This window comes from Grampus griseus (assembly GCF_964374135.1).
Source record: "Grampus griseus genome assembly, chromosome: 20".
Lineage (NCBI taxonomy): Eukaryota > Metazoa > Chordata > Mammalia > Artiodactyla > Delphinidae > Grampus > Grampus griseus.
Genome location: NC_139014.1, coordinates 24,350,159 through 24,472,054, shown reverse-complemented (window position 1 = coordinate 24,472,054; position 121,896 = coordinate 24,350,159). Strand labels below are relative to the sequence as shown.

Sequence of the window (121,896 nt, the reverse complement as noted above, 5' to 3'; positions counted from 1 at the left end):
TGCCCGTCGCCTACCAGGCACTCTGTTAGGTACAACGGTGGGCAGAGGGAGACCAGGCTCCTGCTCTCGTGTTGCTCACAGTCTGATGAGGGAGGCGGAAGCCAATCAGACAACCTGGCAAATGAATGTACAACCACCCACTGTGAGAAGTACCATGACTAGGTATGACAAGGAAACTGGTCTGGTGGGAGAGACGAGGGGGGAAGGCCTCCCTAAGGAAATCACATTTGTGTAGCAGCCTTCGAAGAACAAAAGGATGGATTCTGGAGAGGGCATGGGGAAAATGCTGGGGAAGCAAGAGGAACAGATGTGCAAAGGTCCTGTGGCACAGCAGTGAGTCAGGGCTGAGGAACTGCAGAAGCCATCATGGCTGCAGGACAGAGAGCACAGGGAAGAGAGATGGTAGATGAGGTTGTGAGGCTGTGGAGGAGGAAGGCAGGGGCCAGGTCTTGAACTGTCAGCAGGAGTTTGGTTACTGATGAGAGCAGAAGAAAGCTGTGGAAGGGCTTTAATCAGGGGAATGAGCCTGCATTTTGGAAAGGTCCCTCCAGCTTCCTGGTGGAGAATGGACTGGAAGGAGACAAGAGTGAAGCAGAAGGGTTCAGAGGCCATAGCAGGACCCAGGGGAGAGCTCTGGGAGGTCTGCACCAGGCAGAGGTGGAGATGGAGAGAAGGGGTGGACTTGAGGTCAGCGGGAGAGGAAACATCGTCAGCATTGTCTATAAGGGAGAGGGGGGTGTCAAGGGTGAAGTGCAGAGTGGGGCTGGTGCTGAATGGGGGGCATTTGCTGAGGAGGGGGCACAGGGAGAGACTCAGATCATGGGTTCATGAGGTCCGTTTGGACGGTTGGTTTGAGATGTCCTTGAGATGTACGTGTGGAGATGACAAGGCTCTGGAATGAAGAGGAGGGGCTGGTGGGAGAAAGGAATCAGAGTGGCTGCTCAGTGCAGACAGTGTGGGATCACCCAGGCTGACTGCAGCGAGAGGAGAGGCACGGGCTCGGGCCTGGGCTTGAGGAGCTCAGAAGTGCACCCGTGAAAGACACAGAGGGTCATGGGAAAACCAGGAGAGGGTGTTGTCCCAGAGGCAAAGGGACAGAGAGTTACAAGGAGGGAGGGTCAGACTCCGGAGAAGCCAACTGGGATGGGACAGAAAAAGGTCCACTAGCTTCAGCAACGTGGAGGCCATTGGTGGACTTGGCAGGTGAGTTCCAGGAGGTAATGCCGACAGTAGAAGCTGGTTGGAGTGGGTTGGGGTGGGGGGAAGAAAGGGGACATAGAGAGGAGGGGCACTTGATGCGAGGGGAAAGATGGAAAGACACTCTCAGGCTGGATGAGATTAATTATGGCAAATATCACAGGGAAGGATTCTGTTGAGAGAAGGCATCTGTTGATGTGGAGGAGAGAGACCTCTGAGAAGCTGGGATAGTGGAGTGATGGAAGGGTTGGCAGGCAGGAGAGGCTGGTGTGTGTGCTCCCCGGACAGAATGAGGTTAGGATCAGAGAACAGGAAGCCTGGCTTTAATGTGGAGGAATTCAGGATGATGACGAGCCCCAGAGAGTGACCAGGGGTGAGAGCAGCTGAGAGGTCAAGGGGTGGCGAGGTCATCTTCTTGGATAATGGAATCACGTAAGATTGAGCAACATCTGGATGAGAAGACCATGAGCCATGGCACGGGAGGAATGAGGTGGAGCGCAGCCCCAGGCGGGAGGAGGCAGGACACCAGGTGGCTCCAGTCTCCAAGGAGGGAGGGGTCTTCCAGGAGAAAGATGGTCCAGAGCAAAATGGGGAGCCAGACTACCAACCTCCTCTCGGTGGGAAGCAAAACGGCACCCCTCGGGAGTCCTTAGGGAAGCGGCGTCCACAGGGAGAGCCAGTTTAGAAGAGGAGGACCCAGGCTGAGGAGGGGCGAAAGGTGGGTCAGTGACCAAGAAGGATGGCGATCTCCCAGGTTTGTGCAGAAGATGGATGGGTCTGGGTACTGCCTGGCAAAACCAGGAATGAGAGGTATTGCAGGTTCATTCCTCATGGTTAGTCTCTGAACAGGGTGGATCCTGGGCTGAATGGACACTGGCCTGGGAGAAGCCACACAGCAACCTCCTAAGGAAGGAACTCTTGTTCCCATTTGACAAGTAAGGAAATGGAGGCGCAGTCATAGAGAGGTTAAGTAATTTACTCAAGGTCAGGGAGCATAACCACTTATTACTAAGTGATTATTAAGTGCAAACCTTAGAGCAGTTTTGAATGCTGTCGGTCTGACTCCTAAGTAGATGCTCTTGTCCACTCTGCCTGTAACAGGTACAGTAGGACTGACTCCCTCCAAAAAAACAAAGCAGCTCCTTTCCCCACCCCCACCTTAAGAAGGAGACCAGCACTTTGTCCTCCCCCACCAACTTTGGTGTTTCTGGCCTATGGAAGGCCATTTTACCCCAGGCCTTTGGCCTGCTGCCTTCAGAGCCAGACCCTGAGCACGGAAGACACATCAGTGCCCAGTGGTTGGAGAGCACTGAGTAGAAGAGAAGTGAGGGTCACCATGGTGGCCCTCAGAATGAGGTACCAGGCCCTGCTCCTCCCCTTGGTTTCTCAGACCCCACACAAGCCCCCCAGGAGGGATCATGGCTGAAACTGAGTTTCTTGCCAGTCCTGGTGAAAAGACGAGAGGAGTAAGAGCCAGATGTAAGGTGATTCAGTAAAACAAAGGATCGTGGGGGCTCTTGGATCCGGCTTGCCTGCCCCACTGAGCTCTGAGCTCCTGGAGGCTGCGGGCTTAGCAACTCTTGAATCCCTCCCAGAGGAGCCTAGCACTCTGTCCACAGCAGCCAGTCAGTATTTGTGAATTAAATCTGGGGCCCAGGGTGCGAGCTCAGAGCTGTGGAGCCAGATCCCCTGACTCTGAATCGCAGCCCCACTCCGCTAGCTTTGTGACTTTGAGCATGCCATTTAACCTCTCTGAACCTCACCTATAAAGAGGGAGCAGGGCCAAGGGCTTTGCACTTGATCTAATGCTCTGCTGCTCCCGTTTTGACATTCTTAACCCAATTTTGAACAAGGGGCCCCCACGTTTGCATTTTGCACAAATTATGTAGCCATTCCTCAGTGGGAGTAATATTATCTACCTCAGAAGATTGATGCAAGGATTAAATGAAATAATCTGTCTGAAGTGCTTAGCACATAACGAGTGCGCAAGGGAACAATTGTCTATTGTCCCTTGCTATTAGAGCATCCCCCGCGCCGATGTGTGATAAATGGTTGAATGAATGAGAGTCTGGGGAGCATGTGGAAGCGAAGGTGCCAGGCTGAGGGTGCTGTACAGGAAGTGGGAGCATTTTTGTGCCCCACATTGTGGAGCAGTCGTTCCCACGGCAGCCGGTGATTCGTGCTGTGGTCCGGGCCTGGCCGCCACGCCCGGCAAAAAGTCCACTTGGTGAGACCTGAGGACGTGGGTTCCAGTCTTTATTAGGAGGCGTGGTCTCGGCCCCAGGGAAGTCGTCAGTGGGATGCGGAGGCCAGCGACCAGCATCTGCGCCGGCCTCGGGACGGAGTCTCGGCCTTCCTTCCTTCCCGGGGTGGGTCCTGGCGTGGCAGCCCCGCCCCACTCACGCCAGGGGGCGTGGCCCAGAGCCGTCCACGTGGGGCGGGGCCTCACGCGCACGCGCCGGCCCGCCGGAGGCGGGGGCGTTGCTCAGAGGAAAGGGTTGGTGCTGGCCTGCGGGGGCTGGTTGAGCAGCCCGGCGGAGCCTGAGATGGGCAGCAGAGGCTGCGGCAGGCTCGCAGGGGACGGCGGCGTGAAGGCGCGGGCTTGGGGGAAGACGCTGACCGAGGCGGGGAGGGTCACGCTGGCCGGCACGCTGCTAAGCGGGAGGGGCAGGGAGGCGCTGTAGGTCATGGAGCCGCCGACCGGCCCACCGGCCGCCAGGCCCAGCGCTGGCGACCCGGTGCGCATCCGGTTCAGGGTCGGCCTGCCCTGGTCGCCCCCGCCGAACGGGTTGGTGGGGGATGGAGTGCTGAAACCTGCGGAACGAGATTGGGTTGGGGGACTTGGAGCGGGCCAGGGCCACATAGCCCTAAGTGGGGAAGGGGCAAGGTGGCCAGATCTGGGGTCTTAGAAATAGGGAAGAGCTAAGATTTTAGGGCAGGGTCTGGGCTGTAAAGGAAGAGACGGAGAGAGAGCAGGGGACCCCAGTGTTGAGACCCAGCAGGGACGAGGGGGTGTCCTACCTGTTAGGAAGGGGTTCCGGGTCTTTGCAGCCTGGGGCGCCTTGACTAATGAGTCAAGGTTGACCAAGGAGGAGGCCGAGGGCCCCAGGAAGGACTCAGGAGTCCGGCGCGCTGGGGTGTCCTTGCTGGGCTGGGTTAGTGCTTCCCCCAGCACATCCAGGTCAAAGGCATCTGGCTCCTTTGTGCCATTTTGCTTGGAACTGGGGTCGGGGTCTCCAAACAGGTCCAGCTCTGGAATAGAAATGATAAAGCTCACTGGTAGGGAGAGTGAGTGGTCTCTCTGAGAGGAAGAAGGCAGAGGCCAGCTCGGGGTGGGCCCCTCCTTCCCCAGAGCTGCACATTCCCTGACTCCTGCTTACCCACAGGACTGCTGGGCTTCCCGGAGGGCAGGGCCTGGGCACACTCTAGCCCCTCCTTGGTCTCTGTGGATACTGGAGGCTTGGCAAATGGGTCAAAGGTCGAGGCACCGTCCAGCACTAGCCAAGGAGGAAAAGGGAGATGAGATGGGTTGGCAAAAGGGCAGGCACTGGGCTGATCCCTTTCCAGGCAAGCTGCCCTCTTAACACAGGATCTCTTGCCCCTTGGCACTGGAGGTAAGGGGACCCAGCATCCCCTCAGCCACACCCCCTGGCCCTCCACTTACCAGGTGTGTTGGAGGTCTCCACCAACGCCCCCCAGGGGTCGGCCCCAGTGTTGAGGAGTTTGTGGCGGGGGGAGTTCTGTGCCCAGGAGTCTGTGGGGGGTGGTCCAGCAGGCGGCACTGGGGTCCGGCCCCAGGGCTCAGAGGAGGAGAGCATAGGGGGCAAGTTCCAGGGTTGGCTCTGGGACAGGATGCTTCCTGAGCGGACTGGAGACCAGGGGTCTGCCGAAGGCCCCCAGGACGAGCCACTGGGCTCTGTGCTGGGCCTGAGACCTGAAATGGGGACAGCACAGATGTGACCCCAGGCTCACTCAAATCCCCAGTCCAGGGCCTTCCCAGTTACCCAGAGCAATGTGGGAGGCCAAGGGACTCATTTCACAGATGGGATGCTGACTCAGGACTACCCAGCAAGCTGGAGCCCATATTCAGCAACTTATTCCAGGATTCTGCACCCCCAGGGCATAGGCAGCTCAGGCCACATTCCCAGTCAGGGACAGGCTGGGCCAGGAAACCCAGGGTGACCAGAAGCAACAAGAGAACGTTTCTGAGTTTCCCATGAGCTGAGTTCCTCGGATGTGCCCCCTCCCTCACTACAACCCCAAGACACAGAGGAAGCTGAGGCTCAGAGAGGTGCAGTGCTTGCCCAGTGGCCCTCACCTGTGGGAAGGGGATGCCAGCAAGTGGCTGGGAAGGAAGGGGCTCTCTGGGGCCAGTCTGGGAGCCCCTTGCAGCCCTGCATGCCCACCTGGGATGTCCCATGGGTCCGCAGAACAGTGTGTGGAGGGCAGGGCCGGGGCTGGTGCGAAGATATCCACCAAGTCCAGGATGGAGGACTGCTGGGGGCAGAGGCGGCCATGCTCAGGAGAGGGTGGGACCTGGAGGAAGGGCGGGCCCTGACCTGTCATCCTCACTCCAGCTCATTCTCTCCTTTATTCATTCCACAAACATCTATTAATGGTCCCTCGCCTCTGCACAGTGCTTTCCAGTTTATGTTTCCTCATCTGTTTAGTGTCTGATCTTCAGAACAACCTGTGCTGTGGGTAGGGAAGATGGTGGGGTGCCCATTTTACAGATGTGCCAGCTGGAGCCCAGAGAGGGGAATCAAATTAGCCACATAGCCAGGGAGAGGCAGAGCTGGGACAGAAGGCAGGCCTGCCCGACGCTTTCCTCAGCTGTCCTGCCCCTCGGCCCATCAATGGTAAGAGACATTTTATGATGAGCCTACTTCTATAAGTCAGTGTCCAAGAAACATTGGCCACAATGAGCATTGGCAGAAAGGGTACAGAGACACCCCAGGGATAGCACGGACAGCTTTGGAAGGTCGCCTTGCTACCAACAGCTACCCACTCCTCCCTCTTGGAAAGTGTGTGTATGAGCCCAAGATGTTTTCAGCACCATAGGCCCGAGGCCACCCCCAGTCTTGACCCACAGTATCATATGATCCTAGAGTGTCAGAGCCAGAACTGTCCAACAAGCCCACTGTACAGAGGAGGAAACTGAGGCCAAGACAGTGACAGTGCGGCCAAGTCATTAAGTGGCAGCAAATCCAGGAACCTCAGATCAGGATTCTCTGCATCCCACTTTGCCACCAGTTCAGTCATCAGCCCATGCATGACGGGACTTGGGTCTGCTGAAGCCCCTCCACCCCTATTTTCATTGAATTAACATTACTTAGTGCTCACTAGATACCAAGCACTGTTCTACACTCTTTACAGATATTTAACGCAACTCATTTCCCAGGCTCTGCCAGCCCACAGCCCCCAGTCCCCTCTACCTGGGTGGTTTTCAGCTTCTCCTCCTCTCTCTCTTCTCTTTCGGGCTCTCTGTCCCGACGACGGTGGGGTCCGGCCCCAGCACCATTCGCCACAGGGGAGTCATCTCCCCGCCAGAACCTCACCTCCTGCAGAAGGAAAGCGTGAGCAGCCCAGGCTGGACTTGAGGGGACCTTGGCTGGAGTCAAGAGTGTAGGGTGGGAGGCGCCGAGAGGTCGGGGGCAGCAGGACCACCACGGGGAGGGGGAAGAGCCTAGTTAGTGCCCGCGTAGCACCTCCACCAGCAGCAGCAGCAACACAGGAGGCCCGGCCCACTACCTTCTGCTCCTGCCGGCTCAGGTGCAGAGCCAGCTGCAGCTGCAGGTCCTCGTCCCTGTGGGAGGCTGGGGGGACCGGCTGCGAGGGAGGGAGAGAGGGGTGAACTTGGCCCAGTGTTCCCACTCCTGGGCCGAAGGGCAGCATCGCCCTGTGCCGGTAAGGGCAGTGGAGAGAGGAATGCCCACCCTGAGTGGGTGTGGGCAGCCTGCCCCCAGACAGCAGTATGGGTGTGGTCTTCTCCCTGCCCGAATCTGGATCTGAGATGCAGTTTAAAAATCAGGAAGATTCATCCTTCTCTTCTGGGTCCCCTGAGTGCTCTCCAAGCCCTGCTGTGCGAGGCCAGCTGTGTCCTGCCAGGTCTGCCTGGATCCACAGAGGCGATGGCAGAGAGGAGGCTATCAGGGAGGCTGTCCCTGCCCCCCATAAGGACAGCTGATGGGGGGGCAGCATATTTCTGTGTCTCCTAGGAAGGTGTCTGTCAGCACACTCACCCCTTCCCCTCCATGAGGCGATAGCAGGCCCATGAGACAAACGGTACTGCCAACCTACCACACACACACTACCCCTTCCAGGCCCAGCTGGAGAGGACTGGGGGTGGGGAGACAGACCCCAACCCCAGTAACCCAACCCAAGGCACACAGGTGCTGTGCTGTCCTTGGGAGCAGGACTAGGGCTTTGGGGACCAGAGTAGGGGAGCCTAAGAATCAAAGGTCTGGGGCATCCAGGCACCCATCCCTCCTCCAGTTCCCTCTGCCCCCCGGCTGCCCCAGGAGGCGCCTTACCTTCTCAGCCTCCTCGCGGCTCATGGCCAGGGCCAGCTGCAGCTGCAGCTCCTCTTCTCCTGACGTCTGGGGCCGGGCCTGCTCTAGGTCGGAGGTGTAGCGGGGAGATGAGGAGGAGGCTGCAACGACCAACCATCCGTCGTGGCTTCCGTAACCACATGGGGACCCATAGGCTCCCCTGCCCGCCTCTTGCCGGGAAGCTAAGGCTCAGACAGGGAAACTGAGGGGGAAGGGAACAACTGGCAGTCGCGGGCCCCAGAGGGCCAGGCAGTGTGCTCGGCACTTTCTCTAAGGTTTCCATTCCACCCCGATAAAACAGCCCAATCCCTCCTTTACAGACTCGCAACGGCTCTGAGGGGTGCCTGGCTAGGGTCCTGCAGCAAGACTTGAACCCAGGTCCCCTGACTCAAGTTCCTGGACTCTTACAGCTGCGCCCCACCCAGCTTGGGGTCAAGTGCGGTGGGAGGGGGAGAGGTTCCAGTCACGGTCACAGCTCTCCAGGCTCTCAGCCTACTGTCAAGGAGGGTCATCCTGAGCGCCCCCAGATCAGGAAAGTGCCTCCCTTCGAGATAGAAGAGCTGAGAATGCTCTGCAGCCGCCCCCGTTTCCAAGGGCAGGGCCCTCGAGCGGGGGGATCAAGGAGGATGCCCTTAGCAGCACCACGTGCTGTGTGTCTGTGCACAGGGCCGAGGTCTCACTTAATTCTCAAATTGAACAACTGAGGCAAACAAAATTATCCCTACTTTACAGACGAGGAAACTGAGGTCCAGAGAGCTGGTTGTCTAGATCACATGGCTTGGAAGGGGCAGAATAAGGACTGCTACTCCAGAGCCTATGCTTCCGCCACCACGCCCCTACCAGACAGCGAATTAACGGTAACAAACCTATAAATAACATCATTGTTCGCGCTGACTTGTCGGGCACCTACTACGTGCGGGCCTTGGGCCTCGCATGTCAACCTCTTTCTCTCACGGAATCCTCACACATCCCTCTGAGGTGGGGATTCTTATCCACAGCTGGGGTCACAGAGCCAGGGTCAGAACTCGGGCTGCCTCTCTGTCCCCAGCCACGCCCTGGGCTCACTCACAGTTGTAGGAGGACGGGGAACCGCGGGCACGGCTGAAGCCCAGCTGCCCGCTGCCGATGCCCGTGCCCTCCAACGCCATGCGCTCCTTGGTCTTGAGGGCGTGGGTTCGCTCCTGCCGGAGGCGCTCCTCGTCCTTGAGCAGGGCCATCACCTGCTTGACCTTCTCGCGCACGTTGACACCCTGGTCCTTGCCATCGCGGTCGATGTACTGGAAGTCCTTGAGCGTCTGGATGGTGTAGAGGTTCTCCCGGCACTGGTGGGCCACCCGCTCGGAGCCTGTCTTGAGCAGGTAGTCCAGCAGCGTCAGCGCCTTGTACACGTGCCGCCAGTTCTTGCCGCTGTCATTGAGCCGCCGCCACAGCATGCCCATGACCTCGGCAAAGGCCACCGTGTTGAAGGTCAGATCGGCAATCTCCGACATGAGCGAGCTGGGCGGACCCCACGGGTCATTGCTAGTGGCCTCGCGCACCTTGATCTCCGCTTCCGAGTAGTTGTGCACGATGTTCTTCACCTGGCGCCGCAGCGCTGATGTCGTCATGGCTGGGGACTTGGAGATGGGCGGCCCCCGCCCCAGCCGCAGGTGGAGGGCCGAGGAGGGCCACCGTCGTCGTCGTCGAGAGGTCACGGTCTCCAAGGGTGGGCCGCCGTGCTCTCAGCAGGGCGGCTGTGTCCTTGGCTTCCACATGGGTCTGAGGAAGAGAGGGCCTGGAACTTAGGAGCAATGGGCCACCTTGCTGGCCACTCAGCCAGCGACTAAAGCCCTGGCCAGGGTGTCCCTGCCGCCAGGAACAGCCTTCGGCAGGCACTCATTTTGTTTTTTTATTTTACTTATTATTCAGCAGGTACTTGTAACTTTGCATGCTCATTAATCTTTACAATCACACCTACAAAGACATTATTATTATTACCTCCGTTCGAAGATGGGGAAAGTTTGAGAGAAAGATTAAATGACTTGTCCAAGATCACAGAGCTGGTGAATGCGGAACCAGGATTAACCCAGGTAGACACGCTCCACAGTCTTTGCTCTTAGTTTAGGGACACGAAAGTGACCCCCCAGGAATGCCTACTTGTCTTGCTTCTACTTCACTACCTCTGTTTCTGCTGGGATCTGCCTTAAGACCTATCCTTTCCAACTTCTCCATCCTCACTTTGCTCTCTTCTTATACTGTTAATTTTTTTTTTTTTTTTTTTGCAGTACGCGGGCCTCTCACTGTTGTGGCCTCTCCTGTTGTGGAGCACAGGCTCCGGACGCGCAGGCTCAGCGGCCATGGCTCACAGGCCCAGCCTCCGCAGCATGTGGGATCCTCCCCGACCGGGGCACAAACCCGTGTCCCCTGCATCGGCAGGCGGACTCTCAACCACTGCGCCACCAGGGAAGCCCTATACTGTTAATTTTTGTAGCTTGATCCATTCAACACCAATTTCCTGGGGACTCCTCTGAGCCAGGCTCTATGGCAAGCATAGAGTGCAAGCCTCGGCCCACACACATCCACTTGAGAGGGTGCAGGCAGTCACAGTCCAGCATGGGAGTGCAGAGGAGCACAGGAGTACCCAAGCTAGGAAAATCAGGAGAGCCTTCCCAGAGGAGGTGACGGCTGAGCTGATCCGAGGTTCGAAGTGAAGAGTGAGGAGGAGTGAGGCAGCAAGGCAAGGAAGGAGCATCTGGGGGAGGCTGCCTCCCAAAGAGGACCCATCGTACACACCAGAGCACTGAGGCCAGAGAGGGCTATGGCGTGCCCATAGTCACACAGTGTGTAGGTGGCAGAGCTGGGACTAACACCTAGGTGTCCAGAATACGAATCCAATTGATTCATCTGATTGCTTTATTGCCTCAGTCCCACCTTCTCAGCCAGAATGAAAACTCCCTGAGGGCAAGGCCAGTCTGGGCTCCCCAAACCCCCAAGGCCCTGGGCACGTGGTAGACCTCTGATCTCCCAGCTGAGGGAAGATTAGAGCCAGCCCACAGCCTCAGGACCAGGCCATCAGCTAAAAGCACACCCAGGCCCAAGACAGAGAAAGGTTCTCCCAGGGCTCTACCAGAAACCAAAACCCGAATCCCCCTGCCACCACCATTCCTCTGGTGTGGAGACACACACACACACACACACACACACACACACTCTCTCTCTCTCTCTCTCTCTCTCTCTCTCTCTCTCTCTCTCTCTCTCTCTCTCTCTCTCTCTCTCTCTCTCTCGCTGGACCTGGCCTCCACCCAAACCCCCCACCAACAGCAACCATGGAGACTGCACCTCTCAGCTCTACCCTAGGACCCAGCAGGAGTCAGAAAGAGCCTGTCGACCCCCGCCCCCCATCTCAACTCTCCCTCCAGCCAGCCCTGCTAACCTGGGCTCAGCTCAAAGCCTTGGAAGTTTTCATCAGGGCCCACGTGCCTGGGAGAGCTTGGACCCAGAGGGTAGGACCTTGTGGGGGCACAGACGGGATGGAGAGTGCTGGCTGAAAGCGGGCTTACCTTCTCTCTGCTGCCTTTCTGTCCCGGCAGTGGCGGGCCTTCTGTGGGATGCCACAGCCAGCACTTGTTTAACGCCTGCCCTCTCCCTCACTAGTGACTCAGACCTGTCTTTACCTCCCCAGCCTGTGGGCTGGCGGGTGGCAAGAGTCAAAGTGAGAAATAATTGTGCCCTAGAGCCCACCGAGTGCAAGCCCCTCCCAGCACTGGCCACTGAAACCAGCAGAACTAGTCGGGCATCCTGACTCCACCAGGAGCCCTACCAGGGCCGCCCTGGCCCTCCTAACCGGCCGGCATAGTAGAAGGGGGCCCTCAGTGTGGGCCCTGAGGCTCTGCCTGAACTTTCTCCTAGAAGGTGGGAATGGAGGAGGCTTCTCCACACGCCTCTGACTGAGCTGAGGGAAGGGAGGGGTCAGAGACACCGGGACGCCCCGCCCCCACTGAAGTGTAAGGGGACCAGGTAGGGAGGAAGAGAGGGCAGGGTGAGGCCAAGGGAGCACCGAGGGGAGGGAGAAGGAGAGGAAGGAACGCGGGAGGGGGTGGCCGGGAGAGCTGCCAGCGGTGTTATAAGCAAAGGGTTTTATCGAACACAATATGCCCAGAAATAAAAGGGAGTGAAACAGAAACCCAGCAGCCGATAAGGCGGCAGTGGCAGCGGCGGCAGCCGGGCAGCCGGGTATGGAATTACTGCAGTGACCTTGAGCCAGACCCTGTCAGGTGGAGGGAAGGACACTGAGAAGGCCAGGCCGAGAGGCCAATTCAGAGATGGGGAGAGGGTGGGGGAGGCGGGAGGCAGGAGGCAGGAGGGTACGGGCTGGGGGATGGGAGAAGGGCCAGCAGGGGGCGGGGCAGGCCATGGCGGCAAGAGCATCCGCTCTCTCCGATGTTTGGGGTACCAAGAAGAGCTTTACAAGGGACGGGAGACTGCTCTTCTCAGGGCCCACAGCGCTGGCGGATCTGTCAGGACTAAGGCAGCAGATGGCATTCCCAGAGCGGGGATTCAGGGAGACGGGAGGAACCCAGATATGTTGAGTCGCGTGCATGCGTTTACCCAGAGACTGTGCCCCCGTGGGCCCGCGCCCCTTCCCATCCTCTGCTAAGGCGGATCTAGTGCCAGGCCCTTCCCCCCATCAGGTCCAGCTTGGGCAGTGGGGGGAGTGGCAGTGCGCTAACTCTTGGTGCAGGAGGGACAAGAGGAGTGACCCTAGCTCTAAGCTTAAGTCAGCCCAAAGGTGGATGTGTCTTGGGGGCACTGGAGTTGGGTGGGGGCTGTCCTGAGGCTACAGGAGCAACAGGGGCTGAGGAGGAGTGGGCAGGAGTCTGTGCGGAATGCCACCAAAGATGCTAGTCCCAGGATGGGGAGCGAGCCCTAGGAGGCCCCCTTCTTGGGGGCTGTAGGGAGGGAGGGGCGGCAGGCAAGATGCCTCCAGGTTCCTCTGTGACCCTGCCCTTCTCCCGGGGACCTGGAAGGGAGACTAAGCCCCAAGCCTTTCATGCCAGGCACCACAGCTGATGACGGGAGCTTACCTCCAGTGCAGGCTCCCTTGGCCCCAGCCCCGGGACCACGAGCAGCCTCTGCAGTGACCCTCCGACCTGCGCAGCAGGGGGATGGTACAGCCTCGGGAGTATCCCCAGAGCCATCCACCACGGACCCTCGTCCTGGAGACCAACCCTCTCCCAGGAGGCACAGACCCCTCGGAAGGGCGGCTCAGGGTCCCCAGAATGGGCGGCTGCTCTGCCTCCTGCCTGCTTGTCTTCTGGACGCCAGACAGCACTCAGGAGGAAAGTTGCTCAGCTGGCCAGGCAGGTCTGCCTCAGCAGTAACAGGACACAGGAGGAAGTGCAGGGCACGTTAACCCCTTCCTGCTGGCCAGGCAGGCAGCACCTTCAGAGGTGGGAGGCCTGCCTGCTGGCTGTCCCCAGGAGGTGCAGCTCTGGAGCCAGTGCTGGTGACCCACTCCCACTCTGCGGTGAGTTAACCCTTCCTCTGCCTCCTCAGGGGAAATGAAGGGTGGGGAGGGGAGGCTCCAACACTCACCCCACCCCTATATTCCTCCTCTGAGCCAAGACCACCACTCCCTGGGGCTGGCCCTTTGGTGGAGTACTGCCTTGTGTGGGTTTCCATCTGGTCCCCTCGGCAACCCTGAAGGGTGCATCAGGACTTCAGGCACAGCGCCCTCTCTGCGTCTCTGACACGGGATCAGATCGGAATGCCCTGCTCTCCCCAAACCTCCTCCCATGTCTCAACTGGAGGATGCTTGAGGCCCATGAGGTCCTTATCAGAAGCACCAAATGCAAAACCAAGTGGGTAGGAGACTGTAGCCACTCTTCAGGTCTCCCCCTCTCCCTTCTGCTGCATCAGCATTGAAGGCCCATAAGCCCACCGTTAGCAAAGTTGTTCTTCAAACTCTGGGAGCCTGGGGCCCACTCTGTACAGGCAGCCTGGCCCAGAATGATTATTACTGACAGAGGAGAATTTATGGTGCCGAGTCTGAGCTGACAGCATGTTTCTTTGCAAGAGTCATCTCTCATCCACTTCCTATTTCTCTGAGCAAGGGAGGGAGCAGAAAGTCCAGAGGCTGTTTTTAAGGTAGAAAAAATGGCTCAAAGAGGCCAGGTGGCTCGGCATGGGGAGGGGGATAAGCAGGCTAGAATCCAGAATAATTTCTGGCTGACGACAAAGAGATCTGGCCTTTAGGGTTTAAGGGTGTGGTAGCATGATCCTCAGGGACTGGGACGAGGCCCTTGGACCCAGTGGAAGTGTGAGGACCTCAGGGACCCAGGTCCCATGGTGTCTAGTTCCCCTCCTAGTCACACACTGTGTCATTCTTGGTGATGACACTTTGGGAAGACCTGGCTCCGGGAAGATGACCCCAAAAGTGTAGGTCAACAAAGGCCAGAGGCAGGGGCTACGAGGGGTGATGCTCTCTGTCCTGTCACCTGCTTCATTCCTTGTCCTGCTGCCAACTTGCTCTTCCACTCCTCATCCCACATATCACCTCCCCAGCTGTGTTTCTCTCTCCTCCTGTTGGATGGCTCCAGGAATGGGGAGGAGGGGAATCCAAGGGCAGGTGGGACATGGGAGGACCAGGACCTGACTTCATCAAGATCTGACATTCAAGGGCTTCCCTGGTGGCGCAGTGGTTGAGAGTCCGCCTGCTGATGCAGGGGACACGGGTTGGTGCCCCGGTCTGGGAGGATCCCACATGCCGCGGAGCGGCTGGGCCTGTGAGCCATGGCCGCTGAGCCTGCGTGTCCGGAGCCTGTGCTCCGCAACGGGAGAGGCCCGCGTACGGCAAAGAAAAGAAAAAAAAAAAAAGATCTGACATTCAAGACATGGAGGCATAGGGAAGTGGTAGGAACCTAAAGGTTCTTTATTGATTTGTTTTTTAAGCAGTTTCGCAGAAGGCAGCTCAGGCATGCAAGTCAGGTGCAGAGACGCAAAGGCTCCTTGACATTCTCTTTGGGGCTGAGCTCATCAGCCAGGACCAGTAGGTCGGTCACCAGGGCATCCAGCAGCCCATAGACCTGGAAGAATGGGATGAACATCACAGGCAAAGGTTCACTCCCTGGAAAGCACCTGCACGAGGGAGCATCCCCCATGCTGCGAGATGGATGGACACATCTATACAAGAGGGACAGCTGGAGAGGGGGACAACTCAAGTTGTGTAGATAAAACTAAATTTTCTGTAGGACTTTTGTTTTTGCAAATAGGTTTTTTTTTTTTTGGATGCGTTGGGTCTTCATTGCTGCACATGGGCTTTCCCTAGTTGCAGCGAGCAGGGGCTACTCTTTGTTGCAGTGCATGGGCTTCTCATTGCGGTGGCTTCTCTTGTTGCAGAGCATGGGCTCTAGGTGCACAGGCTTCAGTAGGTGCAGCACATGGCCTCAGCAGTTGCAGCACGCGGGCCCTAGAGCATGTGGGCTTCAGTAGTTGCGGCACGTGGGCTCAGTACTTGTGGCTCGCGGGCTCTAGAGTGCATGCTCCGTAGTGTGGCACACGGGCTTAGTTGCGGCATGTGGGATCTTACCAGACCAGGGATCGAACCCGTGTCCCTGCATTAGCAGGCGGATTCTTAACCACTGTGCCACCAGGGAAGTCCCAGTTTTATTTTTTGAACCAGTCTGGGGCAGTAATCCTGCACTGCCCCTTGGACATATGGGGACATTAGAGCCTAGGGTGGTTAAAGGGGCAATTCCAGGGAGGCCCAGGGAGCAGTGCCCATTTAGTCCCTTGAGGTGACCCAGTTCTACCCTGGCCTCCTGGAGACCAGCTTTCCTTCCAGTAAGATCACAGATCCACGTACTGAAATGTCTCCAAGACTGTACCCTGTGGTGGAGCTGGACCACACAAGCCTCAGCAAGTTGGTTCTTAATTTCAAAAAGCCAAGCAAGAGACTACCCCACGGGTCCTCAGAGCCCTATGATTACTTTCTAGACCCCATGGAAATCCACACATCTCAGTGATGTCACCAACAGCAAATGGAGCTTCTGATTAAATGTGACCTGAGCGTTAGCGCAATGCACAATACAATCTCGGCTACCCAGCTGTCCACACCAGAGGAAGACAAAGCATTGCCATTAGACTCCTTGATATATCAAACATGGCTTTGTGGAGCTCCCCTCCCAAACCAACAACAATGACAAAGAACAGAACACAACACATAGGTGAATCCCTAAGGACCTACTGCTTAAGAACACATTTTATAAAGTCTCTCCAGCGTTTCAAAACCCTTACACTTGCTGGAAATTCACTCTACATGGTGGTCACCCAAGGAACACATCTCCCAGATGCACCTAACAGAGAAGAAGTGGGAGCAGCAGAAAGGAAAAGGCTTCTGCTCTGTCCCCCCTAGAATCTATTTCCAAATGGCAGCCGGAGTGATCTTCTAAAGCATGAGTCGGACCACATCACTCCTCAGTTCAAAACACTGTGTCCTCACAGTGGCCTACAGAGCCCCACATGACCCGCTCCCTCTTGGTGGACCCTCTGCCCTTCTGTCCTCCTGGCTCACTCCCTCTTCTGCTCACAGCACTCTTCCTAGATGCCAACATGGCCACACTTCCCTTCCCTTCAAGTCTTTGTTTGATGTCACCTTCCAATGAGGCCCACCTACCCCCACCCGGGGCTTCCCCATCCCCCAGCCCTGGTCTCTCTCTTTTTCCCATAGTGCTCATCACCTAACATACCAGAGGTGTTACTTATTCATGAGGTCTGTCTTGAACACTAGGATGCCCTTCACAAGGGCAGCTCTGCTTCCATCACAATGCAGTAGGCCCTTACTGTTTGTGGGATAAACAGAATGAATGAGGGAGCCAGGGAGTGGAGGAAGGTATGCAGGGCAGGTGTGAGTGAGGGGAGGGCTGAGTGCCAGGCTCTTGCCCTCACCTCAGTATGCAGCCTCTGGGTGTATTTCTCCATGACCAGGGGATCTATGGGTTCCTGAGCCGGGATGATGATGTCAGGGGCAGGGTCTTCCAAGGGAAGCCTGTCCCGACTTGTAGATTTCATCGGTTTCTTGTCATCCTTTGCTTTGTGCTTCTTGCTGTTTAAATGGTCCTGCTTGGAGAGACAGAGACATGCCCGGCCTTCAGTAGCTCCTGGGGGAGGTCCAGGACTTTCTCAAGAGCAGCTTAGTGGGGAGCAGGGGCATCACGCTGGCATGACTGCCCACCTTCCGCAGCCCCTCGTATCCCTTCCCCAGCCCGCGCCCCCAGGCCCAGACGACGTGCTACCTGCCTCTTTCCCAGGTGGCAGCTTGGCTCCCTTTTTATCATCTTTGTCTTTGATTCCCAGCTGCTTCTTTTCTTGAGATGGCCCTTTCCGGTCCTCCTTCCCCACTCTCCCGGAAGTCACCTTCACTTCTGTGACAGGAGGTGACTTTCGATCTGAGGAAGGTGAACGGAAGTCAAATGGCCTGTGGCCTAGCTGCCCCCACAGGCAGGAACTGGGAGAGCAACGGGCCCTGGGCCAGCAGTGCTCTAGCTGTTTGAGAGAATCCCCACAGACTGGGAGCAAGGCCCTGGTTCCGGTGCATGACCTTGTGGAACAGGACTGTAGGCCAGGGGTGAGAGGCCCAGGCGCCGGTCCCAGCTCCACCCTTTCCCCACGTACGGGATGGCAAGTCATCTTGCCTTTCTGGGACTCCACCTGTAAAACGTGGGGACTGAACTAAGGTGATCGTTAGGGTTGTTTCTAGGTCCCAAATTCTGGCAGCTGATAAAAAGGTAGCAGGAGGCCTACCCCATGGGCCAACCTAACGGAGGTTCCACCGGAAGCGTACAAATGGCTGAGGCGCCACCGCCGCCCGGGCAGAGGGATGGGAAAGACTACGCGGAGGTGTGGCTGCACAGTGTCTGACCTGGCGCTTCTGGCACGTGCAAGTAGATGGTCTCCTTCTCAGGCAGGCCCAGCAGAGCCCTCAGCCACAGGGAATGGCTCACCAGGCTGTCAATCACATCTCGCCACAGCTGCAAACTAGAGAGCAAGATATATTGGAGAAAAGCCATCGTCCCTCATTTGCCCTTGAACCCGTAGAGGCTTGGTCCTTCCCTTCCAAGGCACTGGTGCCAGGAACTGCCACCGAAGCACCATGCCTCTGTCCAGCCAGCACCCTCACTGGCACCCATGCCAGTGCTGGGATGGCGATCTGGCTTCCCTCGGGTGGCAGCCAAGAAAAAGTGGCCCAAGGATAAGGTTAGATCAGTCTTGAACGAACTCCATCTTGAAACCATGGCTAGAACTGGATCCAGTCCCACTGGAGGGGCTAGACTCGCAAAAGACTTCCAGGACAAGGCTCCTGGGGATGTGTTCTGAGGGCCTTGCAAAAGGCCCCCCAGGCCTATCCAAGCAAGTTGCAAACAGGCGATGGGAAGGCTGGCGATCAAGTGAGGCTTTTCATGGAATAGATCCGCTTCTCACTGCCCTCTGCTATCGCCTCTGCTCTCAAGGAGCATTCCTCTGCTCATTAAGAAGGAACAAGGGAAGAAGGGGGGGAAAGGTCTAGGTGCTTACTCTGCTGTGACTCATCCCCAGAGGGCAGCTGGCATAGGGAGAGCAGCTGTAGGGGCTGCTGCAGCAGCTGCCGGACCGTGGAGTGTGTGCAGCATCTTTCAGCAACCCGATCTCAAAGAGAGCTCAGCCCCCTTGAGTCCTGGGACTGCTTGCCCAGAACCCCTGGCCACACGCCGCAAAGGGGAAGGGATGGGAGCAGCTCTCCTGGTGGCGGTACCTACCACATCTGGTACAGGAGGTCGGACTGCAACGGCCGCGGTTCCTGGCACAGCTCCAGGGCCGCTTTGTTGAGCCTGATTAGGGCGTCTTCTCTCTGGTTCTCCTCAGGGAGTGCCACCACTACCTGGCCGGTCAGAGGTACCATGGGCAACCGTTCTGCCCAGGACACCAGGGGCTCCTGTGTCCTCTACTAACAGGTGCGGTGTGGTAAGGGCAGGTGGCCAGGAGGGGATGCAGCCATGGAGAGTCTGTCTGGGTGCCTTCTATGGGAGCCTGGGCCCTCCCTCAGAAATCTGTACCCATGAACCCCTTTCCAAGGTTTGCCAGGGTCAGAGAAGGAGTCCCTCCTGCACCACAGTGGCCTAGGCACCCGAGATAAAGAGAGATGACCAAGAGATTGCTTTCTCTGGGCCCTTAGAAGGTTGGTTAAGGCCCTTAGAAAGCTGCCCCTGAGCTGAGGCAGCTCAGGCCAGAAGCACCGGCACCTGGCTATGCCTGGGCCCTTCTCCACCAACCCCCCAGGGCTGGGGAGGCACCTTTCTGAAGTCCTCCAGGCAGAGGTTCCACTCTGGTGGGGGAAGGCCGTCCAGCTCCTGGGAGCTCCGGACACTCTGCAGGTCTGGGCTCCCCTCCACCTCCATGATGCTCTTCTGCTGAGAACCCAGACCAGTCTTCTGGGACCCAACAGGATGTCGGGAGTCCCTGAGGGCCTCACTCTCCTGCCGGGGTGGTTGGAGGTCCAACGCTGGGCTCTTAAGGTGCACAGAAGACCCGACCTTCATCGAGGCCGCCTCCCCATAGGCTGACGGGGCCGCAGCAGCCTGGACCCTGGGGCTGAGGTGCTCTTCCTCGCCCGGCCCGGCCTCCTCAGCCTTGGGGGGCAGGACGGTGTACTGGCACCACAGTCTGTGCAGGTTTTGCACCACTTGGTGCTGGTAATGCAGCTGCAGCAGAGGCAAGAGAAGACACGTGATGGAGAGGCTGCAACATGGGGGACCCAGAGCCCAAGCCAGCCTGCTCCAGCTTCCCGTTCCCTCGAGAGCGCCGATGGAGGAGGCTGGCAGGAACTGCTGGGCCCAGAGGGGCTCCCCACTTCCCTTTCAACCTAAGCATCTCCAACTTAAAGCTTTTTATACATTTGGGCTTCCAAGGAAGATTGAGTTTGAATTAAGACGTTTTTGAAGCTCTGTTATCACCAAGCATCCACTTACACTAGCTAAGTTATCTTGGGCAAATTACTTAAGCTCCCTGGACCTCAGCTTCTCCCATATAAAATGAGGATACAAATAGTACCCATTGGGCTTCCCTGGTGGCGCAGTGGTTGAGAATCTGCCTGCTAATGCAGGGGACACAGGTTCGAGCCCTGGTCTGGGAGGATCCCACATACCGCAGAGCAACTGGGCCTGTGAGCCACAACTACTGAGCCTGCGCGTCTGGAGCCTGTGCTCCACAACAGGAGAGGCCGCGATAGTGAGAGGCCCGCGCACCACGATGAAGAGTGGCCCCCGCTCGCCACAACTAGAGAAAGCCCTCGCACAGAAACAAAGACCCAACACAGCCAAAAATAAATTAAAAAAAAAAAAGTAACAAATGTTCAAGTAAATTGGTGTCTTTAAAAAAAAGAAAAAAATAGTACCCATCTCACAGGACTGCTGTGGAGAAACTGAGTTACTCATGGGAGATGCTAAGAATAGGTCCTGGCACATCAAAGGGTTTGCTATTACTTTCTCCCAGGGCACGCACGAGGGGCAGGGGCCAGTGCTGGGCCTGTACCCGAGGATTCCTGTGGTGGAACAAGTCCTCCTCGGTGAGATAGGCATCCACAGGTGACTGTGCACGTTCCGGGGTCAGGATTCCCCTCAGCAGCTCCTGTAGCATGCTCTCCACGACGGTGACTGCTTCGTGGGAAGCCAGCTTGTTCTGAGGAAGGGAAGGTGGTATAAGCGGCAGCTCAGGCTTTCAAAATGCACGTGACATCCTTGGGGCCGCACGGTTTGGGCCCTGTTGAGAACGTGGCTTGGCCACATGGTCAGTGTCACAGAAATAGTAGAGGGGCATCTCGTGAGAAAGGCTGGTCCTATAGTCAGCAAGTAAAGCAGACATTACATTTGTCAAAATCACCTTTGTTCACCAAGGGCTGAGCCCCAGCCGAAGTAGCTGGCTTGTGTCGGGGGGCCACGATGAATAAAAAAGCACAGCTTTCTCCAGAATCCCACAAAGCACAGCACCAGATGGCCAGGCCATGAGATGGACTGGGGCCGGCAGACTCCCAGTTCCCGTTGTGTTTGTACTCCTGGGTGCCGGCCCCACCAGTTAAATTGTTCTCTCTGGTTTTGCCTGGTTTTGAAGTCATGCCAGTTAAATGCAATTCCACTGGATAGTACCAGACGACAGTGAACAGATACAGTACCAGCGCAGAGGGCCATGCGTTGCGTTTGTACTCAGATAAGTACTTGCATGCAGCCTGCATCTTAAGGCCCAGTCTCATTTCTTTCTAACGCAGTAGGGCGGAGCATGGTGAATCTCAAAGCTGCCCTTTCTCTTGCCTGCCCACCCATCTTTTATATCACAAAGCCCCGAGGAGTGTGTTTTGAGCAAGAGTGTGTTTTTGAAAAATTCACCTCTTGGGCTGTGGGAGAAACAAGATCCCTGCAGGCAGTGCCAGGAAGAACACTAGGTAGGTTAACCTACCTAGTGTCCACAGGGGCCAAGATCCCGGGTCCCTTACCTCCAATAACTTCCTCTCATCCCTAAAGATGTCCTGGGTCAGGGAGACTGCATGGAGATTGACCTGCAGGAGAGCACCTCCTAACAGGGTGGGGTGGGTTCCAAACTCCCAACACTCCCTGAAGATCCCAGCATTCAAAGACTTAAAGAAGAAGGGAAACTTTCTAGTTTCTCCAGGCAGAATCACACCTGAGAGGGACAGAGAAAGAGGTTTTCACCGAGTAGGAGCACTGAGCCCCAAGCCTGCATGTATAAAGTTAACTAAGCCCTGGTTAGGGTGACCAACTGTCCCAGCTTGCGTAGGACTGAGGGCTTTCTTGGGATGTGGGACTTTCATTGCGAAAACCGGGAATGTCCCAGGCAAGAGGGACAGGTGGTCGTCCCAGCCTCAGGCCTGTGCATATGGGTAACTGAACATCTAGAATGCTTCCGCTCCCCCCCCCCCGCCGTGTTCTGCCTCCCACAGGTGGCTCACTCCCCTGTGTTCTCAAGCGTTCCACCGTTCCCCCAGCTGACAGGAACAGTCAGGCGACAACACACTTCACAGGATGGGAGGGACAGGCGGGAAGAGGGGCTCACACTTGCAAGAGCTGGGCATCAGCTAGACTTTGGCTGCAGGAGGGGTGAGCGGGGCGGCTTCTCCCTGGTACCTTCCCGATTGTTGAAGTAAAACCGCTGCATCCTATTCCTCTTCAGGTCTTGGAAAGAGTCCAGCTGGGACCTCCTCCGCCAGTCATACCAAATGGCCACTGTGCCATTATTGACCACCGTCAGTTCTGAAGATGCTTTCTCGCCTTCTAGAGTTTCAAAGGTCAAGCGGACAGCAATTCCAACGTGCCTCTGGGGAGAGAAGAGGCATGAGAGATGCCTCTGTGGGAGGTCCTGGCCTAGGGTGACCAACTCAGCCTGGTTTGCCGGGACTCTTCCGGGTTTGGCACTGGAAGTCTCCTGGGCCTGGCCGCTCTCAAACAGCTAGGTATCATACCCCAAGAGTGGCTGTCCCTGCCATCAGCAGTAAGGAGAGGAGATGAAACAGATGTTTACAAACACTTCTGTTCCTTAGCGTCTGAAGACTATTTTAGAACCTTCTTAAAGCCATACCTGTGTGAGGTTTGCTTATTTACATGTTCGGGACTAGGTACAAACTGGGCGGCTTGTGACACTCTCTTTCCAGCCTTGTGACACTCTCTTTCCAGCCTTGTGACTTTATTCTGGCTCAAGTTAGCGTTGCTGTTACCATTTTCAGACACATACTGAAAGCATGACCCGATAAAAACTCAAACAGGAGACCGTGCAGGCTCCTTGTGACTGCCGCAGTCACCCTGGGACTGCCCCATGAGGGAGGCCCTTCCAGCAGGTGGGTGAGGGTGAAGGCCGTTTTACCTTGTCCTCTGGGTTGCTGCCTCGGATCCAGCAAGCTGGCTGCCCACAGAACAGCAGAGAAGGGCCAAGAATAGGCATAGGGACCACATCAGGGTAATTGGCCAATAAGTCTCTGTAAGAAAAAGCAATGACTTATTCTCCCTGAGTCTGCCACAGTCTTGCCGCGTGGAGCCCACGGAAATGGTTGCCAGAAAAGCTGGAGATGTGCCCGGCTCTGCCCTCCAGTGGAGCATCATCGGCTCCATCCTGCTCCGTTCCTGTAGTGGGAGGTTCTTGGACATAAAGAGACTCTTCACGCAGAGCCGCTCAGCACTGGGAGAGTCTGGAGGGGCCCCATTTATGAGCAAAGGAATGTCTAGGAAATCTCCACTAGGAGTTGGTTGCTGGAAGAGAACAGATGGCAATAGTAAAGCGAGCACAGGTGTTCCTTCGAATGGGCTAGAGGAGGGGGTGACAGCCACTAGCGAGAGGCTGGAATGGGGGCCCCCTGACTTCAGGGAGGGAAGCTTGCCCTACAATACTTGAAGGTGCTGGGGAAGCCACACTCTCCAACCGCTCTCCCTAGGGCCCAGCCCCGACTCACAAGTGCACTGTGTCTTCAGAGGAGCTTTCCTGGCTCCTTTCAAACACTGAATAGTCTTCCACGGTAACAGTGGAGAAAGGCCGCCCTTTGCCCACCACCTCCAGGCCATCAATATCCTCAGAGAGACAGAGGAAGGAAAGGTTAGCTGACTGAAGACAGGCACCACCCTGAGGGGCTTCAGACTAGGCACAGACTACCAACCTGCTGGCTAAAATCCAGCTCCGCCATGATGCTCTGTAGTTCCTTGCGTCGGTAGATCAGAAACAGACTCCGATCCCAGGTGTAGCGGTACCAAGCATCCTTCTGGGCTGGCAATCCTAGAGCAGGGTCCAAGGACCCTCAGCACAGGCTGCTGCCACGCCCCCTTCCCCAACCACTTTCAAGGGCTCTGAGAGCGCTCATCCCAGCACCGTTTCTGAAAGAGCTGAAAACACAGCTTCTCTGTGAGCTGGGCTCCCCTCCTTCTGGTCCCACACCTACTGCCTCAGCAGCCCTGCACAGGACTCCTGCAAAATTAGCTTCCAAACCGTCAAATCTTTGGATTATAATAAAAGTAACAACAGCAGCTACCTTTTATTGAGTGTTTAACAATGGGCCAGAACCTCTTAATACACAGCACGTCTCATTTAACCCTCTCACAACCCCATGAGTATTTTACAGATAGGGAAACTGAGGACCAGAGAGGTTAAATAACTCGCTGGTGTTCACAAACTCAACACAGCTGGGATCTGAACCCAGACAGTCTGGCAGCCTTTAAAGCAGTGCTGCCCATTAGAAATACGATGCAAACCACAAATGCAAGCCATGTATATGTAATTTAAAATTTTCCAGATGCCACGTTTAAAACGATTAAAAAAAACACAGATGGAATTAATTTTAATAATACAGTTTAACCCAATATATTAAAAATCTTATTTAAACACGTAATCAATACAAAAATTATTAATAAAATCTATTTTTTCGGGGCTTCCCTGGTGGCGCAGTGGTTGAGAGTCCGCCTCCGATGCAGGGGACGCGGGTTCGTGCCCCGGTCCGGGAAGATCCCACATGCCGCGGAGCGGCTGGGCCTGTGAGCCATGGCCGCTGAGCCTGCGCGTCTGGAGCCTGTGCTCCACAACGGGAGAGGCCACAACAGTGAGAGGCCCGCGTACCGCAAAAAAAAAAAAAAAAAAAATCTATTTTTTCGAACTGATTTTCGAAACCCAGTGCAACGCTTACACTTACAGCACATCTCAGTTCAGACCGGCCACATTCCGCTCAGCTGCCACGGTGGCTCAGCTGCAGTAAGGACAGCACCGCCCTAGAGCCCAGGCTTCTGCCTGCTCCTCCCACCACTGCTACCGCGGTCTTACTGAAGAGAGGACTGAACCTCCGCACCAGAGCCCTGATCTTTCCCCCCTAGCCAGTCACATTTACAGCCCGCTCCTCACCCATCTCCACCTGGATGGAGCGGGGCTTCCTGACGTGAGTGATTGGTTCCACGAGGCCACGCTGAGTTTTTGTCTTCGTCATTACCAGGCCCATCATTTCATCTCCCAGGTATTCCGGTTGACTCCAGAACCCACTGGTCAATTCACAGCCCTGGTGATGGAGGACAGATGAGTCAGACCACCTGAGCACCTTGGAGAGAGGCTGGTGGGGAGCCTGGGAAGACAAGAGCTCCACAGACTACAGATGCTCCCTCTGGGGGATTCGCACTGCCCTGCCTGAGAGCAGGAGAGAAGCATCCACTTTCTTATTTTCAGGCTGCCCTGTTGTACGTTTACCTGGCTCCAGCCAGGGCGGGTTGTTCCAGGTACTGACATACCAGAACACAACATGGCACCCTGGGGCGACTGAAAGGCGGAGCCTCAGCTTTTAGGAGACAACACTAAGACGAAGACTATTCTCATAACTTAGTGCCAGTGGTATCTTTCTCCTCAAACTGACTAACAGTGACCACCACGGGCCGAATTGCTTACCTGGCCAGTCCCTGAACGATCAGTAATAGGACCAATAATAGAATTTAGTAAAGACCTTGAGGGCCTAACAGTGCTTTGCACTGGATAGATTTTTTTTGTCCCCAGCTGTCCAGACCCCTCCCACAGGGTACCTGGGAACGCTGTCCTTACCTTCCCATCAGGCCGTGTTGGCAGTGTTCGGTCAAGGAGCTCCCGTTCTTCCTGGATCTTCCTGTAGGTCTCCCCCATGTGCATCAGCAGCTCGCCGACTGGCTTCTTCAGCCGTTCTAGCAAGAGAGCCAAGAATGCAGTCCCGCCACCAAATCAGAACAAACAGGGGCCCGAACTCTCTGCACTGATCGGCTCCAGTCACTGGGCTGATTTCACGACCCACTAAGAGCAAGAAGCGCTTGGGAGTACTCAGCACAAACGTGACCAGCTGAATCCGGGTTCTGGAGGTGAAGGGAGAGAAAAAACACAGCGGCGGAGCCTTGACGCCATGTGAGGCCAGGCAGGAGCCCTGTCCGCTCTGCTCACCACTGAGGGTTTCCTGCTGCTTCTTCCGAAGGGCTATGTGGCGCTGCCAGTTTTTCAGAAAGTTGTGCTGAAGAGGTGGGGCCCAGGGAGGATGTGCCTTCTCTTCTTTTGGGGCTTCCTGCTTCGGCTCTTCTTTAGCTGAGATGAGGGTCATCAGACAGGGTGGGGTGTGGATCAGCTCAGCCAGCTGAAAAGAGCAACATGAGTGTGGAGGGCAGGGGAAGGCGCGGAAGCGGGGCGGAGCAGACTTCTCCAGGCCTACATCCCTGCTGTCCTCCCGCTCTGCTGAGTCCCTCCTTTCCAGGGCCCCAAGGTAGCAAGTGACAGAAAGCAAATCGCAGAACAAGGGGGGCTTGGAAGCTGCTGTCAGTCCCCTCTCGCCTAGAATGGGAACGCTTGTTCTAAGATTGTGGTCAACGTCCTTTAATGTGTCTGTCCTCCTCACAGCTGGTGTTGACACCCTCACCTGCTGCACGACTGAGTCATTTTTATTGGACCCCAGGCCTTTTAGCACCTGACCAATCAGAGATTCTTTGCCTGGAACCAGAGAATTAAAGAAACTGAAAGACAGACAGACTCTCCATGTGGCCCTGGGAGCTGTGGGGAGCCACCTTCCTGCACCATGTGGACTGAGGAGGAGAGCAGGCCAGTCTTTCGAGAAGGGGAGATAAAGCCGGGGCACAGAGGAGCAGAGGGCAATGGGGGAGCGTGGGCCCAGTGTGACGGGAGCCAGACACACTCTCGCCTTGGGGTTCCTCAAGGCACTTCTGTCTCCTTATAGTGAATTCCTGACTTCAGCTGAAGCTAGCCTATGTTGGCTTCATTATTTGGGGGGAAGGGTCACTTATCACCTCAGATTCTGAGGCCCAGAGCCTGGACTCTCTCTGTAACTCCAGTCCTGCTGGACTCTGCCAGGTGGTAAGACCGCAACGACATCAGTGACTTCTCTCCCCCAGGCAGCTCTGTACAAACAAACCTGGGTGTTCCCTCGAGCAACTGCAATTCTCTTAAAGTCCTGGAGACTCCCCAAGATGTGGTGGGGCAGGATCTGGTCACTGCCATAGAGGATGTCACCTGGCCCTGGGGGTAAAAAGAAGAGGGGGGAAGGTAAGCTATAGCCAGCTGGTATAAACGATTCAAGAGGCTACTCTCTGATGAGGACCCGGCATTCTCTCCAGGATGACCCATGAATTCAGATGCCAGGGCCGAGGCTGGGCATACCAGAGTAGTCCAGGGGCTTCGTGGCTGCATCTGGAGTAGCAGGATGTGCTACTAAGTGGCAGACCTTCTTCCTATGATCCTTGGGTTTGAGTTTACGGATGATAAGTTTCTGGGTAATTGCAGGTTTATCTTCTGTTTCAATAAGGCGAGGAATATGTTGCTAAAAAGAAATAAAACGAGGAGATTCCGCATGAGATCAGGAGGAGGAAAAACACCACCCTTCTCCTCTGTCCTAATTCTTGGTGGAATTCCTGAAGGCGGACAAATCTGTTTCTCTAGATCTCTAGATCTGTCCATATGTTCTGTCGAGGACATGCCTGTGTAACAGCTATGAGGCTTAGTAACATCCTGGAAAAAAAAATAACATCTCATGCCTCCAGATAGTTCAGGTGAGAAGTGGCTGCCTCTCCCAGGGAAAGCAGGGGGCTATCCACATCTGTAACTTTGCTTCTTAAACTCACTGTCCCTTATGTGAAATGGGGATGGTAGCACTTGCCTCTATGGGAAGCGAATGACTTCATTCTCTCTTCCCTGTGGTTCTATATGAATCTTAGAAATGTTAAACAAACAACATGGTAAATTCCTTTAGATGCAAAAGTGAACAGATTTATGTTTGATGGATTTTTCCACGGAATTAGACACTCCCTCTGAGTAGGGAGGCAGTGGACAGACAATGGACATGGTTGAAGTTCTAGACAGCCCAGGTGGCAAGGAGAGGTTCCTGCAGGAAGGGATCCCTGGACTTCATCCTTACCTTCCTCAAGTCTTCCTTCTTAATGGCTAAGGCAAGAATGTCATCTCCTTGTAGGACATTGCTAACAGGTTCAGGTTCTTCCTGAATGGGGGGTGTGGGCTGTTCAGGTACTTTTGCCCGCTTCTTTTCTGAAGAGGAGCAAAGTTCAAGTGCTTAAAAATAGTTAGATATTAGCCTTCATGGTGGGGGTGCAAAGCTAGCCACCTGGATGGACAGCAGAGGCTGCCAAGGTGGCCTGGGGAGCACTTTGCTGGGGTGACAGGAGTTCTCTCTTGTAGGTCCCCCCCGCCACCACAGTGACCGAGGCTTCTGTAGTTGGAACTGAGATCAGAAGACGTTCCATTCCAGGCTGTGCTACTTATAAGCTGGACAACCTTGGGTACATCACTTAACCTTTTTAACCTTTTGTAAAAAGAGGACGCTGGACTAAAGCAGTGGTTCCCAAATATTCGTCAGGTGTCTGTCTCAGAATCTCCTGGGGTTTTACAAATACAGCTTCCTGGCTCCCGAGCTTTTAACACTCCCTAGGTGGCTCTGATGCACAGTGCTCTGGGACAACTGGATGAGATGCCTTCTTACCCTCCCATCCATTCTTCTGGGTGAAGGCATTGAGCTTCCTAAGACACTGATGAAAATTCAGATGCTCTGGGGAAAGCAGAACGTTTACCACTGACCATTTACTTCACATTCTTTTTTTTTTTTTTTTGCGGTACGCGGGCCCCTCACTGTTCTGGCCTCTCCCGTTGTGGAGCACAGGCTCCGGACGCGCAGGCTCAGCGGCCATGGCTCACGGGCCCAGCCGCTCCGCGGCATGTGGGATCCTCCTGGACCGGGGCACGAACCTGTGTCCCCCGCATCGGCAGGCGGACTCTCAACCACTGCGCCACCAGGGAAGCCCCTACTTCACATTCTTCATTTAACAAATACTGTTTAAGCATCTTCTACACGTCAGGCACCGTGCTAGGTTTTGAGGATATAAGGCAAAGTCTTAGGCTTCAAAGAGCACATGCCCATGGGAGACAACACTGTCAAACAGACTGAAGTAGGGTGACTATGGGAGCATCCAGGGGACCCCAGTCCGGTGGGTGGGGTGGTCAGGGAGGGCTTCCTAAGGAGGTAATTAGACTGAGAGCTGAAGGATGAAAAGAGACAACGGAAAGAGAATGGAGAACAGGAATTCCAAAGGGCATAGCATGAAGAGGCCTAGAGGCAAGAGAGAATGGAGCACCTGGCTGGAACTCAAAGCATGTGTTTTTAAACAGCTGGAGTGCAGCGAGGTGGGAGGCAGGAAGCAGCGTCTGGAGAGAAAAGGAGGAGCCATATCACTAAGAGCTTAGTGAGCCACGTGAAGGACTTCAGTTTTTAGCCTGTGGACCATGACATGGCAAAGAACGGATTAGGGGGTGCGAGACTGAGCGCAAGATTATCGAGGAGTCTGCTGCGGTGGTGAACTGGTTGGCGGAAGTAGCTCATGGGCCTGGAGGAAAGTGGAGCCATCTGAGACTGTATCTTCCATGCGCCACGCCAGAGCACGGTACGGAGAACGCACGGGGCGGAAGCAAGTTTCTTCCCAACGAGGACACATTCCCTGCCTTCCTTCCACAGAGGTGGGTTAACAGTTTCAAATGCATCTCGTTCCTCTGGCTGGTATCCTCCTGTCTGCTGCCCTCTGGTTCAGAAAGCTTTGATGTAAGGCCCTACACAAAATAATCAAGAGAAAACCTAAGCACTGCCTTTAATGACTTTAAGACACAACTTGGTTTTGTCCACTGTTTCTCACAGTATTCTAATTTTTAAGAAGCAATATCATTAAAACATCAATGCAGGTGTTTTGGTTACCAAAATCAAACTATTTTTTAGAAACTGCCCACATACTCAGTGGCAAAAAAAAAAAACCCAAGCCAGAATCATTCTAAACATAACTCTAGGGACTTCCCTGGTGGCTCAGTGGTTAAGAATCTGCCTGCCAATGCAGGGGACACAGGTTCGAGCCCTGGTCCGGGAAGGTCCTACATGCAGCAAAGCAACTAAGCCCGTGCACCACAACTACTGAGCCTGAGCTCTAGAGCCCGCGAGCCACAGCTACAGCCCGTGTGCCACAACTACTGAGCCCATGTGCCACAACTACTGAAGCCTGCGCACCTAGATCCCGTGCTCCACAACAAGAGAAGCCACCACAATGAGAAGCCGGCGCACCACAATGAAGAGTAGTCCCCGCTCGCCGCAACTAGAAAAAGCCCGCGCGCAGCAACAAAGACCCAACGCAGCCATAGACAAATAAATAAATAAAATTTAAAACTCAAATAAAATAAACATAACTCTAAATTTCGCTATCGGCCAGAGTCCACCTCCTCAGCAATGGGGTCAGAGTAAACTCAGGAGCACCTACTAGTCAAGCCACATGGCCCTGTGCACACAAACCCACATGGGGCTAAATGGCTTGACGGTGAGTCCTGGTCCCATCCTCGCCACGTGTGCAGATGCTGACTTAGGTTTTGATCTCTACTTCCCCTCTCCCTTCTACACAGTCACCAAAGTTGGTGGTAGCCCAAGAAAGAATTGGTACTAGCTGAAGGTTCCCTTTTATAGATATTTTGGTATTATTTATATTCTCCAGGAGATTTGCTTCCTCTGTCCGTCACCCTTGCTGGTTCTACATCTTCTCAAGGGATTACACATCTCCAGATATATGCTTTTTACTGATGGGTGTAATTACACATAATTACCATGTGTAAATTTATAAACCTTCAACATTGCTGAAGACTTCTGAAATAGTCAGTGAAACTCCGGTCTGAGGTTTCTCTAAGATGGTTGTATCTTCAATGTAGTGCAATCCATGCTCTGCTACTGTACAGTCAGGGAGTGGTGCGTTCCAGTTAATATTCATAGAAAGGATATATACACTTTAAACTTCAATTCATCCTAGAGGATGTGAATATTTACTAAGTACTTTCTATGTACTATAAATTACAGAGAAAATGGGATAAAACATTAAGATAAGGCTCCTTCTCTTGAGGAACTGAAAGATGCAGCAGACACTAACACACACCAATCATAACCTAAGAGCCTAAATTAGTGGCACAGACAATAGCTTTGGTTACACATCAAAGAAGGAACAGATGGATGTATATCATAAAGTTAGGGCTCTAAGGAAAGGTTCAGAAGAGCAGCCACCGGGGTCAGAGGCAGCTTCACCAGTCAAGTTAGACCTTGAAGGACCAGAAGGCCTCGCATAGGCAGAATAGCAAACAGAGGTGCTCCAGGTAAGATCACAATCAGAGCAAAGGTGGAGGCGGGGCTGAGCATGGCATACGTGAGGCATGGTGACACAGAAGGCCTGTAGAGGAGGTGGGGGTGATAGTGGGGATGAGAGGAAAACCAGGGCATCAGGGCTTTGTAAACTAAGTCTGAAGCATCTGATCTTCCTCCGTTGGCAAGAAGGAGGTTTGGTTCGGAAGAGTGAATTGATGAAAGCAGCATTTCAGAGTGACTCATCCTATGAGGGTAAGCCAAGTGGACAGGAGGGGCAGAGACAAGTTGGGGAGGCCAGGCAGGCAGGATGATCCTGTGGGGGTCATTTCAGGGCCTGTGGGAGGTTTCCACAGGTCAAAGTATGTCTCACTACTGAACCTGTACAGGGCCAGCTCTTTCCAGTTCTTTGGTCTGGAAACCCAAGGGCACTTCGCCCTTGTCCTGACAGCTGTGAGGGGGTCAGAGACCAGCCCCCCTGCATGAGGCAGTCAGATGACACCTCTGCTGGAGCTAGCCCAGGCAGCTGGAAGCAAGGTGCTCAGGTAGGGTGGGAGGGACAGGGTTGGCAGAAGGGGAGGGGGGAGCTACGGAGGGAGAAGAAACCTTATTTTTTCTGCTTCTTGTTTCATCTAAATGTTATTCTTCATTAGTGTTAATTAAGGTCTTCAGGAAATTCTGACCTCACAGTTGCACCAGGGGAACCAAGGGAGGGGCTGTCCCTACCTGGGCTGAGCTTTAACTGATGGTGGAGAGGGATCTGGTACTGCTGGGAGTCTTCCCAGTTTCTTAGCAACTACAGCAGGGAGAAACCTAGGAGTCAAAGGGCTCAGGTCCCTAAACAGGTTTAAAGTCACAATATTTGCTTGCCTTTTTGCTATAATTCAGAGTTTTTGGAGAAACACAGCGAAAGATTACAGTTGTTGATTAACTTTATTATATTGGGGGGGGAGGAAGTATTGCCTACTACATTAGAAGCTTCCCCCAAGATATTTAGGAGGAAAAAGGTACCTTGCGTGCTTCTTTCTTTCTTCACCTTAATGCATGTCCTTAAATGAAGGGCTATTTATTTTTAAATTATTGTTTCTGATTTTATTTTTTTTAATTTTTAAAAAATTTTTACTGAAGTATAGTTGATTTACAATGTTGTGTTAGTTTCAGGTGTACAACACAGTGATTCAGTTATACACACATATATATATAATTTATTCTTTTTCAGATTCTTTTTCTTTATAGTTTATTACAAAATACTGAGTATAGTTCCCCATACTATACAGTAGATTCAAGGGCTCTTTAACAAACTAAATTTCTTCTTATTAAAAATAAATATGCAATGAAACAAATCTTTCCTTGATTTGTTTACAGCAGAAAGTTCAAATCTGATAAGATCCCCAGAAACTAGGTAAGCAGGAGGCAGTACCTAGGAAAGCCCTTGACTGCCCTCGGGAAAGAAGACCAGCTATTTTTCTCTCTTTCTTTCTTAACTGTTAAAAATTATATCATGAAAGAGCATCTCAATGTAGCCTACATTGGACTTTTATACTATGAAGAAGCATTAAATAAAGGCATTTTTCCAGGCCTCCCAGGGAACCCTACTGTCTCCAGGCCTGCCCCCTCCTCACACTGAGCTCGCACCACAATCTTAGGCTGGGTCTCCCCAAGGCCTGCAATGGCATGCCGACTTTCTGACCTAGCATGTAAAGCCAGGTTGTGGTCTGGTCCCTGATCACCTCTGCAGTCCCCTCTGGCTCCTTTCCCCCTTCTCCACACTCACCACCTCTGCCTGGCCATCAATGTCACAGTTCCATGCCTCAGCTGACGCTGCTACTTAGACTTGGAGAAGCAAATAGCTTTTTTTTTTTGACTAGCTATAAATGTCATCCTCTTCAGAAAACTATCCCCCCTAACTCCACCATCCAAGGCTTGGGTCAGGTGCTCTGATCCCCCTTAATAGCTATGGGATCCTATATCACAGCCTTTATACTTGATAGGTTTCTCCTCCTCCGTTTCCTGAGGTCTGGGGTCCCACAGTTACCACCGATAGCGTTGTTGCCCAGCACAGTGCCCACACACAGGTATAGGGCACGCCTTGTCCCGTACCCCATTCCCGCGTGATCTTTATCTCCATCCTGGTGTCACCCCCATCCTCCAGGCCCCGTGTCGTGAATCCCAAGAACCCCTGCCCCTGTCTGGTTTTCCTGAGCTCCCAAGGCAGCCAGCGCCAACCTTTCACGCTCTCTGGGGCCTCCAAGAATCTGTTTGTAGGTATTCTAAGGCGGGACTCCTTCTTTAGAGACTTCATGGTGCCGCCCGGGCTGTGAGCGTGGCCCTGCGCCGCCGGGACCCGGAAAAACCGGGCTGTGCCGCAGCTCCCGCGACCCTGCGCGCGCCCGCCCAACAGAGGCCTCCCGGGCGTCCATAGCAACCAGCGCCCCGAGCGGGGACGCGCACCCACCGAACAACTTGGGCGGAGACTGCTTGGAAACCACCTTTCTCATCTTGCCGCGCCCACACGCCAGCCGCCGGCCGCTCTTCTGGCACTGACCCTGAAAACGCCCCAGACCCGGATCGTGACGTCACAGGATGCGCCGCCGGGCGCCGACAAGTCAGTAGCCAGACGGGCGGGGCGGAGCCAGGCGGGGAAGGGGCGGGGGAGGGGCGGGGGAGAGGCGACTCGGGGGGCGGGGGAGAGAAACGGAGGAAGCAAGTAGGGGCTCCGCGACCCTCTCGGCCGTTTCCCGCTGCCCCCGACGCCCACCACGGCCTGCAGCCCGGCTCCCGCTGTCCCTCGGCCCCTCCGCACAGCCACCACGGGATCTAGCCTTTCACGCGGTGCGGAAAACCCCTGATTCCCCCCATGGACTTCAGTTGCCCGGTGGCCCCTGCTTGTCCCCTACACGGGCCGGGTGACCTGCCCCGCCCACCAGTTCCCAGACGAGCCAAGCGTTTACCCCGACTTGGGGACTTGGGGCCTTCTCACGCTGTCTGTTTCAGTCCTTGGAGATGCCGCCCTTGACCCCCAATTTAAAGTAGCCTTCTTGGGCTTCCCTGGTGGTGCAGTGGTTAAGAATCCGCCTGACAATGCGGGGCACACGGGTTGGAGTCCTGGTCCCGGAAGATTCCACATGCCGCGGAGCAACTAAGCCCGTGAGCCACAGCTACTTGAGCCCATGTGCCACAGCTAGTGAAGCCCACGCGCTTAGAGCCTGTGCTCTGCAGTAAGAGAAGCCACTGCAATGAGAAGCCCGCGCACCGCAACGAAGAGTAGCCCCCGCTCGCTGCAACTAGAGAAAGCCCACGCCTGGCAACGAAGACCCAATGCAGCCAAAAATAAATAATAAATAAAATAAATATTAAAAAAATCTTAAAACAAAGTAGCCTTCTCTGTTATCTCAACTTTATAAATGCACCCAGTATATTTTTTTCCAGTCCTAACGCATTCTGGAATTATTATGTTTGTTTAAGTGGTTGGCTGCTGTCAAGCTCTCTGAGAGAATATAAACGCTGTGAGAGCAGGGCTGGCTTGTCCTTTGTCCCCATCCCAACTCAAAGTTTAGGACATAGCAGCGGCTCAGAAACTGTGTGCGGAATAATGAAGGGGCTCTAGAGCAGGACAGAACTGGATTCCAATGTCAGCTTTCCCTGTTTCCTAGCTGTGTGTTCTTGGGCCAGTCCCTTGACCTCTCTGAGCTACAGTTTTCTCACATAAAATGGAGGTCATAATGCCTCCCACACAGGGCCACTGTAAGGGTTAACTGAGAGTATGCATTTAAACTACCCAACACAGTACCCTCCATAAACTGTAGGGACGTCTCAGTCAATTCTCAAAATCATGCCAGGGTTGGAGCGATGGTCTGTGTACCCATTTTACAGATGGAAAAACTGAGCTCCACCAAGGAAGAGTATATAGAGTCAGTCGACTAACCAGAAGCACAATTTGAACCTGGTTCTCCCAAGTCCAAGGCCAGGGCTCTTTGGACCCTGTCTCCTGGGACATTTCTGAGCTTTGCTGCAGTATACCCCAGACAGAGGAGGAGCTAGGGAGGATGCCAGTAGGGCTGTTCACTCCCTGGGCTCCCTATGTGTTCTCCACTACTGGGCCTCTCCCAGGGGTATAGCCCCTTCTCCATGCCCCTGTAGACCTTCCCTCTTATGATTGACACATCCTCCACAACCAGCCCCTCCTCTCCTGCTCTCAGTGACCTAGGCACCAACCTCCTTCCACCCTCCAGGGAGTCCCCAGTTCAGTTCACTTTATGAACGTTTACTGAACGTTTATGATACTCCAGGCTGGGGACTGTGTCATCTGGGCCCTCCAGGAAGCAGACACAGATGGAGATAGGAGTGCAAGAGGTTTATTGTGAGGAGGGTGGGGGAGGAAGCAGGACCAGGCCGGGAGAGCCTTAGACTGTGTTGCAGAGCTGACAAAGTCTTGGCCAACCCAGTGTGGACATCTGGGAAAAGAATGTTCACTCAGAGGTTGTCAGCTAACTGCCCTCCTTGCAGGAGAACAGCAAGCCCTTTCTTGAAGGGAGATAGGACCAGTTCACATCCATGGCTGCCACTGGAACTCTGAGATATGGAGGAAAGTAAACATCTCCTCTTGTTCTTAGGAGCTTAGGGTCCACTCTAGCCAACAAGACAAACACTCATGAAACTCTTATCCATGCACTCAGCTTCCGGAAGGTCTTGGAACTTTGGGAAGTTACACAGCTTGTGGGTAGCCTGGCTGGGAGTGGGAGAGAGGCCTGGGGGCTGTTCAGGGAGGGTACAGTGTAGGTTAAAGGACAAGGGAAGAAGGGAGCGGGAGAGGGGCGTGGTCAGGCAGGTACATAACCTGGCAGGGCTCTGCCACCAGCCCCTGAGTGACCTTGGGCAGGTGCCTCCCCTTTCTGTGTCTCCATATCACCATTTTCATCATGAAGTTATCGGACCAGATCTGAGCTGGTTAACCTTTTGAGAATCTGATGAAAGCTAGGAAACTTCTCCCCAGAAATGCACATTTGATTTTTTTTAATTGTGGTAAAATACATGTTACATAAAATTCACCATTTTAATGAACACAATTCAGTGTCACTTAGTACAGTCACGATGTCATGTAACCATCACCATTTTCTAATTCCAGAACTTTTTCCTCATCCCAAAAGAAACCCTGTATCCAGTCACTCCCCATTCCTCCCCACCCCTCAGCCCCTGGCAGCCACTTACTTACTTTTCTGTCTTTTTTGATTTGCCTGTTCTGGATATAGTTCCTATAAATGGAATGGTACAATATTTGGCCTTTTGTGTCTGACTACTTTTACTAGGTATAATGTAAAGGTTCATCAGTGTTGTGGCACATGTCGGTACTTCATTCCCTTTTATGGTTGGACAACATTTCATTGCACAGGTATACCGTACTTTGTTCATTCATTCCTCTGCACATTTGGTTTTGCATATGATTTTGCACTCAGTTCCAGGGATTCCTGAAGTTCACTCGCGTGGCCCTGGCGTGGGGTGGGCTGAGTTCAGGGTGCCTTAGAAAAAGAGTTGGGGCATCTGAAGGTGGGTTTCCAACTCTAATGTATGTGCTCATGGGCTAGGGATTAATCACAGTTTGGGAAAGGCAGGATGTAAGTGCTAGGCGAGCCTTCTTAGGGGAGTAGCATTTGAGGTGGGCCGCTGAAGACAAGAGTTCAACAGGCAGGTCGGGTGGCAGGCACTCCACATGAGGACACAGCAGGAGCCAATCCCAGAGGGGATAAAGCACAAGTTCAGGGGACAGTGTCATTTAGCCACTGCAGTCTCCTCCTAGCACGGCAGCTCTGAGCAACCTCCTCAAGCCCGGAGAGGAGGAGGTGGCTGGTTTGATAGAGGACATGACGTCAATTATTGCTTCCTGTCTCTGTTTATTTCCACGCAGCCAGGTGCCAGGCCTGTGGGCAGCTACTCTTTGCAGAGGCTAAACGGCCTCCCTAAATAGAAAGTGTGTTTCTTCCACAGGCTGCATCATCCCTTTCCAGGGACAGCCGCCCTCCCAAAGCCTGAGGCTGCAGCAGTCTGTCTGAAGACCCTTGCATCTCGCTCACCCCCTAGTGCCTCCTAGTCCATCCTAAAGCTTCTGTCTTACCTCCACACACACGCCTGTCCCTGTCCCCTATCATCTGCATCGCCTCCCTCCTTACATCTGGCCTTCCCCACACACAGCTGGTTCACTCTCCACATCCGTCTCATTCCCCTTAAAATCTGGCTGCCCCCTTGAACGACTCATCACACCACTCCCCTTCTTACTAGAAACTTGCTCAGCTAACATGCAGCAGGAATCTCACATACTTCTTGGCCCTGAAGCCAGGCCACAGCTGGACACTTCCCAGGATGAACCGACTTCAGCTTCAGGAATGATGCTCAGACTCCGGTCACCACCTCCAGGCTCAAATTGCTCTTCCTCCCTTCTGGAGAAGGACACGGGAAATGTTTTGGAGGCCACATAGAATAGGGGTTAGGAGCAAGGAGTCTTTTGAGTAAAACATGGGTTTGCATCTCAACATTGCCCCGTCCTAGGCCATCCGTCTCCTCTTCCGGGTGGGACAGTGCTGGTCTCACAGGGTTGCTGTCACCCTCTAATGTCTCATCCTGTTTTGCTATCCTTAGAATCCTTATCCCAATTTCTGTATGGTCTGTCTGTCTGCCCCCACTAAAGCGTAAGGTCCAAGGGAGCAGCAGCCTTGCCTGGCAGATTCAGGGATGTATCCCAGTTCCTGGAGTGGTGTCTGGTACATGCAGGCCATCAGTAGAGGATAGGGATGGGGGAAACCTAGAGAAACGTCAGTGGGTTCATGGTAGCTGCCTTCCAATACCTGAGGGACAGGAAGAGAGCCTAGCTCCTCCAGAGCAGCAGCGCTCAAAGGCAAAACCGTAAACCACAGTGACACATCCCTGGGAGGTTTGCAGCACGACTTGCCTAAGAATCAGAGCTCCCTCCTCGTGCGGGAGTCTCATCGCAGGCCCTGGGACCATCTGCTTGGGCTGCTGTTAAGGACGTGTCTGCGATGGATGGACATCGAGTTCTGGGGCTCTGGGCTGAGGCTCTCCGCCAAAAGGAAGGTTCTCTGCCCCAGCCCCCATCCTTTCTCCTTGTCTTGATCAGGAGAAGGCTGCTTGCTAGGGACGGGATCCGGGCCCAGGGAATGGCTCACCTTGGGGCCTTCATCCTCTAGATTGTGGGGGTAGCTGCAGAATTGCCCCATTCCACCAGTGAGGACACTGTCCTAGTGGCCCATGGCCTAGAACTGGGGCTGCTGGAGGACGAGGTAGGAGGAGGCTGAATTAAAAGCCCTGGGCCCGAGTTTCTTTCAAGCTGTGCAACCCAGGCCCTATGCCTCCCCCTCTGAGTCTCATCTACTCCCTTGCAGAAGGGGCTCAACAATGTCTTCATTGACTTCCCAGGATCAATGCGAGAAAAAAAAAAAAAGTGTGTAAGTACTCTGAAAACTGTACAGATGAAAGGGATTCTAGTTAAGGCCCAGAACCCTCAAACCCACTAGATAATTTCTCTCTTCGACATTGCAGTAAGCAGGATAATGGCTCCCCAAAGATGTCCCCACCCTTATTGCCAGAAGCTGTGGATTTGTCACCTTACAAGGCAAAAAGGACTTTGCAGATGTGATTAAGGATTTTGCGATGGGGAGATTATCGTGAATTATCCAGATAGTCCCAATGGAATCACAAGGGTCCTTCTACGAGGGAGGCAGGAGGGTCAGAGTCAGAGAAGGAGATGTGATGATGGAAGCAGAGGTCGAAGTGACACGGCCATGAGCCAGGAAAGGCCGCAGCCTTTAGGAGCTGGAAAAGACAAGGAACAGATTCTGTCCTAGAGACCCCAGAGGAACACAGCTCTGCTCACACCTGATTTTAGCCATTTCAGACTTCTGACCTCCAGAACTATAATAAATTTATGTTGTTTTAAGCCACTAGGTTTGTGGTAATTTGTTATGGCAACAATAGGAAATTAATATAGACAGAGTCATATAAACACTTTCAAATCTGATACTCCAACTCTTTTTCAATACTCCTTCTCAGTCAATGAAAGCTTCTGTGGTTACCAAGTTAGCTCAGGACTCCCATGTTTTCATTAAGTAGAGCACCGCTTACCCTGAGTTCCATTTTAGCAGAGCGTGCCAAACTTGACACACCCAAGTTAGAACCCCTGCTCAATAATTTTCCAGCTGGGTGACCTTGGGCCAGGTCACCTAACTTCTGGAGTTGTGAGAATTAAAGATGATTCCACTCAAAAACTCTTTCCTTTCACAGAAGTTAAGGGTTGTATCTAGGGTTGCCAGATAAAATACAAAATGCCTGATTAAATTTGAATTTCAGATAAAACAAATAGTTTTTTAGTATAACTATGTTCCATGCAATATTTCGTTGTTATGAACTTATTCATTGTTTTATCTGAAATTCAAATATAACTGGGTGTATTTTTATTTGCTAAATCTGTCAACCTTAGTCTTGTTCCAGGTCACATAGCTTGTAAGCAACAGAGCTAAGCCTCAGTCTCAGACCTTTCAAGCCCAAGGTCAGTAAGCGCCCTGCTCCATCACAGGCCTGGCTTTGAGCAGATTAGCTTACCCACATAGTAGCCTGGATTTTCAACCCAACTGAGGCTTCAAAAACAAAAAAGAAGTTTGAGCTTTGAAAATTCATTTCATATCCTAAAAATATATAAAGTGATTATGAAATAAAAATTTAAAACAACAAACAAATGCTTATATTTATTATATATGTACATATGTATAAAGTGTGTAAAATCAACACTGAGTATGAAAAATGAAAGAAGAAACTGCATGCCAAAATGCTTTAACGTATATTAAGAATGTGAATATATCTCTAACATGCCTTTCAGGACTTTTTTCCTTTTGTCTATGTGGACCAACCCATAAGACCTGTGGAGTTTAAATGGCAACTAACCTTACTGGGGGTTTATCATGGACTGGGCAGCCTTCTAAGCACTTTATGCGTACTGACCTCTGTTTTTAAAAATTGAGATATAATTCACATAAAATTTTATATAACATAAAATTTACCCTTTAAAGTGTACACTTCAGTGGTTTTTACTATATTCACAAGGTTGTGCCACCACCACCACTGTCTAGTTCCAGAACATTTCCATCACCCCAAAAAGAAACCTGTATCTATCAAGAGTCACTCCCCACTCCCTTCTGCCTTCAGCCCCTGGCAAATACTACCCTATTTTCTGTCTCTATGGATTTGCCTGTCCTGGACACTTCACAAACAGAAAATCATACAATATGTGGCCTTCCGTGGCTGCTTTCTTTCACGTAGCATAATGTTTTCAAGGTTAAATCCACATAGCACATATCGGTACTTCATCCCTTTTTATTGCTGTATTGTAATATTTCACTGTATTAATATACCATGCTTTATTTATCCATTTATCAGTTGATGGGCATCTGAGTTGTTTCCACATTGTGACTATTGTGAATAATGCTGCTATGAACATTTATTTGGATATAAGCTTTTGTGTGGACATATGTTTCTTAACTCTCTTGGGTACATATCTAGGAGTAGGATTGTTGGGTCACATAGTAATTCTATATTTAACTCTTTGAGGAACTGCCAGACTGTTTTCCACAGCAGCTGTATCATTTTGTATTCCCACCAGCAGCGTGTGAGGGTTCCAATTTTTCCATGTACTTGCCAACACTTCTTTTCCTTTTTTAAAATTATAACTACCTTTGTGGGTGTGAAGTGGTATCACACTGCGGTTTTGACTTGCAGTTCCTTAATGGCTAATAATGTCAAGCAGCTTTTCATGTGCTTTTTGTCCATTTGTATATCTCCTTCGGAGAAACGTCTATTCAAATCCTTTGCCCATTTTTTAATTGGGTTGTTTGTCTTTTGGTTGTTGAGTTGTAGGAGGTCTTTATATATTCTGGATAGTAGACCCTTTTCAGATACACAATTTGCAAATATTTTCTCCCATTCTGCGGTTTTCTTTTCACTTTCTTGATAGTGTGCTTTGACACAAGATTTTTTAATTTTGATGAAATCTAATTTATATATTTTCTCTGGTTGTTTTAGCTATGTGTCCTAAGTTCTTGAAAGTTTACAACAACCATGTGAGGTAGAGCACTCCCATTTTACAGTTGAGGAAATTGGGGTGTAGAGAGGTGAAGCACCTTGTTCAAGATTAAGCGGCAGGGCTGAACACGAGCACTCACACCCCGGGACCCGGGCGGGAATCATTCACCGCTCCTGCGCTCAAACTCAGTTTAAGGAGTAGGATCCTTAACTTGTCCCTGGACCTTCAGACCTTATTCAAGATTAGGATAGCCTGGGCTTCCCTGGTGGCGCAGTGGTTGAGAGTCCGCCTGCCGATGCAGGGGACACGGGTTCATGCCCCGGTCCGGGAAGATCCCACATGCCGCAGAACGGCTGGGCCCGTGAGCCACGGCTGCTGAGCCTGCGCGTCCGGAGCCTGTGCTCCGCAACGGGAGAGGCCCGCTTACCACAAAAAATTTAAAAAATTTAAAAATAAATAAATAAATAAATAAATAAAATAAAGATTAGGACAGCCTGCCTGACAGCTTTCATAGCTCACCTTTTATTGTTCATGAATTCATCTGAAGGGTCAATACAGGGTTGTGGGGGGTGGGACACTGAGGGCAGTGGGGAACAATGGCAGCTTCCCCAGTGATGTAAAGCAGCCTCTGTGAGCCAAGGCCCTGCCCGCCTTGTCTCCCATCATGGCTGCCAAGGCCTCAGACAGGGGATCTGGCCTCTCACTTCGGTCCTAATCAAAATAAGAAAGGTCGGCCAAGAAAGTGAGGCCTGTGTAAGCTGGTAAGGTTCAAGGGCAAGGGCAAGCCCCAAGCTGTGTCAGGGATAGCAGGAATGGAGGTAAGGAGGCCCAAGGTCTTGGAGAGGATGAGGTGCAATGGGCACCAGGAGAGACCTAATCCAGAGGCAGGGGCAAAGGAAAGGCACACTCTGGTGGGAGTGTCTCCCGGGTGTCAGGGTCTTGGAGGCAGGTAGGGGCAGCCCCACCTGCATAGGTCAGCCACCTGAGGAATGGGGCCATTCCAGTCTGACCTGCTGGGGGAGGGCAAGGAGCACTGGTCTGAGGAGTCACCTAGTGAGGGACATTCCTCCTACTATGGGCGCCACTGCCTGGAGGCTGTCCTGTGGCCCACACCCACCTGCAAGGTAGCAAGTTCTACACTGGGCCAAGGGGGGAATTTTCCAGAAGCCCAGGGCTACCTACTGACAAGTTTCAGCATCACAAAGAAATGACAGGTCTCTTTTTGTCTTGTCAGGAACCAGGAATTCTTGCTTGGAACCTCCTTCCTTAGGGCTAGCATGCCCAGGAAACTGTAAATCACGATGAAAACACTAATAGTAGTAACTACCACTTTGTCAAATGTGCACTTTGTGCCAGGAACTGCACTAGTCTCTCTCCATCCATCCATCCATCCATCCATCATCTCCAGCCCTACAAAAACCCTGAGGAAGGCATGGTGCCTGCTTTCAGAGGTGAGGAAATGGAGACACACAGGGTGAGTGACTTAAATAAGGCTACCAGCTAGTAATGATACTGGCCCCTCATGGAGGCATTGCTGTAGCAGCCCCTCAGGCCACACCCCAGGAGCCTGACCGCCACCTAACCTCACCCTCCACCCCTGAGGAAGTAGGAAGAAGGGGCTACTGCTCAGGCTGGATGTGAAATGGGGGCTGTGACCCAAGAGGAAGAGGCAGGGCCAAGGGGTTTCGACAGACACAGTGGCCAAGGGCTGCTGCCTTCTCTCATTCACTACTCAGAGAGCCCAGCACAGGAAGCAACTCTGACACTGGCTGGTCCAGAGTTTCTGAAATATGTCTGAGCATCAGGCTCACTGGAGAGCATTTAAAAATACAGATCCCTGGATACAGAGATTTGGATTCTATAGATGTTAGGGGGGCCCAGGAATGCACATTTCATGGAACCGCTGGTACTTCTGATGCAGAGCCAGGTTTGAGAACCTGGGGCTGGTCCAACCCCTTCACTAAGCAGTCGAGAAAACCCCATCTCAGTTCAGGGAAGTCCTACAGGTGCAAAGCAGCAGCGTAGAGATTTGGTCCCAGGTGGACACAGCCGTCAACATTAGACTGCCTCTCCTGGGAGGAGAAAGCCAACTTGAAAGTTGACCATATTTCTGGAGCCCGGAACTGACAGAAAAAGTCACAGGGCAAAAGATAGACTCAAAATATAAATATCTGAAATTTCTAGAAAACTCACTTCCAAAAAAATAAAAATCTATGAAAGATAAAAAGGACAGCATACTGGAAGCAATACTTGCAGTGAATAAGACAAAGAGTTAATATACTTGTAATTATTTATCTATGTAAACAATTCATTCAACTCGATCAGGAAATCATTAAGGCTAAATAAGCAATTGGCTAAGTGAAGATAAGCAAAGAGCTTACCTGTGCACAGAACACAATAGTAGTAAACAAATATTTAATGCAGAACATTTGATTTGGTTGGTAAACTTTAAAATGTAAATTGAAACAAGGTACTGTTAACACATTAGATTATTTTTTAAACTATATTTTAATATATGTACCTGTATGTGTAAATTCATAGGAATGGATTGGGGGGGACTTCCCTGGCGGTCCAGTGGTTACAACTCCACACTCCCAATGAAGGGGGCTTGGGTTTGATCCCTGGTCAGGGAACTAAGATCCCGAATGCTGCACAGCGTGGCCAAAAAACAAAAGAAAAAAAAAAAAAAGAAAAGGATTGGGAAGTTGTTTTCTGATTGCCTCAATATCTAGTCTCACCCTTTTTTTATTAACCAAGCCCTTCTATTATTAGGAATGGTAAGGAAGCAGCAAAATGCTTATTACCTGGAATGCAGACATGATGGCTGGAGCTCCAGGGACTATATCAGACCATGTGGAGATCTTAGGGATGGATGCTATGAAATGAAGATACAGAGCACAAAGCCTGTGTTCTTCATGACCAATGACCATGGGTCCACTATGCTAGCCCTGAAATGCTTTGTCTAGACTTCCTTTATGCGGAAGACAAATACATTTATTTGCTTAAGCTTATGTTACTCTGATTTTCTGTCATGTGCAGTTGAACCTGAACTTAACTGATACACACATCAAACCTATGTGGAAGTGTAAAAGGGACTATGCTATGGTATTGCTTACATTTATTATTACTTTTTACATTAAGAATATATTGATGTATTATTTATAGAAGCATCTGTTTTGGAGCCTCAGTGAATTCAGCTTGAGTATGAGCCCCATCACCTCCTATCTATGTGACCTGGGGCAGTCAATTTCTCTGTAAAGTGGGCATGATAATAACAGAACTTATTGAGTTGTTGTGGTGCTTAAATGAATTAATGCAGATAAAATGCTTGGCACCATGCCTGACTGACAGCTATTATCGTACTACCTTAGGCTATCACACAGGCACTGGTGGTGGCAGAACCAATCAGAAAAACCCAGGACATGTTTTTGAGTTAAAAAAAAAAACAAAACAGGTTGCAAAACTGGCACATGAGTATGATCCCTTTTGTGAAAAACTATTTTATTTCTACATAGATATGTACATCTATGCATCAAGAGATGTCCGGAGGGATGGCTGACCAAATGTCATAGTGGTAATTCCTGGATACTAGAAGCTTTGCTTTCTTCTATATGGTTGAAAAAGAGCATTATTATTTTTTGAGCAGGAAAATTAAAAAAAAAAAAAAAAAGGAAAAGCCCCTTGGAAAACAATATAACAAGTCTCACCACGAATCATTAAAGCATCCATACCCTTTGACCCAACCATCTCACTCTTGGGAATTGACCTGAGGAAATAATTCAAATGAAGGAAGAAGCTATATCCATAAAAACATGCACTACAGCATGATTTATAATAGAGAAAAACAGTGAACCACTTAAGTGCCTTACATTAGGGTAATACTTATTATTCACCCATTGGAACATTGTGCAACAATTAAAATGAGAAAGATGATGACCATGTAAGAACATGGAAAAATGCTTATGACAGACTGAGAAGAAAAAGGAACAGAATGAAAAATTAGATGTGTCAGGAGCACAACTGGGCAAAGGTCTTGCATGCATTTGGATGAGGACTGGAAGGGAGCACAAACAGTTGAATTTGTTGGGGTCACTAATTGTAGATTTTTTTTCCTTTTTCACTTAGAATTCTGCCTAATGTTTCTATAATGTTCTTTGTATAATTTTAAAAATTGGCTTTAAAAATCTCCTCAGGGAAAAGAAGAGAAAGCAGGAAGAGGAAAAGAGGAGGGAGAAGATGTGGATTCTCCCAGAAGCAGGGTCTGAATGAGAAGAGTTCAGAGGCAATCTGAACACATGGGCACAGTCCCACCTAGATCTTCTACCTGGGTGGCCCCAGAGGCTGCATCCCCTCTGTTCTCTGACTCAAGAGTAATCAGGTGGACCAAAATCGTTGCCTAAGTTAGGGAGACAGTACGTTAGCTGATAATAAAGTGAGGGTTAAAAGTGTTCTCCAGGGCTTCCCTGGTGGCACAGTGGTTAAGAATCTGCCTGCCAATGCAGGGGACATGGGTTCGAGCCCTGGTCCAGGAAGATCCCACATGCCGCGGAGCAACTAAGCCCGTGTGCCACAACTACTTAGCCTGCGCTCTAGAGCCCACGAGCCACAACTACTGAGCCCACGCACCACAACAATTGAAGCCCGCGCGCCTAGAGCCCATGCTCTGTAACAAGAGAGGCCACCGCAATGAGAAGCCCGTGCATCGCAATGAAGAGCAGACCCTGCTCGCTGCAACTAGAGAAAGCCCGTGGGCAGCAACGAAGACCCAACGCAGCCAAAAATAAATAAATCTATTTAAAAAAAAGTGTTCTCCAGATTGGAAACATTTGGAAAAACTGATCACGCTTGCTATTGACGACCAGCGGGCTGGCAAGGGCATGAACTGCCAGGCCTCCTGTATCCAAACGAGGGAGGCGCGTCTCCTCAGAGTCAGCAACCCCACGCCTTGGGATTTAGCCTAAGCCTAAGGAAATGATCAAGCCAGTGCATAAAAATATTTACATGAGATGTTCGTTACAGCCTCTATAAAAATAAAAAATTAAGCCCTCTGTTTCACCAAAAAGGAATTGGTAAACTAAATTTCGGGATCACCATGCAGTGGTACACTAGGAAGCTACACTAAAAAAATAGGATGTAGATACAAATGTGACATGAAAAAATGCCCACCACATCTGAGGTAGAAAAAGAAGGCTCCAAAGCAAGATGTGTATTTTCCCCTTTTTGTAAGAGTGTCTATCTAAAGATGTTCGCTTGCATGTAAGAATTCCTGCTAAGATACAGACCAAGGTCTAAAAGAAGCTAATCTTTGAATGGTGGGATTACAAACTGGATCAAGCAGTTTAGTCTCAATTATATTGTTGCAGTAACAAACAACCCCAAATCTACTGGTTTACAGCAGTGAGTGTTGCCGTCCCACTCCCGCTCCTGTCTCTAGTGGTCGGCCGCTCCTCTGCCCAACGACTTCTTCACTCTAGGACCCAGGTGGACGGAACAGCCTCTATTTGAACCCTGCAGGTCTCTGTGGTGGAGGAAGGAAATGGCAGACCACCCTCTGGCTCTTACAATCTGTGCTGGGCAAGTCTTACGGCCCTTCCCAGGTTCAACGGGGCAGGGATATATAATGGTAAACATTTTGAACAATAAAACAAGCTACCACAAAGTTATTTCATCCTTGTCTTAGTCCATTCAGGCTGCTATAACAAAAATACGATAGCCTGCGTAGCTTAAACAACAAACATTTATTTCTCACAGTTCTGAAGGCTGGGAAGTCCAAGATCAAGGTGCCAGGAAATTTGGTGTCTGGTGAGGGCCTGATTCCTGGTTCGTAGCTGTCTGTCTTCCCTCTGTGTCCTCACACAGGAGATGGGGCCAGGGAGCTCTCTGAGGTCTCTTTCATAAGTGCACTAATCCCATTCATGAGGGCTCCACCTTCATGACCTAATCACCTCCCAAAGGCCCCACATCTGAATACCATCCCCCTAGGGATGAAGTTTCCACATATGAATTCTGGGGGGAACACAAACATTCAGTTTATAGCAATCCTATTACTTAAAGTCCTTTCTTTGCAGAATGCAGTTCTTTCCCAGGAAGTGGATGGTCTCATGGAGATGGGACATGTGGGTGCTCCAGGAGAGAAAATACAGACACTGAGACCAAGCACCAGGCAGAGATGGCAGCTTCAAGCCTGAGGCAGAGGGGCCAGAGAGAGGTCAGGATTTTGCTTAATTTTTTTTTTTTTTTTTTTTTGCGGTATGAGGGCCTCTCACTGTTGTGGCCTCTCCCATTGCGGAGCACAGGCTCCGGACGCGCAGGCTCAGCGGCCGTGGCTCACGGGCCCAGCCGCTCCGCGGCACGTGGGATCTTCCCGAACCAGGGCACAAACCCGTATCCCCTGCATCGGCAGGCGGACTCTCAACCACTGCGCCACCAGGGAAGCCCAGGATTTTGCTTAATTTAAGAGACAGGTCAATCAACCTGACCCACAGTAAGAATAAAACAACAATGTGACAGAAAGTTCTAGATGTCCAGAAGTATTACGCCAGTTCTCTTACTTACTTATATGACTTGAGTCAAGTTAGAGGGCCTCTTTGAATGTCTGCATACATAAAAGGCAAATTAAAATAGCTGTCCTGCTTACTTTACTCTATTTGATTGGGCATGGGCGGGGGGCGCTCAGTCGTCAGCCCTAAAATTGTCAGCACTCTAGGTGGGGAAGGTTTGGGCCTTCAAGCTGTAACCACACACTCACATACATTACATTTCTCCAAATCCTCTCATCACCTCATCATCAGAGTAGCTTGTTCACCGCTCTTATTTGTGTCCGTATGCTTTTCAACAGGACAGGTGAAAAGATGACAACAGAAGTCTTCAGATGGAGGAAGAGAACCCCTTTGACGGATGAGCCCAGGAAGGTCTGGACGCAGAGGGAAGGACCTCACTCCACTTGGTCAGGTCTGGAATTAGCCTTGTTCCCCTTTTTTCTCCTGATCCCAGCCTCTCAGGATGGAAGATGACAGGGCTTCTCAAACCGGCCTGATCACTAGAGCCACTCAGGAAACATTTAAAAACTAGATTCCTGGGCTCCACCTTCCAGAGACTCTGATTCACCTGGTGAGGGTGGGAGGCTGAGTCACAGAAGGTGACCTGTGCCATCCCCACCTGGCTCCCGTCCAGCCCCTCTGCACAGGCCTCATGTGGTGCCCCAGCAGGGAGGGCCCAGGCATCTCAGGTGGCACGAGCCCTGACAGCTGGGAGAAACCTGAGTGGGCCCAGGTTATCTGATGGCGCACCTGCTCTGGCCCCGTGCTCACATCTTGAATATCAAGATCAGGGGAAGGCTCGAGAAGAGGCTCCCCAGGCAGCACAGGTCACCCCGCAAGCTGCGCAGGGGCCAAAGGAGGTAGTAAGAAAAAACCATTTCCCCTTTCCTCCTCCCAGCCCCTCAGAACCAAATGCACTGCAGGCTTCCACAGCCCATCTACACACCTTTACTGATAACCCTGGAGTTTATCTCTTCACACATCTATCAACATGGTGGCGAGTTCCTCGAGGGCTGGGACAGGTCTTATTCCTCTCTGCATGCCGCTCAGAGCCTGGCACACTATTAGTGCTTGCTGAATATTTCATAAATAAAGGAGAGGGAGTTAACACTTACCATGTTACCACAGGTCAAAGAAGGACTGATATTCACACCCACCAGGCACGTGGGAAATGCACGTGCTCACCTCTGAGGGGTGGGGGGAACCCTATCCTTAGTCACCCAGCTAGAGACTGAGCTTAGCAAGCCCTGATTTGCAAGGGTACTAAATTACCTTTGACATCAGGGCACCCTTTGATATGATGAGTTATGGAGCCTCTTCACAGGAAAATGCCTCCCTCCCCACCGCCCCCCAAACCCTGCATAGAATTTATAGGTATCAGCCCTTAAAAAAAAGGGGAAAGTTCTTTTCTTCTTTTTTTTTTTTTTTTTTTTTTTTGCAGTAGGCAGGCCTCTCACTGCTGTGGCCTCTCCTGTTGCAGAGCACAGGCTCCGGACGCACAGGCTCAGCGGCCATGGTTCACAGGCCCAGCCGCTCCGCGGCATGTGGTATCCTCCCGGACCGGGGCACGAACCCGCGTCCCCTGCATCGGCAGGCGGACTCTTAACCACTGTGCCACCAGGGAAGCCCCGAAAGCTCTTTTTTTAATGGATGCACGCCAGTTAATGAACATAGATCCAATGACAGAGTCAGAAGTTAACATTCTGCAACCCCCAATCTAATCACTGATTTAGGCAAGGATCATTGATGAATGCTGAGATCCCTGGGCACATGACTGTCAGGAAGGAATCTCAGCCCTAGACTAAGGCTCAAGCCCCCAGGTCAGGATCCCACACTCCAAGAAAAAGCCCAGGCAAAGGATAAGACCACAGTCAAGGCAGGCTCCACATGGGTTTATTAAGGCCGGGGAGAATTACCAGGCTCTGATCTTTCCTGAATTCTCCCCTCTCCTCTCCCTCTTAGCTCCCCCCACCTTCACTCTCTCAAGGGGAAAGGCTGCAGTGGGGAGGGGACTGGGGGGCACTCTGAAGTACTGTGAGGCTCCTGACGCCCAAACATATCCTGGCTACCGAAAGGGAAGCGGCAAGGCTCGCTCTGATCTTTCCCACTGTTCTCAGAGTCCGGCAGGCTGCTGTGCTGGACATCCACGACCTGTCCTGTACTGTAGGAGCAGGAAGCCTGAGAGCTCTATTTCTCAGCATCTCTTGCCAGCCAGGATTTGTTTAGAGTCAACTGATGAGAGGCACCCACAGAAACCATTCCTCCCTCTCTGGCAGTGGTGGGTACACTTGATGCCAGTTCCCAGACCAGAAATGTCCTCCCATCTGCCTCACTGCAGCCATTCCCCTGGGGAGGCCAGGGCTGGGCAGCGACCAGAGCCGGGACAGCACCTGCCAGTGGAGACGGCAGTGTCGCTGGGACACAGCAACATGTGACTATCCTCCTGGCACAGGGGAGGGAGTTCTCTGCTGCCAGGCCTCTTGGAGCCGAGATAGAAGGGTCGGCAACATGGAGTCCAGCACAGCCAGCCCCTCCCAGGAACACCGAAGACCCCTGGAAAAACAAAGAGGCCTGGCTGGGACTGTGCCCTCTTACCAGTTTCAATCATCACCCTCCACCAGTGCCAAGGCCCTGGCACCCACAGGCCCCTCCTTGTCCGTCCTTCTCACCTCCCCCCACCCAACACACCTGCGATCCAGCAGCAAGTGGCCCCGCTCCAGCAGCTCCTGCACCTCCTCGTTGGCTACAAACAGGTCCCACAAGGTCAGCTGGGGCTCAAACTGCTGCCAGTGCTGGGGAGACCAGAAGGGGCAGAGATGCAGGGACCACAAGGTGGGGAGCTGGCGGGGCTATTCCAGGCCACCTGTCTGGGGGTGCAGTGAGGGATGAGGGGTGGGTCCAATCCAACACAGCGATCTCAGAAACTGACTGTCATGCACACCAGGACCAGGCCACTGGACCAGCAGGGAGGTGGGCACCTTCAGTCCATTCCACGTTCAGGCCAAACCCAGGTCCCAGCCAAGCCAGGTCTCCCTTTGCTCCTCCCCTCCCCCTGTGCTGGCCAGAGTACGGTCAGCCCCAGCCAGAGTTCGATGGCTCTGACTTCATCCACAGCGGTTCCGAGCCTGCCTGATCTGTATCTACTGCACTTTCTATCTGAGCTTTCAGTGCTGCTTTAAGAATATTTGAAAACTCTTAATCTAGTCTATTCCCTTAGACGACTGAGAAAGTTGAAATTCAGAGGTGAAGGGATGTGTGCCTAAGGTAGCGGTAGACGGGGACTAGAGCCCGGCTCTCTCTGCAGCCCTAGTCTAGGGTTCTCACCATTGCCTTACGCTGCTCATCACTCCTGCCCATCAGGCCTCTGCTGGACCAAGGCCCTACCTCTAGCTGCCAGTCCCAGAGGAATGGGAGGTGTGTGTGTGTGTGTGTGTGTGTGTGTGTGTGTGTGTGTGTGTGTGTGTGTGTGTGTGTGTGTGTGTGTGTGTGTAGAAGAGAGAGTGAGACAGAGTGATTCTGCGAGGCCTAGGAGGAGAAAGCAGCGTGCCAGACCCCTGGACCTCTTACCTGGTGAGTGATCCCCACATCTGTGCGTAGTCCCATGGCCAAAACTTCCTCCAGACTGAAAGAAAAACCAATAAGGGGTCTTGGAGAGGAGACTTGCGCTTCTCCCATTCTTTACACCCTATGCTGGGATGTGCGTAGGGGGGGTTTATGGGGAATCACGCAATATGGGGCGGGGAGGGGGCAGGGCAAGGTGGGAAACAAAGATGTGCAGGTAGGTGTTTCTTGGGGTAGAGCCCTCAGGTGCTCACAGCGCCAGCTCGCCCAGGGGGATGCGCCTCCGGGTGCCATGACCAAACAGCATCACCTCCTTCATCCAGTTGTCAGGCTCCAGGGTCTGGATCCGAGCCTCTCGGGTGTGGCCCCCAGCCCCCTGGGGTACAAATCGCCCATGGGCTCCTGACAACATCAACAACCGCCCCCACTTTAATAGCAGCGAACACTGTGTGCTTGCCAGATGTTAAATCAGTGGTTCTCACAGTGTGGCCCCTGGACCAACAGCATCTCAGATGCCAGAAATGTCCATTCTCAGGCCCTGTCCAATTCCAGAAATTCTAGAATTTGGTTGGGACCCAGCTGGGTTTTAACAAGCAGTCTAGATAATTCTAATGCACACTAAAGATCGAGAACCACAGTGCCAGGCACTACACCCAGTGCCTCAACATACATACTCAACAGCTCTACGAAGTCAACAGTGTTTTTTTGCCACACTTTACATACGAGGAAACAGAGGCCTGGAGAGCTTAATAAGTGGCCCAAGAGCACACAGCCGTGACACTGCTCTCCTGAGTCATCCCACCTAAGGTTCACAGGGGACTCACCAGGTCCAACGCCAAGGTACTGACCGCACTGCCAGTAAGTCCAGTTGTGGGTACTAAGCGCCCCCTGTGGGAAGGGAGGGAATAGTCAGTGCAGAGAGAAGCAGGTGGGCCTGTCTCTGCTCAGGGAAGGGCACCTGGTTAGAATGTCCCACCATCTCAGGCTTCGGAAGCACCCTTCTCCCCAAAGAGGGCCTCAGCCTGCCCAGGCCCCACCTTCAGCCACAGGACTTACATTCCGGGCGAAGTTGGAGACCTCATACTGGCGGAAGCCAGCCTCCCGAAGGACTGCCCGTCCCTCCTGGTACATCTCAGCGGCAAGTTCGGGGTCAGGGGCAGGAAGGGAGCCCTGCTGCACCTGGGTGAAGAGGGCGGTGCCCCGCTCCAGGGACAGCTGGTAGAGCGACACATGGTCATCACAGTGCCGCAGCAGTTTCCGCAGCTGCCCAAGCCACGGCCCCACGTGCTGTGCCGGCAGCCCCAGCATCAGGTCCACAGAAACACGCCCCGGGAAGTGGCGCCGGGCCTCCGCCAGCATCTGCAGGGCATCACTGGCTGAGTGTGTCCTCCCCAGCAGCTGGAGCTCAGTGTCATCTAGGGACTGGAGAGAGAGGGTCAGGTGTAAGCACGCAGGCTAGCTCAGAGGGAGACGGAAACACCTGACTGACCTTACTGCAGACACAGATACAGGGGAAGACACAGGACATGGCAGGGGGCTGGAAGGTGGAAGGTCAAGCCAGTAGCAGGGGTACCATTCACTGAAGAGTCACTATATGCAAAGCATTTCTACGCAGCGTCTAATTTATCCTTACAACCCTCCAACATTAGCTCCATTTTACAGACGACAAAACAAGTTCAGAGATGTTAAGCAGCTTGCCCAAAGTCACACAATGGCGAAGTCAGACCTGGAATTTAGGACTGACTCCAAAGCCAACCATCTTTTTTTGATTTTACTTTTTATTTTGAAATATTTTGAACCTATAGAAAAGTTGCGAGAAAAGCTCAACAAACACCTTCATCCAGATTCACCAATTAACATTTTGCCACATTTGCTTTGTCTCTCTCTCTAAATATACACATATATTATTATTATGTTGAATCATTTGAGGGTAAGTTATAGACCAGGGCTGTCTAAAAGAACCATCTGCGAGGATGGAAACGTTCTGTATCTGCATTGTCCAATACAGTAGACACTAATCTCATGTGGCTATTTAAATTTTAAGTTAATTAAATTTAAATAACCACATTCTAAGTGCTTCCTAGCATGTGGTCAGTGGCTACTATATTGGTCAGTGCAGATATAGAACATTTTAGTATAATATGGTAGCCACTGGCCACAGGCTAGTGAGCACTTGCAATGTGGTTATTTATTTATTTATTTTTAAATTTTATTTTATTTATTTATTTTTGGCTGCATTGGGTCTTTGTTGCTGTGCACGGGCTTTCTCTAGTTGCGGAGAGAGGGGGCTACTCTTCGTTGCCTTGTGTAGGCTTCTCACTGTGGTGGCTTCTCTTGTTGCTCTAGAGCACAGGCTCAGTAGTTGTGGCTCACGGGCTTAGTTGCTCTGCGGCATGTGGGATCTTCCCGGACCAGGGCTCGAACCCATGTCCCCTGCATTGGCAGACGGATTCTTAACCACTGCGCCACCAGGAAAGCCCCCGCAATGTGGTTATTTAAATGTAAAAAACTTAAATACTGTACTCCTGTACCCCTAAATAATTACATGTGTATTTCCTAAAAACAAGGACATTCTCTTACACAACCACAATCTAATTATTGAGTTCAGGAAATGTAACACTGATACAATCCTGTTGTCTAAGACACAGTCTTATTCAAAGTTGGCCAATTGTCCCTAAATATCTGCTGTAGTAATTTCCTCTTCCCACCCCAATCCAGGATCCAGTCGCGGGTCACACATTGCATTCAGCTATCATTGTCTCTTTCGTTTCCTTTAGTTGAGATCCTCATCCTGCCTTTGTCTTTTATGACACTGACATTTTTGAAGAGTACAGGCTAGTTGTTTTAATTTTCTATTTTATTATTATTTTTAAAATTATTTATTTATTTTGGCTGTGCCGGTTCTTAGTTGCGGCACATGGGATCTTTAGTTGTGGCATACGAACTCTTAGTTGCAGCATGCATGCGCGATCTAGTTCCCCAACCAGGGATTGAACCCGGGACCCCTGCACTGGGAGTGTGGAGTCTTACCCACTGGACTACCAGGGAAGTCCCCGGGCTAATTGTTTTCAAAAATGTCTCGTAGGGAAGGAAGCTGCATGGTGCGGCCTAAATAAATAAATTATTTAAAATGTCTCTTAATAAGTCCTAGAGCTCTCCTGTACATCACTGTGTTTATAGTTAGCAATACTGTACTGTACACTAAAAAACTGTTCAGATGGTACTTCGATCTCATGTTACCTGTTCTTACGATACACACACACAGTCTCTTAATTTAGGTGTTTCCTCACAATTAGATTCAAGATATGTAAGCATTTGGGGCCAGAGTATCTCAGAAATGGCGTGTCCCTCTCAATATGTCTCATCAGGACAAAGCCCTGACCCCAAACTCTATGGTAAATGGTACATGTATTTGAAGGAGGGAGACAATACTGGCTATGGAAATATCACGGGCCAACCTGCGAGGAACATGTTTCTCCCCGACTTAAAAACCTTCAGTGACTCCCTTGTCACCACTAAGCGAAACCCCAAACTTCCTAGTATGGTGCTGAAGACGCTGGGCCCTAGCTTGCAGCCTTGTCCCCAGCCTCTCCAGTCACAAGGAATGGCTCACAGGTCCCCCCAAACATGCAAGTTCTTCCAAATCCTGTGTCTTTTCCTCCCACACCCTCATCTCTGGTGGACTCCTCTTCCTCATTCAAACATCATGTCCTTCAGGAAGGTTTCTATGATCTTGTCAGACTGAGACGGCCTTCAGGCTGTACTCTGAGAGCATTTTGTAGAGACCCCCTTTATAAGCAGACTTTATCATGCTGCAGTGACCTGACCACCTGTTGGCCTCCTCCTGGGTCTCCAATCATGTAACAAATCTTTTTCAAGCATCTACTATGTGCCAAGCACACAGTGCTTGGAACACTGTGATGAACACAAAGGCATACACGATCCCTGCCTCACAGGGCTTCTGCTCTACCACAGAAACAGACAATTAAGTACTTACAAAAGCGTCACCATACACTTTTTAGTGCCTACAGGTTCCTGGCACCCAGAAAGAGCTCAATAAATGTTTGCCCGATGAATGAACGTGATCACCCAGGAGAGACATCCTGGGTGCCCTAGGATGAGGTGGGTGAGATGGGTTACCTGGAGGCCAATGGACAACCTGTTGACTCCTGCTGCCCGGAATGCTGCCAGCCTGGAGCCTGGGGCCGAAGAGGGGTTGGCCTCCAATGTGACTTCAGAGTCTGCAGGCAGGTGAGTTGCCTGGGCCACTGCCTCCAGGACAGCTGCCACAGTGTGGGGGCTGGCCAGACTGGGGGTACCCCCACCAAAGAACACAGACTCCACTCTAGGGAAAGAGGATGGAGAAGATGAGACGTGGGGGAGCCCTACGGGATGCCTGCACCTGTCCTATGCACCGGCCACATAATTCCCGAGACCCCGCCTACAGCCCCCAGTACCCACCGCTGCACCCCACTGAGTTGCAGCAGCGTCTGAGCCTCGGTCACCAGACAGCGTCTCATGGCAGCCTCGTCCACACCGCGGGGGATGTACTTGTTGAAGTTGCAGTAACTGCAGCGCTTCTCGCAGTAGGGCCACTGGGGGCAGGGGGCGTGTGAAAAGGACGAGAGATGACCCTGTGCTGCCCTGGCCACTTCCAGGGTTCAGTCGCACACATCCCCATCCCCATTCCTAGGTCAGTCAACAGTGGCTACCGCATCTAAGCCACGCAACTCCCCAAGGGGGTTAGTAAGCCCACTTCAATAGGACGAAATTGAGGTTCAGAAGGGAAATCACTTGGTCAAGGTCAACGAGATGGTGAGCACCAGAGACTTCAGGTCTCCGGACCAAGACATTTCCCTGCCAGGGAAAGGGCCCCAGACCTCGTCTGGTAGCGGGGAAAGACGGCAGGTGGGCTCGCAGCGCGACAAGCGCCTCCTCGCCTCTGGCCCTCCGCGCCCGAGCCTCCGCCTCCCCTCCCCACTCACGTGGACGTAAAGCGCTGCGCGCTGGCTCCCGGGCGTAGGACCCCGGGGTCCTCCCGCGTCCTCCGCGAGGCGACGCCTCTGGGCCATCTTGGCGGCCTTCACCCAGCCGCGGGCCCGAACACCGGGGAGCGCCGTGCCGCCCGCTGTGGCGGGGAGGCCCGGTGCGCGGGCCAGGACCCGAGATCGAGACAAACCCAGTGCAAAGCGTCCGGTGTGCGCTGACCCGGGCCGGGTGGGCCGCCCGGGCGGAAGGAAAGGGGCTGCGTGGCCGCGCCCTGTGTCGGAGCGCCGCCGAGAGGGCTCCGGGCCGCAGCGCCACCGGGAGGGCTCCGGGGCCGCAGCGCCACCTGCTGGGCACCGGTGCGCTCACCGCAGCCGCCCGGCCGTCCTTTGGCGGCGGCAGGGGTGCGGGGAGCTCCGCAGCTTTTGGCACCCCGTCGAAGGCGAGTTCCTGGATCAATCCAGGAACTCTTAGTTCGTTCGATGGGTTCCTTCACATTTTATGTGTCTGGTTCAGAGCTGGGCGCTGGGGCTATCCAGATGCATAAGGCCAGGGCACAGTACAGGTGCATGAGACAGGACGTAAACCAACAAGAGACAACAGGCAACCGATTTTAATTCAGCACTTGCTGGATACCAGGCCGGTGTGCTCCGTGCCGCGAGGCGGGTCTGTTACAAGGGATGTGGAATCAGTGGGGTAGGACAGGGCACTTGGACTGAATGTTGCAAGAGCAGAAAATCCCGGGGGGAATGGGCTTGGCCAGGAGAGTAGGTTGTCAACTCCTGGGTCACGCCAACCCCAGGCACCTGCTGTGAGGAGTGTCAGAGATGCTGTATGTGGGACAGACAGGGTTCAGGTGAAGGGCTGGACAAGCAGGCACCTGAAGAACTGTCCCGGAAAGTGGAAGGATCATGGGCCTTGGAGTCAGTCACCTGGGTTCCCTAATTCCAGTTGTGTGACCTTGGGCAAGTCACTGAACTTCTTGAGTTTCAGTTTCATAGTTTGTGAAATGGGGCTAATGCCTACTTGACGGTGTCATTGGGAGAATTTCAACAGGAAATGTATACGGATGCACCTGTATGTGTATAATGCCTGGCACTCAGAATACCCTAAACTTATGTTCATTTTCTAAAAAGTAAAGAGGACGCTGCTGCCGCTGGGGCCAGACACACTGGGAGGTAAGGCTTGCAAGCAGACGGAACTTTTCTTTCTGTCTCTGTGAACTGGAAATCGCTGTGCTCAGCTGTTTTTATTTCTTGGGTCAAGCTACAGCCTGCTTTATCTGCCCATCAAGGACGAAGCCCCAGCTTCACTGAAAATTGGGTTGGTTGGGAGGGACGGGGGAGTAGGGGGATGTAGGATGATAGCTAAAGGGTATGGAGTTTCTTTTTAAAAGGTGATGAACATTTTTTAAATTGACTCTGGTGACGGGTGCACATATCTGTGAATATACTAAAAACCATTGATGTAACACTTTAAATGGGTGAATCGGGTGGTATGTGAATTATAACTCAATAAAGCTGTCTTTTTTTAAAAAAAAAAGAATACTTCTTGCTGTACTAATCTGGCAACAATGTGAAAAAATATTGTGTTGGTATCTCAAAGGAATCGAGTGAGGATTAAATGAAGTAGATAATACACGCCAAAGTGCTTAGTACCATCGTTGACAAGGAATAGGAGGTCTGAAAGTGCTTTGGTCTCTTCCCTTCTCCATCCTGTAGCAACTGCCAAGAGAGCACGCCAGCAAGAGAACAGCCAAAGTAAACAGAGAAGCTCTTTATGCCAAATCGCAGAGCCCACGAGGGGAATGTGGAGGAAGGGCAGGGAGGAAGGATCCTCCCCACTCCTTTATTCACAGGTTTAGATGGTGTTCCATCTGCTCTCTTAGTTTGAATTTCTGGACCTAGAGGAAAGGGAAAGGAGTGAGAACCAGGCGTGGGCCTCTGCCAGCTAGGGTGACCAAGCCCAGCTGGTTTGCCTAAGACTGAGGAGTTTCTCAGGTTAAAGCCAGGAGGGTTTGGGGCAAACCAGGATGAGCTGACTAGTTGGTTACCCTACTGCCAGCCTCTCAACAGAATCTGGCCCACCACTCGGGGAGGTATAGGCAGGCCGCCTGACCTTCTGCACCTGGGCCCCGGGCTCCCCTACCCCTCCCTGGTCTCCTTACACACCTTTCCTGAGACGGTGAGGGGGTAGTTTGTGACAAACACGATGTATCGCGGAATCTTGAAGTGGGAGATCTGCAGACCAGAGGGAGATAAAGCATGAGGCTGGGCGGGGTCCCACAGTTGGGTGTAGGGGACAGTGGGCTGACAGGTTGGCAGGCAGAGGGTGTTGGAGAAGTGAGCAACGTCGTGATGCTTGGGGTGGGTTGAGGGTCCCACCTTCCCTTTGCAGAAAGCCTTGATCTCCTCCGCTGTGGTCTTCTCCCCTTTCTTGAGCTGAATGCAGGCACAGATTTCCTCCCCCATCCGCTCATCCTTCACTCCTACCACCTTCCAGAGTCAGAGATAGAGATCAGACATCCCCATCCCCATCCGTGTCCCCTGCTCTTGGGGTCTCACCTGGGCTCACCCGGGCTGGGCGCCTCACCTGCACTTCCTGCACCTGTGGGTGTGTGTGAAGGAAGTTCTCGAGCTCAGCGGGATAGATGTTCTCACCGCCGCGGATGATCATATCCTTGGAGCGGCCCAGAATCTTGCAGAAGCCCTGCTCGTCCATCATGGCAATGTCTCTGCAAGGAAAGCCCAGGAGCCGCCTCTCACCTCTGCCTCATCTGGCTGGCTCGCTCACTCATTCAGCAAAAATTTATCAAGCACCCACTATATGTCTTGCACTACTCTAGCCTCTGGGGCATATGGCATGAACAAGACATTACTTGGATCGTATAGTCTCATGTAGGAGGCAGATAAAACCAAGTAAACCCATACCTATGGCATATTTTTTCTCTCTCTAAACATATCTATACATATGATTTTCATGGCTGGCTTCTTCTTATCATTCAGGTTTCAGCTCAAACGTTTCCACCTTAGAGAAGCCTTCTCTGATCACCCAGTAAAGGGAAGCTCCCCTCCCCACCACAGCCACTCTCTCTCTTAGGACCCTATTTTATTTTCTTCGTGATGTTTATAAATGTCTGAAATGATCTTGTTTGTATCTGTCTCCCTCCACCAGACGTGTGGGAAGTGAGAGCAGGACCCTTCCCAGTGTGCCTTCCGTTGGGCCACCGGTGTTTAGAATCATGCTGGCACATGGCAGGTGCATAATTAGAATTTGTTGAATTAAATGAGTGACTGAATCTTGGCTCAGATTTTGCAGGCACTGTCCCAGGTGCTCTCATCTGTGCTGCATTTGGTCCTTCTGGGAGCCCTATTTGGAGACTATGGTCATCCCCATTTTATACATTTTGGAAACTAAGTCTCGGAGATGTGAAGGGACCATCTTGACACACATGTTCTCCCTGTTCTAGTTCAATGTTGCCAGCTCAGCCTCAGGACCCCCAGCCTCCCCTCGGCAGCCCAACTCTCCGCACTGCCCTGCCTTCTCACCCTGTCCGGTACCACTTGTCCTGTCCAGTTGCTTCCTCGGTCTTCCAGGGCTCACCCCAGTAGCCCAGCATGACGCAGTACCCTCGGATGCACAGCTCTCCAGGTGTGTTCAGCTCTGCCAGTGTCCCCGTCTCCACGTTCACGATCTGGGCCTGGGACCAGGCAGCTTCAGGCTGGGGCCTCCCACCCTCTCACTTCAGGATGGGGGGCCCTCAGGATGGGGGGAGCTTTGCCTTCCTTCCCCCTAGTAATGAATCCCCCTGGCTCTGCCCATCCCCAGGGAAGGGAGACAAAGGCTGGAGTAGGTCCATCACCAGTCCGACCCTGGAGCTGGGCATGAAAGAATAGTTGAGGCCCAGGCCAGGAGGTGCTGAGGAAACAGAGTGGAAAGGAGCTGCTCAGAGGAGGAAGCCTGCGGGGGAGCCAGGCCAGCTGAAGAATTATAAACAATGCACAAGAAAGGGGAGTCTCCTCTTACTTCCCATTAAGCAGTAAATAAAGAAGCCAAAGAGGGTGGCACAGCAGGGCCATGTGAACAGAAGAGGTGGCAAACAGGCAGAATCTGAAAGCCTAGTTGAGAAACGAGCCACAGCCAATGTGCAAGGAAAGCTTAGCCTGTGTGCCTCGTGTCTGCATCTGTGAAATGGGGAGAACTACACTTGCCCTGTCTACCTCACAGGTGGGCATCCCAGGGAGTGGCAGTGAGGCTGTCAGACACATGGGAGGGGGCTGATGTCACTGCACACTCACTTCAGGGAGAAGGGCAGTTGGTCCCTGGGGAAGCACTCTGGCAGTGACCCCAGAGGGGCAAGGGCACAAGGCGGGGAGGGGAAACCAGGTACAGGCTGGCATAAAGCACCACTGTTACAGGCTGGGAAGTTGAGAGCGAAAGGTGCTCTGGGTCAGCCTTCAAGGTGCAAGGGACCCCCAGAGGAAGAAGCTGCTTGGGAAACTGTTTATGCCAAGCGAAAAGAGGACCTCTGCCAAAGTGAGTGGGGGCGGCTGGGGAGGCAGGGCTATGGGAGAGAAAGAGCTGTGTAGGAAAAATCTCTGTGCCCTGGATCCTCTTTGAGGCTGTTCTGGCTGCCCCAAAACAGACAGTGGGCTTGGCAAAAGCACACCTCAGACAGGAAGGGAGGCTGCGGAGAAGGTCAGCTGCGGCTGACCACTGTTCCAGCTCTTCCCCACTCAGGCCTCAGCCCACAGAGAAAGCCCCAGGCCCGGCAAGACCTTGCTGCTGCAAGACCTTGCTGCTGCGGGCTCTCAGCGTCTTGAGTGAGCTGTTTGGATCTCTAATTGAACGCAATAGACATCCCAGGGGGTGAACGCCAGGCGAGTGGTGGGAGGTGGGGTCTGGGGCCCACCTCTGTGTGAGGCATGATTCTGCCCACACTTTCCGTCTTCTGCTCCACAGTGTCCTCGGTGAAGTTCATGAAGGTCACGGGACTGTTCTCTGTGGCTCCATAAACCACCTAGAGGGTCCAGAAAGGGTGTTTGGAACAGAGCCCAGGACTGCAGCAGGGTGGGGAAGTTACCCTGAGGGAAGGAACCGGGTGGGGGGTGGGGCGGGGAATGGGGAGAGTGGAAAGGCAGTTGAATGGTGGGAAAAGAGGCATCTTCCGCAGAAGTCGGGAGGCAGAGGCACTGGATGTATTGCAGACTAGCTCAGCTAGCAGGGGGCCGGGCTCTCAGTCTTTGTTCTTTCCTGGAGCAGCGTTACCAATGTCCCAGCCTTCTCCACCTCCTCCCCCGGCTGTCTTAGCACCCCCTTCCTGATTTTGGGCCACAACATCCCCTGCCCCACCCTTCCAAGCTGAAGGACCTGTAAACTTGATGAGAAAGCCTGCCTGCCTTGACCAGCTGGGAGCTACGCAGACACAGCCCACCCGAAACCCGGGACAAGTGCCTAGCCTTGGGGTAGGTGCCCCCCAAGTTCTGGAGAGTTTCCTGTAAATTTATTTTCCTCAAAATAAAAATACAGCCAAAGCAAGGATTTAAAAAGCCAGTGGCACACCCCCCCACCCCCCCTTCCAGTGGTCAGAACATCCTAAGCAACAGAAAACCAGCAGCCAGCCCTGGAGGAACATCACCAGGCGGTGCTCTCGGCCAACTATGACCCCCATCTAGAGGCGACAGGTGACAGGGGCTTAGGAGAGGGCAGGCCTCCACACCTGAGTGCTGGGTGAAGGGAGAGGGGCCGGCTGCCCTCTGTTCCAGGTTCCTTCCAGCCAGCAAAGACACCAGACATTTTTTCATCCTTCAACCCCACCCTACCCCCCATTTCCTCTGTGTTAGTGGAACTGACTCAGGCATAGCTGGGGTTTGGAGAGACCTGGGGTCTGGCTCCTCCCCTCACCCCCAACACAGACAAGAACCCCTACCATCAGCCCAGAGCTCGCTTTGGGGCCAGAGCTGAGACTCTGCCTGCCCACTCTCCCCTTTCCACAAAAATGTGGACACCGTGGCAGTCACGTGGACACACAGAGGCCTGGTCGGCTGGGGCAGGGCTGTCCACAGGATCTAGGGTCGAGAAGCCCAAGCTGTCCGGGGCTGGTCCCTTGTAGCCAGGACCCAGCCCCCTCACCCACCCTCACAGTCCTGGGGCCACTGCCCAGGTGTGGCTTCTGTCAAGTACACCTTGATGCCTCTCTGGCTGCCACTCTGGGAGAACCCCCCCACCAAGGGGTCCTGACCGCTGGGGGTGGGGATGAGGAGGTGGGGACATTTCAGGGAGATTAAGGACGGGGGAGATGGTGCGACTGTGCCTGTGGTCTTCAGGTGTTTGCCAAGCCCTGTGCATTCCCCTTGCCCCCAGTTCCCACTTTTCTGGTCACCTTCAGTCGTGGCAAAGGGGCATAGGCGGTGCAGGGGACAGAAACTCAAGCCCGGGGCTGGGAGAGAGGGGCCAGAGGCGGGGCCAGAGGCCAGTCCAGGGCAGGGAAGAGCTCCCACCTCCTGAGGACTGGCTGCGGGTGCAGCTGGAAGGGGAGCCCGACGCCAGAGAGCCCCATTAAAGCGCCGCCGGCCGGCGACTGCGGCGAGACTCGCTGTCCGGCCCCGCTTCCTCCCTCGCTGGGTCCAGGGCACACGGCCGAGCGCAGAAGGGGGGAGGCGTGGAGGCTCAGACTTGAGCAAACAAATAAGTTCAGGGAAGCCTCCCTCTCTTTGGTGTAAACTCCGGGCCCGGGACACACCCATACCCACCCCGGCGGGGGGTGGGGGTGGGGAAGGGGGTGGGGGTGGGGAGGGAGCAGAATCCGAGGGCAGGGAGATAGGGGACCACACGGTCCCCATGGTGGGGGGGCCCCTCCCCTTCGAGGGCGGGGGCGCAGCTCCCGGCGGCCTCGCGGCTCCACGTAGGAGCTGGCTCCGGCTGCCGGCTGTGGTCAGGGCCATCGCATAAATAGGGCGGGAGACGGAGCACTGAGGACTTGCCGCTGCCCCCAGCCCCGGCCCCAGGCGTCCCGGCCATGGCCCGCCCGATCGTCTTGCTCAGCCTCGGCCTCCTGGCCGGCCTGCTGCCGGCGCTGGCCGCCTGCCCCCAGAACTGCCACTGCCACGGTGACCTGCAGCACGTCATCTGCGACAAGGTGGGGCTGCAGAAGATCCCCAAGGTGTCCGAGAAGACCAAGCTGCTCAACCTCCAGCGCAACAACTTCCCCGTGCTGGCTGCCAACTCGTTTCGGGCCATGCCGAACCTCGTGTCGCTGCACCTGCAGCACTGCCGCATCCGCGAGGTGGCCGCGGGTGCCTTCCGCGGCCTCAAGCAGCTCATCTACCTGTACCTGTCCCACAATGACATCCGCGTGCTGCGCACCGGCGCCTTCGACGACCTGACCGAGCTCACCTACCTCTACCTGGACCACAACAAGGTGACCGAGCTGCCCCGGGGGCTGCTCTCTCCGCTGGTCAACCTCTTCATCCTGCAGCTCAACAACAACAAGATTCGCGAGCTGCGCCCGGGCGCCTTCCACGGCGCCAAGGACCTGCGCTGGCTCTACCTGTCGGAAAACTCCCTCAGTTCCCTGCAGCCCGGCACTCTGGAGGACGTGGAGAACCTCGCCAAGTTCTACCTGGACAGGAACCAGCTGTCCAGCTACCCCTTGGCTGCTCTGAGCAAGCTGCGGGTGGTGGAGGATCTGAAGCTGTCCCACAATCCCCTGAAAAGCATTCCCGACAATGCCTTCCAGTCTTTCGGCAGATATCTGGAGACCCTCTGGCTGGACAACACCAACCTGGAGAAGGTGAGCTCCTGGCTGCAGGGCTCTGCCCCGGCTCCTTCTTCACTGCCAGGAGGCCCAGGGATCCAGGGCCACAGCTGGGCACCATCCCCTCTCCCCTAAATTTGCCTCTTCCTGTGGCTATCTCCAAGGTGAGGAGCTCTGCTACCTCTGTCCTCATCTTGTCATATTCTCACCCCAAATCCCGCCCTGCTGCCCCTGTCCCTGGTCTCGGCCACTGCCCTCCTAGGATTCCTACTTAGGAACAGAGCTGGGGCTGCCCTGGCCCCACCAATGGCCCCCAGGAGGCATGTCCAGGGCTCCCAAACCCCCTGCTGTGGGCAGCAGCCCGCTCTTCCTGTTGGGCCTTCCACCCCTCCTCCGCTGTTCCCCCCCCCCCCCCCCCCCCCCCCCCCCGTCTCCAGTAAAACTACCACCCCATAAAGGGAGGTTTGTTTACTGAGGAGCCTTCCAGAGGAGCTGGGCAAATCAGGCCCACAAAGACACCCTGTTCCTGGTGGGGAGTGTGCTCAGATGGGGTGGGGGGGCTGGGGAGTGAGGAGGAACACATACCTGAGGAAGACCTCCTCCATGCCTCCCAGAGGCCCTGATGGATCCCCCCATACCCACCCCCAGTCCACACACATACATTCCACTGCATTCTCAGGTCCATTTCAGCTGAGTGGGGACAGGGGGCCTGCCCCAGGTTGCAGACATGCACCCATGGGTTCCGTGAGGGGGCAAAGGCAGAACCACTCACCCCTGTTAACCTTTGGCTCAAGGACCCTAGGTATCTCCCCATAGGAAAGACTGGCCATGGCTCACCGTGTCCCAGACAACTCACTGCCCTTTGCCCACTCCGGTCACCAGATCCATCTCCTGGCTGCTCAGTCCTTCCTCCTCTGTGATGCCCAGCACCTGGCCAGGTGGGGCTGCCTTGGGTCGGAGTGGAATCCTTCCCTGGGACTAGAAAATCGCTCTGGTGTAGGGGCTCCGGCCAGGAGGTTTGGGCAGGGACCAGGGCAAGGTGGGGGAGATGGTCATCAGAGCAGTCTGATCACCAGGGAACTTCACACACTTCTCTGGGCCACAGGCACAGAGATGAGGGCAGAATCATACCTGGACGGCAACCAGCCTTCACCTGGGTGGACAGAGTCTGCCCGAGCTTGCCCTTCTTCAGCCCCAGCCACTCCCCAGCAGAAGTCAGAGTCGCCCGTGGCCCACCATTGCCAGCGTGGCCTTTCAGTGGGAAGTAGAGCAGGGCAGCAGGGGCTCATTTGGGGCAGGGGAGGCCAGGCAGAAACTGTGACGTCTGGGCCAAGATATGGGCACCAATAGAATGTTTCCTCTGGAGCCAGACAGCCTGGCCCAAGACTCCACCGAGGTGGCTCCACAAATAGTCTGGCAGGCAGTGAGGGAGCAGTGAGGACAGAGCTGGGGGACATCCCAGGACCCTGGGGGCTGTGGGGAACCTGGGCCCACTGCCCATCGCACCGAACACTGACCAGCTTCACTGTGTGCCAGCTTGGGCCACTGGGGCCAAACTCTGGCTGCCTCCCCAGCCCCAGTGTTTGTGCAGGAAGCATGGTGCCAGGGGAGGAGGAGCTGGATGTGGTCCTGCAGCTACTGTTGACTCCCTGGGCAAGGGACTTAACCCCTCCCCCGCCCCCCACCAATTTACATATTGGAAATAACACTACCTATCTCAAAAGGTGGTTGTATGGATTAGGTCATCTGAGACAACTTAGTCATACTGTGAAACTCCTCAAGGTGCCACTGCTTACGTCCAGGGAACGACCCTGCTCCTCTGGGGCCATAGAGATGGGAGAGGCCGGACACGGGCTGGGGTGCTCACTCGTGCCCACCTCCCTCCCTAGTTCTCTGATGGTGCCTTCCTGGGTGTGACCACGCTGAAACATGTCCATCTGGAGAACAATCGCCTGAACCAGCTGCCTTCCAGCTTCCCCTTTCACAGCCTGGAGACCCTCACCCTCACCAACAACCCCTGGAAATGTACCTGCCAGCTCCAGGGACTGCGGAGGTGAGAAGACCCCCGTGGTACCCCCAGAACACGCTCGTGTGATGGAGTAGAGACACACTGGCCCTGCACTAAGACATCCTGGGCATATGTCCTAGATCTCTACCTAATAGGTGTGGAACCCTGGGCATTTCCCGATTTGCATGAAGATGACAGTTCCAGATTACCTTAAAGCCAAGTCAACCTGGCCCCATGGCTCACTGGCCCTTCCTCCAGTACTCTTACTCTCTTCCCTACCCCAGCAACTCTCTGTCTCTCCAGGTGGCTGGAAGCCAAGACCTCCCGCCCTGATGCCACTTGCGCGTCGCCCGCCAAGTTCAGGGGCCAGCACGTTCGTGACACGGACGCCTTCCGCGGCTGCAAGTTCCCCACTAAGAGGTCCAAGAAAGCCGGCCGCCATTAAACAGGTATGGCCCGGTGGGCAGGTCCCCCATTCCCTCTCTAGAGATTCTGGAAGTGAGGAGGGTGTCTCAGGATACTTCCCCACCATGAAAGGGCATGCAGACCCTCCATGTTTGCAGAGAGAGGAGGGGAGGACTGGGGCTCCCCCTCTAAGGGGGAAAATGATGCTGCCCAGGACCACCACCATTCTCTCCAAACACCGTCTAGGTTGTTGGAGTCCTGACACCAATCCTCGCCTCACCGCAGGTCCTGACCCAGCCGGTCCTGGTGACTGGTCTCTGCCTTCTGCCGGAGAAACTACTGATCCTCCCACCTCTGACCCCCACCTTCTCCCCACAGCCTTTGCTGATGCACAGAGCTGTCCACACCTAGACATGTCCTGGCAGGGGACTCGGGCACTGCAGCACAAACCCAGCTCCACCGGACGGTGAGAGCTTCATCACGCCTGGCCCCACGGCTACGGCTCCTCTCAGAGAAGCCGTTGCTGAGACCCCCCAAGTCCTTTAGAACCGGAACACGGTGGCCATCAGGATGGCCACTCTTCCAGAATCCTCGTCTCTGCTCCCCTTTCCCTGCCATTTGGAAACAAACATCAGATCCTTGCCCCACCCCTTGCTTCTAGGAAGGGTCTCAAGCCCCTACCCCCAACTTTGCCAGCCCCCGCCTGCCAGGACACTCTAGCCGGACACTGGTGCTTTGCCACACATCCTCCCGTGCTGCATTTCTTCCCCAGATTTCTATAAATATAAATTTATGTATGTGTAATATTTACTCCCCTGTCACCTATCTCAGTGACTTGAGAGCTGCCGATTAGGTAAGACTGTTTTGTCTCACATCTGCTTTCTGGAATGACGGCCAGCCGGAGGGTCTTCCTTGGAGACCCAGGCTGGGCTCCTCCCCACTCCCAGCAATCTCTTCTTGCCCAGCCCCGTCCTCCACTCACCACCAGTTCCTTCATGTTCAGCTTGTTGATGATGGCTCGGATCAGCTCTGAGGATGCAGGGGACCCACCGATCACACCTGAATCAGAGAGAGGGCTGACACAGCTCCCACCTGTTCCAGGCCCAGTGGACCCTCCCTTCACCTACGGCCCTTTTTAGGAAATAACATTCCCTTCTCTCCCCAACCCCGGACCTATTCCTAGACCAGGCAGCTGGCCTTGGGCTGGAGTCTAGGGACACTGGGGATTTTCCTCCCTCCCACCCATGTTTCTACAGTGGCCTTCTTGCCCCTAAATGAAAGATTGGGCACGTATGTAGCTCACTGGGCCAATCCTGGCTTGCCACCCTTGGCCCCATCCCACCTCCACACATGGCTGAGATGTCATAACTTGAGAAGTCTGGCTGGTTCAGAATGTCCACGAACATTGTGGGAGTTCCGTACAGCAAGGAGCCTCTGTATGAGGGAGGTACATCTCAGAATCAGGCTTGGAAGTAGAAGGGAACTTCCTCTTCTCACCACCCCACCTGACCCTACAGTAAGGGCCAAGGCTGCAACTATGGGGAACAGGCAGGAGAAGCTCCTTGGAGGGAGGAACTGGTCCTCGCCTGGGGGTCTCCCACTACCCCGTCTCCATTTCTCCTGGTTGGAGGGAAGAGACATCTTGGAAAGGGATCAGGGCCCAGAAGTGAGGAATAGGAAGGTCTTATCAGCCCACAGATACCTGTCCACTGATGCCCACCTCTCTCTGCTGATGGCCTCCAGCGCCTTCTTGCCATCAAAGACCGGAGAGGACAGGATGAGGGTGACCCCGTGCATCAAGCTCACCATTGTGCCTCCCACGGAACCCAGGCAGTGGTACAGGGGGCTGGGCAGGACCACCCGTGACTTGTCTGGTGGCTGGAGATGGAAGCAGGAGGCTGGGTCTATTGCAGGGCCCCCGGAAGCCAGTTCCTCTAGCCAGCGGGGGAGCCCCCCACCGCCGGCACGGTGCCAGGGAAGCCCTTGCTGGGCCAGCACCCCCTCACCTTCTGGTGCAGTCTCAGGCGCTCTCCTATCATGTTGGAGTTGTTGACAATGTTGTAGTGGGAGAGCGTGGCCCCCTTGGGGCTGCCGGTTGTCCCCTGACAAGACAAGCAGGTGATGGCTTGGCCTCTTTCATCCCATCTCCTTCCCACCCTGGGCCAGTGCATGGAAGAGCACTGGACGGGGAGTCAGGAGACCGAGACGGCTGCCCCAGATCCATTCATTCACTCAGTACATATTCACAAAGATTTGCCACATGCCTACGCGGTGCCAGGTGTTAGGATCCACAGAGGTGGCAAATAAGGTCTGTCCTTATGCCGCTCAGAGAACTCTGGGGCTCACCAGCACATGCCCTCTCTGGACCTCAGTCTCCCGATCTGCTAAATGAGGGGCTCTGACCTGTGGTGGCTCAGTGCATCTGCCCCTGTGCTGGGGACAAGAGGGCCAGGGGAGGTGGGCGTGTGACGTGGACACCAGGTGCTGAAGTTTTCCCGGGCAGAGCAGACAGCTAGGGCCGGCCCCGCTAGAAGAGTGTTTGCTCTCCCCTGATCTCCTCTGCTGCCTCCTCCTTCTCGGGGGAGGGCCACATGACGGGCAAGCGTTAGTGTGCCAGCCTGGGCTCGGGACAGGAGACCTCTGCCCTACCGAGGTGAACTGGATGTTGATGGGGTCATGGCAGGACAGGAGCTGCTGGGTGTGCCGGAGCCGGGCCAGATTCTGCTCTTGACTGCCAGCTGCCACCACCTCATCCAGAAGCAGCGTCCCTGGCAGAGTGGCGTCCGCCGAGATGACTGTGGTCAGCTCTGGGAGCCTGGGGGTAAGGGAGCATGGTGAGAGTCGGGGGCTGAGGAAGGGCCCACAGAGATGGGGACGGGATGAGGGGGCCAGGAGGCTGCATGAGGCACGCCTCCCAATCTGGGACACCCCCACCTCTGACTCTTCAAGTGCCCCGGCTGGGCTTTCTCCACCTCTGGACAGATCTGCTTCAGGATGTTGTAGTAATGCTGGGTCTTGAATTGCCTGGGGAACACGAGGGCTTTGCAGCCCACCTGTAGGAGGGGAGCGCCCCACCACGGTCAGCAGGAAGACCCAGCCTGGGGATGTGGTGGCGTCCTAACAGTTGCTCTCCTGCCCACACACACCACCACCACGACACACACATGCACCACCCCCGACACACACACACCACCCCCAACACACACACTAGCCTGTCTGACCAACAGCCCACTCTTCCCACCCACCGTCTAAGGAAGGACAGACTCTGGGGGTCACTCCCTTGAGCATGGCCCCCCAGCCCAGTCAGCCCTCTATGACAACTGGAAGCCCCCTGTGCCACCAGCTGGCTCCCCCACCCCCACCAAGGCTAGGAATGGGCCTACCTTCTTGAGGGCATACTCCACCTCCATAGCCTGGTAGGCTGGGTTCACAGACACCTGGTGGAGACAGAGAGGGTACATCATGTGTCCTGGGCAGACTCTGTCCCTCTCACTGCCCCTCCACTCTCAGAGGCAGCACCCTGTACCTTCAGGCTTCCTTGGTGGGCTTCAGGAGAAAGCACCAGCTGGTCTGAAACCAGCCAGGCACCGGTATGATTCTGGGGCCAAGGGTCAAGGGGGTTCCCCTGAATGATGCCCCCCCCCCACAGCCAGCTGTGCCAGGTAAGCCCCTCCTCACCAGAATGATGCCTGCCTGGGCCGTGGCCAGCTGCATGAGTACCCATGCGTAAGAGTTGGGTCCCCACATGCCCAGACGGTCACCCTTGCGGAGGCCAGTACTCAGGAGCCCAGAAGCAGCTTTGTCCACCTGGTATAAACAGGCCGCAAAAGGGTGAGATGCAGGTGAGCAGAAAGGGGCCCATGACTCGCCCCTTAACCTTTGGCCCAGGGGTTCACATCAGAACCACCTGGGAACAAGGGACAGGCAGATACCTAGGCCTCAGCAGATCTGGAGGCGGCTTGGGAACATGCGTAGTCAACCAGTGTCCCAAGAACGACTGATGCAGGAGGCACCTGGGCCACCTCTGCCTCAGTCCTGCCCTCCTCTCCTGACATCCCTTGGGGCTCTCAGGCAGCCCCAGCACCCTGCCCCACAGCTAGGCGCCACCCTTGCTGCTCCACCCAGCCAGGGCAGCCTGGGGGCCAGCACCTGCCCACTTTGAGGGTTCAAAGTCAGGACCCACCTCCTCCTTGAGCTGGGCAAAGGTCAACCTGACGTTTTCGTGGTGGACAACCAAGGCCTCTCGGTCCGGGACCCTCTGCGCTGTGGCATTCAGGCATTGCCCCACAGTCTTGTTAATGAGGTGCAACGTGCTGTGGCCCTGGACATGGCTGAGGCCTCCAATGGGCAGGGTGGCGGTGCGATCCATCTCTCCAGAGCTGTGGGGAGAGGGGCTGTGGGCTCAACTGCACCAACCCAGGCGTCCTGGCGACAGAGGCTGGCACACCCCGCTGGGAGGTAGGCTGCTTACAATGTGTGCGGGATACTCCAGAAGCTGTCTGATCCGCCCCATCCCCAGGGACCATCATCATTTAACTTAGGACGTGCTTCGCCCTTGGGAGATCAAACCTGGAGGCTGACTTCCTGTCATTAATCAGAGAGAAGGTTCTTTTCCCCAACCTACTCCCCAGTTTCCACTCAGTGCCAGGGGCCTGGAGCCTTGGTGCCAAAACCCTGGAAAGGGAAACTGAAGTCAATCACGCTGATTTGACGAAGCAGGGAGGTGGGCTGTGTGGGCTAGGAATGGCCTCATCCTACACACTGCTTCCTCCTAGTGAAAAGGCCCCTGGGTATGTGTCAAAACCCACAGAATAGTCTAACACAAGGACTAAACCTTAATGGACTACGGACTATAGTCAATAATAACGTACCATACTAGTTCCCTAATTGTAACAAATGTACCACACTAATGCAGATGTTAATAGCAGGGAAACTGTGCCGGGGTGGGGTGGGGGGTGGGTATAAGGAACTCTATGTTCAATCTGCTCAGTTATTCTGTAACTCTAAAACTGTTTAGGGGGACTTCTCTGGTGGCGCAGTGTTTAAGACTCCGCGTCCCAATGCAGGGGGCCCAGGTCTGATCCCTGGTCAGGGAACTAGATCCCACATGCATGTCGCAACTAAGAGTTCACAGGCCACAACTAAGGAGCATGCCAGCTGCAACTAAGGAGCACACATGCCACAACTAAGGAGCTGGCGACCTGCAGCTAAGGAGCCCGTGAGCCGCAACTAAGGAGCACGCCTGCTGCAACTGAGACCTGGTGCAACCAAATAAATAAGTTAAATAAATGTACACTTAAAAAAATTAAAAAATAAAACTATTAATTACTAAAACTATCTAAAGTCTATTCATTAATTAAAAGCAAAAACGAAAAAAGGTCCCCAGCAATCCAAGTGTCACAGGCCCAGGGCTGCTCGTGCCCGCTTCGCTGCCCTGGGTGACAGCTGCTGGGCTCCCACCCAGGCCCAGGTGGGAGTGTGGTAGCTCTCAGACCCTGTGCTCATCAGAGAGGGCATGCTCCAGGACCCTTCCAGGATCCTTCCAGGCCTCCTCTGGGCCACCACTGGGTGGTGTGGGCCCCAGGGACCCTTCCTGACGATTCAGTCCTGCAGCTGCTGAGCTGAAAAGACCGAGCCTGGCTTTCACTGACTGACCACTTATGGCTTATGGGGAAGAATTTCTGGGAAGAACAAGGTAGGCAGGGCAGAGCGGAGCAAAACTGGTTTTCCCTGTAAATGGGTGAGGAGAGCTCATGTCGCAGGAGGGCGGGTCCCAGTGTGGGCTGATGGGGAGGCTGTCCTGACTTCAGCGAGGCGGAGCCACACATTGGGAAGCGAGCGAGCACTGGGCTGGAGTTGGGGGCTTGAGGTCTCATCCCAGGGGTACCACCCGCTGGGTGGGTGGCTGTCACAGACACCTTTGGTGTCCCTTGACATGTCTCCTCAGTGCATCTCTGGTTTCAGCTGCTGGGACAGGTCCTTGCGGTTCTGTCTGCTCAGGGACTCCCTCAAGTCTCCCCTTCTTAGCTGGACAGTTCTGGGAGGCATCGAGTCCCGGGGGGAAGACCCTGGTTGCCTGCACACATGCCATACTGACTTCTCTTCTTGTCTCCTCCGCACTCCCTCACTCCTACTTCCTAGGATCGCAGATAAATCACCAGCACCCAAGTCCTTGCTCTCAAGAGAATCCAAGTTAAGATACCTGTGTCTTCATCCCTCTAGGCCTCAGCTTCCCCACCTATAAAGTCTGAGGACTTGGATCAGTGGTTATCCTCAAGGGGATGCTATTTACCTACCTGGGCAATCTTCTCAAAGGGCTGTAGGGAGTCACCTAAGCCAGGTGTGCTGGAGCAGAAAACAGCCAGGTGTCACGGGCCTCTGAAGCCCTGCCAGCAGCCCACACTCAGGTTGACAAACCTAAAGAACTACTAAGGTAGTTCCCTGTGGTCACCATGACACCCCTCAAGAGAGACTGTGTACCCAAATCCTTCACTCACAGGCATACTGTGGAGGGCGTCCATTTTTGCCCCCTGGGAAACACATATGCTCTTTTCTTCGGGTTTGCCAAGGTGATAGGGGCAAGAGCAAGCATGTGGAGAAAACCTGCTTAAGAAGAAAGTCAACACAGAGGAAAGTAGGAGAGATGGAAAGAGACAGAGAGACAAAGAGAGACAGAAACAGAGACAGGAAGACCCAGTGACAGACTTAATCTTGCGATTGTCGAATACCTAGACCCAGTCACGTGTTAAGCCTACCTACCTCTGGACTTTTCACTGTCAACAGTCAATAAATTCCCTCTTTCAATTTAAGCCAGTCTGGGGGTCGGGGAGGGGAAAGCTGAACTCCATTTGCAACAACATGGATGAACCTAAAGGACATTATGCTTAAGGGGAATAAGCCAGACACAGAAAGATTAATACTGCATGATCTCACTTATATATGTAATCTAAAATATGAACAAACAAACAAATTTAAGCCAGTCCGAGTTCGGTTTCCATTGCTTACAACTGGTGAATCCTAACTATATACATTTTTTGCGTTCAGTGGCTTACCACTGCCCTTGAAAGCCTGGCAGGCCGCTTCCCAACAGCCCAGCATCTGGATTAGAAGGCAGAGAAATACAGATCTCAGCCAGTTTAATGGTCACATTGTCAACAGATCATTAAAGGTGGGGAGCGGGGGGATCTGCCTGACAACACGGACCCTCTTCTTCTCAAAATGACCCGGAGTCCTATTTTGTTTGGAATCTGGTTTTCTACACATTCACCATGGTTTTCAGTGGCTTCTTGGAGTGTCTAGTTGGCAAATCAACAGGTTGATTAATGTGCCCCCCCGCGAAATGCAGTTCAATTGCCCTGTGTATTATCTCCTTTATCTTCATGGTGGCTCTGATAGATGGTATGAGAGAGACCCCCAGTAGCCCCTTCTCCCTTAATAATACACCCTCAGATGTTCACCTGGCTATGGCCAGGTGGAATAGAGACCACATTTCCAAGCTTCCCCAGCAGGTGGTCTGGTCCAAGAATAAAGTTCTGGCCAAGGGGACGTAAGGAGAGGTCGTGAGTGCAGGTTCTGAGAAGAACCCTTAAAGAGAAGCACATCTTTTTTTCTTTCCCACTGGCTGTAATGCTGCCCATGACAGTTCTCTTGGACCACATGGTGAGCTTGGGCGCCACAGAGCAACAGACAGAAGGGCCTGGAGTCTGACAGCAGGCTCTACCATGCCGGCCACAGACTGGCCATCTCCCAGAAGAAGAAACTCCCATCTCCTAAAACCACGGTGAGAGGGGATTTTTGTGATACACACGAAGCCAATTCTGAAAAATACAGGTGGGAATTATGAACTCTCATTGTACAGGTAAGGAAACTGAAGTGCAGAGAGGCAAAGTGGGCTGCCCTGCTGGTAAATAGCTGAGCCTGAAGTGGAGAGTTCAGTACCACTGCCCCAGCATTACAGCCTTGCCTGCCCAAGCCAGGGAGAAAGGATGGGATGGGTAATTCTCTTCTTTAGGCTCTGGATTTAGTCCCTAACTGATCAACAGAGATTGTCTAATCTCAATTCTATTTTTCCACAATTGTTTACTAATTGAACCCAAGAAACTGGGACTGCGTAGGGCAGGGTTGTGGTGGAAACAGGTTGCTCCTTCAGAGGATTGAAGGGTTCTAGAAACACATATCAATGCAATTTGCTCATAAACTTAAGAACCACGCATCGTTTGGAAAGACCGAGTGCAAACACCACTGATTCTACGTCCCTCCTTCCTCAGACACTCCCAAGCGCCTTGGTCAAGAAGGGTGGCCTCTTCTTTTTCTACTCTTAAACAAAGTGGCAGATACCCCCATTTAAACCTGAAAAAGACAATAAAGAGATTTGGTTTCAGGAAAAGTTGTTTGCTTGTTTGTGGAAAGTTTAAGGAGTTGGAGCAGGACCGCCAGGAGTCCCAGCTGCTACCAACTCAAACAACTAGAGTAAGCCTTTAGCTATGCGCGCTGGGTACTATAAAACGCCAGGTGGGAGTGAGTCAGCCAGGCGGGAGCTGGGAGGGAACTGGAGACAAGGTACAGCCCCACCTAAAGCTGTCCACAGAGAATGGGCCTGTGAAAATTCAGGCCCGGATCGGCTGCCAGATCTGATTTCATAAGAGAAGTCAGGAAACAAAGATTTAAAAAAAAAATAATTCCTTTGACCTTTCATCTTTGGCAACTAATGTGTTCACTGTTTTATCCTCAGTGCTTCACAGGGCCTGGAATGTAAGAAGTGCTCAAATGAATGACCAAAAGAATGAATTATAAATAATGCACATAACCCAATTAAAAATAAGCAAACAACTTGAATAGACTTTTTCCCGAAGAAGATATATGAATGGCCAACAAGCACATGAAATGCAAATTAAAACCACAATGAAATACCACTTCACGCCCACTAGGAAGGCTGTAAACAAAAAACCAAAATATCAAGTGTTGGTAAGCATGTGGAGGAACCGAAACTTTTTTTCCGTTGCGGAGCACAGGCTCCGGACGCGCAGGCTCAGCGGCCATGGCTCACGGGCCCAGCCGCTCCGCGGCATGTGGGATCTTCCCGGACCCGGGGCACCAACCCGTGTCCCCTGCATCGGCAGGCGGACTCTCAACCACTGCGCCACCAGGGAAGCCCAAGACTAACTTTTATGCAATAAGGCAGGGCTGCAGGCTGCCCATGAAGTTCATGTGCTGTCCTCTTGGGCAAGCCTCAGTCCTCAGTCAACATACTCACCCTTGTGTGAGACACAGCTCCAGCTAAATGTGCCAATGCATCTTCTAGCTCATGGCAGATGAGAGGCAGGCCCTCCTCTTCCATCTCCCTTGCACATCACCCCAAGATTCATTATTCAACCCAGCAGCCCAAGTACTGCTCACTGATCCACGCACCATGGGGCTGCATTCTTGCAGGGGTTGGGGGGGGCTCCTTTCCCTAATTTTCAGAAAGACACTAGGCTAGTGGTCAATCTGGGAGTAGAGATGGCAGATGGTTGGGCTGGAGGGGACAACTTTTAACCTGTAATAACTGTTTTATCCTGAAATAAAGTTATTTTTATGTACCCACAAAGATGAGTGACACATTTATACCAGCTACAACATACAACTAGTGTTCAAGAAAATGAAGGAGCTGTTGTGACAAATAAAACCCAACGAGCACTAGGGAATGGTCATTTTCTTAACTGATGGCCATTTTAATGTGCAGTGGCCACCAAGAGCATGAGAATGACTATGATGTTGAAAGGTCCTCAGCAAAAAATAAGAATTTCGGGGGCTTCCCTGGTGGCTTAGTGGTTAAGAATCCATCTGCCAATGCAGGGGACATGGGTTCGTGCCCCGGTCCGGGAAGATCCCACATGCCACGGAGCAACTAAGCCCGTGTGCCACAACTACTGAGCCTGTGCTCTAGAGCCCGTGAGCCACAACTACTGAGCCCATGTGCCGCAACTACGGAAGCCCACACGCCTACAGCCCGTGCTCCACAATGAGAGAAGCCACTGCAATGAGAAGCCCGCGCACTGCAATGAAGAGTAGCCCCCACTCTCCACAGCTAGAGAAAGCCCGCGCACAGCAACGAACACCCAACACAGGCAAAAATAAATAAATTTATGAAAAAAGAATTTCGACCTAAGTCTCTTAGGGGAAAAAAAAACACCACCTCAAAATAGATCACAGACTGCATGTAAAACATTAGAAACATTTAGAAAACAACATGGGAGAAAACCTTTAGGATCTAAGGCTAGGCAAAGTTTTTAAACTTGACACTACAAGCACGATCTATAAAATTAATAAACTGACCTCATCAAAATTAAAACTTTTCGCTCTGCGAAAGACCCGATTAAGAGGACAAAAAGATGAGATACAGAGTGGGAGAAAATATTTGCAAACCACATATCTGACAAAGAACTAGTATCCAGATTGCATAAAGAACTCTGAAAACTCAACAGTTAAAAAAAAAAAATTCAACTGGAAAATGAGCAAAAGACATAAAGAGATACGTCACCAAAAAGGATATACAGGTGGCAGATAAGCACATGAAAAGTTATTCAAGGGACTTCCCTGGTGGCGCAGTGATTAGGAATCTGCCTGCCAATGCAGGGGACACGGGTTCGAGCCCTGGTCCGGGAAGATCCCACATGCCACGGAGCAACTAAGCCCGTGCGCCACAACTGCTTAGCCTGTGCTCTAGAGCCTGTGAGCCACAACTACTGAAGCCCGCGAGCCACAACTACTGAAGCCCACGTGCCTACAGCCCATGTTCTGCAGCAAGAGAAGCCACCGCAATGAGAAGCCCGCACACCGCAACGAAGAGTAGTCCCCGCTCGCCACAACTAGAGAAAGCCCGCATGCAGCAACGAAGACCCAACGCAGCCAAAAATAAATAAAATAAATCTATTAAAAAAAAAAAAACAACAGTTCTTTGATGATATAATATTGGGGACCACAAGGTGTAACTGGGCTGCCCAGTTCAGTGGGCCTAGAAGCCACACCATCTCCATCACTCTCTGCTGGGATAGCCCCTTGACACATTTGTTAGACCTATTCTGAGGCCCCCACTTCTCAGCTTGCCTTTATGCTGCCACAACCAAGAGGTGAAATATTGAGCATAGGAGATCATGTCCTTTTCCCCGTGGTTATCAAGGAAAGCTAAACTGTTTAATGTATAACACACACTTTCATGAATTTTTTGTCAAGATTAATAGGTCACTCCTCCCAAAAGCAACCCTTGATTTTTGAGCAAAAGAAGATAGACACAAGAGTATATACTCTGAGAGTCAAGAATAGACAAAATTAATCTATGGAGATTAGAAATCAGAACAGTGATAGTCTCTGGTTGGGGAAGGGAACTGACTGGAAAGGGGCACTAGAGAAATTTCTAGAACTGTGCTGTCTATATGGTAGCCTAGTCACATGTGGCTCTGGAACACTTGAAGCATGGCTAGTCTGAACTGAAGTGTTCTGTAAGTGTTAAATACACACCAGATTTGGAAGACTTTACGAAATAAAGAATATAAAATACCTCCTTAGCAATTTTTAAAAGATTGATTACCTGCTGAAATGATATTTTGGCTATACTAAGTTAAAGAAAATATATCATTAAACTTATTGCCTATTTCTTATTACTTTAATATGGCTACTAGAAAACATAAAATTCCACATGTGGCTCACAGTATATTTCTACTGAACAGCACTGTTTTAGAGCGATAGACAAGTTCTGTATCTTGGGGTGTTGAGTAATGGGTGAATACATTTGTTAATATTCATCAAACTGCACAACCAAGATTTGTGCATTTTGCTGTCTGTAATTATACCATAAAGTCCCATGATCTTTCCACCACCCAACATAACCTTCCTGAAGGAGTCCACAGCTTACAAAGAACGCAGACTACAAAGAACCCCCAAGGTAAGAGCTACAATGAAGATTTTGAGCAAGGCACTCTGTATTGGTGGAAGCTTCCTTTTTTTTTTTTTTTTTTTTGCGGTACGCGGGCCTCTCACCGTTGTGGCCTTTCCTGTTGCGGAGCACAGGCTCCGGATGCGCAGGCTCAGCGGCCATGGCTCACGGGCCCAGCTGCTCCGCGGCATGTGGGATCCTCCCGGACCGGGGCATGAACCCATGTCCCCTGCATCGGCAGGCGGACTCTCAACCACTGCGCCACCAGGGAAGCCTGAAGCTTCCATTTTTAGCTCGAATAAAACTGATGGTGTATATGTGTTTTTGCAGAGAAAGTAAACAGGAAATTATTATTTGAGTCCAGTAAACTCAAGAAGACAGAGGGCCTGAAATACTTGGGGTTAGGAGGCATCCATGCTGCAGATTTTCCCTTGGGCCACTGTTCGGGGCTCATGGGGAAAGTACACAGGAGCCAGGGGTGGAGGCTGATTCAGAACACCTGCCCTTGATGGCATCACTAAGGTGCATACAAGGTTTAGCTCTTAGCTTTCTAGGGTCAAAACCCTCAATGTTTTCTGTTCACTCATAGAGGACTAGAGAAAACCAGAGAGTCCAGAGGTTAGGAAGAGTTCATAAGGGTTTAAGCATAAGTAAGATTTCATACAAGTATGAAGGCTTCCTACTTCGACCACAGCCCTCTTGGATTCAGGGATCCAAGTCTCAAAGCCCAGCCTCCTTAGGAATCACAGAATGTCCACAGAAATACTGCAGAGTGCTTCTTATCCAAGTGGCCTATTTTACAAAGAAACCAAGGTCCGGAGAGGTTGAGAGACTTGCCTAAAGCCATACTGGTCGGGCTGGGCTTGCTTTCCTGTCATTCAGCTCCCAAACCGAGAAATACATGCATGCCAATGAGATTCACAGAACATGATTCCTAAGGTAGAAAAACAGCTTGTTTATTTCTGAAGGGAGAGGCCCCTGGCAGAATTATTGGTTCCTGTCATTTATCAGGACACTCCTCTAGCAAGGCCCCTTTAAGAGATGCAATTACATCCTGTACTTTGGTTTGATCAGGGGGGAAAAAAAGCAGTCCTTTATCCCACCACTCAGCGTAATCACGGATGGGTCTGTCAACACAACCAGAGCAGCCTCAGCTTGGTTTAAGCAGTTACCTCTGCCAGAACGTCTTCCTCCTGCTCTCCAGACAAGGCTCTAAACGGTGGGTCTTGGGGGTCATTGCAGGAATGCGCAAAGCCATTGTTACATAAGTACTTTCTGTCTCATAACTCAGTAGCACCAGGCTGCGGGTAAGAATTTTCTTACGCGACCTCATTTAACTCTCACTCTCACGACAACACTATTTACACATAACAAAAGTCTCAAGTTTAACTTAGTCCCAAAGCTACCAGCTAGAAAGTGGTTCTTTTGAACTTAGATCTGTCTGGCTCCAAAGTCTTTGTCTGTAGATGGAATAAATAAATAATGTGGGAGATGTTAGGAGGGCTTCCTACGCAGGGTTCAAAAGAGTTCAAGCACAAGCAAGAGTTTATATCAATACAAGTATACAGCCTTCATCCTTCAAACCACAGACCTATCATTGGAGGGATCAGGCTCAAATTCCAGCTTCTTTAGGAAGTCTTACCTAATCCCATTCCCACCTATCAGATTCTTCCCTGCTTTGATTGACACTCTCCTGGTAGAGCATCCTTACTGCCTTGAATCAGTGGGTCTATGATCCTTCCCTGCAGATCCCTTTCTGGCAAAGAAGCCACTGGAAACAAGTTCATTCATCCTTGTATCCTCCACTGCACCCTCTACAGTAGGTTGCATACCTACTGTGTGCAAGGCAGGAGAGGTAACTAAAACCGACGTGTACCAGTCACTGATTACAACGTCCAAATTTATAGTTTATTTTCTATTATTACATTTAGACCGGAGTAGTGAGTAAGGATATCATTACCAAATCCCTTGTTAATCATCTTTGGTAGATTATGGGAAGGGTCTATTTTTCTATTGTGATTTCTACCCAAAACACTTCCTAGCTTAATATAATCCCCTCATATAGGGACAACATTTTATAGTTTCCAGTACTGGCCCCACCTGATTATAGCCATCCCCCTGGAGGGTGGTCCATGAAGCCTACCCATGCCCTTGCACCAACCATCAGCACTGAGTCACTGGAGCCCCCGCTCTGAGGGTGACACCTGATTCTGAGAAGCTTGAGCCACGGCTCTCTCTGTCTTTCCCAGCTCTGAATGTTCCCGACACCCTGGGCGCAGCTGCCTCACTGGCAGCCCCAGGCCAGCGTTAGAGGTCTGAAGGAAGAGCGCTTATTGGAGCTTCATCAGGAATCGCATTGGATTCTGCCCTCCTAGGCTCCCTGAAGCTCCAGACTAGACCATCTGCCTTCCCTGGGGATGGGGTTGTGTGGACAAGGGGAAGGGGGTCTGTAGAGCAATGGGCAGCTTCTGCTTTCCTTCTGGGGAAAAAGGCTGTGGACAACCCTGACTTTGATGGATAGGGGAATGTCCAGAAGATCCAGGGGCTCCATTTAGGGCTGGGCAGAGGCTGACATCTTGGTAACTGGCCAGAAGAGAACCAGGTGCAATGAAGAGGCCACTGAGGAGGGAATCCTCTCCTACCTTCAAATCACTTGAAATTCCTACCCAGACCCCATTTGGAGGTTCTCAGGTACCAACTCTGCCCCAAAGCAAAGGCTGAGAAGAGCAAGCCTTTGTCAATCCAGCATGTAGGTAGCATTAGTGACAAACTCCACGGTTAGGTAACATACTCAAGGTCACGCAGCTATAACCCAAAGCAGTCTGGCTTCAAGGTTCTTGCTTTTTCTTAACAGACAGAACTGGGGATCTGATAGGTAACAGGCATGGGGTGTTTGTCAGCAAGAAAGCAGGCTGTATGTGACCAGGTCAGAAAGAGCAGAGGACAGAAGCCCTGGAGCTTTCCACACCATGGCACCTAGAACACTGACTAGTGATCATCTGGACTTATCTTCTCCCTCACTAGACTACAAGTTCCCCGAGGACTGCGTTCTCTGGCTTTCATAACCACAATACCCGCCCTGTGCTTGACGTGACGTACGTTCTCCGGAACATCTGCTGAATGCTCGAGACTCTTGAGGGCTTCTTAAGGACAAAGTAGGTGCAAAATCAGGTCAAACCATCATAGTCAGTAGGTAAGGCCTCAAGCACAAGGGAGTGGCAGGAATGGGAGGGAATTAGGCCAAATGCTCAGGAAATCTTTCTCTGGACACATGGATCTCCTCCTGACAGAGTCAGAATTTCAATGAGGCCTGGTGCCCCTACTCTGCAATTGTAGGCCTGCAGCATGTAAGAGACCTACTTTGTTAACACATAAAAAGTCAAAGGTCAGGGGACTTCCCTGGTGGGGAAATGGTGAGAACCGTTTTCTTCAACAGAATCCCATCTGCTGACCTGCCCTGAGCCACTGGGTTTTCCCAGAAAATTAAGCCTAGTGATCTGAAAGCACTGCATGCTTTCTATCTTCAGAAACCAGCAAGTTCAAAATGTTGTGATCTTGGAGTTCTAGCCAAAGAGGAGGAAATTGCATCTCCCTCCAACTTCATTCCTTTTTTTTTTTTTTTTTTTAACCAAGCAGTTCTCTCAGAGAACTTTCGGCTTCTCGTCACTTTTCCATGCCCAGACCTACACTCCACCTGGCATCCAAAACTGTGTCCTGACCTAGCTGGCTGGCAGGGCAGGCTCAGTGGTGCCCAGGCCTCCCCTTGCTGGGCGCTGAAGATAAAAGCCACCACTGATAACATCAGCGGGAGGCCAGCTCTGCTTAATCAACACACTTTCACATCTGTTATCTTACAGGGAGGTAACATTACTTACTGTGTTGCTGTAGAGGCAGCAAAACTACTTGGAAACACATCCTCCACCTGCCAGCCCCCATCCCACCCTCTGCATTGAGGACAGAAGAAAACAGGCCCGGTAGGTAGCAAGGAGCCAAGCGGTGTTTGAGGAGAGGGGAGACTGCTGAGCTTAGTGGCCTAGGGTGGACAACACCGGGTGGAAGATCCCCAAGTTTATCCCTGCAAGGGGTCCAGCTCAGAGGCAGTGTCCTGGGGACAGAGTACAGGCCTTGCCCCTGCCCCTCCCCCTCGGGACAGACCGCTAACGGCTCCCACTTCTGGCCATCAGTGTGCCCGCGAATGGACGAACCTAAAGTCCCAGACCAGAGCCCAGAGTCAGTGCACGGTCCCTGCCAGCCACCAGCCGCAGCCCCAGTCTGCGTGGGCCAGGCCAGCATTTCCCGTTGCCTAGGTGCCAGGTGCGGGGTACCTACTCTCCCGCGTGTGCCGCCCGGAGGTGGGGCAGCCGCGGGCCTCCCAGCCCGAGCGCGATCGGCCCCCAGCGAGGTTCCGCAGGACCCCCAAGATCCCCTCCGGGAGACGGAGCCCGTCCCTCTCCTCCCAGGCCGCGTACCTGAGGGGACGGACGCCCCACAACCCCACTTCCTGCCAAACCCGGGAGAGGCCGACCCGGGCCCCCAGCACCCACGGGCTCCGGGCGCACAGCCTCCCGACGCGCAGCATCCCGACGTAGACAGCCACGGCTCGCCACTCCCGCGTCCGGGCCCGAGTAAACTTTTAAGTGCGCTGAGGCGGGGCGAGCGCGGAGCGCGCGGGGAGGCGGGAGGGTCGCCTCTGCCTATGGGTTGCGGAGGACTAGGTGCCGGCCGGGCGGGGCGGGGCGAGGCGAGGCCTGCGAGGCTTGGAACGTGCGGGGCACCTTCCCCTTGACCCGCCGCCCTCCGCCTCCCACCCTGTTAAAACGGCCCTGGTTTCCTTCTGGATCCGACGTCCCCGGCCCGCAGCCCAAGGCAGGTCTCCCTTCCCAACCACCAGGGGCTTGGGTTTGGGGGCGCAAGAGCGTATTGATTTCCTAGAGGGGGAGCCAGCGGCGCGGCGCGGCGACGCCAGACGCGGCCGTCCCCCGAGCCGTGTTGGCGCGCGGGTCACGTGCTGCCCCCGTCCCCCCGCGGGTTGCCGGTCAGAGGCCAGGGAAGCCCGCGCGAAGCGCCCCCAGCCATGCCGGCTGGAGCAGAGAGCCCGCGGGGGAGGGGAGGCAGCTGGGACAAAGCGTGGCGCGGCTGAGACCGCTGCGGCCCGAGTGCTGGCTGAGGACAGACGTCAGCTTCAGAAGGGACTCCATTAACAAATGGAGGGGACCCCCACGTCCCAAGCGTCAGCCTCCCATCCCTCCCCAGACTTCTGCCTTGACCTGCAGTGCACCCTAAGGTGGCCTCAGGCGTTGGAACCTGTCCACCACCCCCACCTCCGCGCCCCAGGCACAATTCCTGAGGCTGAGGAGTGAATGAAAAGTAAACCTCTCTCTCTCCAGACCCTCCCTGTGGTCCCCTGAGGCCCAAGTGTGATTGCAGGATGGAGGGAAGGTGACTGCCCATCTCTGGACCTAGCTAGGAAAAGACGCACTGGACAGCAGTGTGGCACGTGTGCCAGGTCCGTAGTGTCTCGCTGTAGCCGTGGCCCTTCTTCCAGAGGAGAAGGGGGAGAGCAATACGGGAAGGACCCTGGCAGGGTGGCCTCCCCTCTCCTGACCCAGAGGCAGTGATACACACTGGGCCAGGAAGAAGGGGTGGCTGAGGGCGGGGCTTGGCCTGAGAAGATCTCCGCCTTTATCTGGGAATTTTGGCTCAACCGAGGTTGTGAGAAGGAGACAACGCCGCTCCTCTTCATGAGCCTGAGAGTGACCTCGATCCCTCTGAAACCCTGGCTCCTGGGGAGGGTCCCCACACTTCAGTTGTGTGGGGATGGGCTTGCAAGGGCCTGCCTTCCTCATAGACTAGCTCACAGACTCTGATAGCCCAGCCCAGGGAATGTGGGGCGCTAGGGAGTATCCCAGTTCTGGGTACCAAGCCCTGCTTGGCAGACTCTGCTACTAGCTTGCTGGGTGACCCTGGGTAAGTCATTTCTCCTCTCTGGGCCTGTGAAGTGAGGAGTGGATACTGAGCTTGCAGGCCCTTGCACTTTCTTTGCTAGTTTGAGGATCCTGGAGGGGGAAGGGTGGGATGAGTCCCTCCCTGAACTTTGCTCCAGACTCAGCTTTCCACACACTGGGCTTTCCTGACTTCCCAGACATAGATGTCGTGGAATCACAGCCACCAGTTTCAAGATATCTCCCCCATGCCAGGCTCTTCATGCCAGGCTCTTCAACGATGTTATCTCTGCCCTCACAATCAACCTGCAAGGAACAGGCATGCCTTGGAATGTGTCTTTGTTTTTATGGATAAAGAAATTGAGACCCAAAGCGGTTCAGCTACTTGTCCAAGGTCAAGGTGGGCTCAGTAAACACAAGCCAAGGCTCTGTCTATACTCAGTTTGTGGCTTTGGGCAAGTCACGGGGCCTTTCCAGCCTCAGTCATCTTTAAAATGGGACTAATACTAGCCTCACACAGAGGGCTGGGGTAATCACTGAGTACAGTAGCACAGAACTGGTACTCGACCAGTTTTCAGTGATGGGTAGTTTCTTTTTCCATCCTCTTCTTCCTCCTGTGTCTACACTCTGAGACCTTCCTCTGCGTTAGGTATTGCAAACCTTTTTTTTTTTTTTTAGGAGGAAGAATTACTTTTCATCTCTGCAAAGCCTTGAGAGCTGTGGTAGGCACTGGTTTCAAGGAAGGTGGGGAGGGCTGGGGGGAAAGAAAAATGGAAATGCCTGATGTGAGAGTTCCTGAGTCCAGGTAGCAGATCATGGTGACCAGAATTCTTGGGTCACTTTGAGGGAGTAGGTAGCTGGGCACATTGGCCGTCCATGCCCTCCAACTTTCCTCCCTCATCCGTCAACCAACTCAGTTCCTCATAGCTCCCCAAGGGGCTTCCTGCCTGATCCGAGCATATCTGCTTGTGCTGCACATGACTTGCATGACTTGCCGGGCTGGGGTTGGAAAGGATTCCCTTTGGACTTGAAGAGACATTTCTCCAAAGAAGATGTATGAATGGCCCACAGACACATGAAAAGGTGCTCAACATCACTGGTCATTAGGGAAATACAAATCAAAACCACAATAAGTTACTACCTCACATGCTTTAGGATGGCTACTATCAAAAAAACAGAGAACAGTAAGTGTTGGCGAAGATGTGGGGAAATTGGAACACTTGTGCATTGCTGGGGGGAATGTAAACTGGTGCAGCGGCTGTGGAAAACAGTATGGCAGTTCTTAAAAAAATTAAGAACAATTACCACATGATCCAACAATTCCACTTCTGGGTATGCGCCCAAAAGAATTGAAAGTAGGGACTTGAGTAGACATTTGTACATCAATGTTCATTGAAGCATTATTCACAATAGCCAAAGGCAGAAACAACCCAAATGTCCGTGGATGGATGGATGGATGAACAAGATGTGGTGTATACAACAGAATATTATTCAGCCTTATAAAGGAAGGAAATTCTGACTTATGCTACAAGGCTCAACCTTGTAGCAATATTTAAGGTATGCTAAGTATGAGAAGGACAAATACTATATGATTTCACTTATATGAGGAGTCTACAGTAGTCAAATTCATAGAGACAGGAAGTAGAATGATGGTTGCCAGGGGCTGCAGGGAGGGGGAATAGGGACTTCTTGTTGTAGGGTCCAGGATTTTAGTTTGGGAAGATGGAAAAGTTCTGGAGATGGGTGGTGGTGATGGTTACAAACAAGGTGAACGTACTACTACTTTTTGTTAAAAAGCCTTTTTCTTGTTTTATTTTCCTAAGACGGTGTACATGTTTTCTCTTAATAAATTTTTTTATTAACAGCCCAAGGAAGGCATCCTGACTAGTGGCATTGATCATTTACAGAGACTAGCATGTTTCATGAGGTTTTCAGTGGGTGCCAAGGGGTTACATAGGCCTGCAATTGGCCTCGGAGTCAGGTCTGGGAAGAATCCAGCTCTGCTGCCTTTCCTCTCAATGACCCTGAGCAAAGTTCTTTTCTCTGGTGTAATTTTTCAAAGCTCTCTGTTGTAAATGGCTGTTTCCAAGTAGTATATGAAAAATGTCTCTCTCAAAGAAATTTCTTCTCTGTAAGTCTGAGAAGGGAGCTGTCTAATAAGAGATGCAGTAGTCATGAAGGAAAGGTGGGAAAAAAGACACTGCTGGCAGCCACATAAAGAAGAAAAAGGAGGATGAGGGAGGGACTTTTACATAAAGAAGAAAAAGGAGGATGAGGGAGGGACTTTTACATAAAGAAGAAAAAGGAGGATGAGGGAGGGACTTTTACATAAAGAAGAAAAAGGAGGATGAGGGAGGGACTTTTAATTTTGAAAGAAGAGATGACAGTGACTTGATACATGATGCCTGTACTCTACCAATCAGATCCAGTAGCCAGTATCAAAAACAAAACAAAACAAACAAAAAAACAGGGCTGATAAAAATTGTTCTAAAAATGATGTTTCTGATTTTCTAGCTGAAAGTGAAAATAAGGAACTCGTTCTGAACTGCTGTGTAAAGTAAAATTATTTGACCACAACTGATGATGGCAGACACAGACAGTCATGATCTTAAACAATCAGTATTTTCTTGCTGACAACTCAAAATTGAAAAAACTAAAGAAACTGCAATCCCAGCGGCTGCCAAAAGTTGCGAAAGCCTTGCTTTCATAAAGAGTGTGGTACGAAAATCTTTCTTTAGACGATGTAATTTTAAACTTTTCTTGGGTCAAAGTCAAGAGCTAAAGTCATCTGTCAAGACTTGAATAAGACCCAGTGTCATCAGACCAAATCTAATTTATCTTCCTTTACTCAATCATTGGTTCAACAGACATTCCCTGAGTGCCCACTAGGTACCAGGCACAAGGCTGGGCTCTCAGGCTGCAGATATGAATAAGACAGGTGGGGGCTTCCCTGGTGGCGCAGTGGTTAAGAATCCGCCTGCCAATGCAGGGGACACGGATTCGAGCCCTGGTCCGGGAAGATCCCACATGCCGCGGAGCAGCTAAGCCCGTGCGCCACAACTACTGAGCCTGTGCTCTAGAGCCGCGAGCCACAACTACTGAAGCCCATATGCACAACTACTGAAGCCCGCGTGCCTAGAGCCTGTGCCCTGCAACAAGAGAAACCACCACAATGAGAAGCCTGCGCCCCGCAACAAAGAGTAGCCCCCGGGGCTTCCCTGGTGGCGCAGTGGTTGGGAGTCCGCCTGCCGATGCAGGGGACACGGGTTCGTGCCCCGGTCCGGGAAGATCCCACATGCCGCGGAGCGGCCGAGTCCGTGAGCCATGGCCGCTGAGCCTGCACGTCCGGAGCCTGTGCTCCGCAACGGGAGAGGCCGCAGCAGTGAGAGGCCCGCGTACTGCAAAAAAAAAAAAAAAGAGTAGCCCCCGTTCACTGCAACTAGAAAGCCCGCGTGCAGCAGCGAAGACCCAATGCAGCCAAAAATTAAATAAATGAATAAATAAATAAATTAAAAAAAAATAAGACAGGTGTCTGCTCTCAGGGAGCTCACTGTCTAGTAGAGAACACCAACCCTGAGACTGATGGTGGCATGTGGTGTGGCCAGTGCCATGGGAGAAGGGAGACAGGGGACAGGCACCTACCCCAGGTGTGTCACCGAAGGTCTCTTAGAGGTCTGAGCTGAGTGAGTAGTGTATTAGTTTCCTAACACTGCTGGAATAAATTACACAAGTTTAATGGTTTAAAACAACAGAAATTTATTCTCTTACAGCTCTGGAGGCCAGAAGTCTGAACTGAGTCTTGTGGGACTAAAATCAAGGTGTTTGCAGGGCTAGTGCTTTCCAGAGGCTCTGGCGAGAACTCTTCCTTGTTGCTTCCAGCTTCTGGTGGCTCCAGGCATCACACGCATCTCTGCCTCCTTGGTCACATTGCCTCCTCCTCTTCTATGTCCAATCTCCCTCTGCCTTTCTTATAAGGACACTTGTGATTACATTTAGGGCCCACATGGTTAATCCTAAAAAATCTCTCCATAGCAAGATCTTTAATTTGGTTACATCTGAAAAGTCCCTTTTGCCATATAAGGTAACATATTCACTGGTTCCAGGGATTAGGACGTGGCTAACTTTGGGAGCCATTATGCAGCCCACCCCAGATAGGATTGGGAGGCGAAACTGTGGACGGCCAATGGGATGTTTATAGGGGGAGAGTATATAAATGGGAGTGTGGAGAAAGTATACGTGAAGGCAGGGAGCACATACATTCTGGAAGTTACTAGTATTGTTATGGGAGTGCTTTTTTGGGAGTAGTGGGAGGCAAGGCGGGGCCTTATGAGAGAGGCAGGCAAAGTGTATAATGATTACGGATTTTATTTCCAGCATGTCCTTAGCTGGCAGGTGGTATGTGGTAGGTACTCAATATATTTTGGGAGATTTGAGTCAAATGAATGACTCAAACAAGTTATATTCTTAGGATGCCTACTATATATTTGTTGGAGGTATAAATAGAAAAAGAATCTCCATTTGGTGGTATTCAAACCCTATGACCAATAAGTGAGGCCTTTCAAGGCCTAGGCAGTATGTCAGGATGCTTCCAGATGCTCGTACCATGACCTGAGCTAATCCATCTTGCCACTCTGCCGCTTTCAACGTACAGACAATGTCTTCTTCCCTGATGGTCTCACCATGGCAGTTCCAGGCATCACACACAGACAGAATCAGCAGAGAAGCATAGCAGCCTTTGATTAGCAAGGAAAGCCTTTCTCTTGAGCTCCCCAGCAAACTCCCTGGGGTTCGATCATTGTTATCCCTGCCAACAATTCGAATGCAACCAGGGCGTGGGGTAGCCATAGGGCATCAGTGGAAAGAGCTCACTTTTGGTCAGGGTGATCAGGCAAGTATTTCTGGAGGAGGTGGCATCTAGACTGCGCCTTGAAGCATGAAAAGGATGGTGACGGTGGAGAGGGAGGAAAGGGCATTCTAAGCTGAATGGCATGAACAAAGAGGAGGAGGTGGAAACATACAAGGGTTGGTTGGTTTTACAGGAATTATTTTTTAAAGTGCCTTCTAGGGACTGAGAACTTTGTGTATTTTTTCCCATTTAATCCTTATTCAAAATATAGCTTCCTCTATAGGTGGAAAATTTATGATTGAGGAAATCCAGGATTGGAGAGATTCTGTGATGTGTCCAAAGTTGGCAGAACCAGGACTTGATCTCAAGTTATCTCCAACCTACGGTGATTTTATTCATTCATTCATTCATTGTTTATTTATTTATATTAAACTTTTCTACATTATAATTTATTACAAAATTATAATACATGTGCCTTGTAACCGATGTTCAAGGTAAGCAGTATTAAAAGTGTGTGTATCCCATACCTTTCCCAAGCTCTCATACACGTGTAGACATATGTAAATGTTTCTTCACCTCTCCCTTTATGTATTTTTTCCAAAAAATGAAATCATCCTGGAAAATGTATGAAATCTGAATAAGGTCCATAGATTGATAATAGTATTGATCAGTATTAACTTGTTGATTTTTATAACTATCCTGCGGTTATATAAGAGTTTTATTTGTACTTGGGAGAGACACACTGTTGTATTTATGGATGAAGGGATATCATGTCTGCAACATACTCTTAAATAGTTCAGAAATATGTGTATATTTCTGTAGTAAAGTGTTAACAGTTGGGAAATTTGGGTGAAGGGTATCCAGGAATTCTTCCTTCTATCCTTGCAACTTTTAAGTCTGAAATAAGGTCAAAGTTTTAAATTTTTTAAAACTGAGATCATGCCATGCATCTTACTCAGTGACTTGCATTTTTTGCTTGAGCATATACAACAAACATTTTTTTTCCAGGTCAATACATGTAGCTCTATGAATTCTCTTTAATGGCTGCATAATGTTCCACAGTGAGGTTCCATTGTGTAAATACATTCTAATTTGTTCAACTACTCCCCTTTTGATGGATTTGACTTTAAATACAATGTTAATTATATATTAAGGACTCCTGTAAGTTTGTATCTGTTTCCACACTCTCTATGTTTTTCCATTGATGAGTGCCCATGACAATGCTATACTCATGGTGACAATAGCCCCCCTCATGGCTATTTTTTTAATTTCATTAAGTGTTCTTGGCAATTCTCATACACTTACCCTCCCATATGAATTAGATTTTTTCCATCTTATATGCATTTTAAGATCACTTTTACCTAGTTCTAAAAACAAAACAAAAATCTTTTTGGGGGCTTCCCTGGTGGCGCAGTGGTTGAGAGTCCGCCTGCCGATGCAGGGGACACGGATTTGTGCCCCGGTCTGGGAAGATCCCACATACTGTGGAGCGGCTGGGCCCATGAGCCATGGCCGCTGAGCCTGCGCGTCTGGAGCCTGTGCTCCGCAACGGGAGAGGCCACAACAGTGAGAGGCCCGTGTACCGCAAAAAATAAATAAATAAAAAGTCTTTTTGGGATTTCTAATTGCAATTACTTTAAATTTGAAGTTCACTTTGGGACGGACTCATTTATAGGAACATGGTTTATCTCTCTACATGTGGAAGTATTTAAAGCAAATCTATGTAAATAAGTAAGCTATATATACAGGGATCATGTGCCTTAAAAAGCTCTTTGGGGCCTTTTTCAAGGGCTCTCTGAGTCTGACTTTTTTTCAGTCCACCTCTGGCTGTGGGTTGAAGCATGAAAGGGGCCAGCTGCCCTCAGAAAGGTTGACGTCACTGCATGGTACCATTCAGCTCTTTCCTGCATGCATCTCTCCGTGGGTCCTTGACACACTTTCCCATTTTATTATCTCCGTTCGACAGAAGGCGAAACAGAAGCTTGGAGTGCTGGATCAACCTGCCAGGATCGCACTGGACCTAGCAGTGGCAGCGCTGGCCTGATGCCCAAGGTTTTTCCAGGAAGCTGCTGCCTCCTGTCCTGGTCCTGAGCTTTGTCTTCTCAAGGCCTGTGCTACCTGTGTCCTCTTCGGCAGCTGCTCAGACAACCTCACTATCCTGACACGAGGTGGCACTTCGTTTGAGGAGCCGCAGTGCAGGGCTAGTCTATCGTTCCTGAGCAAAAAGCTGTCAACAGATAACAGGCTTCACTTTCTCATGAAGCTGTGGTTTTCCAGCCCCAGGGAGTGAAAAAATCTTTCTCAAAGTGAAGAGCTGCTGTCAATTCCTCACTCTGCTGCCCTGCTTCCCTGGGCTGCATCTCTGCCTGTCTGAATCTGACCCATTCTTTTTTTTTTTTTTTTTTTTTTTTATTAATTTTTGACGTGTCGGGTCTTCGTTTCTGTGCGAGGGCTTTCTCCGGTTGCAGCCAGCGGGGGCCCCTCTTCACCGCGGTGCACAGGCCTCTCACTGCGGAGCACAGGCTCCGGACGCGCAGGCTCAGCGGCCATGGCTCACAGGCCCAGTCGCTGCGTGGCATGTGGGATCCTCCCAGACCAGGGCACGAACCCGTGTCCCCTGCACCGGCAGGCAGACTCCCAACCGCGCCACCAGGGAAGCTCCGTCTGACCCATTCTTCAAAGCCCAACTTAAATGCCACTTCCTCCATGGAGCCTTTTCTGATTTCTTCCTTCTTCCCAGGCTCCTCCTCCCTGCCATGCTGGGTATGACCCACCTTCTTCCAAATACACTCACTTGCTGTGACTGTCCTTAAAGAGATAAATAGTTGACTTCTCTGAGCCTTAATTACTTCCCTTCTAAAACTGAAATAATATCTGCCTTTTATATCTGGCTGTTATGAGTTAAAAGAAATAATATACGTAAGTCACAGTCCTAGGCACACAGGATGCTCTTACATATGTTAGTCTGGTGTTATCACACTCAAATGTACACCCGCACAGCCCTGCACATTCACACGCAGATTTTCTCTGTATGTGTTAGGACCCTTATTCTTTCTACCTTCTATAATAATTATGTGTGTAGGTTCCTGGGGTGGGGGTAGGGAAATAGGGTGTAGTGAAAAGAAACAGGATTTGGAATAAAAAATTTGGGTCTTCCCCTCAACCAGCTGTGTGACTAAGGTCATGTTTACTTCTCCCTGAGTTTCTTCCTTCATAAAAGAGAGATAACAAAAAAATGTGCTTCATAGTTTCTTCATGTATCAATACATTATCAGAATAAGACTGGTGTATACGTATAGCTGATTCACTTTGTTATAAAGCAGAAACTAACACACCACTGTAAAGCAATTATACCCCAATAAAGATGTAAAAAAAAAAGGATGCTCAAGGGCTTTAGAGATTGCCAAGTGCTAATGTATTGTTACCCAATTGCTCTTGTCTATTTCCCAGAAGCCTAGAGCACAGTGCCTTGCTGGGGATGGGGAGGGGTGCACACAATGATTTGTTAAATGAGTAGGCCATGGCACTGACTTCTTTTGGTCTTCATAATTCCCCTCTGAGAGAAGTTTTAATATCCCCATTTCAAAGATAAGCAAACTGAAGCTTGGAGTGGGTAAAGTGCCTCATTCATTCATTCAACAGACCCCTGAATGAGCAACTACCCTGCATCAGATTCTGGGGATACAAAAACGAAATCTCTGCCATCACAACGTAGAATGGAGGAAAGAGACATAAAGGTAAGTATAGCACAAGGTGGATTATAAGTGATAGCTAGTATTTATTGGGTACTTACTAAGTGCCAGACACTGCTGTAAGCTCTTCATGTGTTTTACTCCTTCCATCCTCCCCAGACTCTATCAGCCAGGTACCATTGTTATGCGTGTTTCTCCTGTGTCCATAGATGAAGCATGGTGATTGCTTAAGGATTCATAAACCTCAGGGAAGTTTTCCTGAAGGACTAGTAATTAGCTAGGCAGAGAAGGTGAGTGGAGAAGGCAGGGCCATTTCAGGAGAGGGAAAGGTTTGGAGGCCACCTACTGGAAGCCTCCACAGCATCCCAGGCAGGGGCTGGTCAGGAGGCTGCAGGAGCACGCAGGGCTCAGTGTAGAAAAGAGAGTGGTCCATATCCTACAGGTAGTTATTTGAAGGGTTTTAAGCAGAGGAGAGACTTGGCTAGATTTTTAGCAAGATCATCTGGGCAGCTGGGTGGAGGTGGATGGAAGGGAGAGAGACTCAGAATAGTAATCCAAGCTCAAGCTGATGGTCGCCCGGACCAGGGCTTGGGGCAGTGAGGAGGAGATGAGAGAGAGAGGCAAAGTTTTCCGGATCATGATGGTTTGGGGATTGTTAGAGGACAGAGAGCAATTTTGAAGGACACCCAGTTTCGGCTGCTAATCCAGGGGGATGGGGGAGATCTGATGAGGTCAGTTTTGGATGGAGCCCAGGTCTTCTGGCCCCCAGTCTTTTCGCCTCCTGGCGCTGCCAGCGACGACTGCCCGCGGGCGTGCTCTCCCAGCACCAGGGAACACAGCTGCTCGGCTGGCGACTGAACTCGGAGCCGGAACCTCACGCTCCCGGCGGTGGCGGGCGACAGAGGGCGCTCCCGCACACGCTCAGGCCGCTCTGGCCCAGCCCGTCTCAGTGGCCGCGGAAGGTGACGTGGACACGGAAGTGGTCGTCGTCGTGGCTGCACTGGTGGGAACGGGGCGCAGGGCTCAGAGGGCGGCTGGCGGGCGGACGGGCGGCGGCGGTCTCGCACCTGCGGGGGCCGGGGACGCAGGCTTTGTAGGTTGGGTGCGACGAGCGGCTTCTTAGCCCTTCTCTTGCCCGTCGGAGCCGGGACTCGTTCAGCCGGCGTCACCATGACCAAGGCCGGTAGCAAGGGCGGGAACCTCCGCGACAAGCTGGACGGCCACGAGCTGGATCTGAGCCTCAGCGACCTGAATGAGGTCCCGGTCAAGGAGTTGGTCAGTACAGTCCCGCGAGGCCCAGGCGCCCACCCGCGACTGGCGCTGGCCCCTGCGTTGGTCGCCTTCTTTCGCATGCCTCAGTCTCCATGGCTTAAAATGAGGTGGGGGGAGTGGGACTAACTCCCCGGGGGGAGGCCGCGTCCGGCCCCAGTTTTCTTCCTGGGATGTACACGTGTCACTTTGGCACAGTTCCAGAAGATGGGAAGGAGCTGCTTGTCTGGCTATGGGCTTTTTACGGGTCAGGAGTGAATCTCCCCCCCGCCCCATTTCAGGGGCTTTCGCAGCGCTCAGCTCCTTGCCCGACCCAAAGTAGGAGCTCTCAGAGCGCGATTGCTGGATGTATTCGGAGAATGAATGAACAGATGAATGAATGACTTGGTGCAAGTAGGCCTCCGGTTAGACCTGGGTGTGGCCCAGACCTGGCTTTTCTTGGAAGCCAGAAATCCCAGCTGGCTGCCCCAGCCCTGAGGCATGCTTCCTTGAAGAATGTGACATCTCACTGCTTGGTTGGCAAAGTCTCTTCCCAACTCTGAAACTGGTGGGAATCCGCACCATCGTGGCCCACCCCTCCACCCGCCTACTCCCGTACCCCCAACCGGGGAAACAAGCCTGAGGCCCCAGGGACGTTACAAGACTAGTTTGTTGCCAAAGTGGAGTTAGATGGTACATCCCTGCTTTGCCCACCTGGTTCCCCACCCGCATCCCCCACAGTAGCCTCCCTTTGGATGACCTGCACTTTCCTCACTGCCTTTAACGAATTATATTTGCGTTTGGCACTTGGCCCAGTCTTCTCTCTGCCTTGGCTGTGTAGTATGGAGGTTAGAATGGGATTCCCAGTTCATATGTCAGCTTCATTGCTTAATAGCTGAGTGCCCTTGGCAAGCTTAGTTATCCTTTAAGCCTAGATTTCCTCATGTATAAAATGGTGATAATTATTCCCGTCGCATAGGGTTGTTGGGAGGATTAAATAAGACTGTAATGTAAAATACTTGGCAGGTAGCAAATGTTGATGCATGTAACTATTACCACGGTGTACTTCCCACTGTGATATCTCAGACTTCTTTAGGTGGTCAAACTTCATGCTTGGGACTTTGACATTTGGAAAGTCCACGTTGGCCCAGTGTCCTTAACTGATATTTGCCTTCTTCCCCGCCCCATGTTTCAGCACGGCCCTAGAACTGCTGTCCGAAACCTTTCACTCCAGGCCTCCGGTTGGGGCAGCATTGCCCCTGGGAGAACGGAAGGGTCAGTTTTGCTGATCCTCTCCATCCCAAACCCCATGGGAAAACGGAGCTGGGTTGTGAGGGCCTTGATTTCACTCTGCATTCACTCACTTACTCATTCATTCAGGTACGAATCAGCCAACGGGTATATTGAGTGCCTGGCAGACCCTGAACTGGAGAATATGGAAATCACAGAGCTATATTAGACACAGTCCCTGCCCTGAAACCTAATAAGGAGCAGTGCTAGAGAGAATCTTAAAAGTGCTGTGGAGAATTTCTGAGAATCTGGTCTTTTTTCCTTGGATGTTCCCCAGCCACATCCCTACTGTGCATTCTTCTCTAGGTCGTGGGTGACTGGCTCATTTTTCCTTTCGTGTCTCCAGGAACATTATACTTCAGTGCTATTTTTTGTTTTTAAAGGCCTTTTTTTTTTCCTTTGTTGAAAAAAATTTTTTTAACATCTTTATTGGAGTATAATTGCTTTACAATGGTGTGTTAGTTTCTGCTTTATAACAAAGTGAATCAGCTATACGTATACATATATCCCCAAATCTCCTCCCTCTTGCATCTCCCTGCCATCCTCCCTATCCCACCCCTCTAGGTGGTCACAAAGCACCGAGCTGATCTCCCTGTGCTATGCAGCTGCTTCCCACTAGCTAGCTATTTTATATTTGGTAGTGCATATATGTCCATGTTAAAGGCCTTTTCTAATCATGGGAACTTTCTGTGGAAAATGCTTCATTAGCAAATGTCACTGAATTGTTCCATGTGTTGATCTGACATTTTGTTCTCATTCCCTTTCCTAGGCTGCCCTCCCAAAGGCCACCATACTGGATCTGTCCTGCAATAAACTGACTGCTCTACCGGTAAGACTGGCAAGCAAGCATGATTCCTTCTAGAGCCCTGCTGCTTCTCCTTCCTGTCTGGGGGAGTTGTGTCATAAGGCATAATTTCAGGATAGGCCTGCAGGCAGGCTACCACTAAAAAGGGCTAAGCCCTTCTGCACACACGGCTCACGGCTCACCACCAGGAGCTATGCCTGCCATCTCCATTTTCATTCGAGCTGGAGCAGCTAGTAAAAGGTAGAGTCAGGATTTGCGCATAGGTGCCTCTGACTTGGGGCCTCCTGGACTGTTACATCACAGTGTGTGAGCCCAAGGCCAAGGTGTTCTCTCTTTGGGTCCTAGTCGGATTTCTGTGGCCTCACACACCTGGTGAAGCTGGACCTGAGTAAGAACAAACTGCGGCAGCTGCCAGCAGACTTTGGCCGCCTGGTCAACCTCCAGCACCTGGACCTCCTCAACAACAGGCTGGTCACCCTGCCTGTCAGCTTTGCTCAGCTCAAGGTAACAATTCATGACCCAATGTTTCATGGCCAGGTGTGGCAGAGGCCTCGGGGACTGAGGGAGTGTGGCTGTGAGAGAGGCCGAGAGGAATACCACCTTGTTGTCACAGCCTCAGACGGCTTTCCCTGCAGCCGGAACAGAGAAGGGATTTCTTTCTGCTCGTTTTGTTCCACTTTGAGGGGCTCTTTATGTGAACTCGGGCTTACCAGGCTCTCTGCCCCATCTGTTTAGAGTCTGAAGTGGCTGGACCTGAAGGATAACCCCCTGGATCCTGTCCTGGCCAAGGTGGCAGGGGATTGCTTGGATGAGAAGCAGTGTAAGCAGTGTGCCAACAAGGTAAGCACGAGGCTCCCCAGCGGCTCCTTCATACGTTCCCCTGGGACTTGCCTCTGTCGCCTCTTGTTTTCCCCTCCCAGGGCACCCATAGCTGTGTCTTTTTTTTTTTTTTTAAAGAAGATGTTGGGGGTACGAGTTTATTAATTAATTAATTTAGTTTTGCTGTGTTGGGTCTTCGTTTCTGTGCGTGGGCTTTCTCTAGTTGTGGCAAGCGAGGGCCACTCTTCATCGCAGTGCGCAGGCCTCTCACTATCGTGGCCTCTCTTGTTGCGCAGCACAGGCTCCAGACGCGCAGGCTCAGCGGCCATGGCTCACGGGCCCAGCCGCTCCGCGGCATGTGGGATCTTCCCAGACCAGGGCACGAACCCGTGTCCCCTGCATCGGCAGGCGGACTCTCAACCACTGCGCCACCAGGGAAGCCCCAAATAGCTGTGTCTTTTAAAGCACGAAGGTCTCTGAAAATGTCTACTCTGAACCTGTCAGGCAAAGGCACCTTTGTTTCTCTCTTTACAAGCAGTAGAACAATACTGTCTTCTGCTCTACTGCAGTACTTCTGTTCCTAGAAATCAGGACCTTGCATGATCCAACACTGCACTGTTGACAGTTGTTTATATGGAGCAAGAGGGTTAGGCACTGTAGCTTTTCTGAGTCACAGTTATTGAATTTTGATAATAAAGGTGTTGTTAGTATTTGTAAGTTTATACCTGTAAACAGACACATCCTGGGCACATCTGGCATTTGACTTCAGTTGAGTCATCTGACAGGAGGAGGGAACTAACTGGCAGCCTGGAAGGCAAATACTGCCAATAACCTTGAAGGTGCTTTGCATTGTTTCTTAAGAACAGCACTGTCCGCCTCTCTCAAAAACTCTACTACAGTCATTTCTTCCCTCCAGCTTTAGAACAGATTGCTGCTGCTTCAGCTGAGCACCAGATGACTGACTTGGCTGTGTTTAGGGGGCGTTGTGAACACAAAAGAGTTAACTTTAAATGCTAGATTAATGTAAGCGAAATGTGTGAATCTCGGGAGTAATGGCCTTTCTTTTCTTATCGTTAGCTCAGGGCTTCTTAGATAGTCTCATCATCTGTGTCACCCACTGTTACAAGAAACCAAGCACAGCATCAGTGCATCCAAGAAGCCAAGGCCACAGTTTGCCCTCAGCTGGGAACAGTACAAGTGATCAGTGAATCCTGTTCTGAAAACTCGCTGCTTTAAGAATGTTGTCTCTTCTGAAGACTAACAGTAGCTGCCATTGCCTGCTCTTCCTCTGCTGTGCATGCTTTGCATGTCTCATCTCATAGCCCTCATGAACCTGGGAAGCAGGCGCTACTTCTGTATCTCTGACCCGAGAAGCCCTCAGTATGCAGCACCTTTCACTGATCCATTTATTCATTCAACTAATACTACATTAAACCAAAGTTGCTGACATTCCAGTTTTTGACCTACAAAAATAACTTTTGTTGAGTGTAAAGGTCTTTAGTATTCACAGATATTTTCCAGACAAAGCTCCGGGGAGCACGGTGCGTTGGGGACGTGGTGAGAAGCCATGCTCCGGCTCTGCTGCCCTCCTGCGCACACCTTTAGGCACGTACAGGAGTGGCGTGGGCCAGTCAGAAGGAGGTCACTTGTCTCCAGGAGTTAGTTTAGGTCTCGTCAGTTCTGACCTGTGGGTGCATAGTAACTAATCAGCTTGGCACATAGAAAAGCACCTTTTAAAAATAATTGGTTAGTTCAGCAGTAATCACCAGGTGCCTACTACCTGCTGTGGACGGGGATAGGTAGACAAAAGCGACCCTCCAGGGGCTCTAGAAGAGCCTCTCCCGTTTCGGACTGGGCTGTGTCGTCAGGTAACTAACTCCTGACGTATTGTAGCCAAGCTAAAAGGGGCGGCTCTTAAACGTCCAGGTTCTTTATTTAGCCAGTTTTTACCCCCTAAAGCCAACTGAATGGTTGGTGCTTATATAGAATTCAGAGTTCAGGGTGAGACAGGGACTCTGAACTTGGGCCCCCTCTCCACATCATGCTTGACCTTCCTCCAGATCCTGCAGCCCCTTGTTGAGCGGCCATTTTTTAGTAAGCTTGACCCTGGAGAGGTGCCAGCTGGCGCAGGTCCTGGCTTACTCGGGACAGGGTTCCTTGTGGCTTTAAGCCAGGCTCTTAGAGGGAGTGGCTTTTGCAGACCTGCTCCTGTGTCCCTCTTATGATAGATGTGGGCATGTCTGAAGTTTCCATGAAGTAAAATAATTACATTTGAATACATGTCTGTCCTGCAGGTTGTCTAGTGCAGTAGCGAAACAGAAAATTAAGACAATTTGCTGTGTTCATTTAGAATACTTGAGCTTTTCTTCTCTTATTAATGCAGTCAAGCAACAGTGTTCATTGAGCTCATAAAATGCCTTTCTCTTACAGCTCTCCTGCCTCTGTGCACTATACGTAAGAGGGACAAGCTCTGGCCTAGGAACTCAGCAGACGTACACGCTCAGCTGTGCTACTTTCTAGCCATGTGACATCAGAGCCTGGGTTTTCTTCCTTATTTTTACAATGGGCATCCGGTCAGTTGCTCATCACACCTGTATTGAGTGCTATAACTAGCTAAATGCTGTGCTCACCTGCAGAGCTAAGGACAGTAGTCCCTAACCCTTAGGGAGCTTACAGTCTAGGATTGAGATGGATAAGAAAACTCCCACGAGTGGGAGGAGGGGAGCCTGAGGCAGCCAAAAGAGGTCAGGAAAGTGTCTTAGAGGAAGTGCTGTCCCTGTTTAACACAAAAGTTGCGGGGAGAATTACATGAAGCGATTGTAGATGGCAGGACTCTCTAGATTCCAGTTGGCACTGTGTTTCACAGACTTCTTTCCTGACCGCTTTAGTGAACTGGGCTTATATGGCTCTTCTCTGGCTAAGGTTGGTGCAGTGAGGACACAGGATAAGGTTAACTTCATTAGCTCTGCACAGCTTCCAGGGCCTCTGGTGATCAGGGCTCCTGAAAAGAACAGTCTCTTTTTTGAGACTCCCCACAGTGAAGACAACTGCGTTGAGTAGTTCAGCACCCTCCTCTCCCTTTGCAGGTGTTACAGCACATGAAGGCTGTGCAGGTGGATCAGGAGCGAGAGAGGCAGCGGCGGCTGGAAATAGACCGAGGTAGGTGGCCACCCGCCTCATGCTTGAGGAGCTAGGATCCAGGATAGGAGCCGTGCAGAGCAGTGGGGAACAGCGTGGTGGTAGATGGCAGCATCTCTCCAGTCCTGGCTTCTCCACTGAGCCCCACAGTCATAGTCAACTGCTTATCTTTCTGTCTGCTTGGAGGGTTAATAAGTATCTCAAATTAAACATGCCTAACCAGATCCCCTTCAGCACCTTCTGGTGTCCCCCCATAATGGGAAATCACTATCCCTTTAGTTATTCAAGCCTGAAATTGGGAAGATGTCCGTGATTGCTTTCTTCAGTTACTCTGTTACTATGTCTAGTCTATCAGCAGTGGCAACTCCAGTGCCACCACCGCAGTCAAGCCTCCAGCCGGTGGACTGCCACAGTACCTCCTAGCACCATGTCCTGGCTCCATACTTGTGCCTTCTCCACACAGCAGCCAGGGAGATCTTTTCAAAACACAAATCACTTCTGCCGCTATTTGCTTAAAACCCTCTCATGGCTTCCAACTGAACTTAGAATGAAATTCAAACTCAGTAACATGGCCAACAAGGCCCGCCATGACCCAGGCCTGCTTGCTTCTCCGGCCTCGTTCCACACACCAGGGAGAGAGTGCAGTTACCGTCAGCCACACGATCCTCTGTTGTTGCTTGAACACACCAAGAACTGTCTCATCTTAAGGGCTTTGTTGGTTTCCTTTTCCCTCAGGTCTTTACGTGGCTGCCTACTGGCTGCCTGCTGGCTTCATGTGGTCCTCATCTGTTGCCCTAGGTTAACCTTAACCTTTTCAGAACCACTCAAATGAGAAGAGCCAACCCACCTGCCACTCTCTGTCACATCCTCAGTTATTTCCTTTATGGCACATATCACTGTCTTTTTCCCATTTGTTCACTTGTTTATTGTTTGTCTCCTTCTGTAGAAAGCAGATGACTTAGGCACTAGAGCTTGACTTTTCTTCACTGCTGTATCCGAGCACTTGGAACAAGGCCCGGCACACAGTAGGTGCTCTGTTGACGAGCCGGCTGACTTCTGAGCCCGCTTGCTGGAGGACTCCTGTGGTTAGAGGGACACGTGTAGTACTGATTACAGGCGGCCCCTGAGATTGGAACCCCTGAGTTGTGACCATTCCCTGTACACGCATGGCCGCTGTGCTGCCCATGTTTACTGTGACAACTGCTGCTTTCGCCTCTGGATGGCACATGTTCTCTCGAGGCTGGGCAGAGTGTGTTCTTGGCATTCTTGGTGCTCAGCTGGAACTTGGAGCTTGTTTGTATGTGGAAAAGCAGTGGAAAGCTACAGTGATAAGAATAGTACTATTGAGCTCCATGATAGTTCAAATAGGCTTTGGAGCCCTAAAAGGACATTTAACCACCATTTGTGGCATTCTGGCTTTGGAAAAATGTGCTTCAGTCTTCCAAATAATTTGGGAATGCATTTTTAGAAACCAGTAATTTGTAAGGTGGGTGCTGTATGTAAACATTGAGCTGTGGAATAAATCGGAATGTTACATAGACTCCTGAGTTGAAGTCTAGGGTACCCTCTGACAAACCAGTAGTCTTGTTTTTTCAGGAAAACATTTCCATCTTCTCTAACCTTGAACCTGAGCGCTCCCTTTTTCTTCCTGCCCTCCCCATGCCACATTCCTTTCCGAAGCTTGGGAAGATGGGACTCCCATAGAATCAACGCCTCCCTTGTTTCCTCTCCTCATAGTTGAGTTGTGCAAGGCTGTCAGCGGCTGTGTCTTCTGAATTAGTACCTGATTCTAAAGGAGCATCACACTCGTCACCCATGCCTTTCTTATGCCCCCCACCCTTGTTACATCACCCTAATCTCTGCTGCTTGTGGCTAGGAATCCCTGAATAAGAATCCACTGAGCAAACCCTGAGAGCAGCTTATTGTATTTTAGGGAGGGCTTACTTCCCAGAGAGCAGAAAGACAGCTGTTGCCTTTTAATGTATCTTATGTGATCCACAGCATAAGGGAAGGGAGCCTGAATCCATAATCACTTGAGAAAGCACACTGGAGGTTTGTGGGAGAGAAGCCACTTTTGGGTATACTTTCTCATAGAGGCCGAGAAGAAGTGGGAGGCCAAGCAGCGAGCTAAGGAGGCTCAGGAGCGGGAACTGCGGAAGCGGGAGAAGGCGGAAGAGAAGGAGCGCCGGAGGAAAGAGTATGACGCCCTCAAAGCAGCCAAGCGGGAGCAGGAGAAGAAGCCTAAGAAGGAAGCAAATCAGGCCCCGAGTAGGTTTTTCTCTCAGTTGCAGGGTTCCAGGAGGGGTGTGGTGGGGACACGGCTTAGGTTTCCAGGCATGGCTGAGTGAGTGAGCGAGCGAGCGAACAAGCTTGCAGACCTCGTCAGGTACAGCATACTCTAAGGCCTGGGAGTAACTCAGAGGGTCCACTTACGGGGAATGGGGACCCTCCTACTGCCCCGAATGGTTTGTTTCCCCAGTGTCACATGCTTATGTGCAGGTATTTGGGTCAGATGTAGCTTAGAACGTTTCCAGAACAGGGAGTTGCACTTTTTGTAAGGGTTAGATTCTAAAATCACCCAGAAAGGTGAAGATTGCATATGGTCACATTACTCTTAAAAGTCCCTGACGTCATCCAGGAAGTGGACTGAGCTTTTGAGTGTGTGCTGCCGTCTCAGTGGTGCCAGCACTGCCTGTGATTTTCTTTCCCAGTTGGACCCGATCACTCTGTGTGGTGAACACCAGGGGAATCACTTGGCCTGCATTCGTGGAGCCATGTCGTATATAAAACACGTTAGTGTTTTGCCTGAATATGTCCCGTTGGATTTGTGTAGCAATGTGACTCGATGTATAAGGGAGGACCGTATATCCTCTGGGCCAGAAGGGACACCTGAGGGAGAGGAACCCGAGCAGGGAAGCTCTGTGGGGAGGGAGGCCTGCAGGGCCTGTCCCTGCTTGCCCCCGCTAGCCTTGAGCAAGTCGCCCAACCTCACCACCTTTCTGTTGCCTTGTGTAAATGAGGATCATACCTCCTTACAGATTAGTGATGGGATTAAGTGAGAAAAACCTATGACAGGATCATGTAGTTCTTGGAATGTGGGTGTTCAGTCAGGTTTTTAAAAAATTTGCCTAAAAATCTCAAAACCATTTTTTCTTCAATAATTATATTCACTGCAGACAATTTCTTTATATATATCAGAAAATGGCAATCACCTGTAATCCCCTGTTCCCAGCATTAATCACTGTTACCAATATGGTATACTTTCTTGCAGGCTTTCTTTTTATAATAAAAACATTAACAATATTCATAACTTTTGAACCCGTTTCCCCGAATGGGCAGCACTCTACCCACGCTTGATGCCTCCTGATGGGCCCCTCCCCTTGGTCCTAAGGGGCCCGGGTCATCAGCATGTTATGGAGAACTTAGGACCCTGGGGACTGTGTGCTAAGTGAAACATCCAGAATGAGATCCGGTTTTGAATCTACTCCCTGAGATCCAAGGGAGAAAGAGTTCATGTTTCAGTCTCTGCATAGCAAAGTTTTTAAGAGCTCAGATGGTCTAGAAAACGTGTTCTCCTCAGGGCTGGGGGAGTTTTCATCAGAGCAGAGGGGTGTAAGTGGACGTGCACGGAGACTAGCATCGACTGCAGAGTGTGCGTCCTTAAACTGACTGGACTTTTTGCCTTCTGTGACTTTGTCCCTCCAGAATCTAAGTCCGGCTCTCGGCCCCGGAAGCCAGCACCCCGGAAACACACTCGCTCCTGGGCTGTGCTGAGGCTGCTGCTGCTGCTGCTGCTGCTGTGTGTGGCTGGTGGGCTGGTCGCCTGTCGGGTGACGGAGCTGCAGCAGCAGCCCCTCTGCACCAGCGTGAACACCATCTACGACAGCGCGCTCCGGGGCCTGCGCAGCCACGACATCCTCCGGTGGGTCCTGCAGACCGATTCTCAGCAGTGAGCTTGTCCTCCACACCTGCTGCCTCCCAGCCTTGGAGCTTGGATTCCTATGGAATTGGGTTCTGTTGGACACACCTCTTTTTAGTGTCAGACCTACCTGCCATCATCACATGGCTGCCGTTTGGTACTTGAGACCTCCTCTTTGTAAGACTTCTTTGTTCCTTAGTCAGGGTTCCCTGGTGGAATAAGGAGAAATAGGAGGTGGGGCCAGTTACCTGCATGCTTAAAAGAATAGGCTTGGGGTGGGGAGAGGACAAAACATAGCCTTTTTTAGTTGTTATACAAAGCTGTATAAAGGCAAGGCTCATTTCTACTAAAGGTCAGCTGTCACTACATTTATACTTTTGTGTGTCACAAACCCTTTCTTTCATTCCTCCCTGGGGAGCCAGGGCAGATCAGGAGGCAGTGTGTTATTGGGGACTAGGGGAACACCATACTCAGCAAATCTAGTCTAAATTGGGGGGGAGGGGCATACCTATTTTTTAAGGACCTCAGACATTCAGATATTTTAACAGTCATACAAAATCTCAGGCTGTGACAGGACTTCCAGACCATCCAGTCCAATGTAACACTTGTAGACAGGGAAACTGAGGCCTTCCATGACTTGCCTATGGTCTCCTAGCTGGTTTGAGGCAGAACTGGATTCCCACCCTGGTATCCTTTCTTCCCATCATTTTGCCTCCTTTATCGTGTACTGAGAGAACAAAACTTACACCAGAATTGTCTCTTGGCTGGAGTATAGAATCTTTCACGGGAAACAGATTCATGACCCACAGATAGAAATCTCATAGCCATGAGGGTCCTGGGCAGCTCTTGTAGAGTCCTGCGGCACTTTATGTGGCTTCTATAAAATGGGGATGGTCCAGGCTCCTGGCGTCAATTTGAGAGCATTAATTCCCTGATTGCCAATAAACAAGAAGGTGGACCCTTGCAAAGCCACATTGTCTGTGACAGCTCTCTTACATAATCGGTGTGACTAAATACCTCATAGGCAACCTGAAAACTAAAGCTTCATAAGAGACTGAGGTTTAGAATTGATTCTAGATATAACTACACAATGAAGGGAAATAAGTAGCATCATGGAGTTTAAAAGTGGTACACTAACGACTTGCATGAATAAGGGCAGAACTGTCCATTCTCTTGTCTGCCAGACTCAGCATTTCTTGCTCTGTGGCCTCCTTTGCCTCCTTTCACAACAGTTGGATGAAGGGATCAGAAATGGCCGTCACGGTGCTCATTCACAGAAGACTCCCGATTCCCCAGGGAGAGCAAGAACCTGTCATGTCCAGAGACAGAGTGGGGTCCGTCTTTTCGGCACTAGTGGCCCATGGATAAGACTGACACTTGTGACCGTCCTGACAGTGGAAGAAAAGACTTGTTCTTTTCTCCCTCAGGGAGAGCTCTGCTGCGTAGGCCCACACCTTACCCAGAATCACTACACATTCCTTTAGTCTTCCTCCAAGCTCCAGAGCCATTGGTACAAATGCTTTATTGAAACTAAACACATAGTACATAAAATGAGATTAAGAGAATACAGAAGTCAGCATAGTGATCAGACCTCCCCCGTTCCTTGGCTGCCTGAGGCAGCTTCCGTGGACGGGAGGAAGGCGGGAGCACGTCCAGCTTTGTCAAGCAGCCCGCCGAGGGCAGTTCACTTGTGACCTCAAGATTTGACGCTGAGGTTCTTTTGGATTTTTACAGTTATTAAATACGTGTCTGAGTGGTCTGTCTTTGTTCCTTTGTATTTTGAGGGCTGGCTGGGGCAGGGGTCGGGGTGGTTTGTACGTGGCAGTTGACTTGCTGGGAGAGGAAGGCAAATGTGAGCATCTCAGCCTCTGCCCCAAGCTGACAGGTAGGGACACTATCGCAAACAGCGACACCCAGGAAAGCCTGTTGTGGGCAGGACCCAGGCTGTGCTGCAGGAGATGCTTCTGATCCCTGCACTGTAGTCATGCTCTGAGGTCGGGGGGCTGGGGTGGAAATCAGCTTTTCATCCCTGTCCCTGAGGGCTGGCATCAGTCTGCACTGTCTAAAGAGAGATCTGGCTGCAAAGCGGTCATCTGAAGGTAGATACGCCTGGAGAGCTCTGGTCCAAGACGGCGGGAGGTGGCTGTCACACCTTCCCCACGGCGCACCTGTATGTCTGCAAGCAAATTCTGGCGTTCTTGCTCAGAAAAACACCGCTTATAAGCCTGAAAGTGGTAAATGACCTGTTAATACCATACCACCCACGGTCATTCCTCATCTGTGAATAAGGGACGGGAAGCTTGGGTTGGGGGATGAGAACCGTCCTCCCTCCCTGGTCAGTGTTGACTCTGATCTCAGACCCGCACTGTTGACTTACAAGGCATTCCTGGGCCCTCACCAGTGCTGTCCATGGAAACTGGGAGCCCACTAAGGCCACAGTGCACTGGGCAGTTACCCCTGGAACGGCATACCTGGATCAGGAGCTGTGGGGAGGGGTAGGCGTCCACAACGGCACTGGCCATTTCCAGGCTGACTCGGTTCAGCTGCTGAATCTGTCTCCTCCAGACCACTGCAAGCCCCCTGCCAGAGCGGTCCACCTTTGCCCCTCCAGCCCAGTCACTCTCCGGGCAGAAGGAGAAACTAGCTTGATCTCGGAGCTTCCTGCAAACAGCACAGTTGAGCTGCAAGTCGCATGTTACTGTGCTGCACCTGTCCCCTTACCTAGGAACTTAAAAACCCTCCACTGACATGGGAAGAGGTGGGAATGATGTTCTACCTGGCCAATTTGAATGCTCATTCTGTCCCCTAGCAGTGCTAGTTGCCGATTCCCGTAAAAATGACATCTATTCATCAAAAAAGAAGTTACCGGGAAAGTACGAGGCTCTTGCTTGCATTGAGATTGGGGTATCTTGATCGGGGAGGCAGTGTGCATGGAGGTTAGCGCAGAGCACTGGGTATCAGGCAATTTGGAGTCTGGCTTTGGTTCTTCTGATTTGCTAGGAACTTTGACAAGTCGGTCTCTTTAGGCCTCAGTTCCCTCAGGTATAAAATGAGGGACTCGGATTGGATTGTCTCTGAGGAATCACTGATTTTAAATTCTGACTATGAACAGCCCTTGAGCTAAGTAGGCTAAAAAATTGTTTTACAAGGGCTTGTTTCATTGTGACCTGACCTGCAATGACTTCTGGTAAGTTGGCCCACTGATAACCCAGTACCAACCTGCAGAACACAAACTTACACATAAGCTACAGGAGAACATTTTAAAGGGACTGAGCTTGGGGGCTCTTTCCAAGAATTCCCAGGGTTCGGTCAACTCCTTCTGCCTCAAACTTGAGTGACAACAGGCTAGCAGCAGAGTTCAGGGGAAGGGACATCATCTTTGGGTACCAGAACCACTGTAAAAGACAAGGCCAAGCAACCGAGCCAGGACCTGGGGGCACTCACTTGAAGGGCGCCTCAGCCACAGCCTTTGTGAACACGCACGCCAAGTCGGCCAGCTCCTTCCAGCTCTGCACGATTCGAGCCTGGGCTTCTGTGTGTAGCTGCAGATCTACCAATGCCTAGAAACCCCAAAGCACATGGACTGGAAGGGTACGCAGAGGGTAGTTTGAAACGGTTCTCCTCTCACCGTTCACGGAAGCTGCACCCCAGCCCCTTGGCTCCCCGTTTGGCCCCTTCTCTCCTACTCAGTGCCGAGGTAGAAAGTAGTGTCCAGCAGGCATTTTACTCTTTATCATGGTGAATCGGGTTAGATGAGAGTGGGCAGCCACGATGCCTCAGGCAACAGAAGTTCTTACCTCTTCCATGTCCACCCTGGTCACCACAGCCGCTGTGCTGGCCTCTGGTTGTCTCTGCTTCTCCTTCTCCTTGGCCTGTTCTCCATTTGCCACCCCCCGTTTCCTTCTCCTTGGAGGATTCGGAGCCCTGGAGCAGGGAAGGAAATCAAAGAGCGGCAGCTCCAGGCCGAGCTCGGGCAGAAGAGTTGTGAGAAGACCGGACCAGAGAGTCCCACAGGGCTAGGAGGGATGCTATTTTGCAGAGGGACCCAGATCTGGGATGAATAAATTCAGCCCCGTTGGCCTAAGAGCTGCCCCTTTTAATGCTAAGTCTCGAGGACAAATCCAAACCTGAAGCATTTCTCCGGATCCACAATCACCAGTGACAGAGCTTTCCCAGCTGTCCTTGCTGTGATGTCAGTTACGAAGCTCCGAAGCGTTTCCTTCCCTTCCTTGGTGCTGCCCAGACTCCCCTGCGTGAAGGGGCAGAAATGCATGCGTGCCTGCTCCCTGCAGTCAGCCCTCCGCCCCAGCCTCAGCGCCTACCCCTCTGGCTGTGCCCACCTGCTTGAAGTTGTAGATCATGGACACAAACGCCTCTGCCAGGAGCAGCACCAGAACCATCGGCTCCTCCACCCAGTCCTCCTCTCCATCCTGTCAAAGGGCGTGGAACCCGGCAGAGGGAGGCAGGTCAGCAGGTGCTTAGCACCTGCGAGAGAGATCCAGGCCTTCTGGGTGAATGACTTCATCCCCATCAGCCTAGTCCACTTTTTTTTTTTTTTTAATTGCGGTACACGGGCCTCTCACTGTTGGGGCCTCTCCCATTGCGGAGCACAGGCTCCGGACGCGCAGGCTCAGCGGCCATGGCTCATGGGCCCAGCCGCTCCGCGGCATGTGGGATCTTCCCGGACAGGGGCACGAACCCGTGTCCCCCTCATCGGCAGGCGGACTCTCAACCACTGCGCCACCAGGGAAGCCCAGCCTAGTCCACTTTGCATTATCATTTTTCTTCTGGAATGAAGTCATGGTGGCAAGAAATAGTAACCCATAATCCCGTCCTTCCCAGTCCTCAACTGTTCAGCCTCAGTGCACGGCACCTCTGAGGCAGTGAGTAAGAAAGGAGCATTAGTGAGTTGAAACGGACTGAGAAGTAACTGCCAATATTTCTCTGCATTCTGAATAGGGAAATGGAGTGAAGGAAACTCTTCCAAAGGATTTGGAACAAATAAGTAACTTGGGCTTTGAGGGTAGATGCTAAGCTGAGTGGCCCTTACACATAGGTTTTGTGTGACAAAGATAAGAATCACCAAGGAAACTTCAGTCTGTGAGAGCACCTCTTCGTCGCCATACTAGGGCATAATCAAACACAGCCAGGGCCGCGTCACGGTCCACAATCCTACAGCAGTACAGTATTACAGAGTAGCCGTGAGCAGGGCTTGTGCGGAGTTTTCTGATTAGGTCCCTATAAGCAAAAGCCAAGACCCATAATATTGCAAAGCACAGGTGGGAGGAGCTCTGGGTTCTAGTCCCTCCCACCCCCCCCCAGCCACTACTCAGCTGTGATCCTTAACAAGGCTTTCAACTTCTCAGGGCCTCAGTTTCCCCACCTGTGATGTGGGGATAAGAATTTCTTCCTTCTAGGATGACTGCGACAGAAACGGGCGATTCCCCCCCACCCCCCAAGGGGCGTTTGGCAATATCTGGAGACATTTTCAATTGTCACAAGTGGACAGGTACTGTTGGCAGCTACCAGGTAGATGCTAAACATCCTACAAGGCACAGGACAGCCCAGCACGACAGGGAATTAACCAATCCAAAATGGCAGCCGTACCCGAGGTGGAGAAACCAAGTTAAAGCCGTTATCGTCCTGAGGTACGGCGCTGTCCCTTGTAGTTTCCTTGCACCCTGCCCACACCTTGGGAAACAGCCCCTTTACTAAATCCTCCTCAAGTTATACTCAGCTGAGTGTGCTACCTGCTTTCCTGCTGGAGCCCTGACTGATAATACATCCTTCAGAGTAAAAGCGTATTTATCCTGTAACTCTATGGAGGAGAGACAGCAGCCAGAAAACCCCTACCTCAGTGGACCCAGCCCTTCTCCTCCACGTGATGCTGCAAGGCACGGCCGGCGCCTCAATCACACAGCAGCACTCCATGGACTGGAGGGCTCCGAGGAGCTGGCCCCCACCTTCCATCTGTAAGAGCACTGCAACAGATGGGAAAGGGGCTGTCAGTGGGGCCCAGAAAGCAGTTCATCCAGCATCAGGTAAAGAAAGATGCCTGCAGGACCTGGATCCAGCAGCACAACGATATGCTTCAAGCATTCCTCTGGCCTCTGAGCTTTCAGCCTGTTAACCAGGGCTGCCTTCTTCTTCCTTTCCTCTTGCCTCTGGGTGCTTTCCTTCTGGCCTGCTTGCCCCCGCTGCTGGTGTCCCTGTGAGCCTCTCCTCTGGACCTTCTGATGATGCTTGGTTCTCTTCTGAGGTGGGGGTACCTCAGCATTTGTTTTAGTTACTGTCACGCTGTTGCTCTGGACAGAGCAGGTAGTTGGGTAGGCTGGCGGCTGATGGCTTGGACTGTCTACCACAGGGTCCTTGTTACTCGACACACACCTCTCTGAGGTGTCACAGAGAGGAATATCATGGATCTTTGTGAAGGGCTGGTTTTGCCAGTCACGTGATGCTCCTTCATTATTTTGATGATCTAAAACCCTTTTAACTGGGGAGCTGGAGTCCTCAGGGCTCAGCTGCTTGTGGGTCAAAAACTTACAAGTAAGTCTCTCAGCCAGGGGAGCAAATTCTTCCTCATCCTCACTTCCACTGCTTAGCACCCTGACTGGCTCTGTTCGTGTGACAGTTTCAGCTGTCTCTGGAACAGGTGGTGGATCTCTCAATTTTGGTGATGGAGGACAGGAGGCCTCAGAATCTGAGATGTCAACCACTACAATCTTCTCCTCCTTCTGAGGCTGCCTCCTCTTTGTTGAAGACGGTTCCTTCTTCAGAAAGGCAAATGTTGGCAACTCCTCAGACTCACTCTCACTGGAATCCAGTGAGAGTGATGACTTCTCTACAGCCATCAATATGTGCTATCAGATTAATTCCCTAAAAAGAAAAGAGAGATGAGACATAGACTGTAGCACTGAATTCAGTCCACTTGATGTGTTCTATGGCCAAGCTTTAAGGAAATAAATGATACGCAGAGAAAGAGGATATGGTCCCAACACGGTCAATCTGGAACTCAACAGCTATGTCTGTAGTCTAACAGGAAACCTTCTCAAATCCTTTCTAGGTCAAGGTGAGGTTTAAACAAAGGGGAGGTTACTATTAAAAAATGTTAATGAGGTACGAACAAGACTCAACACAACCTCTTTGCTGACCTCTGCATGTAAAATGGAGATACCAAGAGTCACGCTTTTTTAGCTGAGTATGTGAATTTTGTGACTGCCTTCTTAGCAAAATATTTTCAAGGTTCATTTATGTTGTAGCATGTGTCAGTACTTCATTGCTTTTTATGATTGAATAACACCTCACCGTATAGATATGCCACATTTTGTTTGTCCATTCATCATCTGGTGGACATTCTGTTTGACTCCATTTTTGGCCATTTTGAATGAATAATGCTGCCATCAACATTCATGTCCTAGTTTTTGTGGGGATGTTTTCAATTCTCTTGCAGACAGATCTAGGATTGCCAATTGCTGGGTCGTGCACAAGAGTCATTCTTTGAACAGATATTCACTAACACTGTAGGTGTGACCCGAGATGAGCCAGGTAACCTCTCTGGGTCTCTCTTTTTTAGTAAACTAGGGATAATAACATTACCTACTTTACAAGATTGTAAGTAGTTTAAAAAAAAAGAAAAAGCATGCATCTACAGAGCTTAGTAGAGTATCTGGCACGCAGGAAGCGCTCAGTAAAGTAAGCTGAACGACTAGGGAGACCTCAGCCCTGTCCCCGCACGGGCCTCGGTAGATTCTGGCAAAATGCGGGGGTCGGACAAGCGGGCCCATGCTGCGCGGGCTCCAAGCCTCTCCCGCCGACAGCAGGGCGGGCGGCTCGCCCACGCACCGCGGCAGAAGCGCCGGACGCCCCGGCCACCGAGCCTCTGCAGAGCTGAGCTCAGGAAGTAAGCCCTACCCGGTTCGCCCGCCCGGCAGCGCTCACCAGCAACTTCTCGCGTCACTCTTTCATCCGCCACGCATGACCCGGAAATAGATCTCCGGTAGCGGAAGCAGATTTCTCAGACCGGAAGCGAGTGTAAGGCCAACATGGCGTTAGCTGTGCTGTCGCAGAGGACGCGGACAGCTGGTAAACGGCCGCCGTGGCGGTCGCCGGGCGAGGGGTGGAGGCGGAGTGGAGACCTTGCAGGGATCTGGGGGCTTGGAGGTCGTTCCCCACGGATGACCCTGGGGGCGGGAGGGGACTGGGGGGAGTGTGCGGGGCCCACGAGGTTTGAGGGGCGGTAGTCACTGGTCGTGTGACAGCTAGGGCGCGGAGCACGTGACCTTTCCCTGCCAGGCGTGCAAATACAGCTTCCCTAGGGGTGGGTGACGGTTCTCCGCTTCCCTGTCTCGGTTTGTTTGGGTCCCATTATCTACAAAAATGGGTTACTGCTTTTGGCACATAGGCGCGCAAAAAGTTAATCTGTTCATTCAGCAGATTGAGGGCTTTGTGCCAGACACTGTGGTAGGTGTTGAGGATCTCAGCAGAGAAGATGAAGACATAGTCTCTACCCGCAGGACGGTTACTTCTAATAGATAAGCACGTAAATAAAATAGTTGTGAATTGTTGCAACTACTGTGACAGAAAGGGAAAAATATGTCTGTGTCTTTTTTTTAGGTTGGGTGGTCAGGGAAGCCCTCTGAGGAGGTAACATGTAAGTTAAGACCTAAAGGATGACCGGAGGCCTGGCTTTGTAAGAGAGTGAGGGGCAAGAGGATGACTCGACCCAATTTTCCATTTTGAGAAGCAAACTATTGCTCTTATGTGAATTTAAAGGGAGTAGGAGTGGAAATGAGGAAACCAGACGGGAAGCAGTAACAGTAGCCCTGAGGAGAGATGATTTAGTCAGGGTGTTAGTGTCAGTGAACTTGGAGGGAAATGGGTGGATTTGAAATACGTTTTGGAAATAGGATCCACAGAGCTTGCTGGTGAACTGGATATGTGAGATCAGCAAAGGGAAGGAATCTGCAGTGACTCTTTGATTTCTGCCTGAGCAGCTGTGTAAGCGGTAGCATCATTTACTTTGAGGAGGATGGGGAATAGGGGGAAGGGCAAAGATTCGTGAGTGAGGTAAGTTAGGTAAAGCAAAGTCCAGTTCCTGAAATTGAGTGAATAAATGAATAGGTGTTTAAAGGTAGGTAGATCCTGGTGCTGGTCATTTCACATGTTGTCTCTGTAAGTCCTCATCTCTGGTCCTTTGCCGCAGCTAGTCTCTGTTCTCATTAAAACTTCAGAAACCTAGGTTTTAGGAACTCTGAACCTGTAGACTCCGGGACCCACAAGCCTTCTGTAAAGACTCTGGCATGACCTTGATTAACCATAGCTGTATCTGGAGGCCTGAATGCTGGGACTGCCATTCCTGGGCTTGTCATATAGCACAGGGCTTCCATCCTGGTCATTATGAATTTTAGTTCACTTTCCCTTTTAAAATAAATACCATTGAGCACTTTGGAATGAGCCTGGAGAGGTCAGATTAACAAGGGCAGGGTGTCAGTCTTCTTGGTTGGACCTGTGCTTGATGGACTTGCCGAACAGAGAAAGGGCCCAGCCTTCTGAAATGGACAGGAGCCTGCGGGAGTCACCCTCACAGAGGCTGCCCTTTTCGTTTACAAGTGTCTGATGTGCAGTGGATGGGTGATGGCTAAGAAAGTGGTGGGTGAGGTCAAAGCAGGAGCCTCTCTCTGGGTGTCCTGTTGCTGGGCTCTGTGGTCTGGCCCCTCCACAGTGCGTTGAGCCTTGAGGGCATAATGGTGAGTGAGGCAGAAACAGGCAGCTCTGTGGTGTCCTCTTGCTGTCCTGTTTCTGTGGTTTTGTTTCTCTTCAATAGGACTGGATGTGTCAGGACCAAGGGCACATGGTGTTTATTTTTTTTCCAATAATATTTTACTCCCTCCCCTCAACTCTAGGCCACACACAGACAGCTCATGTAGTGCTTGCTTACACCATGGACAATACAAGAATGACTTATCCCCTGTCGTGGGGGAAAGCCAAGGACCTCAGACACTCCCCGAAAACCCACAAAGTCAAGTTCTGCTCACACATCTTCCTCACCTCCCCTGACACTGCCCCCTGCCACCTCTCAGCTTAGCAAATGACCCATTGAGGCAGAGAGAGAGTCTGATGGGGAGCCGCTCTGTTTGAACAACATTTCTGTTCTCTCTGCAGTTACCGCCCTGCTGAGCCCCCCTCATGCTACAGCTCTTGCCGTCAGATATGCATCCAAAAAGACAGGCGGCAGCTCTAAGAACCTCGGTGGAAAGTCACCAGGCAAACGCTTTGGCATCAAGAAAATGGAGGGTAAGGGTGTGACCTGGCTTCCACTTTCCACTTAGCACCCTACCCTGCTGTCCTGGCGTTCCTTTGAAGAGCGGGCAAAGCACACAAGTGCCCTGTCCTGTACTCTCCATTTTGCTCACCAGAACATTTAGTTCCAAATTAAAGAAACAGAGGCGGGGTGGAGGGGCTGAGGAAGAGCAGATAGGTGGGAACCTTGGCCATGCGACTGGAGAGGAGGCTGCCGGGTGGGAGACAGGGGCTCCTTGTGTCAGACTGGGAGTTGGTCTTATCCAGGGGCAGGCTTAGAAGTTGGTATGTAGCATTTGGGCCAGGAAGGCGAGGGCTGCCATGGTTTCTTAGCAGTTCGCTGTGTTGCCTCATCGTGGGGGCCCAAAGGTAGCACACATGTGGACTTCTCTTCTAGGTCACTATGTTCATGCTGGCAACATCCTTGCGACTCAGCGCCACTTCCGCTGGCACCCAGGTGCCCATGTGAGTTGCTCTTTCCCCCCGCCCCCCATTTTTTCTTCACCTCTCCATGCTCCTGAGCATAGTAATTGTAACAGTTGCAATTATTGGGTGCTTACCAAATGCCAAGTGTCATGCTGATTCCTGGGCCTGCATTATCGTTTCATCCTTACCCCATCGCTAGGGTAGGTAGGTGTCATCTCTGTTTTACAGGTAGGATGCCAGGAACTTAGAAGAAGAGGGGCCTGTGTAGTGACAGAGCTAGGATTTGAACCAGGTCTGCTTGACTCCCAAATCACTTTTTCGCTTTGGTAATAGCATTAGCTTGGTTCTCTGGGGTCTCCTTTCTAACCCCCAGTTCTTGGAAGAGGATATTTCTAGTGATTTAAGATATTTTTTTAATCTTGGGAAACTAATTTCAATTTATTCATTTTTTATTTTTAAGAATTTCTCCTTTGATTAAAGTTATTATTAGATGGCTGAAAGATAACTTGAACTTAATAAAATAGAATTCAGTTTGTGGGCCAGAAATTAGGTCCATACCAGGCAGGGATTTCAGTTTCAGCAAGTTGGTATTACTTGCTGAGGTAGGAAAGTTCTTTAACACAGATCTGTACTATATTCTTTACATTATTTAAAATATTAGTTTAGTTTCCTCTGTAATCAATTTCCTTCTGCCTTCTTACCTCTTTTTTGGCAATTTTAGTAGGCACAGAAAGACTGATAATAACCTATAATTATTTCAAAAATGCTAATTTGTATGTGAATTGATTGTATGTGTAGTAGCTTTATTTTTTTTAGAACTCGAGACATGCAGTATGTGGCTGTGTTAACTCTTCAGACTTAATAAAATAATGACAACAATAATAAAAACTAATATGTTGTGACCTGGGCAGTATTCTAAGCTCTTTCTGATTATTAACTCATTTAATCCTCAAGATGACCCTATGAAATAGTTAATATTTATCTCCATTTTGCAGATGAAAAAAGTGAGATACAGTGAAGTAAATTAACTTGCCCAGATCACACAATAGTAAGTAGTAGTGCTGGGATTTGAACCAGTCTGTTCGTTTAGTCAGAGAGATATTGAATAATACTGGGTAAAAATTGCCACACATGCAATCTCAAGTTCTAAAAGAAAAAAGCTATGACATGTATAGTTAAAAAAAAGAAAAGAAATATGTAATACACAGTTTATTTCATCTCCTTGCTCATATTTCTCACCTGAACATCAGGGTTAGCAATAGTACCTACTTCACAAGGTGAGAATCAAGTGAGTTAATGTATATAATAGGGCTTGGAACAGTGCTTACACACAGTAAGCGTGACATAAGTATTAGCTGATATCATTTTGTTTAATTAGTCTATGCATTATCCATATAGCGTTGAGCCTAAACTTTACAGATCACCATATAGATGAAAATGTATATCAGACTAGTGCTGTGTTAAGCCTCAGTGAAGCAAACTCCCAGGAGCAGTGATTAGAGACATTTTCCTGGGCCTGGTTTGGGCATCTATCCAGCGTGGCTTCTGGCCAGCTGCACAGATATGGGTCCAGGTATCAGCCCTGAGTAACCACCAGGATTGGCTGTTGGAGTTTTCTTTTCCCGCCTTTGTGATGGAGTAATTACCAAGCAGTGGGAAAGGGAACCTGAGGTGGAGCTTTCTGAATCCTCCCCTTTGGCCCCAGGGCCTGAATCTTTGTGAAGAGTCTATCCTAGAACCCTGGGATGGACCCCCTGACTGTCTAGCTGACCAGGTCTGTGTGTTGCAGGTGGGGCTGGGGAAGAAGAAGTACCTGTATGCTCTGGAGGAGGGGATAGTCCGCTACACTAAGGAGGTCTACGTGCCCAGTCCCAGCAACTCGGAGGCTGTGGATCTGGTCACCAGGCTGCCCGAGGGGGCTGTGCTCTACAAGACTTTTGTCCACGTGGTTCCTGCCAAGCCTGAGGGCACCTTCAAACTGGTAGCTATGCTTTGACCTCCTGGTTGAGGCCTTTGGACAGAGACTGGAGCCCAGGTGACAGGAGAGGGTGGTACCAGACGTCATCAAGGGTTGGAGTGACGACAGGTCTCTCCAGGAAGAAGTCTGCTTGGTGGTGACTGCAGGAGACTGAAGTGACTGGCTGGGAAGCCCTTTGGGAGGCCTGACCTGGGGCCAAAAATAAAGTTAGCCGGAGTCGTGAGTCTCTGCTGTTTGGGGACAAACCTGGATGGAGTGGCTTCCTGATCTGTTACCCATGTTCTCAAGTGCACACAAGGGGGGGCCTCAAAGCAGGAAAGAGGCCTGTTGGTGCGGAAGTGAGAAGAGGGGACTTCATTTTGAGGAGGGGATCCCTTTAGCACCATCCCCCGAAGGGTGAGGAAGAGGAGTGCTTGTGCTTGAGGGTCTTCCTGCGCCTTCCCCTCCTGGATCCCACAGAAGTTGCTGGGGAAGAGTGGGCGGGGGGCGACCAAGGGGCCAACAGAGGAAGCCAGTGTGGTCATGTTCCTCTCCTGGAGCCACATTCAGAGGGAGCTGGGGCGGCAGCCCCAGAAATGGCCACATGGCAGAGCCCTTCCTGCCTCTGTGGGTCCAGAGCGGAGAGGCCCCATCTGGCCTGGAATACCAGGGTCCTTCCAGTGATGAGGCAGAATGGGTGACAGATGGGCTTCTTCCTGTTACCCAGAGGGACACCTAGCTCTCATTCTTTCCTGATTCTTAGTTTATCTCAAACTGTAAACTGCAGCAAAGAATCTGGCTTTAGGAGTACTCAGTCTGGGCCTAGAGTGGGCTGGGGGCAGGCCTTCATTGTCAACCCAAGACCTTTAGAAGCTTGGCTTCGAGTGCAAGGGCGAGGAAGGAAGTCTCAGCAGGGGTGGACAGACGTCCTGGCTGTTGGAGGCAGGCGATGCTGGCTGCAGCCCCAGAGAGGGCTTGCAGAGATAGTGCCTTCCTCCCAAGCACTCTTCTTTGTCCTGAAGGCAGGAGCTCCAGGGGTTGAGGGCAGAGAAGTCTAATTCTGGAGGTCTGCCTTGAATTTGTCACCTTGATTCTCAGGGCGTGACCCCAGATTTCCCACCTCCTGCAAAGTGGCCCAGGGTTTGTTGAGGTTCACTTTAGCTTCCTTCCCGTAGGGTCTTGTACCAAGGCCCAGCTCGGGGAGATTGTTGGAAGCGTCTCCATAGGCTCAGCGCTGTCCCTGCCAGTCCCCGCCAGTCCCCTGGAGAAGTGGGAAGGGGCAAGATGGAAGAGCGTGTTCCCTCCTATAGTGTTTCCCTGAAGGCAGGTGGCTGCTTCCTGGGGTGGGTGAGCAGAGCCATGGTTGGGTGGTAGTGCAGGCAGTGACCTTAGGGCCTCCTCATAGCTGGATGGCAGCTGGGGGAGGTAGAGCAAAGACATTACCCATTCACCCCCATGGAAGCTCTTCTGCCCAGCCTAAATCGCTTCCCTGGACTGGGGTCTGCCATCCTTTCTTCTACCCAAAGAGGTGAAGTGAGGCCTCTAGCCGAATCCTGGGGCTCGCCATCTGTGGTCCTTTCCTTGTCCCAGAGGCTCTGATTAGGCATTTACATACAGTAAAAAAAGTAATAAGGAAAAAAACTCAGTTCTCCCACTCAAGGCTCGGAGGGCTGAACATTCACCTACCTCTCTGCAGGCCCAGAGCCAGAAGCACTTTGCAATCAGCTGGTGCATCTGCGGCCGCCCGTCCTTTTGAACACTTTCATAGCTGGGCAGGCAAGCTGGCTCCCATAGGGATAGCTGGTAGCTGCTGCATAGCCCCACACAATACCTCACCCCCCTGGGGATGGCCCTGTGACTAAGGGAGCCTGGCAGGCTTGCGCAGCCGTTCTCCAGCTGCCATCCGGACTCTTTCCACCAGGATGAGCCTAAGATCAGGGTAACACACGCTTCTCTCCAAGGAGTCTCTCTAGGCTTCCTCGCCTTCTTCCCCTAGCCACACTAGGCCCTGGCACATACCTCTCCCCCCACTGTCCTCCCTCACCTGCATCCCCTGCGACTCTCAGCACCTTTCTACTGCCTGGGCCTCGGTGGGGCATCCCATGGTGCTGCAGCAGGGAGAGGGGCAGTCCTGGGGATCATGAAGGATGACTCAGTGAAGCTCAGGGTTTAGGGTCAGCGAGCAAGAGAGCAGAGCCCAAACCCTTGCTTGTCCCCATGTCCTCTCCCCATCTTGTTCTCTCCCTCTGCCAGTCCAAGGCACAAAGCCCAGACCCTTAGCAGTTCTGAAATGCACTCGGCTATAAAGAAATCCCACCCCTTTCTGGCCACTAGCTCATTCTTTCACGATCGGGCAGCCAGCTTCGATGGCCCTTGTGGGAGAGTCAAAGAACACCTTCTGTCCCCACCTCTCCATCCTCTGTCTGGTGCTCAGAGTTGGGGTTGGAGCCTAGGGAGGCTGCAGGTCTGAAGATTTCTTCTGATTTTTGTACCCAGCATCCCATGTGGTGCCCCGTCCCTGGGAAGAGGACTGACAGTACGGTAGTCACCACCCACAGAAGTTGGCTCTGGGCTTTCCCCTGGGAGCTAGGAGCCTGTGGGCCTTGCTTGGAGAGCTGGAAAGACCACTGTCGTCACCAGCAGCTCCCAGTACTGGGTCCTGTTTCACAATGGCCAGAGAGGAGGCTGGCCAGGATGTTGCTAACCCTTTTCACACTACTTCCTTGGTCCAGAGGGAACCCACACTGGAAGATGCGGGTCCATAGAGTAGATCCAAAGGGCCCTTCCATACTGAGCAGAGAGCAGAGGACATGGCAGCCCTGGGGCTTCGCTGGTACAGCAGCACAACAGGATGGCCATGATAAAAACCGGCATGAAACTCTCCTCCCCACCAGAGGCACCAGGCATCAGAGGTTCGGCCTGGGCCTGGCAGGCACGGACCCATCTCACCTCCCCAGACTGAAATTCTACTCTGGAAGTTGAGCAGGAGTGACCTGGCTGGGACTAGTATCAGCTTGACATGCAGGGGGAACAGGGGCAGGCAGCTCCCTTTTTGCTGCTGCATCAGTTCCCTGTGGCAGAGATTTGTGAGGGAGGACAGAGCAGCTATATCCTATCTTCCTTCAGCGCAGGGAATGAGTGATGTGTGTAAGGGAGTTTACAGAGGGACACACTCGGGGAGGAGAAGGAGCCTGTGGCGGGGCAGACACCCTTCGAAACTGGATCTGAGGAGGCAGGAGAGGGAGGGCTCGAGTCGGAAGTCAAACTCCTGGTGCCGACTCTCTGCCGCTGTCGTAGACTGTAGCATCATAGAACACAGCAGGGAAGGGACCTCAGGGTTCATATACTAGCCAAACACAGCATTCTCCCCAAGTGGCTTGCTTTAGGTGACCCTATAGATGAAGAAGCTGGACTTCTGGCCTCTGCTGAGAGGCCAAGTGTTCATCTGCCCCAACTCTGAACTTGGGACAGCAATGGGTACTCACCAGTGGCCACAACTATGCCTAGGAGGCTGTTCTCCGCGGTGAGCTCTGCACAGGGAACAGCAGTGGCAGAGCGGTGCCAAGAAAGGGCACTGGCCTTAAATGACCTTGAAGACAGCCACAGGATGGGCTCCGCCCCTCTGCCGGCCCCACCCACCATCCCCACAGGGCCAACCCTCAACCCAGGATCCCTGGCCCAGAGGAGCAGCTTCATTCAGAGCCATGGTATCTGTGAGCAGCTCTCCAGATTCTCAGCTTCTGCCCCTGCTTGTCCTGGTCAGTACCATGCCAGGACCTGGTGTCCCACAGATGGCGCTCCACTCTGCAGGCCTGGCAGCCACGAGGGTCCCTCAACAACCTGCAGGAGAAGGGGTTGGCGGGAACAGGCTAGGCTTCTGCTAAACCCAGAAGACAGCCAGGAGAGCTCCGCCTCGCCCAGATCTCTGCACCTCTCAGTCCCGATCCCCTCCCAGCCCTGCTCTGCACCCCACCTCCCCCGCCACTTCCCATCAGCTCAGGTGACAGAGCTCCAAATGCCAGCTGTCCTCTGGTCTTTGCTCCCATCTCTAAGGGAACTGAGGTGTCCCTGGTTGTCCTGGAAACCAGGCACAAAATACAAAAGCCTCTCCCCCCAGGCTCTTCCCTCCCTTCAAAGGAATTCTTGGGCAGCTCTGGGGGCCCAGGCCGCACGCCCCCACCCCACTTCCGCCTGGCTGTTATTCTGATTTTGACCCCAGGGGCCCAGCCAGGGGAGGATTTCAAAGCCTCAAAACGCTCAAGCCTCTGGGTTGAGCTAACCCTACAGAAAGATGAGGGTGGGGGACACTGCCGGCCAGGAATTCAGTCCAAGGAGCTGCACTCACACTTGCCTCAGTGACCTGGACAGGGAAGAGGATGGAGTCATGAAGCCTACTCCTTGTCCCACATTGCTTCTGACTCATGGGGCCAAGACAAACCGGCCAGAGCTGTGGGGCTGGGGCTGGACTTTAGTTTTCCTGCCAGCCTGCAACTTAGAATTGCCTGAGGGACCTCTGAACCCACACCAGTGTTGGGTTGCCACCTCAGAGCAATTAACTCATAGCCCTCAGTCTGGATCCCCATCCACTGGGCTAGCCTCATAATGGTCACAGCAGGTGACTGGGACCTGGTGTAGTAGGATGGGAGTGGCAGGGGCTGAAACAGAGGGCATGTCCCACCTAAGTTCCAAAAATAAGACTTTGGAAACAGTTGTGCTGGCCCAGCAACTGCATAGCCACAGCCTGGGTTAAGCCTGCTGGCTGGTCTGTGAATCCTTAGTCAGCAGAGTCTAAATGCTCTGATATTTACTGCCTGTGCCTGATACGCTAAACAGTTATTAATTTTGTTTAATCGATCTAAAGGCTGAAAACAAAAAACTTGTAGAGAACCAGATTAGAACTTCAGGTGTTCTATAAAATAGGAGCCAGAAAAAAGCAATCATCTCAGCCCTTGAACCCAAACAGTATTTCCTTGGAGTGCTTGCCGTTAGCGCCTTCCTCGTTACCTGCCTTAGGACAGCAGGAGAATGCAGTGACAGAGTGGCGTGGGGTCCTCCTGCCTCCACCTGAAGCCGGCAGCCACCAACCAACAGCTTTGACTTTGGGTTCATCATTTCAGTTTCCTGGTGTGCTAAAGGAAAATAATAAAATTGCCTGCCTCAAAGGGCTGTGAGGATGAAATGAGATACTCCACGCAAGGTCAGCACAGGGGCTGGACAAACCGAAATGCCAACGCTGCCACTGGTGGTCAGGGGTGCCCTCTCCTGGCAACTTGAAAAACTTGACACGTGGCAGCCTGGGCTGGATCTGAGCCCTTTGTTTCCCAAGCTGAGCTGACCGGGTCAGCGTGACTGGCTG

The 121,896-nt window shown here is 52.0% G+C and overlaps 8 protein-coding genes across 13 annotated transcripts; 3 read left to right on the top strand and 5 right to left on the bottom strand.

Annotated features, from left to right (window-relative positions):
• Positions 1–2,403: 2,403 nt before the first annotated feature.
• Positions 2,404–13,028, bottom strand: EPN3 (epsin 3). The gene is made up of 10 exons (XM_082678906.1): positions 12,812–13,028; positions 8,818–9,506; positions 7,731–7,849; positions 6,946–7,026; positions 6,633–6,758; positions 5,604–5,694; positions 4,862–5,131; positions 4,578–4,694; positions 4,219–4,449; positions 2,404–4,011 (listed from the first exon to the last, which is right to left on the bottom strand). Exons 2-10 carry the CDS (start codon positions 9,353–9,355, stop codon positions 3,683–3,685), a joined length of 1,902 nt encoding a protein of 633 aa, XP_082535032.1. The 5' UTR covers positions 9,356–9,506; positions 12,812–13,028; the 3' UTR covers positions 2,404–3,682.
• A 1,455-nt stretch (positions 13,029–14,483) lies between these two features.
• Positions 14,484–33,511, bottom strand: MYCBPAP (MYCBP associated protein). Of its 2 annotated transcripts, XM_082678905.1 has the most exons (19): positions 33,368–33,511; positions 27,664–27,791; positions 26,910–27,069; positions 26,665–26,768; positions 25,689–25,875; positions 25,323–25,438; positions 24,642–24,792; positions 23,413–23,528; positions 23,212–23,327; positions 22,629–22,740; positions 21,896–22,085; positions 21,247–21,434; positions 20,292–20,438; positions 19,055–19,462; positions 18,521–18,642; positions 17,647–17,762; positions 17,025–17,173; positions 16,674–16,844; positions 14,484–14,812 (listed from the first exon to the last, which is right to left on the bottom strand). In XM_082678905.1, the coding sequence occupies exons 1-19, from the start codon at positions 33,408–33,410 to the stop codon at positions 14,711–14,713; spliced, it is 2,826 nt and encodes a 941-aa protein (XP_082535031.1). In that variant the 5' UTR covers positions 33,411–33,511; the 3' UTR covers positions 14,484–14,710. The 2 variants fall into 2 exon arrangements, with proteins under 2 accessions (XP_082535031.1, XP_082535030.1); XM_082678904.1 differs by lacking the exon at positions 14,484–14,812 and having other exon boundaries at positions 16,151–16,844.
• A 15,890-nt stretch (positions 33,512–49,401) lies between these two features.
• On the bottom strand, positions 49,402–56,233 carry RSAD1 (radical S-adenosyl methionine domain containing 1). The gene is made up of 9 exons (XM_082679187.1): positions 56,079–56,233; positions 55,555–55,688; positions 55,234–55,438; positions 52,150–52,515; positions 51,918–51,981; positions 51,348–51,495; positions 51,100–51,154; positions 50,221–50,324; positions 49,402–50,085 (listed from the first exon to the last, which is right to left on the bottom strand). Exons 1-9 carry the CDS (start codon positions 56,163–56,165, stop codon positions 49,968–49,970), a joined length of 1,281 nt encoding a protein of 426 aa, XP_082535313.1. The 5' UTR covers positions 56,166–56,233; the 3' UTR covers positions 49,402–49,967.
• A 1,607-nt stretch (positions 56,234–57,840) lies between these two features.
• On the bottom strand, positions 57,841–82,811 carry ACSF2 (acyl-CoA synthetase family member 2). 3 transcript variants are annotated; one of them, XM_082679138.1, is made up of 16 exons: positions 82,629–82,811; positions 70,432–70,627; positions 69,927–70,055; positions 69,632–69,685; positions 69,183–69,301; positions 68,898–69,063; positions 68,255–68,350; positions 67,969–68,126; positions 67,591–67,682; positions 67,231–67,307; positions 60,992–61,099; positions 59,628–59,779; positions 58,672–58,813; positions 58,464–58,574; positions 58,251–58,319; positions 57,841–57,982 (listed from the first exon to the last, which is right to left on the bottom strand). In XM_082679138.1, exons 1-16 carry the CDS (start codon positions 82,736–82,738, stop codon positions 57,932–57,934), a joined length of 1,830 nt encoding a protein of 609 aa, XP_082535264.1. In that variant the 5' UTR covers positions 82,739–82,811; the 3' UTR covers positions 57,841–57,931. The 3 variants fall into 3 exon arrangements, with proteins under 3 accessions (XP_082535264.1, XP_082535265.1, XP_082535266.1); XM_082679139.1 differs by having other exon boundaries at positions 82,704–82,767; XM_082679140.1 differs by lacking the exon at positions 69,927–70,055.
• On the top strand, positions 63,098–67,014 carry CHAD (chondroadherin; the record flags this gene model as incomplete). Of its 2 annotated transcripts, none has more annotated exons than XM_082679142.1 (4): positions 63,098–63,871; positions 65,725–65,888; positions 66,147–66,292; positions 66,534–67,014. In XM_082679142.1, the coding sequence occupies 3 exons, from the start codon at positions 63,098–63,100 to the stop codon at positions 66,286–66,288; spliced, it is 1,080 nt and encodes a 359-aa protein (XP_082535268.1). In that variant the 3' UTR covers positions 66,289–66,292; positions 66,534–67,014. The 2 variants fall into 2 exon arrangements, with proteins under 2 accessions (XP_082535268.1, XP_082535267.1); XM_082679141.1 differs by having other exon boundaries at positions 66,495–67,014.
• Positions 82,812–93,609: 10,798 nt separating the features above from the next.
• Positions 93,610–105,617, top strand: LRRC59 (leucine rich repeat containing 59). Its single transcript, XM_082679055.1, has 7 exons — positions 93,610–93,914; positions 95,947–96,006; positions 96,328–96,486; positions 96,718–96,822; positions 99,888–99,960; positions 102,034–102,207; positions 103,645–105,617. The coding sequence occupies exons 1-7, from the start codon at positions 93,810–93,812 to the stop codon at positions 103,890–103,892; spliced, it is 924 nt and encodes a 307-aa protein (XP_082535181.1). The 5' UTR covers positions 93,610–93,809; the 3' UTR covers positions 103,893–105,617.
• Positions 105,618–105,768: 151 nt separating this feature from the next.
• On the bottom strand, positions 105,769–111,821 carry EME1 (essential meiotic structure-specific endonuclease 1). The gene is made up of 9 exons (XM_082679054.1): positions 111,797–111,821; positions 109,923–110,734; positions 109,712–109,839; positions 108,199–108,288; positions 107,986–108,107; positions 107,656–107,782; positions 107,303–107,418; positions 106,330–106,519; positions 105,769–106,083 (listed from the first exon to the last, which is right to left on the bottom strand). The coding sequence occupies exons 2-9, from the start codon at positions 110,707–110,709 to the stop codon at positions 105,907–105,909; spliced, it is 1,737 nt and encodes a 578-aa protein (XP_082535180.1). The 5' UTR covers positions 110,710–110,734; positions 111,797–111,821; the 3' UTR covers positions 105,769–105,906.
• A 52-nt stretch (positions 111,822–111,873) lies between these two features.
• On the top strand, positions 111,874–116,797 carry MRPL27 (mitochondrial ribosomal protein L27; the record flags this gene model as incomplete). Of its 2 annotated transcripts, none has more annotated exons than XM_082679923.1 (4): positions 111,874–111,940; positions 114,020–114,151; positions 114,555–114,622; positions 116,373–116,797. In XM_082679923.1, the coding sequence occupies 4 exons, from the start codon at positions 111,901–111,903 to the stop codon at positions 116,577–116,579; spliced, it is 447 nt and encodes a 148-aa protein (XP_082536049.1). In that variant the 3' UTR covers positions 116,580–116,797. The 2 variants fall into 2 exon arrangements, with proteins under 2 accessions (XP_082536049.1, XP_082536048.1); XM_082679922.1 differs by having other exon boundaries at positions 111,901–112,018.
• Positions 116,798–121,896: the final 5,099 nt, after the last annotated feature.

What these genes read in the sequence shown, in the direction of transcription:
- EPN3 (XM_082678906.1), bottom strand. Translation starts at nt 9,355, where the DNA reads ATGACGACATCAGCGCTGCGGCGCCAGGTGAAGAACATCGTGCACAAC. An exon ending in TTCCCCGTCCTCCTACAACT is followed by an intron (nt 7,850 to 8,817) that starts GTGAGTGAGCCC and finishes TGGTCGTTGCAG; the next exon opens with CCTCCTCCTCATCTCCCCGC. An exon ending in GGACCCATGGGACATCCCAG is followed by an intron (nt 5,132 to 5,603) that starts GTGGGCATGCAG and finishes TCCCCATTTCAG; the next exon opens with GTCTCAGGCCCAGCACAGAG.
- MYCBPAP (XM_082678904.1), bottom strand. Translation starts at nt 33,410, where the DNA reads ATGAGAAAGGTGGTTTCCAAGCAGTCTCCGCCCAAGTTGTTCG. An exon ending in GCAGCAACCCAGAGGACAAG is followed by an intron (nt 22,086 to 22,628) that starts GTAAAACGGCCT and finishes TTCTCTCCCCAG; the next exon opens with AGGCACGTTGGAATTGCTGT. An exon ending in TCCACCACAGGAATCCTCGG is followed by an intron (nt 19,463 to 20,291) that starts GTACAGGCCCAG and finishes CCTCTGCTGCAG; the next exon opens with CTGCATTACCAGCACCAAGT.
- RSAD1 (XM_082679187.1), bottom strand. Translation starts at nt 56,165, where the DNA reads ATGGCCCAGAGGCGTCGCCTCGCGGAGGACGCGGGAGGACCCCGGGGT. An exon ending in GCGCAGCGCTTTACGTCCAC is followed by an intron (nt 55,689 to 56,078) that starts GTGAGTGGGGAG and finishes CCCTGCCCCCAG; the next exon opens with TGGCCCTACTGCGAGAAGCG. An exon ending in GGTTGTCCATTGGCCTCCAG is followed by an intron (nt 52,516 to 55,233) that starts GTAACCCATCTC and finishes CTCTCTCTCCAG; the next exon opens with TCCCTAGATGACACTGAGCT.
- ACSF2 (XM_082679138.1), bottom strand. Translation starts at nt 82,738, where the DNA reads ATGCTGCGCGTCGGGAGGCTGTGCGCCCGGAGCCCGTGGGTGCTGGGG. An exon ending in CCCAGGCAGGCATCATTCTG is followed by an intron (nt 69,686 to 69,926) that starts GTGAGGAGGGGC and finishes TGTCTCCACCAG; the next exon opens with GTGTCTGTGAACCCAGCCTA. An exon ending in GGGCACTTGAAGAGTCAGAG is followed by an intron (nt 69,064 to 69,182) that starts GTGGGGGTGTCC and finishes CCTTACCCCCAG; the next exon opens with GCTCCCAGAGCTGACCACAG.
- LRRC59 (XM_082679055.1), top strand. Translation starts at nt 93,810, where the DNA reads ATGACCAAGGCCGGTAGCAAGGGCGGGAACCTCCGCGACAAGCTGGAC. An exon ending in TCAGCTTTGCTCAGCTCAAG is followed by an intron (nt 96,487 to 96,717) that starts GTAACAATTCAT and finishes CCATCTGTTTAG; the next exon opens with AGTCTGAAGTGGCTGGACCT. An exon ending in GCGGCTGGAAATAGACCGAG is followed by an intron (nt 99,961 to 102,033) that starts GTAGGTGGCCAC and finishes ACTTTCTCATAG; the next exon opens with AGGCCGAGAAGAAGTGGGAG.
- EME1 (XM_082679054.1), bottom strand. Translation starts at nt 110,709, where the DNA reads ATGGCTGTAGAGAAGTCATCACTCTCACTGGATTCCAGTGAGAGTGAG. An exon ending in GATCCGGAGAAATGCTTCAG is followed by an intron (nt 107,783 to 107,985) that starts GTTTGGATTTGT and finishes TCCCTGCTCCAG; the next exon opens with GGCTCCGAATCCTCCAAGGA. An exon ending in CCCCACAGCTCCTGATCCAG is followed by an intron (nt 106,084 to 106,329) that starts GTATGCCGTTCC and finishes TACCACTTTCAG; the next exon opens with GCTTATAAGCGGTGTTTTTC.